Raw genomic sequence first — 140265 nt, 5'->3', positions numbered from 1 at the left:
AGGACTCTGATGGGCAGGAGGGCCTCTGCCCCTCCCCATGGACACTGTCCTGTGACGCACCCCCCCCCGCCCCGAGGGCCGGAGGCATGGAGGCCACTCCCACTCACAGTGACCCTACGGGACAGAGAATCCATCGCTCCTGAGGACTTCTGGGACTAGCTTATAGAGGCTGCCCTTCTCCGGACAAGCTGTGGGTTTGAACTGCAGACCTTTTGGTTGGCAGCCGAGTGCTTTCAGTGTGGTGCCAGCAGGGCTCGGACAACGAAACGTCAAAGAAGTCAGACTCTAAACCAGACTCGCCGCCACGGCGTCCATTCCGACTCCTGACCCAGAGCCTGAGCAGAACTGTCCCTGCGGGTTTCTGAGACTAACTCTTGACAGCCTCTTGCTTCTCCCTTGGAGTGGCTGGTGGATTTGAACTGCTGACTGTGCGGTTAGCAGCCCAACACTTAACTCGCTGCTCCACCAGGGTGCCTCCCACACACAAATGCACAATAGCAACCACAGTACCCTTTCTCTTTCTAGCTGGGCAAGGGCACAAAGCTCAAGGTCACACAGCGAGTTGGGCTGCAGCAGTCCCTCCCCCACCCCCAAGCCTGGCCTGTAGCTCGCCTTGGAAAGCCTATTAAATCCTCCATCAGCCTTATCAAACGGAGCTGCTTTGAGCCCATTTAAGCTTCCAAGAGGATTAGGAGAAACCCACCAGAGTAAACTCCTTCCAGACGGGAAATGCCACCTTCACCAGCACTGGGCTCCTTCTAGAGGAGCTCTGGTGGCACTGAGGGTTAAGTCCTGGGCTGTTAACCAAAAGGCCGCCGGTTCCAACCCACCAACCGCTGTTTGGGGAAAAGAGATTGCATTCTGTTTCTGTCCAGGTGCACAGCCTTGGAGACGCCATGGGTCCAGTTCTACTCCGTCCTGGAGGGTGACTGAATGAGAATCCACCTGCTGAGAGGGAAGGGTTTGACTGATTAAGGTAAGTGGTTTGACCTGCAGATCACACTGGCACAGTGGGTTAAATGCTGTGCTTCTAACCCCAAGGTCAGCAGTTCAAAGCCACCTTCCACACCAAGGGAGAAAGATGAGGCTCTGCTCCCATAAAAACTCATAGCCTCGAAACCCCACAGGGCAGGTCTCCTCGTCCCCTAGGCTCTCTGTGAGCCGATGGCAGTAAGCCAGTGTGGCTTGCTTCCGTAAAGATGACAACCACCCAACTCCTATGATCAGTTCTGCTGGGTGACATGGGGTCACAGCTCTGCTGGGTGACATGGGGTCGCAGCAGTTGGATTCAGTGGGACGGCCGTGGGTGAGGTGGTCTTTCGGGGCTGGACGCACCCTCTGAAGATGGATGGGGTGTGGACCTCACAGTTAACACCCCTGGGAGTTTGTCGGCTGCCCCAGAGGCCACCTTCTCGTCAGCCGGGTGTCCTGTGATCCCACAGAGTCTGTGATGCAGTGTGTGCGTCACGGGTGTCAGGAGCTACCCAGGGACGGGCATTCTTGGCAGACAGAACAATCCAAGGCGAGGTATTAACAACAACAAACCTCCCTGCGATGCCAACTCACAGCGACCCCGCAGGACAGGGAAGAACCGCCCCTGGAGGAGGGGGTAGAAAGCTCCCTTTCTCTCTCAGAGCAGCTGGTGGTTTTGAACTGCTGAGCTTGCAGTGAGCAGCCCAGCCAGTAACCGCTGTGCCATCAGAGCTCTGGGCCCACACAGGTCTGAGTCGCTGAGAGCTAGAAACCGGGCAACACTCTGTGAGCCAATGTGCTCTGCCCACATACCTTCCCGCGGCCCTCGATTGGGTCCCCTGGAGCAGACGGTCTTCCAGGACCCGAGTCCTTTTGTCAAGAGCATCTCTGCCCACTGCGATGGACCCACCCATCCCGACCACGGCGACCCGAGTGTCACTCTCGATGGGAGTAGAACCCTCCTCTCTGTCCCCCACAGTGGCTGGTGGCTTCGAAAAGCTGACCGTGTGGTAAGCACCCCGTGTATAACGGCTCAGCCTCCAGGCCGCCTTCCTCAGGGGCGTCGAGTCTGTAAAATGGTCCAGAGGCGGTGAGTTTTGAGGATGTATTACCTTTATGGGTTTCTATAATTAAACTTCACAGCGGCTGAGTTTCACAACTTTCTGGAAAATTTTCCTGAAAATGTACTCATGGGTTCTCTGGCAGTGGGGGCAGCCGCAGCTCAGCAATGGGCTTCTGGGAGTTCTCTCATTGAGTCCCAGAGGATGGAGGTAAGGGGTGTTGGCACAAGGGCCACATCCAGCTCGCTTCCTGCCCACCAGCTGCCAACCACCCGCCCTGGAGACAAGGTCTGGGAAGAGTTGGCCGAGGCTCGGGGGGAGGGGAGCTGAGGGGGGACACCCACCAGATGGATGGAGGGGGCCGCAGAGACAGCTTCTTCAGTGTGCTGTGGTCCGAGCTGGTAGAACCCAGATGCCCCTGTGATCACGGGCAGGTGAAGGACGACACAGGAGGGGCCTCCCGTGCTGACCCCAGCACCCCATCCCTCCAGCATGACATGGTGAGACCGCCAGCCGCCTGTCCCCGCACCCCGCAGCTTGGCACAGGGCAGGAGCAGGCAGCGGGCCCACAGGTGAGTCATCCTTCCCTGCTGGCAGGATGCCCTCGACTGCCCATTGCTTGCATACCGATGACAGCCAGGCACCAGCCAGGGCCAGTCCTGATCAGCAACAGCCTGACGGCCACGGGCTTTCCATCTGACTCACGGCCGGGCATTTCATGATGGGACTCCCGTGTACCTGCTTCTCCCAGGAGGGAACTGAGGCCACGAACCACCTCACAACCAGGACATGGCCAGGAGGACCGGTGTCCCTGTGACCAGCCTTCACCCTCCTGAGGAAGGAGAACAGGGCAAGGGTGGCGTGTTCGTGTGTGGGGTGTGCATGTGTGGGGTGTGTGCATGTGTGTGTGTAGGTGCGTCTATAGAAGCCTCCACTTCAGGGACCCTCCCAGGATTCTGGGGTGTGTGGGAAGCCTGCCTCCATCTCTCTCTCCCTCCTTTCCACCTGGCTTCTTCTCCCCCTCCAACTCTTCTCTCTCCTTCCATCCCTGCCTGCATCTCTATGCCTATCTATCATCTAACTGGGAGCCTGGTGGCATGGTGGTTACACAGTGGGCTGCCAACTGCAAGGTCAGCAGTTTGAAACCCACCAGCAGCTCACAGGGAAGAAGATGAGGTTTTCTCCCCCCGGAAAGACTGACGGTTGCTCTGAGTTGGCATCAACTTGATGGCAGTGGGTATGGTTTGGGGTTGTTGTTTTTTATCATCTATCATTAGTTAGCTATCACCTCTTTCCTTTATCGATGATCTATCTATCATTATCCACCAATCCAGCATCTAGCTAGCTAGCTATCATCTTGTCTATTTTATGTTATCTCTCATCTTCCCCCTCCCTCCCTCTCCCAATCCATTTCTCTCCCCCCTCCCCTTCTCTCTGTCTCTCTCCATCCCTCTCTCTCTCCCTCCTCCCACTTTCTTCCCCTCCCTCACCCTTTCTCTGAAGCCCCCCTAACAAACTTCCACCCTCCACCACCACTATCCATGGATTCCAGACACTGAGCTGCTCAGAGAGGGGCACAGACAGACGGACAGACGACAGACGCTCCTAGGAGAGATCTCCCTGCCCAGTTTACTCTCCCCCACGCCTTGAGTTTGCAGATGGCTGGCTGGGAGACAAAGTTGCATCCAGCTCAGGACCAGGAGGGTCCAACAGGCAATCAGACAGTCTCTTGGTTGTGGGCCAGACTCCTTTGCCCAGGAGAGGGGCCCAGTATGCCCTGGCATGGGCTGGGGGCTTCCCTGACTCACCCCTGCTGGATAGACAGACCCCTTGGATTGGTAGCCTCAGCCTCGGAGGCCCAGAGAGGTGAGTGCGGGGGCCAGGGGCAGACAGCCGGCAGCCTCCCCAGCGTGTTTTCCGAGCTCAGGAACAGATGGCTCCAACTCCCGCCCACAGAAGCCAAACATTTTCCCTGGTTACCCTGCTAATTTGCTCACAAGCCTCCTTGTGTAAATAGAGAGTACAAAGGCACCCCCGCACAGCCTGTGTGGTAGCGGGCTCTGACTCCGTGGGGAGCCGCCTCTGAGGCCAGGTGAGGCCAGGTGTGGATAGAAGAGGCTAGTTGAGGGCAAGAGAGGCCAGGTGTGGACAGATGTAGGCAGGTGAGGACAGATGAGGCCAGGCGAGGCCAGGTGTGGACAGGCTAGGACAGGAGAAGGTAGGTGTAGACAGGTGAGTAAGATGAGGCCAGGCGAGGCCAGGTGTGGACAGGTGAGGACAGGTGAGGTTAGGATAGGCCAGATGTGGACAGGTGAGGTTAGGATAGGCCAGATGTGGACAGGTGAGGTTAGGATAGGCCAGATGTTGACAGGTGAGGCCAGGTGTAAACACGCAAGGACAGGAGATGCTAAGTGTGCACACGTGTGGCCAGGTGAGGACAGGCACCTTGCAGAGTAGGCATGGGAAGACCGCAGGCTAGGCTCGCCTCAGTCTCCCTGTCTGTGAAATGGGGGTGGGGTGGGGTGGTTTACATGCCAGGCGCAGTGGTCAAAGCTCTCAGCTGCCACCTGAAAGGCCCCATAGGAGAAGGCTGGGCCCCACGGAGTCTCCACAACAGGCCTCTACTCCCAAGGAACGGTCCCCGGGGTGCTGGAAGTTGGACTGCCTGCAGGAAGCTGGTTGCCCTCCTTGCCTTCCTCTGGTGGGCACGCTCTGTCCCACCCCCACCCTGGTCACCGCCTTCCTGGCCCAGGACCCAGAGGATCACCTCCAAGCCTCTTCCCTGCTCTGAGGGGTGGGAGGAGGCCGGGGGCTGGCTGAACCCAAGTAGCTGGGGTTCCTGAGAAAGTCAGGGGAGGCTTCCTGGAAGTGGGGGCAGGGCCCAGAGAGTAGAAGCAGGCATAGCAATCAGTGGTGCAGGGCAGTGGGTGGCTACAGGCAGGCAGCTTGGGTGGGGGAGACCTGCATGAGAAAGAGAGCCCTTTGTGGTGGGGGAGGGGGCTCAGGGAAGCCCCTGTGGGGAGGACCTGAGAGGATGCACAGGGAAGGGCCCCCACTGTGCCTGTCACCCTCAGCAGCCAGCAGCCAGGAATGTAAAGCTCCTCCCTGCGGCAAGGCGGCAAGGCGCTGCTGACACCTGTCCCGCCAGCCGGGGCCTGTGCCAGTCTGCTGCCCTGGAGTGTCCCTGCCTCCCGGGCCTGGGTGTCCTTGGTCCCCAGGGAACCGCCAGGCCTGGGGTGTGACACCCTCTGGCCTCCAGATGACAGGGACCAGGAGGCCACATCAGTCTGGTCTGGAAGTGTGTCCTGCCCCCATCCCCCCAGGTCTCTGCCCCTTCCTTTGGGAGCCAGGGAGAAGCTGGTGCTGAGTGGCAGCCCTGGTCCCCCGTCCTCCTGGGCCAGCACCTCCGCCCACTTGATTTTTCTTGGCCTCACTGGCTGGCTCTCCTGCCCTCTGTGAGCTTGAAGGGGGCAGGGTAGGGGGGCGGTGTACATGGGCAGATAGGGCCTCCTGGCTGTGCCATGAGGAGGCCTGGTGTCCAGGGAGGGTTTTATTTTGGGGAGGGGGCGTGTATTTATCCATGGGCAGAAACAGTCCTAAAGCTCCATCCCTTCCCCGGAGCAGCCCGAGAAGCTGGTGAGATCATCATGAGGGTGACCAGCGTTTCAGGCAGAAGCCCTCCCCTGCCCCCCTGCCCAACCCCGCCGCCATCCAGTCCAAACGGATCCTTGGACATCTTCATCTGCAAAGATGCCCCCCCCCGCCCGGATTACAACAGAGAGCTTCTGTGAGGGCAGGCAGGGCCCTGAACCCAGGGGTGTCTGAGGAGGGGAGACCCCCTCCCTCCCAGAGTCTGCAGGGGTGCCTCCCACTCCCTGGTGGGGGTGGCTTTATCCTGACACACACACACACACACACACACACACACACACACTGCCTTGCCCCCTCCCTGCCATACAGACAGGCTGATGGGAAAGGTTCTAATGGGTTCTCAGCTAATCAGCTGGAGATAAATTAGGTTTGGACTCCAGATGGCCTGAGACAGCATCCACTGTGCAGTACAGGGCTGGGGGGGGGCATTGGAGAGGGGAAGGGTGTTGTTTTCTGTACCCCTACACACACACACACACACACACAATATCCGACTACAAACCTTTTTTAAAGAGTGGAAAGAATTGTACCAAAGTTGTTCTTGGGAACCTCTGACCCTCCGGTTAGCCGCCAAGCCCTTCGCTGTTCTGCGGGCAGGGCTCCTGGCTGGTCAGCGGACCTCTGCGAACTGGTGTTCGAAAGGCCCAGGGCAGCGCTTCCAGGGCTGCAGGCACCTGCTGACGGCGGGCTGGTGGAAGGAAGATTTGCAAACCGCAAGATGCACATATTGGAACTAAGCATCCGCCAGCTTTTGACACGTGCAGAAACCGGTCTCAGCCAAACCCTTCCCCGCCCCCTGCCCCCCATCCCATATCACCCCAAATGTGCTCCCCTGACCCTCATCACACACACACGCACGCGCATTCACACACGTGCGCACGGGTGGCCACCACCCTGCCAACCTCAGCCTGTCCCAGACTCGGTGTAAACACAGCCATCTACGATGCATTCTTCTGCGTCTGCCTTTGTAACTCAGCAGGATGCGTCCAAGCGCTGGGGATCCACAGCGCGTTCCTTTTAATAGCCGAGTTGGCACGCCTTGCGTTAGGACGCAGATCCCGCGTGTCGAAGAGACAGGAGGTCCGAGGCCATTCTTACGCCTCGTGGACTGACACCGTGGCTCGCAAGCCACACGAACCACAAAATCCTCCGTGGCAGACCTCCGCCCACTGCGCTGTGGCAGACGGGCGCCGTCTGCTCCTGCAGACTCGCTATCCTGGAAAGTATCGTTTCTGAGGGCAGTTCATTCCTGTCCTGCACGGCCACTGAGTTGGAATCAACTTCATAGCAGGGTGTTCGATTTCTGGGGTGGGCATTCTATTTCACATGCTCCCCTTCTGTTTGTGGAACACGCCCCCCGGACCCCCCAAGAAAAAGCACGGTCCTCATCCTCATATTTGCATATTGCATCCCAACTGCCACCATCTCCCAGCAAACTGAGCCCTCCCCCCACCACGTGGCTTCTCCCTCCTCCCCATCCCTCCCCACACGTGTCCCGCCCACCCCCACCCCGCAATCTTTAAAGTCTTTTCCTTTGGTGTGAACATGTTTTCTTCTTGTTTTGAACCCCATCCGACCCCCTTGATCATCATGCCGGTGTGAAATATCCAGCTCCACGAACCCGGCTCACTTTGCCGCGCATCAAGTCCTCCAGGGTCGCCTCGTCACCAGGTGTCTGGCGCTGATTTTCAGGGGTGCACCCCCTCCCCCAGGAGTGTGTGGAGCGATGGGTTTCTGCATGCCTCCACAGAGGGGCGGGGGTGTGGTGGTGTTTACTGCGGAGCGCTTTCCACAGGGGCACACACTTGGACAGCTGTCCCCGGGAGCGTCAGGGGACCAGGCCACCAGCCTCTGATGATCTCTGCAGCTTGGACGCCGCTATCAGCGCCTGTGTCCCGCACACCTCCGTGCGGCCTGGACATCATCAGCAACCTTGATTTCAGTCCGTGCCAAACCCCAAAATGTGTGTGAGATCGCCCTTCCCTGTATGGCTGACGGTGGCCCGGAGCCGAGCCCTTGGTATCTCCCGGCCGACGGATCAATCCTTTGCTGGGAGGTCAGCAGTTCGAATCCACCTGCAGCCCACAGGAGGAAGGCCCAGCGTTCTGCTCACAGAGAGGTGACCACCTGGGAAGCCCTGAGGAGCAGTCATGGTCTGTAACATGGGGTCCCGTGAGTAAGAATGGGCGCCCGGTGCCTGGTCACAGCAGCAGACGGCTGGACCACAGCATTTCCTGTCACCACAGAAACACCTGTGAACCCGCTGAGACGGCCAAGGCGGTGTGCGGCCGTCAGCCTTGTGTTTAAACCTGCCTTGAATCTTTCTCTCTCTTCTCCCCTCCAACAAGGCAACTCTGAAAGTTCTCAGAACGTCCACTGCCACGGGTGGTCCCTGGGGAGGGATGGGGTGGGGGGTTTTCAGGAGCTCCTGCCCATCCTCTCAGAAAACAAAACAAAGCCCCTCACTGCCATCGACTCCACGTGACCCTCCAGGATAGGGGAGAGGCCCCGTCATGGCCACTGTGCCATCAGGGCTGCAGGGGCTGGAGGGGGCAGGAAGACTGTCGGTGGTGCGGCCGATGCTGGTGGGCAGGATGAGAACCAGAGGGCATGGCAGGTTCTGCTCGGGGTGAGGGCGGGCGGGGGCACCCACTGGGTGCTGGGGCTGCCATCGTTGCAGTGGTTACTCCAGAAAGTCCAGTGTGTCCAACGTGGCCTCCCCTTGGGACCCGGGCACAGCACACGGGCACCGGCCTGGAGCATCCGTCGGGAGGTCCTCCAGGAGTGACAAACCCCAGAGGGTCCCGGCAAAGAATTCACCTTCAGGGCAAGACCACATCCAGTACGGCCGGAACACCCAGTCTCAGGTGAGGAAGCCCATCGGGGTGCAACCTGGAAGGCCCTCTGTGAGGCGCTATTTACGGCGGGGAAAGCAAACCGGAACAAAGGAGCCCGCCCACTCGCAGCAGCCCCGCGGCATTGCAGACAGATAACACCCTGCTCTGATAACCGAGAGGTCGGAGGTTCAAGTCTACCCTGGGTGCCTCGGAAGAAAGACCTGGGGAGCTACTTTCAACAGATCCACGCGGTTCCACCCTGACACGGAGGTTGCCTAAAAGCTTCTAAGGATCTTTTTAAAAAACATGTCTTGTAGATTCTTTCTCACGGGTTTCTTGGAAACACCTGGAGCACCTGTCCCACCAGCACGGCTAACGTGTAGCCTAAAGCAGAGAGAGGAACCGTCCAAAGGCTTTGCGGGTGCGGCGCTCGACACACGGCCTGTGCGGCTGTTTGGTATGATCCTCAGGAAGCCCGCCACGCAATTAAAGGAATGGTATCCCAGACTGCGTGGAGCCTGAGGCCTGAGGAGTCAGCAGCTGCCCTTAACCACCCGCCCGCGCCACTTCTCCCAATCCTTGGAGGGAGTGTGTGGTGGGGAAAGGGCGGGTGAGGTCAGCGGGAGTCCGGGGCTTTGGGCTTAGCCCTGGGAGCACTGGGTACTCTTGGGAAGACCGACGCTGGCGGAGCACGGGGTGAGATTGGCCTTGTGGCCGCTGCTCTTCCCATCTGTGTAGGGGTGGGGGTGGGGGTGCGGGTGCTGAAGAGCTAATGGGAATCAAGAGCCTCTGAGACTGCGCGGAGCAGAACTCGGCTTTCGCCCAGTGAGGAAAAACAGGTGTCTTGAGTCCTGGAGGACGAGAGAGGTAAATTCAGATACACTCACATGTGTGTAAGAGAGAGTTTTATATCCAAGAGTCATATTGTCTATTAAGAAAACATCCCAGCCCAGTCCAGATCAAGCTCATCAGTTTGATAGTAGCCCATAATATGTCCTATACATTCTTCTACAGGCCCACACAGCACATGCAATGATGCCGAAAGCAGGAAGATCACAGGTGAAAAGTCTTGTGAAAGCATCTCAGCACTGGCGTGGGTCTCCACGTGGCTCCTCCAGCTCCAGGGCTCTGGCTGCCATCAGCACAGCTCCATGTGGCTGGTCAGCAGGAGTGTGAAGCAGAGGGGGTGGGGGGTGGTGTGTGTGTGTGTGTGTGTGTGTGTGTGTGTGTGTTCCTCTTCCCAGGGTGTGTGTGTGTGTGTGTGTGTGTTCCTCTTCCCAGGAGAAAAAGAGGAAGTTCCCAGAATCCTCCAGGTGAGTGTTGCCTTTTGACCTGATTGACAGGCTAACCTCCACCCCTTCGCTCTGGTATTCCCCGGGGATCATTGCTTTGCCCCCTTTGCTGCTCTGTTGATGCCCTTAGTGTTTCACCCCAATATGATAGGGTCAGATCAAGCACAATTCCTGCACTGTGTCTCCAGTGTTGTCCCTGCCCTTCACTCTTAATATCCACAAGTTGACACGAGATTATGTAACTACTGCAAGGTATGTGTTGGTCCCCAGCAGGGGAAACCCCTGGTCACCCCACTATGGGCTCCCCCACTGGCCCTGGTTCCCTGAAGGAGCCCAGGTGACAGAACATCAGTGCACTGCAGGCCCCTCCTGGGTCGCTGCCTCAGCCCTTCACTAGCTCATTCAATGAGCCCCTAATTGGCTCTATTTTTCATTCCGGCAAAGGGCTAACGAGGGAGGGAAGCCCATCATCCATTAGCACTGCCCTTGCTGCTGTCAGCAAAGAAGGCCGTTTGGCGGCCACGCATGTCACCAGCAGGGACAGCAGGCCTGGTCTGGAGCCGCGTCTGCCTGGCACCCATCTGAAATCCCTCTGTCAGGCCGCTCTCCATCCCCCACAAGGCATCAGCAGCTTGCAGCAAATGCACTCGGACTAGGGACCTCAAGACCCAGATGCAACGTCTGTATTTGGCATTGCAGCCAGGGGCCTGCCGGGACTTCTGGTGACTCGTGTGCAAAACGGAGAGTGTGGGGAGTCGCCGGGTCTTGGGAGACGTCAACGGAAGAGCGTCTGCAAAGGGCTAGCGCGGGCCCAGCTGTGTCCTTGGAATTGAGTGAGGGCTTGCCGCGTGATGCCCGAGTTACCCGCTTCCTCCTGGCATCAGAGCTACGAGCTGGTGCTCTTCAGTCCTTTCAAGGATGAGGCACAGAGAAGGCAGGCCGTTGGTCCGGGTCACACAGCTGGGCTGTGTTAATGCTTATTCCTTGAAACAGAATAGAGTTTCATGTTCTGCATGAGTTCCCTACGTTGTCTGGTCAACCTCGGTCTGCTAACCACAAGGTCGGTGGTTCAAACCCACCAGACGGAGTTTGCCGCACATGTAAAGCTATGCAGTCCTCAGGCAGGCGAAGAGCCTCGCTGGCGTGCGGAGGCCACTGGCGAGTGGATTCCGGCGGTGCAGTTTGGTTAAAGTTCAACACCTTATCGCTGCGTCTCCCTTTTGGCCCATTTAAAATTTGTTCTGGTTTTTAATACTTCCTGCTTTCTTTTCAATGGAGGTTTTCTCTTTAGTCTTGTTGGTGGGGATGCTGGTGATGGTGGTGGGCTTGTTTGTGGTTTTCTGGTATGTTTTTCTGTACCTGAAATCCAAGATAGGATAGAGATCGCAACTGGGGCAATGGCTTCTTGGGGGCACAGCAGAGGAGGTTGTGGGAGAAATAGGGAGCTAATAACAACGAATACAATGAATACAAGAAAGAAAAAGTGTGAAGGGTCCGTGAGAGGCGGGAAGGGAGGGAGGAAAATAAGAGGAGCCGATAGCAAGGGCCCAAGTAGAAAGATAATGATGTGAAAATGACGATAGTAATATATATAATTGATTTATGGATTGTTATAATATCTGTAAGAGTCCCCCGTAAGATGATTTAAATTTTAAAAGAGAAAAAAATGTTCTGAAATTGATTGTAATAATGGTTGCAACCACTCTTTTTAAGCTGATTGAACTATTGAATTGTGTGATAGGTGAACTGTCTATCAATAAAACCGTTGAAGAGAAATTCAGTCTCAGAAACCCACAGAGGCTGACGCCGTCTGGTGGACTCGCCCTGAGTCAGCCTTGACTCAGGGTCCGTGGGTCTGGCTTTGAGGTTGCTCCCTGACGGCCTGGCCTTTCACCCACTATCCCACTGTCCGTGTTGGCTACTCAGGGAGGCCGGCCTCTCCTCTCACTCTTCCATTTGGGTCATCTGGCTCTTTCGGCTCTAGGATCCCGCCCCCTACAAACAATGATCTAAGCTCTCCTTTCCAATGTCCACACATCCTGTTTCTCTCCCTTGTCTAGTAACAAAAGCCAGGGCTCCTCCGGGGTCCGCAGCAAAGAGGAGCGGGCGCACCGACGCTGTGCTCTGGGCTAGACCGGAAGCATCTCAGCACAGTGCACACACAGACTATCCGCTGCGTCCTGCTTTGTGGGTGTTTCCATCTGCCTGTTCAAATGCCATTTCGGCACTGGGTCAACCATCCTGTGACTTCCCTTTGATCTATTTTGTAATCTGTTCATGTGATGAGTCTCCGTCTTTGGCTCTGCAGCTAGTCTGCCTGCTCTGAGATGCGCTCGGTGGTGTTTCATTACCATTCGCTCCTCCTGTTGACCGTGAGGCTGAGTGGTCTCCATCCTTTCTGCTCTTCCTTCCTTCTGCTGGTGACCGGAAGCTTCCGTGCTCTCCTCTCCTTGCACAGGCCTGGGGCCTTGGGGAGGGAGAAGGTAGTTCCCGGAGACACGTGTCCCTTTCATCACTAGTGATTGTCCCTCCTACCATTTCTCGCTCTTCTGTTCACTTGGGCGCATCTTAGGTTGGTCCCTGGGGAAGCAGAACCAGCATAGCTTATACAGGTGTGTGGGGGGAGAGTTACCTGCAGGAAATGACTCACGTGCATAGCAAGTGCCAAGCTGGTGGGTCAGGTGACAGACTAGCGGCTTCTCGTGGCTCACGTAGGTACAAGGCTGAGGAACCCAAGCTAGGCAGGTCAGTCGGCAGGCTGCTGGCTGCAGAAGCAGATGCGTCCAGGGTGGCGGGCAAGATTGCAGGCTTCTGACGCAGAGAACTGGAGGTCACATGCTGATGAGCCGCGGAGGCAGGGTACAAATCCAGCACCAAATTGGGGCGCTTTACCAGAGCACCCATCTGTACTGGAAGCGGGCCACGCCACAAGGAAACCCCTTTCAACCGACTGGCTCTGCTCACAGCAGGTCTCATGGCGAAGGTGATGACATCATATCCGTTTTCATCCTGGGAGAGGACCACATCATTACAGAACTGCCAAACCACATTTCAACGGCTGGACCAGAGCCTGGTGCCACCACCCAGAGGGCACGACCCTAGCAGTGGGGTAGCACGTCACCATGCGGAGGCGCTCCTTTTGTGTCATCCGACACAGTCACACTAACGGCTTCCCATCCTTTGACAAACTACTTCACGGCCATCTATTTCCAAAGTGGGAAGTGACGCGAGGCTCTCTGAGAGGTGAGGTGCTGTACCGGCCTGCCGGTTTCTCGGGGTTCCATGTATAATAACCCTGTCATGTGTGCCCCACCTCGAGCAGTATCACCACCCACTCTTGTTAGGGAAGCAGGGCTCGTTTCCTTGCCTGACCAGGATGACGAGCATCTTTGTACACAAAGCCTTTTCTGGATTTGGAAGCGTTTCCTTGGGCTCGATTTCCTGCCTCAAAGAACACAGGTGGCTGCTCCGGCCAGTCTGCTGCGGGGGGGGGGGGGGGGGGCTGTTCCAGTTTTCGCTCCCACCGGCAGCCCGGCCATTTGTCATCCTGTGGTGGCTTGTGTGTGGTTGTGATGCTGAAAGTTGTGGCATTTCCAATACTGGCCCAGTCACTCATGGGGGCCGGCTTCCACGGAGCTTCCAGACTCAGGCAAACGCATGACCAGCAAACGCTGACCAAGAGCAGTGGCGCATGAGCCCCCAGGCCAGAAGGCACTTGAAGTCCATGGACGTCAGGGACCAGGGTGGAGTGACGCTCTCCTTTGCTGAAAGGGGACGACGCGACCTGAGAAGCAGCAGCCGCCAACACCCATTCGTCATCGGAGCAGGGAATGCACGGAGCGTGAATCCTGGAAAATTGACAGTCATCAAAAATGAAGTGGAGCCCCTGGAGGTCTCAGGCCATAGTGAGCTGGGATGGGATTGACCATCTTGAAGCAGACAAATCACATGGTCAACGTAAGCCAAGAATGCCACACTGAAGAGGGTCGGTGCCCCATTCGTAGTAAAAAGAACGTTTCAGGATCTATCCGGAAGCACAGCATGGTAGCGAGAGGCTACTATCCCACCTGCCTACCCAGAAGACCAGTTAATAGCACATTACTCATGTTTACATGCCAACTACTATTCCCAAAGATGGAGAAAGTGAAGATTTTGACGTCTGCAGTCTGAAATTGATCAACCAGGCTGTCAAGATGCATTGATAACTACTGGTGATGGGAATGCAAGAGCCGATCGCCATGGGAAGAAACTGTGGCCGTGGTGTGAGACACGATGCCGGAGATCGCCTGACCAAACTGTGCAAGACCAGTGACTTACCTGTTCACTGCAAAGCCCTTTTTGTTACCCCGGCAACACCAGTGACGGCTACATGTGTGGATCTTCCCAGATAGAATGCACCAGGATCAAGTCCACGACGTGTGCGGAAAGAGGACCCGGCGCAGGTCACCATCACCGGTCAGAACAAGGCCAGGAGCCAGCCGTGGAACAGGCAAGCCATCGCTGTTTTGCAAGTTCAGGTTGAAGCAGAAGAAAATTAAAACAAGAGCCGAAGTATGACCTTGCGTATAGGCCATCTAAACTGAGGGACCGTCTCATGGACGGATTAGACGCATTGACCGCTAATGACTGAAGACCGGAAGAACTGCGGGGTGGCATGAAGGGCAGGAAGAAAAGCGAAAGGTTCTTAAAAGAAAAGACCAGAGTGGATGTCAGAGGAGGCTCTGAGTGGAAGCAAACAAATTACGATATTAAAGAGCTGAATATCTAGGGCAGCCCGAGAAGACAACGTCAAGATTTATCATATAAGATGGGCAGAGGCTTTGGGGTCAGCAGATAACCAAGGAAGACAATGCTCAGTATTTCTTAAGCAAAAATAGCTAAAGAAAAATATTCAAACCTGTAAGGATGGATGACCACTCAGAATAAAGACCACAGAACCCCTCCTAACTGGACCAATAAGCACTATCATGACCAAGGGAGAGGGGAAAAGTGGAGTTGTCTCAAAATTAGTTTACTTGGATTCCCACTCTGTGCTCATGGAAGCAGCAGTGGAGAAACCAAGTCACACATGACACTGGCACACCTGCTGCGGCAGCATTTAAAGAAGCCTCTTTAAAGTGTGAAAAAGCCCTCGTGACAATATGAATGACATGTTGGGCTGTGTGTCAGTGTGGGTACTTTAGAGAAACAAATCCACTGCAATTCATGTAGAAGAGAGAGCTCTATAGAAAGGTTCATCAAGAAAACATCCCAACCCAGGTGCTGCTCAAGCCAGCAAGTCCAATATTAACCCATTAACCCATCTGTCCAACATCAATCCACAAAGTCCTCCTCCAGCTCACAAAACACACACTCTGCTGCCGACTGCAGGAGGAAAGCATCTCAGCGCTGGCAGGGGTCTCCACAAGGCTGCTCCAGCACCAGGGCTGCATCTGGGTAGGTCCATGTGGCTTCTCGGGAATGTCTTGCAGGAAGTCAGCCTTGCAAGATGAAGCAGGGAACTGCTAAGGCAGCTGCACCCTGGTGCGACAATCACAAAGCAAGAGATGGAGACAAAGGTGCTGGAAGTGCAAACAATCTGCCAGCACACCCCTCAACTGAAAGGGGAATGGTGACACTGTCCCTCCAGGGCCCCAGGGCCCTCCCAGCGGTTACACCTCCCTCACACACCCTCACTCAGGGGCCCCAAGGCCAGTAGTTCAAACCCAGCAGCCGCTCCATGGGAGAAAGATGGAGCTGCAGACTCCCACATAGATTCACAGTCTCAGAAACCCTAAGGGGGTCCCTGTGGGCTGGCCTGCACTGCCAACACATAGGGGTCCCTCAGGGTTTCTGTGGTTGGTTTTACAGCCGTAGTTGGTGCCTGGAGCATGCCAGCTGTGGGCCCTTATTAGGCCTGGTGAAAGCACTCCATCATTAACTTAGAGGCCCACGTGGCTCCAGGGAGAAGGATGTGGTGGTCTGCTTCCATAAGGATTTCAGCTTTGGAAACTCCATTGGGGGCAGTTCTACCCTGTCCCTCGGGTCGCCCACTGGAAGGCAGTAGGGTTGGTTTCCTGCCTGACCACCAGGCACTCAGGATCCACCGAGAAATGTGGTCCTTGCTCCTGTGCTTCTGCTTTCTGGTGGGAGGAGTGGCTGGTGCTGGCCTCGGCCATGCGCATGTGCGTCTGGAGGTGGTGAAAGTGAGGTAGTGGGGTGCCCTCCCCTTGAGGCAGGACCGTTCATTTCCCGAGCTAGGGCCAGCAAGCGGCCATCGGTCTCTCTCGGCCCATTAGACAGATAGGTATGTGGAGGCTTAGACCCACAGCGCTATGGAGAGAGCCCCCATTCCCACTAGCCTGGGACAAAACGGAGGATTTGTGAAAGGGGCGGTGACCTAGACAGGCCCCACCCAGAGCTGGGCTGGGCAGGGTAGGAACCAGGAGAGGGAGCAGGGCCAGGCTAGAGTGGGGGTTCAGGCGGAGATCGGAGCTCCAGCAGCCCCGGACTCCTACCCATCCCTCAAAACTGGATTCTCCCCATCCTTCCACCCAGCTTGGCCACCGGGCATTGCCCACCTCCCCTGCCAGTGTACTTGGGCAGTGGGCAGAGGCCTGGCCAAGCGCTTCAATTCCCTGGGGAGTTGGGGGAAGGAGAGGAAATGGGGAGGGATGGAGGTGTCTGGGTTCACCAGGGTCAGCACTCACTCACTCACTCACTCACTCACTCACTCACTCACTCACTCACTCACTCACTCACTCACTCGCTCACTCACTCACTCAGGATCGCCTCTAACCTCCCCACCCCTGCACAAGCTAGCAGCAGAGAGGCGGGGGGAGCGGAGTGGGGAGAAGGGGGAGGAGGAGATGGATGGAGAGGGAGGGGGGTGCTGGAAGGACTAAGGAGAGGGCAAGTGGGAGGAGGACAGGGGCGGGCGGAGGGGGCTGGAGGAAGGGACGAGGCGGGCGGGGCGCGGCTCGGACGGGGCGGGGCTAGCTGCGGCCCCCAGCTGTGTCGCCGCTGCGCGTGTCCTCCCCCCCACCCCGTCCCCCACTACCAGACGCGCTCCGGAGCCGGCGCGCGCGGACTGGCGGCGGGGACCGGCGGGGACCGCGGAGGACGCCGCCGCGCCCGGCCGAGCCGCTGGGTCGCCTGGTGCGGGCGCAGTCGGGCGCGCACAACCCCGGCCGGGGCCGGGCCGAGGTAAGCGGCAGCGCCGGGCGCGAGAGCCGGAGTGCGGGGCTGCCGCGGGGACCTGTCGGAGCCTTTGTCTGCGGCGCTGGAGCGCCCCATCCCCCGCCGCGCCGGCTCCATCTGTCCGCCCGGCCAGGGCAGGGGGCGACGTGACCCTTGAGGACCCGGGAGGCCAGGGAGACCACCCCTGCCCGGCCCAGCATCTGGCCAGCTGCTGGGCGCACGGTCAGAGTAGATCACCTGCATCTGAGACTGCCGGAGTCGGACCCAGGAAGGGGCGGAGTCGGTGGGGCCCTGACCACACTTGGGCCTTGGGGACACCCTCGCCCTGAGAGCACCCCAAAAGCCCTCCTCGTGAAGTTCCTCCCCAGCCGCGCCCAGCGCACCCTTTTTCCCAGCCAGCCTGCTCTCGTTGGAAGCAAGCGCTGGGAGATTGCAGCCGGTTCCCAGGAGTCACCTCCTGGACAGGCCTGTGCCCAGGGGACCCTGCCCTTTGCCTGGAGACACAACTTTAGTGTTGTTGGCAGGGGGCAGGGGGCAGAAGACTCCAGCCTCTGAGGAGCATCTGGGACCCCCCAGGACAAGGGCCCTAGGGCGGGGGCTGCCCTGGCCAAGGAGTGGCATGGGCACCTGGCCTGGCCTGGCCCCGCCTGGTGGGTGTCTTCATCGGACCTCCGGGGCTTGGGAGAGCCAGAGTGCTTCTCTGAGCAGTGCAGGTGGGAAGGAGTTTGGGGTAGACAAGGAGATTCTGGAGTGAGTGTGGGAGAAGGAGAGTGTGTGAGAGTGAGGGGCCGGCCAGCTGGGCCATGGTGGGGACTGCATAGTCAAGGCCCTAGCAGGGAACTTGGGGCTGTCTTTCTCAGAATTCCATACGGTGGCAGCCACACTGCCCTGGGAACATATCTTAGGAGCCAGGTCCTGTTCACCCAGATGTTCCCCCTGCCCCCTCCCCTCCAAGGTTTCATTAGTGCCCAGCCCTGCCTTGCCATGTCACCCCCGCCCCCCCCCCCCAGGCCATGGTCATCTGCTTTGCAGCGGGGTCTCTTCAGGCGTTTATGACCACAAGTGCTCACTGTGTGCAGAGAAGTACTTCCTGCCCGCTCCTCTCCCACCCTCCTCCCCCCTCACACCCTTTGTTCAGGAGGTGGGGAGACTGAGGCCCACACAGTGACCCTGTGTCCTGGAGGCCAAAGAAATGGCCAGTGTCCTCTGGCTCCCTAGGCAGGTAGCGGGGGACCAGACAGCTGTGGAGTGAGACCAGGGAGTCAGAAGAGAGGCTTATAGACCCTGGTGCCTCTAGTTCAACCTCCATGCCTGTCCTTCGATTTTCATTGAAGGGACAGAGGACAGGGGACGGGGGGTTCCGGGGAGGGGGACTGTGGGTGGCCCCGGGTTGTTAGTGTTGAATGGGGGTCAGGGAACCTGGGATGAAGAGAGCTGGGCCCTGAGACCCAGGAGGGACCGGGCTGTGTCTGCAGGGACACCCCTCCCTGTGTTCGAAGGACAGGCTGAGGTCATGGGGCCAGGGCAGAGGGGAACCAGAGCCCCACTCCCAGGAGGGAACCTGGGGGAGCTCTGGACAGGCAGTGTGGGGTGGCAGGTGGGGAACAGTGGCCCATGAAAACAGTGGGTGACATGGAGGTGGGGGCAGTGGCACAGGCAGGCAGTGGGTAGCAGGTGGAAATGGTGACCAGGCAGGCAAGCAGGTGGGGAACAGTGGCCCATGAAGACAGGGGTGGCAGGTGGGGATGGGTCTGTTCAGGCAGTGGGGCAGCAGGTGGGGACAGTAGCACGGGCAGGCAGTGGGTGGCAGGTGTCCGCTGCCTCTGTTGGAACCAGAGTGAGCAGGGTGCCCCTCCCTGCTTCCTGCTAAGCACGTCCTCCTCGCCTGTCCATGCTCCCAACCGGCTGCCACCCAGCCAGGCGGAAACCCTCAGCTTCCAGGGTGAGATGCTCTGCCCTCCCGGGTCTTAGGAGCCCCTGCTGAGCCCATTACAGGGTCCGGACCTCCCCTCTCCAGGCTGGAGTTGTCACCCAGAGCAGATTGTGGGCAGGGAGCCTTCGTGTTTGGGCACGCCCTCTTTCCCCGCCCCCAGCCCTATCTGGGAGGAAGGCTGGCACTGAAGGGGAGTATCTGTCCCCCAGCTCCTCCCCCCTGGCCTGACTGGCCACCCAGCCTGCAAGGAACAGTCCAACCCAGCAGCTGCTTCCTAAGCCTTACTCAGCACCTCCTGCTCGCTCCAGCCATGGTGGGAGGGCCTAGATGCTGGGGAGAAGCAGTGCGGCCAGTAGGTAGGGGTCCCACAGGCACGACTCCCGATGACATCCCGGTGGTCTCTCTCGGCCTTGGGGACCAATGAGCTGGATCAAGCCCCAGTTGGCAGGGGCACAAGCTCCCCAATTCCTAGGAACTGGCCCTTGTGCCCCCCTCCCTGACTGGTTGAAAACTATGGAGACAGGCAGGTGGCCCAGTGGTGGCATCTCACCATCCTGCCAGGGCACCTCAGGCACAGCCCCCTGACCCCCAGCCCCTGGCTCAGGGCACTCAAACTGCGTCCTTATCAATGTTCTGGGAGTTCGAGGCACACACCCCAGTGAGAAGGGGCCGGACGCGGACTGCAGGGCGGGGGGCTCATGACAGCGTCTCTGTGGTGGGGAAGAAATGATCTGGGCACAGCTCTCCTGGACTTGATCTCAGCCATGCAGATTTCCATTTTCTGAAAATTTCCTAACAAGCCCATGGGACTGGAGTCCCCTGCCCCCTGCAAAAGTTTCCAGAACCTTCTGAGCTGCCCTCTCTGCCTTGAATTGAGTTGGCTCAGCAGAGCCCCCTCAGAAGGCAAGGTTTTGATTGCACCTTTTTTACCGAGATTAAATGGAGCCCTTGTGGTGTAGTGGCTACACTCTGGGCTGCAATCCACATGGTCGGCAGTTCAAAACCACCAGCAGCAGCTCCTTGGGAGAAGAACTGGGCTTTCTACTCCCGTAAACAGTGACAGTCTGGGAAGCCTCCCTGACTCAGTGGCCATGAGTTTGAGGGAGAATGAGAGGCTAAGTGTGATCATTGAGGGGGGCTCTACAGCTGTCTGTCTGTCCCCTGAACACTCTCAGTTGGAATAAACCCGTGTGGAGGGGGCTGGGACCTCGAGAGCAGTGTCTATTGACTGGCTCTTGTACTTTGAATGTTCTCCGTGTCCCTCTTTAGAAGTTGGGGGTGACTAAGAAGGAAGGCTCCCCTACCCCTGGAGATACAGGGTTGGGGGCCTGCGGGACAGGGGGTGTTTGCTTCATGCCTCCTCTTCTCTCCCCACAGCTCGCTCGGGGGCCATGGGCGCAGCTGGGAGCCAGCGCCTCCGGGAGGCCAGCCTGGCGGCCACCCCAGACAGGAGCATTGTCATGAGCTTCAGCTTTGACAGCTATCCATTGGAGGAGGAGGTGGCCACCGCAGGGACTGGGCAGGGCCAGGGGGCCCGAGGCAGGGGAGGCCCGCCCTTCATGGACCCTGGTGAGTGACAGGAACCCCGGGCATGGGGTACATCTGGTCCAAAGCAGAGATTGGCCAAAAGACGCCTGATTTGCAAAATAAAAATGTGGCCACATGGGCACACTTGGCCAACAGGAATGCCAGCTCGGGAGGCTGAGGTCAGAGACCCTCGGTCTACCTCTCCCAGCTCTGTGGCTTCGTGGTCACATGTTCACGCCCTCCCTGTTTCTGCGTCTCTTCGCTTTTATACAGACACGGGTTGGCTCAGATGCAAACCCTACCTGTGGTGGCCAACTTGACCCCTGTGTGGGCCATGGGTGGCCAGCTTCATGGAAGTGGTTGCCAGTCATTTCTCCCACGGCCTTTTGTACCATCCAGGTCCTTGGTTAGGATGGGGACCCATCCTTTTCCAGGATGACCTCGTGGTAACCTGATTAACAGTCTCTTTCCAAACAGGACACAGGGGCCAGGTTCACCATAACTTGGGGGGGGGGCGTACAGTTCAATCCGTACCACCCCCAGGGAGCCCCCGGGGGAGTGTTGGAGTACTCGAGCTGGTATCTGTCTTCTGCAGCAACAGACAGGTCCATGCCGCATGCTCAGCAAGGTGCTCAGTCAGAGCCGGGCTGAAGTGGTGGGCTTCCCCATCCCTAAGGCAGGCAACAGACCCCCAGGTGAACCACACATCTGACCGTAAAGATTCTACCTGGAAGCAGCGTGGGTCTCTTGGGTGACATTCATTGGCCAAAGCAAGTCATGTCGCTCATCAGAGGTGACGAGGAGGGGCCCGAGAAGAGAACTGGTCAGTGTGTGACCTTGGGCAAGGGCCTGACCCCTCTGTGCCTGGGTTTCCCCCATGAGGAAATGGCCGATGGCGCGTGAGATCAGACCTGCAGACCCTGCCAGCCCACAGTTGCTGCGCATCTGGTCACCGCTCTTCTCAGAGCCCGTTCTCACACCTGGAAAACCCATACGAATGATGTGCATGCGCTGAGCAGGCGTTCCAAATTGAGGTGCCGTTATGTGTGATGTGCGTGTTGTATGCGTGTGGTCATACAGTGTGTGCATGTTGTGCGGGTGCGTGTTCTCTGCGTGGGTGCCTGTTAGATGGGTGTGTGTGTGTTCTTAAAGTATGTGCATGTCATATGATGGGTGTGTGTTCTGTACATGGGTGTGTGTTCTGTACATGTGTGCATATTATATGGGGGTGCTATAGGAGCATGTGTTATTTGTGTGGGTATGTTATAACACATATATTTTTTATCATTTTATTGGGGGGCTCATACAACTCTTATCACAATCCACACTTCCATCCATTGCGTCAAGCACATTTGTACATTTGTTGCCATCATCATTCTCAAAACATTTGCTTTCTACTTGAGCCCTTGGTATCAGCTCCTCATTTTCCCTCCCTCCCCACCCCCACTCCCTCATGAACCCTTGATAATTTATAAAAAATTTTTTTTCATATCTTACACTCTCCGATGTCTCCCTTCGCCCACTTTTCTTTTGTCCTTTCCCCAGTGAGGGGTTATATGTTGATCATTGTGATTGGTTCCCCCTGTCTCCCCCACCTTCCCCTTCCCCTTCTGGTATGGGGACTCTCAATATTGGTCCTGATGGGTTTATAGGTCCTGGATTCCCTGTGTTTCCAGCTCTTATCTGTACCCATGTACATCCTCTGGTCTAGCTGGATTTGTAAGGTAGAATTGGGGTCATGATAGTGGGGGGGGAGCATTAAAGAACTAGAGGAAAGTTGTATGTTTCATCGGTGCTATACTGCACTCTGACTGGCTCGTCTCCTCCTTAATAACACATACTCTTAAGGTGGATGCGTGTTAGGTCGGTGTGTGCTTTTTACATGGATGTGTGCCATATAGGTGCGTGTTCTTTGCATGGGTACATGTTATGTGGGTATTCTTTGCGGGAGTGTGTGTTAAATGGATGTGCAGTTGTGCATGGGTGCAGGTAATGTGGACGTATGTCTTTGAGGGAGTGCTTGTGATATGGGTCTGTGTTCTGTGCATGGGTGTATGTTATATGGGTGTTCTTTGCAGGAGTGCATGTTAAATATATGTGCAATTGTGTGTGGGTGCGTGTCATATGGACGCATGTTCTTTGCAGGGGTGCGTGTTCCGTGCGTGGCACAGTATGAGGGACATGCCGCATCAGAGTAGAGCCCCACAGAGGGCTGGGAGGGGCTGTGCCCGGTACTCAGTTGACAGGCACCCAGCGTGTGATAGCGATGTTCTCAGGGTTCGTACCCCCTCCCCCGGGCCCAGAGATGAGGGTCTCTTCTCTGGTTGCTCCCTTTCTTTGCAGATGAGGGAGAGGCTCTGGCCACTCCCCAAGGTGCTAGCCTTCTCCCGGCCAAATGGTAACAGTCTACACTGCCCGTCCCATGGCCGTGGAAGGGACGGCCCACTCCTGCTCTCAGCAACACCATCCGTGGTGCTGGGACCTCAGTGGTGGTGGCTGGAGCGCTCAGTGCCAGGGTGCAGCTGTCTGTCTTCGGTGGCTGTGGAGGCCGTGGCTCTAGCGCAGGGACAGGGTGGCACGGAAGGGCAGAATGCTGCATGCAAGCGCATGGCAACGGCACACTGCTGTGGCCATGGCGGTGGGCAGGAGCCCAGGGGGGCAGCTGCGGCTGTGAATGGACTTGCCCACATCTCACCTGCTGTCTCGGGGCCTAGCGGCGGAGGAGCCGGCGCCCGACGACCGCTACCATGCCATCTACTTCGCGATGCTGCTGGCCGGCGTGGGCTTCCTGCTGCCCTACAACAGCTTCATCACGGACGTGGACTACCTGCACCACAAGTACCCAGGTGGGCCCGCCCCGCCGCCCTGTCTGGGGACCCCCACTCGGGGAGCCCTTCACCCCAACCTTGGCTCAGCTGTGGAATGCTGAGTGGCGTTGGGGCAGTAGCTCACCTTCTGGGGACATCATGCTGGGGTCCCTGTGCTGGGGTGCTCGGTGGTAGTGTCAATGTGTCCTCTCTGGGAGGGTGAGGAGGGACCAGCTGTGGCAGGTGGCGCCTTCAGAGGTTCAGCACCCCCCTCCTGAGCACCTGCTCTGAACTGGCCCGTCCCAGGGACCTCCATCGTGTTTGACATGAGCCTCACCTACATCCTGGTGGCCCTGGTGGCCGTGCTCCTGAACAATGTGCTGGTGGAGAGGTTGAGCCTGCACACCAGGATCACCGCAGGTACGCCTCCCCGCCGCCCGGGGTCTCTCAGCCCACACAGGGCCCACCCCACCAGCCTTCCCTCGCTGGAGGCACGCCTCCAAGGACGTTATGGCTCCGCTCAGGATGGAGTCACGGCACACCCGCCCGGGGGACACTAAGGCGGTGTCTGTTCATGAGACTGCCCCCCTACCCCGGGCACTGGCTCCCACACTTTGTTGTATGCCCTTCAGACTCTCTGTGTTGAAAACAAACAGCATCCCAGGGGGAGGGGCAGAGGCCGGGAGTGTCTGGCATGGGACCCCAGGCTGCAGCCCTGACTGGCCTCCTCCCCCCGCCCCCCTGCAGGCTACCTCCTTGCCCTTGGCCCCCTGCTCTTCATCAGCATCTGCGACGTGTGGCTGCAGCTCTTCTCCCACGACCAGGCTTATGCCATCAACCTGGCCGCCGTAGGCACCGTGGCCTTCGGCTGCACAGGTAAGGCGGGCTCCTCCTTGCTGCCGGTTCCACGGTGGCCTGCACACACACATCTGCCCCCATGTGCTGGGCACAAGCAGTGCCAGGGCACACGCTGGGCATGAAGCACAGGGACACACGGCCAGCACCTCAGTTTCCCCTGGATAAACCGGGCTCCCAGTGCTACATCCTTGGGCAATGGCTCCCAAACACTGATATATTTAACTTCTTGTTGTGGAACAGCATCCAATATACAGGAGGACTGCAGGAAGAATCCACGTGAACACATACCTTTGCACCGGATTCTCCATCAGCCAACGGGCTGCCGGTCCCTCCTGCCTCCCCTCCGTCCCTCACTCTGTCCATCCACCTACGATCTGTCCATCATCTGTCTTCTTTCTAGCATCCAACTGCCTAGCTACCTGACTACCTATCAGGTCTCTCTGCCAGCAAGTCTCCTCCGACACTGGCCCTGCCGCACAGGCTAGAACTCCCTGTGTGCTTCTGTCCTCCTGGAGCACAGAGCCTCCTCCTTCTCCCAAATATCACCTGTCTCCCTCTAGAGGCGCCTGGTGGTTGGCGAAGTGGGGACGCCTCGGGGTGCTAACCACAAGGTCAGCAATTCGAAGCCACCAGCCCCTCTTAGGGATCTAGATGGGGCTCTCTACTCCCACAGGGGCAGGTCTACCCTGACCTATAGGGTCGCTGTGAGTCAGAATCCACTCGATGTCAGTGAGTTTAGGGTTGTTTGTCGCTAATCTATTAGCCTTCTGTTACCCTTCTGTCCGTCTACCTATCAGCTATTGTCACCTACTGTCTGTCACCTAGTTCCATCCATCAACCTATCTACCACGTATCTATCTATCTATCTATCCATCCGTCTATCCATCCATCCATCCATCCGTCTATCCGTCCACCCAGCATGTACCATCTACCTGTCTCCCCAGTCATTTGAGCCCATGCTATCACAGCTCATGCCTAAGGGCTCCAGTGCCCATTCACTAAGATCCTGGCGGTTCTACTAGAGCCAATCCCAGGGACCCACATCAGGGAGCGGAGCATCTTCTCGGAACGATTGCCCACACTCACATTCCACAAATCACCTTGAGAACATCCTCCATAGTATTTTTATTTTTATAAAGGATCTACAATCCAACCTGGAGCCCTGGTGGCGTAGTGGTTCTGCGTTGGGCTGATAACTGCGAAGTCAGCTGTTTGAAACCACCAGCTGCTGTGTGGGAGAAAGATGAGGCCTTCTTCTCCTGTCAAGAGTGACAGTCTCAGACCCCCTGAGGCACATCTACCCTGTCCTGCAGGGTCGCTGTGAGTGGGCATCAGCTCATTAGCAGGAGTAATTGAGTTGAGAATCCGACTTGAAAACACACAGTGGCTGCGTTGCCTTCTTACGTCTGGCCTTTTCATTTCCTCCAGAAAGCTCCTTGGGTCTCCTGAGCCTCTTAGTCTCTTGGGGCAGTGTGGAGGGCTCCCGGCCACTGGTTTTGTAGACGTTTAAGCTTTTGAGACACTGACCACCAGGGAGAAATAGGTTTTATGTTTCGACCCGGTTCCCACTGTGTGTGCATGTGTGTTCGAGGTTTTACAAAGCGGTAAGATGACTCAGTCAGCTCAGGTGTTTCCCATGTATTCTCCACAAGCCTCTTCTAGTCCATCTGTCATGCCCTCCCAGCATGGTTGTCTCAAGTCCCCTCACTCTCTCTCTCTCTCTCTATCACACACACACAGCCTCCCCGCCCACCCCCCCCAGCTCTCCAGCGAGTGTTTTCCCCCAACTGGCAGGTGAGCAGTGGGGTCTCACGGTTGCACCTCTCAGACTCTCTGTCTCTCTCTCAAGTGCAGCAATCCAGCTTCTACGGGTACACGGGGATGCTGCCCAAGAGGTATACGCAGGGGGTGATGACCGGGGAGAGTGAGTATCTATCTGCCCGGGCCACCCTGGCTTGGGAAGGGGTGCCCCTGTATGGGGATGCGGGTCTGGGGAGGGTGACCAGCGTCTTCCCTCTCCTAGCTGGAGATGAGGAGGGGTGGGCTCCCCAGCTGGAGGGCATGTGTGCTCATGTGTGTGCACGCTGCCGAGTGGGCTCCTAGGTGACATGAGAAGCCCGTGCCCAGTGTGTGTGTCTGCAGTGCCCTTCACCCAGGTTCGCCTACCATCAACACTGGCTGTTCCCTCTCCCTCCCTTCAGTCATCTGTTATCCGTCAATCACCTATCACTGATCATCAGTCTTATCCTGTGTCTCTGTATTTCTTGTCTGTCTACCTATCATCTGTCTATTATCTATCATCTATATATCATCTATCTATCTGTCCCCTATCATCTATCTATAATCATCATTGACCTGCCCTTCTATCTTTCTATCACCTACCTATTCCTATCATTAATCTCTTATCATGCCTCTATCTACCTATGGTCTGTCTATATCAGTCTCTATGTCTGTATCTCATCATTCTATTTATCAGCTTAGTATCTGTCATTTGTCTACACCTATTTATTAACCTATTTATCATGTCTTTGTCTATCTACCATCTAACCGTTATCTATCATCCATCCACCCATCTGTCAATCATTCATCTATCGATGCATCTGCATCTCTGTCATCACCAGGGAGACATACATTGTGTGTTATGACCCATTGCACACCTGGTGTATACATGTGTTTATAAGTGAGACCTAGTGTCAGCTAATTCCCTATCATCCATGTGTGTGTGAGGGGGTGGGGGGAGATGGGTGGGGTGCTGATCCAGACCCAGATTAGGCTGGGCACTGCAGGGCAGGGGAGGGATGGGGTGAGTTGAGCTGGGATTAGTAGGCCAAGCTGGGCTGAGCTAAACTGGGTTGTGTTGAACTGGGCCGAGTTAAGCTGGGGTCTGGCAGGGGCGGGCCGGGCTGGGGCGGGGTGGGGTGGGGCCCCGGCTGAGCTGAGTTAATTAAACTAGGCCGGGCTGGGGTCCGGCTGGGCTGAGTTAAGCTGGACTGGGCCGGGCTGGGCTGGGCCCGGCTGGGGTCCAGCTGGGCTGAGTTAATTAAACTAGGCCGGGCTGGGGTCCGGCCGGGCTGAGTTAAGCTGGGTCAGGTTGGGTCAGGGGTGGGGCCAGGCAGGCTGTGCTCGGCAGCAGCCCCGGCCTGGCCCAACGCAGGCACGGCGGGCGTGATGGTGTCCCTGAGTCGCATCCTGACCAAGCTGCTGCTGCGGGGCGAGCGGGCCAGCACGCTCATCTTCTTCCTGGTCTCCGTGGGCCTCGAGCTGCTCTGCTTCCTGCTGCACCTGCTGGTGCGCCGCAGCCGCTTCGTGCTCTACCACACCTCCCGGCCCCGCGCCCGCCACGACCGCGAGGCCCTCACGCTCACGCTCACGGGAGACGGCCCCTTCGTGAGTTCCTGCCGGCGGGTGGGCGGGGGCATTGCCCAGGGCCTGGGAGCTGCCCTGCGTGTGGGTGGCACCCGTGTCTCCCAGCTCTGACCCCCCAGGGGTCATCTGTGCTCCATCTGTGGTCTGAGGCCCCTCCCCATGGTGACCCCACATGTGGTGTAACGTCCCTCCCCATGCTAACCCCACCTCTGTGGTCTGAGGCCCCTACCCTAGGGTGACCCCATGTCTGTGGTCTGTGGACCCTCCCCCATCATGACCCCACTTCTGTGTGGCTACCCCGTCTCTGATCTGAAGTCCCTCCAGCGGCCATGTCCCATAGTCCTGCACATGTGACCCCAGCCTGCTTCCCCAGCCTCCTGTGCCCTCTGGGCCCTGCCCTGCTGCCCGCGCCCCTGTCAGGTCCCTCTTGCCCTCCATGTTTGCCAGAGATGGGGCAGACCTGGATGGTAATGGAGGCCTGCTTATGCCTGGGCTCCACCAGGGGAGGGGCCAGGAGAGGGGTCAGGCCTCACCAGAGAGGACGCTGGGCAGCCAGGCAAGGGCTAGCTGGTGGGTCAGGAGGGAGCCGGAGATCAGAGCCCCCCAGGCTCACTGTGCTGCCTGCCCCTCTTCACTCACACCACAGTACATCCGGCCTGGGCACCAGCCCTGCCACCCTGGGGACTCTGGCCGTTCACCAGCAGGCAGGGCCTCTCTAAGGTGCTGAGCGCCCTCTGGTGGTGGTGTGCCGCCATGCCACCCAGTGACCCCCAAAAGAGCTGGGCAGGAACCTGGCTTTTCATTCAAGGTCTTGTCAGCAGAGCAGAGCCGAGCTGGAGTGTTCATAGAAACCTTGTCTGGTAACCTGGCCCTGAGTTAGGGACACTGCCCTTGGTCAGAGAGGTCTGCAGACCAGGGACCCGCGGTCGGGCGTGTGACGAGGCCCACTCTGGACACGGATGGGCTAAGAGGAGGGCATGGGACCCTGAATGGCCAGGGAGCTTCTGGGAAGGGCAGCAGCAGGAGGGAAGGCCATTAGGAATGGAGGGACAGTGGGTGGGCGGCTTCAGGAGATCACCGTGAGGTCTGGGTGGCCTAATAGAGCATCCTCCTGTGTGAACCCCCCTCCCCCGCATGGTCTGTGTCCTCTAGCCCACCCCTACCCATAGATCACTCGGCAGTCGGAGGGGCAGTCCTATTTTGACAGCCCATCTCTAGTCCAGAGGCCTGTGGCCCTACTTAGCTGTGATGGGCCACGGGGTTGCTGTGGGTGGCATATTCATGCCCCCCCAAACCTGACCCACCCCTCCATCCTCTCTGTAGGAGCACCAAGCCCCAGTCCTGGCCAGCAACGCCTCCCCTAAGGACAGCCCATCACATGAGGTGACCAGTGGTGGAGGTGGGACCTACATGCGATTCGATGTGCCTCAGGCCAGGGTCAAGCGGAGCTGGCCCACCTTCAGAGGTGAGAGGTCCACACCCTCGAAGGGAGCAACCTGGAGGCCCCAAGAGACCCCTTCCCAATGGGGACCCCACCTCTGTCATCTGAAAGGCCCTTCCCTAGGATGACCCCTACCTCTGTAGCCTGAGCACACCCCACATCCCCTATGATTAAAGCCCCCAACCTGTGGTAGCCCCCTCCCCTGCAGTAAGCCACATCTGTGGTCTCAGTCCCTCTCTGAGGTGACCCCATCTCTGTGATCTGAGGCCCCCAGCCTGTGGTCACCCTCGTTTATGGTCCAAAGGCTCCTCCAGCAACCCTAGCCCACCTGGGAGCCGTGGTCAGCCCATCCTCAGAGGCAGGTGGGAGCCCTGTCCTGCCAGGGAACTGCCCTCTACCCTTGCCCCTCCCCCAGCCCTGCTGCTGCACCGCTATGTGGTGGCACGGCTCATCTGGGCCGACATGCTGTCCATCGCCGTCACCTACTTCATCACGCTGTGCCTGTTCCCCGGGCTGGAGTCCGAGATCCGGCACTGTGTCCTGGGCGAGTGGCTGCCCATCCTCATCATGGCCGTCTTCAACCTCTCGGACTTCGTGGGCAAGGTAGGCCCCAGCCCCGGCGCTGCCCCATCTGGGCACGCGCACGTGTGTGTATGTATGCGCGCAAGAGGGAGCAAGGCTTTAAAAAATGCACCTCCGACTCACAGTCAGCCTGGCGGACAGAGCGAAGGCCCGTAGGGTTTCCAACAGGGCCGTCTTGGCAGAAGCAGACTGCCACCTCTTCCCCTCGAGCGCGGCTGGCAGGTTCAAACCACCGACATTTTGGCTAGCAGCCAAGGGCTCTGCCCACTACTCTGCCAGGGCCCCTTGAGCAAGGCTGAACCAGGCCACACTACTGTCAAGGGGTGCGTTCGACCCTAGAGAGTACACCTTCCCCCCACCCATCTTTTACACATGTATATATGTATGTATATAAATCATTCTGTTGGGGACTCTTACAGCTTTTATCACAATCCATCCATCCATTGTATCAAGCGCATTTGTACATATTTTGCCATCATCCTTTGCAAAACATTCTTTTTACTTGAGCCCTTGGTATCAGCTCCTCTTTTTCCCCTCCCTCCTCCCTTCTCCCCCTTGTGAAGCCCTGATAAATTATAAATCACTATGTCCCTATCTTATACCATTTGCTATCTGCTGTCCGTCCCTCAGGGTGGGGGTGGGGGTGTTATACATCCATCACGGTGATCCCGTTCCCCCTTTCTCCCTGCCCTCATGGTTTCACTACTTCCATTACTGTTGATGGGAGGGGTTGCAGGGAGCAGCTGCCTCAGCTTCCCCCCAATGGGTCCGAACCACCGAGCCTGTAGCCTCCAGGGCTCCCTGAGCAAGCCTTGGTGGGACCGCATCCTTCTGCTTCCTGGCAGGGAGGCGTGGGTGACGGAGGGTCCCCTGGTTCCCAGGGACCTCGTTTCTCAAGCCAGTCAGCCCACCTTGCAGGAGAATGGTGAGCGCCCGATGCTGAGGGGTGCCCGGTGGTGGAGTGGGGTACGCATTGGGCTGATAGCCACGGGGTCAGCAGGTCAAAACCACCAGTCACACCCTGGGAGGTCACCGTCTCGGGAACAGTTCCACCCCGGCCTAAAGGGTCACTCTGAGTCGGAGTCGACTCTGAAGCAGAGCTGTTTGTTTTGCTTTGTGACGATGACGACGTGCCTACAGACGCAGCGCCCACGGGTGGTGTGAGGGGCAACAGTGGTTCCAAGGCAGTGACCACCCCTTGTCCATATGGGAGACCCAGGTGAAGACCCCCAGCCCGTCTGCCCGTGGGGGCTGGCATGCTGCTGAAACAGGTTCCAGGGGAGGGTCTAGACTAAGACAGGAGGAAAGGCCTGATGAGCCGTTTCTAAACACCAGGCCGCTGGTCAGCATTTTGTGCCTGAGCCGGAGTGAGTGGGCTGTGGTAAGCACAGCAGAAGAGCGCCTGGGCAGGGGCAGGCCTGGGCTAGAGCAAACAGAGCTTCGCATGTCTGCAATCAGCACCCACACGCCCGGCTCCCCGCAGATCCTGGCGGCCCTGCCTGTGGACTGGCGGGGCACCCACCTGCTCCTCTGCTCCTGTCTCCGGGTGACCTTCATCCCCCTCTTCATCCTGTGCGTCTACCCCAGCGGGGCGCCCGCCCTCCGCCACCCTGCCTGGCCCTGCGTCTTCTCCCTGCTCCTGGGCATCAGCAATGGCTACTTCGGCAGTGTGCCCATGATCCTGGCGGCTGGCAAAGTGGGCCCCAAGCAGAGGGAGCTGGCAGGTAAGGCCCTGATACAGGTCCAGGAGGGGAAACTGAGGCCCACCAGTAGGAGCCATGGTCAGTCAGGGAGATGAGTCTAATCAGGGTGGGGTCAACCGCAAGGGGCTCAGAGGTGTGGGGACAGTCTTCAGTCCCTGGTGCATTCATTCATTCCACAATGACTTACTGAGCTGCCCCAGCCCCCCACCCCCATGCTCCAGGCACCATTCTGGGCGAGGCTCGGGAGGCTGGCATTCCAGAGCCAGTAACAAGACAACTCAAGAGCAGAGAGGTTTCGAGAAGTCTTCCTCACTACAATCGAGCAGAGTGGAGGCCAACTCACAGCAACCCTCTAGAACAGGGTAGAAATGCCCCCGTCACGGGTTTCCCAGGAGCAGAAAGCCTGTTTTTCTCCCGAGTGGGGAGAAGCACTAAGGCAGGTAAGGGGCTGCAGTTTGCAATGTAAATGACCTGCAGGAAGTGAGGGCGACTGCTATGGACAGAGGGACAGCGAGGTCCAAGGCCCTGAGGCTGGTCCTGGGCCAGGGAGGGGTTGCACCTGTGTGTCATGGGGCCTGGGATGTGGGCGGAGAGAATGGGCAGTCTGCCCTCCCGGATGGAGAGGGGTTCTGACGTGGGAGTTAAGGGAGCAATGTGGCATTCTTGCCACGACCACGTTGTGGGCCACATGACATGGGAGGGGCCTAGAGATAAAACAGGGGTGCTGTGGTGGTTGGCAGCTCTCCAACCCCCTCACAGCCCATCTTGCCCCCAGGGAACACGATGACCGTGTCCTACATGACCGGGCTGACCCTGGGCTCCGCAGTGGCCTACTGCACCTATAGCCTCACACGGGATGCGCCCAGCAGCTGCTTCCACACGGACACCACCAACGGCTCCCTTCCCGACAGCCTATGAGCAGCTCGGTGTGGGCACCCCCACCCTCCTGAGCCAAGGGCCCCTCCTGACCCCGCCTGCAGTGCCTGTGGGGGGCCTAGTCTCTTCTGTGCCAATTACCACACCCACACTAGCCCTGGGTTCTGCCAGACCCCATGGGAACCAGGGCTGTGCCCAGCACCCTTGTCCACGTTCCCATCCCCAGCTGTCCTTCATGTGCTGTCTGCAAACCTCGGCCCCTACTGGACCCCAGCCAGCCTCTAAGAGGGTCAGAGCCCCAGACAGCCCCCCCCCCCCAGCAGCCAGGGGTCCCACAGGTTCCCACCTAGTGACTCCCCTAGGCTCTGAGCTTCAGGGCACACTGGTCATGGTCCCCTTCACTGGGACCTGCCCCCTCCAGGGCCCTCTGCTGGGAAGACAGTCCCTCCCTCAAGGGCCCCACCGCCTCAAGCCCTTGCTTTGATGTTCTAGTTCTCCCAAAATACCATCCCGAAGGGATCCGCACCCTGCATCTAAACACAGCCAGATGGTAGCCATGTGTCCTGGGCTCGCCTGCTCTGTCTGCCTGCACCCAGAGCTCCCCAGCACCTGAGGTTACAGGGCCGGGGGACCCCCAGATAAAGTGCTGGACAGAAGGGCCTTCCTCCCTGCAAGGAATTGTGTAACAGGTAGGGGACTGGACTTGCTGGCCCTCCTGGCCCCGGGTGGGGAAGGCTGGCTTCTCAGGCGTATCCTGCTGTGTCCCGTCCATGTCTGTCCACTCACTGAACCGCACTGGCCATTAAAGATGACGGCCTTGGGGCCGCCCCACCACTGCCTCCAGTGTCCTCACTCTGCTGGGGATGCCTCTCCCCAAGGCCTCATTCTGGCCCCCTTGTGAAGTATCCCACCCCCACTGGGAGGGGGAGGGGAAGCCATCTGAACTACTCATAGCTGGTAGAGAATGGCCCCTGGGTCCACTTGAAAGCAAAACCACTGGCCGAGGCCACCTGCCCTCTGGGACTCGTTTCCCCAGTGGGGTCAGCCCACCCAGGTTCGCCTTAGTGGGGATCCCTTGGAGAAAGATTTGAAGGCTGTACCCAGCTGGGGCAGAGAGGGCGGCTAGACACCCGGCGGGGCCTCCTGCCTGCAACCTCCACCCCTGAATCTCACCGTCTGGGTAGACCCTCAGGGTCTACCATGTGGTGATACCCAAGGTGCCACGTGGTGGCACCAGTCTCTGTGATCTGGTGTGGGCGGTTGGTGCTGATCTGGGAGCCTCCGCTGACCAGTCCCCTCCCCCAGCCAGGACCAAACTCATGCCAGCACAAGTGAACCCCGTGCAAAGAAGCCCGGGTCTGAGGCGTACCATCTGGCTCCAGCCACACTGAGCAGTCCCACCCCAGAAGGTGCAAGGCCAACCTCCCCTCCCTCAAGAGAGGCAAGGGCCTGCCCCCCAGGGGCAGAGAGCTGGCTGCAGCTCCTACCCCGCCTGGGGCCGTCTCAGAAGCAGGACCCATGCCAGGCTGTCCCCACTCCTGGGAAGCCCCAGGGCATTGGCGGGGTCCACGTGCCCTCTTCAGAGAACACCCTTCCTTTATAAGCCTGTGCCAGTTCTTGAGCTCTGGTGGGGGTAGTGGTTACACGTTGGGCTGCTAACCTCAAGGTCAGCAGTTCGAAACCACCAGCTTCTCAGCTGGAAAAGTAGCTTTCTACTCCTATAACCCCCGGGGCTAGTTCCACCCTGTCCTGTAGGGTCACTGAGTCGGAATCGCATTGATGGCAGCGTTTGGAGAGCTTCTTGTGGTGGTGGGGGGAGTGCACCCCTCTGCCGGTAGAGGTGCACACTTAATACGAGGCACTTGATCACTGACCACGTGGCTGGAGGATAGACTCCACCCAGAGCACCTCAGAAGAAAGGCCTGGCATTCTATTTCTGGGCGAAAGGGGGGGAAAGCCATCAAAGCCCTGAGGGGTGCCACTGGCCTCTGACATGGATAGAGTTTGACGCAGTGGGGGGTGTCCTAGAAGCTCGCTGCTGCGACCCATGCGCACCACGAGTCACAAGTGGCTGGCGAAGGTGGTGGAGTTTGCCAAAAAGCTGGCAAGCCGAGCCCATCCCATCCGAGAGCCCTAGCCACTGGTTTCGGAAATGTTTAAAGGTTGGCAGCTGCACCTGCGGGGTTTCCAGAGCCCCAAACCAACAGAACAGTGAGCCAGTCACGAGGATGCGGCTGGAACGGAGACCAAGGAACTGAATCTCTGCTGCTCTTGGCCGGTGCCAGCCTCGACGCACACAGCCCGGTGAGCCACAGGGTTTCTCGTTGGTCCGTGTTCACCAACCCGTCCAGGCCTCTCTCCCTAGTCTGTGGGCATCAGACACCCACAAGCAAACAGGTGCCCAGGGAGGAGGTGAACTCGGGTCTGCCACACGGCAGGGGCACCTTCTACCACTAACACAGAAGGACACAGGACGTCGTGGCTGTTGGTGCCAGCTCACAGGCGACCCCTTGTGTGCCAGAGCAGAGCTGCGTGCCAAAGAGCTGGTTTTCCTTCTGAGGCATGCCTGGGAACGCCGGCTGACACAAGCCTCTGCAGACAGGCAGGCGTGGCGGCTGTGCATGAAGATCACGGGTCTCTCACGACTACAGGGTTGGCTCCAACTCACAGGGACCCTATAGGACACAGTATTTGAGTTTCCAAGACTCTCCTCTGTATGGGACTAGAAAGCCCCTTCTCTCCAGGAGTGGCTGGTGGCTTTGAACTGCTGACCTTGCAGTTAGTAGCCCAAAGTATAACCACTACACCACCAGAGCCTCTCCAAAACCAAACCCATGGCCCCCAAGGCAGACTCACAGCGACCCCGGGTAGGACAGGGTCTCTGCAGTGGCCATCCCTCTGGAAGCAGAAGCAAAGGCAATCCGTCTTTATCCTCTGGAGTTGCCGGTGGGTTCCAGCCCCTGACCTTTTCAGGAGCAGCCCCGGCCTTCACCAGGGCTCCCCAGACCAGCCACTCAGTGCCCCACCCACGATGTCAGCCGACAGTCACTGTGCACCCCCGCCGGCCCTGAAATGAACCACTCTGACAAGTCCTTTTCCAATGAAACCTTTTTTTTTTCCTTTTCTTTTTTTCTGTAAAAAGATCACACAGAATTCGCCAACAAACAAAATTCCAAAAGAAACTTAAAAAAAAAAGACGAACGAAAACAATAATTCCCCCAAAAAACAAATCCGAAGTCTGGCTTTTCCTTCCCTCAAGATTGTCTGGGCTGGCATTCCTGTCCCCTGGGAGGCGGAAGGCGGGGGGCTTAAGTGCTGAGTGGGGGGAAGAACGGAGGGCAGGCACAGCTGGGCCCCTCCCTCCCCCTCGCTCACACCTCCTTTCTGCTGTCCCTAGCTCCTTATCCATGTCAGGGGGCACATACAGTACTGGGTGGGCACGAGGGCCGGGCAGGGTGTGCATGGGGGCGCGGGGTGACAGGGGTCCGTGACGCCGGCTTCTTGGCACTCACAATCTAATCGGAAATAAAAAATAACGTTCTGCACACCAGAAAGTGTTTTGCTTTTTAGAATTTCATAGCTATTTTTTTTCACAGTTTTAAAAAGTTTATATTTATATATCTTTATCTTTATATATATAATTAAAAAGTTGACTCCATTTAAAGGCGTATGATACAGGGGGCGGGGTCAGAGTCTCTGGGTACGATAAAACTGTACAGGCTAAGAAGTGCCTCCTCCAGGGTTGGGGGGGGGGGGGTTGGCAAGCCTGGCAGAGGCCGGGACAAGTTTCAGCACCATTGGGGGTTTTCTGTAGTGTGAGGGTTCGGGCCTGCGCTGTGCAGCCCGCGCCTGGCCTCTACCTGGTGCCGTGCCCATGCCCTTGCCTGGCTTCCTTCCCCAAGTTCCACGCCATCCTGAGAGGACAGAGGCCTGGGCTCCTGGCAGGGCACCCAGGAGCTGGCCTGGCACCGTTGGTGAGCCTGGCTGGCGCTGAGTGGGGGAGCCCCCCTCCTGGGGCTGGAGACCTTGGGCTGGGCTCTGGGCTGAGGTGGCCACACCCTGGTAGCGCCAGGAGGGCCCAAGGCAGGGTGGAATACTCCAGAGCTTCTGTTTGGTTCACTGGAAACCTCTTCCTGCCCATGGAGCTCCCCCAGCCTTTGTCTGGAAGGCCCAGCTGGCATGGAGGTGGGGGCACCTGGCATCCGCGCAACAGCCGGGGGGCCTGGAGGGTCAAGTGCTGACTGAGGAGGCGGTGGGGTGGCCTGAGGGGGGTCGGCAGAGCTATACCCTGATGGTTGGGAGGGGCCCCTGCCTGGGGGGCACCAAGGGGCTGGGGGTGGGAGTGGGGGGCTGGAGGCGCGTGTACACGTGTGCACACACGTGCATGCATACAGGCACACACATGTACACACCACCCTTGTCCCCGTGGCGTGCACGCCATGGGCACACTGCACGCGCTTGGCCGTGGCAGTGATGAGAGGAGTCCCCGGGGCTGCGGGGGCAAGGCAGCTGGCAGAGCCCTTGGTGGGCGGCTGAGGCTCAGCAGAGCACCGGCACGCCGTCGGTGGAGAAAATCATGCCCGTGGCGGGCTCGTAGGTGCCCGCGAGGTAGTACAGACCCTCGCTGTCCTGGTACTTCTTGGTCTTGAGCATCTGCTCGTACTGCTCCAGGGCCACCACCAGGCACTTGTGGGACACTGTCTGCACGTCGTTCTCGTCCACGTGCGACGACTGGTACAGGGCACGCTGTGGGTGGGCGGGGCCACAGGGCAGGGTGGTCAGGGGTGGGACAGCAGGACAGGGGCTCACAGGGGAGGGAAAGACACAGCCCCTTCTAGAGAAGAACCAGCCACCCAGAGATGGAGACGCTTGGTGACCAAGAGAACCGGAGAGTCAAGAGAACAGGGGACAGAGACCAAGAGAGACAAGAGACCAGGGGAGAGAAAGATGGAGACCGGCAGATACAGGGGCTGAGAAACTGCGTCTGGGGAGACAGGTCCAAGGGAGGGAGATGACAGTTACACTTGGGGGTGGACGGGTGGAGGAGGCTGAGCAGGGCCCGACAGACACAGGCTCTCGGACACGCCCTCCCCCAGACCGTGTCCAGGAGGGCATGGAGCCCCTCTTCCCAGCGCCTCGCCCACCCCCGCCTCCCCGCTCTGGCCCTACCTCCATGAAGTCCTTCCTCTGGCTGGAGGCCTGCAGGGCAGCGGGGAGGCTCCGCCCAGACTTCTGGTCCCAGGGCTGCCGGAGAGATGGGAGGGGGCTGAGTGGGGCTGGCCACACCTCCCAGCAACCTGAGCCCGGAGACCTCCCTGGCCAGCCGGCTCACCTGGCCCTCGTGGAACTGCTTCCCGGGGCTGGTCTCCTCCGGGTGGTAGAACCACTTGACTCGGACCACCATGTTGCTTCCCCACGACTCCCACATGCTCTGGATGCGGCCGATGTAGGGCAGGTTGGGGCGGCCGGCCGACAGGAAGACCGCGCAGTCCCCGATCCGGATCATCTCCTTGCCCCGCACTATGGCCTTGTAGAAGAGCTTGCGAGCTTTGCCCTTCATGCCGCGCCGCTGTGGGAGGGCACGGTCAGCGTGGGCAGTGCTGTGCCCAGGCCTCCACCCAGGCAGGCCCCGCCTCCTGGAACCCCTTCACCATGGCCTAAATCAGCTCTGCCAACTGGAGGTTCCTGCCTACCATTACTGAACACTGGTCACGGGGGCTATCGCCAGATACTGAGCAAAAGCGGGAAATGGAACGGAATGTCAAATTCCTAAGGAATTCAGACTTACTGGAGCCACGGAAGCTGGGGGCACCCCCGACGTGTTTGCCCTGAGATCATTTTCAACCTCAAACGAAGGGAGCCACGGAAAACGGGTGCCTTAACTCGCAGACCCTGGTTTTCTTGAACTTTCTAAGTCATACACTAACCGTCTAGAGCGGTGGTTCTCAACCTTCCTAATGCCGAGTGGTGGTGATCCCGCAACCATAACATTATGCTCTTGCTACTTCATCACTGTCATTTTGCCACTGTTATGAATCGGGTGACCCGTGAAAGGGGTCGTCACCCACAGGTTGAGAACCGCTGATCTAGAATTTTACCAAGGTCCCTAAAGTGTACGGACCCAGCTGCTGAAATAGACCGCCAATGCCCAGTTCACACACCCGCACTCGACACACCCCCGTGTGTGTTGGAGAACTGCACCCCACTGGGTTCGGGGGCCCTCGGGGACCGCTGTGCATATTAACCATCTGCACACCCAGGGAGGTCACTGCAGCTCCACCTTACAGGCCGGGAGCAGGGAGGCGCGGAGTGGGAGCCCCACCATGCCTGCCCTGGGGTCAGGAGCCGACAGCCCTCACAGCTTCCACATCAGCAGTCCACGCAGGACTCTGGGCAGGGCCACCCACGGGACGTGTACGCTCCACGAGTGGACCCAGTCTCAGATGGCGAACAGCCGCTCCGTGGGAGAACTGTGAGGCTGACAGTCTGAAACCCACGGGGGCAGGTCTCCCGTCCTATAGGGAGGCAGCCGAAAAGAGAGGCTGAGAGAATCGACAAAAGCTCAGAGTGGCCTTCGAGGACAGCGGCCTAGGCTGGCCTGGCAGAAAGGGGCTCCCCTGGCCTGTGCCCACAGTCCGGCAGGGCATGAGGTCACTGTTACAGCAGCCCCTGCAGACCAACAAGAGTCCTTAGCTGGTTTCTAAGGGTCGCGGGCTCAGTTGGCAGTCAGAACCCACCCAGAGGCCTCTGAAGAGGCCTGGGCATCCAATCCTGCTGGACCTAGTTCTACTCAGCCCAGGTGGGAAGGCAACGGACGTGGCACAGTCTCTGCCGACAGAGCGCTAGGTTCATGGCCTGCTCGGCTCCCCCGGGGCAGTTGGCATCTCAGTGTGTGTGTCTGTAAAATGGGGCTCCCCCAGCCCCCGCCCCTCCACACACCCTGGATACCTGTGTGGGTTTGCCGAACCACTTCCAGAGCTGCCGGGCCGGCAGGAAGGCAGCAATCTTGGGCCGGTTCTCCACGGATGGCAGGCGCTGGCGCTTGGCCAGCTCCTTGGTGGTGGGGAGGTGAACGCCCTCCCTCTTTTTGGGCCGGCTCTTGCCACCGGCCTGGGCCTTGGGCTGTGGGGGCTGTGGAGGCGGGGGTGGCGGGGGCTGAGGGGCTGGCGCCTTCTTGCTGGGGGAGTGGATGGCGGCCCGCGCCTGGCCTGTCTGCTTGGAGGCCTTGGTGGGGAGGCTGGGCGGGGCGGCAGGGGTGGCGGTGGGGGCCGGTGTGGTCTCATCGTCCGAACTGCAGGAGGAGTCCTCGTCAGTGGTGGTGGAGGAGGAAGAGGAGGAGGAGGAAGAGGAAGAAGAGGAGGAAGAGGAAGAGGAAGAAGAGGAGGAAGAGGAGGAGGAAGAAGAAGAGGAGGATGACGATGAGGAAGAGGATGAAGAGGATGAGGAGGACGAGGAGGAGGATGCCCTGGAGCTGGAGGCGCTACAGGCCCTGCCTGCGCCTGCCCGGCCTTCCTCACTGTTCTTCCCACCCTCCTCCTCCCCCTCCGTCTCTGAGCTGCTGCTACTGCTGCTGCTGCTGCTGCTGCTGCCGCCACCACTGCTGTCTCCACTGCTGCCGCTGCTGTCCGACTCCTCGGCCGCGTCCTGCTCGGCCTGGCCCTTGTCCGGGCTCCCGGGGCCCCCAGAGTCCTCAAACTGCAGTCCAGGCCCGGCCTCTGGGGCAGGCTCACCGTCCAGGGCCTTGGGCCACCCGGGCTTGGGCTCACTGGCGGCCGGGGGGAAACCACCCAGGGCCGGGAGGCCCTTGGGCTCCTGCCAGCCGCCGGCGGCCGAGTCCTCGCGGAGCAGCAGGGCCTCCTTGGCCTTCTTGCTCTTGGGCGATGTCACACCCTCATGGTCCAGTTTGATCAGCAGCTCACCCTCCTCACCCGGCCGCCTCGGGCCCTTGGCACCCGGCTCCTCGGCCGCCCGCGCCTTCTTGGGCTTGGGGCGGGTGGCGGGCATGGTAAGGGGAACAGCCACCATGGGTGCAGGGGTTACAGCTGTGGGAGGTGCGGGCACCTCCCCAAACGGCTCGGGAGCTGGGCAGCCAGCAAAGCTGGGGGGCATGGGGCTGGGCTGCGGGGGTGACAAGCGGCCCTTGGGGGCTTTGGGCCGCGTCTCCGTAGGCTCCGGGGGACTCTTCTTGGAACTGGGGCTGCTGATGGGCCCCAAGGCCAGGGGGTTGCTGGTGACCTCGTCTGTGGAGACCCCCTCCTCCAGGGCAGTAGCTTTGTCTAGAAGACAGAAACAACTTGGTGTCTTCACTAGCCCCAAAGTTGGCAGTTCACACCCACCCAGCGAGGGCTGCCATTGGCTCAGGGCCCTGCAGACTCCCGCATGCTCCCAGGGTTCGGAAAGCTGCCTGGGACCCACCACAGCCACCCCCATCCCCTGTGGGCCCACAGCAGCCTTTGCTGGCCTCAGCGGTCAGCCTCCATCTCTCCCCCTCAGTTCCGGAGTCAAACATGCCCAGGTGATGTTAGGTTAGGGGACGGGAGGGGAAGGTGGATTGGGTTAGTTTGGTTGTTGGGTGTGAGGTTGCTAAGGTTGTTGGGTGATTGGATTTAGGTCAGAGTTGGGTTGGTTAGTTAATTCGGTGAGGTCAGGCTGGATAGGTAAGGTTGGTGTGGTGAGGCTGGCAACTGCCCCTGCCCTTGCCTGGAGTGACCCTCCACAGACTCATTTCCCTCCCGAGCCTCGGTTTCCAGGTGCTCCATACAGTTCTCCCTGCATAAGTAGGGTGCTGGCCAAGATGGATGTGTCCCCCGTGCAGAGAGCTGGGACGCCCCCAACCCTGCATGGCTCCCGCGCACTGGCCCCACGTACCGCCCTTGGCCTTGGCGCTGGGCTTCCGGCCGCGGCCCCTGGCCTTGGCTCTGGGCTCCTCCGACCCTGCCGCAGCCCCGTCTTTGCCCTCCCCGGCGTCTTTGCTGGTTTTGCGGCTGCGGCGCTTGGCGCTTGGCACCAGGAGGGCCGGGGACGGCTCAGCACCTGTGGGCGCAGCCATCAGAGGCTCAGGAGGGGGGCATCGTCTTTGCCAGGCTCGTAGGAAATGGGCAGCCTTGTGAACTGACCCACTGGGTGCCCAGAAAGGTCACACAGCCCTGAGCTGCCTGCACACATGGGGCACCCGGCCAGACTCCTGCACAGCCTGAGCAAGGACCCAACACAAAGGTCTCCATGGTCCACCCACTGGGGCAGTGAGCCCCAGACGCCGGGCAGTCTTGGCCCCACCTTTGTCCCTGCCCCACCGTGCAGGGGGCCCCCGAGCTCCCGGTTCCTGTCAGACAATGCTAAGCGAGACGGAGGCAGGACCTGGGCGATGAATGGCTGAAGCAGGCCCTTGGTGGCACCCACAAACCTGGGGCTGCACTGTGGGCCACAGACCACAGAACAGGAGGGCATGCCCAGGGTCCCTCCCCCTGACTCCTGCCATACCCAGCTCCATGGGTTCAAAGTCTGGGCCTTGGCAGGCACCCCAGAAGCAGCAGGCTCAGACTCACACTGGATCTTGTAGTCGGGGGGCAGGAGGCGGATGTGGGACAGGGGGATCCTGCCCGTGTCTCCATCATCAAACTCCACGGTGATGAGGTCCCCGTCGTCCTCGAGGTCCAGTGACCCTGATGGGGGAGGGTCTGTATGAAGGGGCACAGCCTCAAAGGTCTCTGGGCAGTGCCAAAGGTTTGCACCTGACCGCTGACCCAGAGGCTGGCAGTTCAAACCTACCTGGAGACGCTGCGAGAGAAAGGCACAGCTGCACAGAGACTGCAGCCAAACTCAGACAGCGGTGCACACATACAACAGCGGTTCTCAACCTGGGGGTTGAAGGACCCTTTGGGGGTCGAAGGACCCTTTCACAGGGGTCGCCCGATTCATCGCAGTAGCAAAATGACAGTGATGTGGTGAAGAAAGCTGATGGTGCCCAGCTATCGAAAGAGATAGTGTCTGGGGTCTTAAAGGCTTGAAGATGAACAAGCGGCCATCTAGCTCAGAAGCAACAAAGCCCACATGGAAGAACACACCAGCCTGTGTGATCGTGTGGTCCTGAAGGGATCAGTTATCAGGCATCAAAGAACAAAAAATCTTATCATTGACTGCACACCTCCATGATACGATTGCCGAAGACAAACGGGTGCGTAAGCAAATGTGGGGAAGAAAGCTGATGGCGCCCGGCTATCGAAAGAGATAGTGTCTGGGGTCTTAAAGGCTTGAAGATGAACAAGCGGCCATCTAGCTCAGAAGCAATAAAGCCCACATGGAAGAAGCATACCAGCCGGTGCGATCACGAGGTGCCAAAGGGACCAGGTATAAGGCATCATGCAAAAAAAAAAAAAAGAATATATATGTATATGTGTGTGTATGTATATGTATGTATATATACATATATATACCATAGTGAATAAAGGGGGAAGTGCAGAGTGGAGACCCAAGGCCCATTTGTCAGCCACTGGAGATCCCCTCACAGAGGGGTTTAGGAGAGGAGATGGGTCAGTCAGGGTGCGATGTAGTACCCATGAAGTACACAGCTTTCCCCAGATCCTGGATGCTTCTTCCCCCCAACTACCATGATCCGAATTCTATCTTGCAGGACTGGATAGGGCAGAGATTGTACACTGGTGCATATAGGAGCTGCAGGCACAGGGAATCCAGGGTGGATGATACCTTCATGACTAGGGGTGTGAGGGGAGATGCTGGGAGAGTGGAGGGTGAGTGGGTTGGAAAGGGGGAACTGATTACAAGGATCCACATGTGACCTCCTCCCTGGGAGATGGACGGCAGAGAAGGCGGGGAAGGGAGACTCCGGATAGGGCAAGATATGACAAAATAACAATCTATAAATTACCAAGGGCACATGAGGGAGGGGGGAGCGGGGAGGGAGGGGAAAAAAAAAAAGAGGACCTGATGCAAAGGGCTTAAATGGAGAGAAAATGCTTTGAAAATGATTACGGCAAAGAATGTACGGATGTGCCTTATACAATTGATGTATGTATATGTATGGATTGTGATAAGAGTTGTATGAGCCCCTAATAAAATGTTTTTAAAAAATGACAGTGATGAAGTAGCAATGAAAATTATTTTATGGGGGGGGGGGGAGTCACCACCACATGAGGAACTGTATGAAAGGGTGGCGGCATGAGGGAGGTTGAGAACCACTGGGACTTCGTCCATTAAACCGTGATGATACGGACGTGAATCACACGCCAACAACACCGGTAACAAACTACAGCCAAGAAACGTGCTCTGAACAGGAGTAGCTGCACAGGGAGCATCGCGGATGCCATGGTTTGTGGGGATATGGGGCGGTGGGGCAGCGAGGGCGAGGGGATTTGGGGAGCAAACAAGGAATCCACCGGGAGGAACCGACTGGGATGATGTGTTTACAACTCATTTAATAAACGATTTAAAACGATCTTTAAAATAAAAGTGATTCAACCATGGAGGTGTGTGTGTGATGTGGGAACAGCATTATCAAAACCACTAAAAAAAAAAAGGTCGACATCCTGTGGAAAATGCAGCCAATGTCGTTGAACAATTGCCCTAAGGGGTCCTAATTTGCGATGTAAACTCGCACCAAAGCAGAATGAAAAGTATTTTTTAAAAAATGAAAGAGAAGAGAGGCATGCTGTCCGACCCTGCAGCTACATGATTACTATTCACAGAGCACGCGGTCTGGTCACGGGCTGAGCACTGGCCACGAGCTGCAACGTCAGCATCTGAAAACCACCAGCCACTCCTGGGGAGAAAGAGGCGGTGGTCTGCGCCGTACAGAGTGACACGCGTGGGGCAGCTCTACCGTGTCCTAGAGGATTGGTACGAAGCAATTTGATGGTACTGTGTGAGCAAGCCGTTAAGATTCTTTATGCTTTAAGTCATGTTAGGGATTAAATTACGTGCCCACAAAATAGGTTTATGTGAATAGATTTGTCTGTACGTGTGTATAAATAAATTTGTGTGTGTGTACATCCATCCATCCATCCATATTGGCATCCTGGCCCCTGTAACCTGTGAAAGAGGACCTGGCAGGGCACTGGTTAAAGTTCCCAGCGGGTCAGGCCCACCAGCCCTTCCATGGGACAAGAGGCGTGGCAGAGAGCTGTGGCAGTCTGCGCCTGTCAAGATATCACCACAGGAGACGCTGACCTACAGAGTGGCTACGTGTGGGAACGGGTTTGTGGCTGTGGGGTCCGTGTCGAAGGGGAGTTGACTGCATGTTGGTGAGGCAGAACCGTGGCGTACACTGACTGACCTTTGAATCATCGAAAAAGCAAATCAGACACAGACGCAGGCATGCCAGGGGGCGTGGATGGATGCAGCGTGGCGCTCACCAAGGAGCCAGAAGCCGAGAGAGGCCAGGTTCCTTCCCGAGAGGGGACAGAGGATAGGCTTCCCTGTGACGCATCGGGCGGATGCCAATCCAGAGCAGCAGCTGATGGTGGCCAGAATCCCGGCCGGGCGCATCACGCCCACCTGTTGGCTGCAGTGCAGTGCACCTCTGTGTGGTGCTGCAGCCGCATGGGGAGACTAGGATGGCCAGACACGTGTCCTGGTGACCCAAGTCACCACGCTGTGTGAGGAGGTGACACGTGAGGGGACAGCTGGCTCACCTCGCACCACGGTGCCCGGGTAGAGACAGCGGTACTGCTGGCTCCAGTATGCGGCGATGCGGGTGCCCTGGGGCAGGAAGCGGGTGGAGGCCGGTCTCACGTCGATGATCTGAGGACCATGGACAGACGGGGTGAGTGAGAGGCCGCCTGCGCCTCGGCCTCCTCCCCGTGCCCCTGCCAGGCCGGGCCCCTCACCGCCTCCTGCAGCAGCTGCTCCAGGCAGTAGATGTGGGGCCGGTTCCCGCGCTCGCCCTCCACCACCACACGGTATCTGCAAGGCCAGGTCCTGGGTGAGGGCGAGGGCAGCGGCAGAGGCCCGAAACGCCCAAGCTCCGGGCCCACCACCACCACATCTCCCACCCCTCCCCACCCAGAGCCGAGACTGGAAATGGGAATTTGGCTGGCTGGCTGCAGGAAGGGGAGGCGAGCCTCCCTCCTTGCTGGAGCTCAGTTTCCTGGTGGGTATAACTAGGGGGCACAGGGCAGGACAGCGGCCCTGAGTGCTGCAGTTGGTTCACGAGCTTGGCTGCTAACTGAAAGACCAAAGGAAGAAAGGCCTGGAGAACTACCGCCCTTTCAAAACCCCCGTGGGTGACAGTGCTACCACTATGCCTGTGGGGGCGCCCTTCCTGGCCACAGGCTCCACAGCAGCCGGATGTGATGTCACCGGGCAATGCCAATGGTTAATACGCACCAGGGGCTCACCAACCGGTCGGAGGTTCACAACCACCCAGAGGTGCCTTGGAAGACAGGCCTGGTACTCCCCCAACCACCCCCCCCCCAAACAAACCAACACTGGAGCGGCTGATAAGCATATGGAATGCAGTTGTGCCCTGACCCCAGGGCCCTGTGTTGAACTGGATGGAAGGCTCAGGGGAGTAGAGAGAGCTCAGCCAGCCCGAGGCCCCTCCTTTCTGAGGTGGACGCCCACTCACATGTCCGGGGAGTGCACGGTCTGCACGTGGCCGGCATACAGCAGCTTGTCGTCCATGGGGATGAGCACGCGAAGCCCGTCCTTGAGCTCGTCCTTGTCGATGACGCAGGAGCGGGGGGCTGCAGGAGGGACAGTGAGGCGCGGCCCGCAGTCCTCCCGCAAGCCTGATCGTGCCCCCGTGTGTCGGCGCCAACCGCCCATAAGGCAAGCTCATGTAACGTAAGGTAGCAACCACAGCGCTGATGTGATGCGATGTAATCATCCTCTATCACACCAACTGGGAGGTCTCCCACGGGTGTAGGGCGGGTCCGAGCAGCAGAGGGAAGAAAAGCACCACACGGTGCGGGCTCTCCTGGAGCAGGGATGCCCAGGGCTACGGCCAGGCAAGGAAGGAGCTCTTGCTGCCGAGACTGTCAGCCTCTAGGGCTGTGGGGAAAACCGTGTGCTGGGTGAAGCCTCCCACGTGTGGCACCTGACAGCAGCCCCAGGCCACTCAGACACCCTATCTCCATGCTGGCTGCACCCACAGCAGCCCAGGTGACCCTGCCTGCAGGCTCAGCACAGCCTCCACACTGGACTCCCACACCCCCTCGGGGCAGCAGCCACACGGCTCGGCAACCAGAGTGATCCCTTGCCAAACCCGACCAACAGCTGCTCCCGAGTACCAGGTTTGGCAGCTGGCTGCTTGCTCTACGGTGAACACGCACGCAGCTCCGGGCCAATGCCCGCAAGAGGGAGGCTGGTCCTGGCTCTGCCTCCGCCCCAAGCCCCAGGTCGTTCTCTGAGCCCACTGGCCTGGTTTACACTGCTCTCAGGACTACCTGCTGGCCTCGACACCCAGCTCTTTCCCAGCTCGGCCCTGGCTCAGACCCTGCTAGTCCCCACAGGCCGCCCCGGCCCAGCAGGGCACCCACCGGGCGTCGGCGGCCGCTCCAGGGCCCCACCGCGTGGGAGGTGCTCATCCTCTGAGAAGCTCGAGTCCTGGTTGGGTTCAAAGTCCTCCTCGGCAGCCATGCTCTCCATCAGCTTGCTCACAGCACCCCCCTTCCCACGGTTCTGGAACACAGCACCGAGGACCCCCAACTCAGAGGACGGCACGCCACCCACCTGCATGGGGAGCCCCTAAAGAGCCAGCGTGCAGCCAGGCTGTTGAGGGCAACCAGCAGGTGCTCTGTGGACTTTGCTGGTCATGTGGGTCATGCTCCTGCGGGAGGCACCCCGCCACCCCACCCAACCCCTACCCCCGAGGCCATGCCCCCCCGACCAGGGCTCATGCTGTGCCCAAGTGAATGTCACATAGGCAGTGCCCCCAGAGCAAGCAAGGGGTGAGGGGAGGCCGGAACCTGGGCTAGCTGGTGCCAGGTGGGCATTAGAGGCACCCTCCCATCTGTCATGGGGGGAGCGGCCCCGGCACCTCTCATTCTGGGGACAGGGGCTGAGTCTTGGCCACATCCCTGTGTCTCTCTGAGACCACCATGGCAGCTTGGGTCATAACAAGCACAGAAGGGGTCCCACCAACCTCAGGAACATGAGCACAGAGCTGTACCCCCACACCTGGCCTCTCCCCACCTGCAGCAGGCTGGAGGGAATGCCTCACCTCTTTCTTCACCTCCTTCCCCTTGGCCTTGGCCTTGCTCCTCTTGGTGCCAGCCAGGGAGCTGGTGTGAGCGGCCCGGGCCTCAGAGGGCAGGACAGGCACGCGGGGTGGTGGCAGAATGGGAGCGGCAGTGGTTCCCGCCTCCTTGCCCTTCTTCTTCTATAGGAAGAGCAAGCACAGCGTCAGGAGGCCAGGCCGGACTTCCTGCTAGGAGACCCACCTCCAGTCCCATGCAGCCCCACACGCACCTTCCGACACCCTGGAATTAACTGCCAAGGCAGGACTAGCCACCCCCTCTCCTCCTTACAGATGTGTTCCTAATAATAGTTTCATGCTACTCTGCATTGAGGTCAGCAGTTCAAAACCTCCCTCAGCTCCCTGGGAGAAAGGTGAGGCTTTCTACATGTGTATGGAGTTACGGTCTCAGAACCCACAGGTGCCGCTCGTTCCACCTGGTCTACAGGATCACCAGGAGTCACCATCGACTCAACAGCAGTGACTTTGTTGTGCGTCCGAAAGCTGTCCATGTGCCTGAGCAGACCCTGACTCCTGGCAAAGCTACAGGACCGAGTAGAACGAGCCCCTCGTTCACCGCTGGTCTGCGATGGGGCGCAGGGTTAGGTGTGGGCTGGCACTGGGTTTGGTTAGGGCGACCGTGCGACGGAGCAAACAGGGTGAAATGGCTAATTCCTGTTGTCGCTATAGCAACCATGACCCGGGCACGTGGTTCCATGACAACTAAGCATTTTGCCCAAACCCTCAGGGATCTGGGGGACCCTGGGGTGGACCCCGATGTGAGCTGTGACTCTCTGGTCCCATGACCAGGGTCCCACAGGAACGCAAGACAACACGACTCCCTCACCCCTGGGTGCAAGTTGTTCACGTGCTCAGTTAAGGTTGGCGGGTGGAGCCCACCCAAGGCCCTCAGAGGAACGGCCTGGCAATCCACCAGCCGCCGGAAATACCACGGAGCACAGCTCAGCTGCTGTGACTCAGAAGCCCACAGGAGCGCCAGATGGGTTCCTGGCGTGGGCAGGGGTGAAGGGCGGTCATGAGAACCTCTCTCCTCTCTGCACAAGTGCTCCCCAAACCCAAGACCCCTCTATGTACAATCGAAACGGCGTGAGCAGGGACAAACAGAAGCCACTCTTCTCTCAGGGACAGTGGGACAGCCTTCCAGGGGCCCGAGACTGGAAACAACTGGACGTCCAGCGACCTGCTGGGGAAACTCAGCAGTGTCCGTACACATGCTTCCTACGGCCCGCCGACAGCCAGCGCGGGCGACCAACGGCTGCAGAATGAGTCGGCATGGCCCAAGGACTCCAGCTCCCCAGAAGCAGAACTTGACACTTTTAAAAGAGAAACCACCCAACAAGTGACAACTGAAGACTAAATTCTTGCTCGCTGAAAGATAAGCAGTTCAAAACCAGCCGTTCCGAGGGAGGAGGCGGTGGCTTTGCACTCCTAGAAAGAGTGGCAACCTCAGACACCCCTGGGGGCAGTTCTACGCTGTCCCAGAGGGTCGCCAGAAGTGACGGATGGCCGTGAGTTTGTGTGACCCCTGCAGGGAACGCGTGTGGATGAGAAGGCTGCCCTTGTGTCCAACCCTCGTTGCTTTCTTAAGGGGTGCCCAGTGACTCAGGTTTTCAACCCGTAGAAGTGAACCTACCCGTGTTTTGTCTAAAAAAGGCTTTCCGATAGATGTATATTTCCCTTCTCTCCATAGCACTTCCAGTTCTGCCCACTGGTGAGATTAGCGCCCCTGTGATCAGAACTACCAAACGTCTCAGGGAGGTTCCTGAAATCATGTATCAATAAGCCCATAGTGCTGCCCCCGAAGCGAGCCAGGGATCTTTATCAACTTAGGTTTTCAGCTCTCGGTCAGAAACCCTCCTCGAAGGACAATTCGCTCTTAAGATGTGGCCCTGCTCACGCCCCGCCCTCCTGAGTGTTGGCTGCTCCAGCCGAGTGTGGTGAACAAGCAGATGGTGCCCGGCTATCAGCAAGAAGAGCAGCGTCTGGGGCCTTAAAGCCAACAGCCGTCCAAGGGAGGCGTCAGCTAAGTCCACATGAAGGAGCACACCAGCCTTGTAAATAATAAAACCCAACTCTCTGAGCATCGTTGGTCCCAAGAGCAAAGACAAGAAGGCTGGAGAGGCCGAGAAATGGGACAAAGGGAGCTGGGGACCCAGGGAGGAAACATGGAGGGAGTGGGTGTGACGTGACGGGATGACAGCCAGGTCCCCGGACAATGGGCGAGTTGCCCCATAGAAACGCCCGCACAGTGGAACGCTCCCTCAAGTCCAAGTTTCAAAGAAAAGCACGGTCCAGCTCTGCACATGGACAGAGGCGCACACGCAGGGGATTCCTGAGGCCGAACCACCACCAGCAGTGGGCTCACTCCAGCTGGGCCCACCGGCTCCCTCGCTCTCCCTGCCTGATGGAAAAACTAGAGTTTCAAGAGCAGAAGGCCCCCAAAAATCCACCTCTGCCTCAAAATACAACGTTCACCGTGGCTGCTCTTAGGTGGCTGGATGGGGGATTTCCTGGGGCCTGAGTAGCACTTTCCTTGGGGCTGTGACAATCCCTCCATTCTGGAGTTCCGCAGGACGTCCTCAAAGCTAGGACGATGCCTTGACACGTCCCTGATGCCTATTCCACCAGCAGGCCTTCAACACCAGGGTTGATTTTCAAGCTCCTGCCAGATGTTTCTTTAGCTACGGGGCTCAAAAACCGATTTTTTTTTTTTTTAAGATTTTGCCAACTTCCCTCCAATAGCACTCTTTGCCTCTGCAAACCCTAAAGTTCTGTGCCCACATTGAAGTTCTGCTTTTTGCTTTGTGGGCCCAAGTTGACCCAACACATGGGCTTTCTGTTCTACAGTTCATACCCGCTGTGATTCACGTCCTGTCTACGTTTCCTAACATTATTCTGTTAAACACAGAGGCACCCCGCGCCCCATCCTAGATCCGGAAGCAGTGACACGGATGCCTCAACACCTGCAACTGCAGCGGGGCTGTGTACAAAGACCAGGAGCTGGCAGTGACAGAAAGCGGGTCACTCCGGCAACGGGCTGTCCTTTGGCCCTAAAAAACGAAGGCAGTTCTAAGGCGGCACCCTATGTGTGACAGAGGGGCCCTGAACACATGACACGGGGCTCTGAAGCATGGCTGCCACGTGAAATACTTAGACGAAGCAAATGCAGCCAAAACTTTAATTCCTTAAATAAAAAAAAAAAAAGGTTTAATTCCTAACAGGGCGCTGAGACTCTGGGGTTTGTGTGTGGACTTTGGGGGTGGGGAGGGTGGAGGAATGGTTTAGAAATAGTGTGGACAGCCACACAGTTTGACGTGTGTAGCTGTTAGGGGCCGTCAGGTGGGGTGACCCCAGGTGACCAAGGAGGTGCCCTGGGGTGGGGCTCTCCCACCCTCCCCCACCCCCTCCCGCACCCCAGACCACCCGCTGCCGGCGCCCGCCTACCTTGCGGGGGTCCTTGCGGTCCCGGGCGCGGCCCGTGTCCTTGCGCGGGCTCAGCGCGCCGCCCTTGGCACAGCGCGCGGCCCTGGGCGCGGGGGCGGCGGGGGGCGCGGGGGGCGCGGGGGCCGCGGCGTCGTGCAGGAAGATGCGCTCGCTGCGCCTCCGCGTCCACAGGTCCTCGTCGCTGGCCTCGGGGCCCGCCTCGAAGCCCGCCTCCTTGGGCCCGCGCAGCTTGCGGGCCCTGCGCCCCTTGTCCGCCACCAGCTTGGCCTTGTCCGGGCTGGCAGCGCCGCGGGCACTGGGCGCCGGTCCCCCCAGGCCTCCGCCAGCCTCGCCGCTGCCGAGCCCCTTCTTGGGCCGCAGCAGCCCGGCGGGCGAGCGCTTCCGCACCTTGACCTCGCTCTCCGAGTCCGTGTACTCGAACTCTGTGCCTGGACACGGGGCGGGGCGGGACACTCGTTGTGGGCGGGGCTCTGCGGGGCGCCCCAGGCCCCACCCACCCAGCTCAGTGGAAACTGAGGTCCTGGGGTAGCAGATGCAACCCCAACTCTGACCCTAATCCCCACTCTGTCTCCCAGGCTCAGCTCCCTCACCTCACCCCGACACCATCCCCTGGGAAAATGACAATGAGGGGCTGGTTCGCAAAAGCCTTCTGGGGCGTCCCCCTGGAAATCCCCCCCAAACAGGCCAGCTGAAGACGGAGGGCCCCAGACCTGGGAAAGTCCCACGAAATGACACCCTTGATGGGCACCTCAGCCCCAGGGCTATTGCACTGGCTCCTGTGTCGCGCCCCACATGCGGCAAGCCCACCCAGAGTTCCAGACCTCCACCGGGACCCAAGGCCTCAGCCCTGCCCAGCGCACACCCTGTCCCTGGGCCCGACCCTCCCTTCTTCCACCCCAAACTGCACCTGGAGGCTTCTGTGCCTTCTGTGAGAAGACCTGCCTCGGTGTCCCAGGGCACCCCCCTCCGCCCCGTGGCAGGCCCTGCTGCCCACCCTGGATCAGAACAGACATGCACTGCCCTGTAGTTTCTGCTCCCCACCCCCAAGGCCTCCTGGGGGCCCCCCAGGATCGCACAACTCTGAGCAGCCTCCAAGCTGGAGCAGAACGGGTGTGAAGGTTAATGCTCACCACACTCTGCCTCCTCCAGTCCCCCCACCCCCACCCGAGGGCCAGCAACTTGCCCTGGGTCCCACGACACAAGAGCAGAGACCCCATTTCCCACTCTCAGGCCTCCTGGGGGGCAGCAGCCTGCCAACAGCTCCTGGGGGAGACCAGGCCCCATGGTGCCAACAGATGCAGCATCGCAGTGGGGACCTGCTTGGGGGGCCCACTGACAGGAAGGATCCACTGGCAAAGCCTAATGATGCTATTAATTAATCTTTTGTTAACAGACTTCCCGCTGCACAAGGAGGCAGGGGGAGTATCTGCTCCAGGAGGGGGAGGGCCATAAAACACAGGCTGAGAGCTCAGCTGTGGGTAAGACAGCGCAAGACGTGACCGGGGGCCCTGTCTGCAGCAGACAGAACTGGACCTCGGTACACGGTATGCAGAAGGAACTGCAGAGGGGACTGGAGCAGGCAGACCCTGGGGGGTGGGGCATGAACACCTGCTTGGAAGCTATGCGGGCAAGACCCGGTCTTGAAGCTTTGCCCCTGCAGCTGAGTGCATCCTTCTTGACAAGAATATTTGAGAAGCTGGGGCAGCAGTTCCAAACCACCACCTTCTCAGGGGAAAGAAGAGGCTTTCTACTCCCATGAAGGGTTAGTCTTGGAAATCTAGCGGGGCCGTTCTGCTCTGTTCTGTAGGGTAACTATGAGTCAGAATTGACTCGAGGCGGTGAGCTGTCTGTTTGGTTTTGAGAGCTTGATGAGTTTGGGTTGGGATTTAAAGCACACGGACAGGTTATCAAGAGACATCTTTCGGACGCACGAACAGGAGAGGCCAGTCTCTGGAAAAGGCCCTCGTACTTGGTAAAGTGGATGGGGCAGCGACCCTCGAGGAGCTGGACGGACACAGCGGCGGCCACACGGGCTCTAACGTCCCAATGGTGAGGGTGGCCCGGGGCCTGGCTATGTTTCTGTCTGTTGGACATCAGAACCTACCGACTTGATGCTATCTAAGGACAGCTCATGCCTGTGGTCATAATCCCATCTGGGGATGGATTGTCCTGGTTACATTAACGGGATAGAATTGATGCAGGCTGTCTCTCGAGTTAATCTCATTTGGGATAGAAAGGAGATTAAATCAACAAGCGGGGAGAGTGAGGGAGGGGCTAAGAGAGATGCCAGAGACGCAAGGACGTCCTCCAGGAACCAAGAGGCAGGAGCCAAAGGGCCGAGGAATTTCCCCTCCAAAGCCTCCCCCTAGAGCTGCACCCCCATCCCCTCCCCCAGGTTTGCACTTCCAGCCTCCTAAACTGAGAACACAAAGACCCGCTGGCTAAAGCTACCCACTGTGGTGCTGCTGTTACAGCAAGGTGCTGGAACCACATACATATCGGAAAAGCAAGGGCATTACTTTGAAGACGAAGCGATGCCTAACCCAAGCTACGGTGCTTTGTGTGGTGTCCCGTGCACGCACAAGCTGGACACAGAACAAGGAAGGCCAAAGAGTCTACTCATGAGGATGACAGTGCTGCCGCCGGAGAACAAAGGAACAAACAGATTCGTCTCGGAAGAAGTACGGCCAGCCTGTTCTGCATAGAATAAGGAGAGTGAGACTTCATCTCACATCCTTTGGACGTGCTATCGGAGAGACCGCTCACAAGAGAAGGCTGTTCCATTCTGTGAGGCTCGCTGAGCTGGACCGACTTGAAGACAAAAAGTGGGGCACCGTTCTAACAGATACGTAACCTGCGGAAGCAATTCTGGGGTGGGGAACAGGCGGCGGCTGCGAGAGTTTTAAAGTTCCTAAATCGTGAGTCTAGGTTGTCTTGAAACCGTTGTCAGAATTACGGAAGTCAAAAGGCAATTCCGGCGAGGGCTCGGAAGGAAGTGGGGAGAACAATAGCGAAGGTCTCCATCATCTACGGTGGTGTTGGGGTGGCTTCCCTGTTGCTGAGATGCTAGAAACTGTACCGCTGTCATTTCAAACGCCGGCAGGGTCGCACCCATGGTCGGCATGTTTCCCGAGTCAGACCGACCAGGAGGAGGAAGAGGTGGTCCACGTCTGGAAAAACCCGGCATGGGAAACCGGATGCAGGGCAGTGGAACGCCGTCCGGTCAAGTGCCAGAAGATGAGCGCCCCTCAGGTTGGAAGACCCACAAGGGGACGGGAAGAGCTGCCTCCACAAGAAGAGTGGACGGACCTCAGCGATGGGAACGGAGAACGCTTTGGAGCCTTCACTTACAGACGCAGCGCACCTCCAAGTGGAGAGATGGCAGCGGCCAGCGGCCATTCAAGAATGGACCGTGGGGAGCACAAAGGAGGAACCTAGGAGAACCGAAAGCCACCCAAACTGGAATGGACAGTTGAAGAGTGACAGGCTGGGCATTCATGAGCTGACATGGGCTGGCATGGCCATTCTGAATCAATCATGCTCTACTCTGCCAGGGGAGAGGACTGGTATCGCATTCATTATTTAAAAGGACATTTCAAGATCTACAGCATCACACTGTCGGGGGAGATAGGAAAATATCCACACGCCTACAAGGAAGACCAGTAAATACAATTATTACTCAAATTTACACACCAACCACTATCGCCAAACGCGAAGAAACTGAAGTTTGGGTTTTTAAAAAAAATCAACTTCCATAGTCAAATTGATCAAACACCCACTCAAGAGTCATTGATTGTTACTGGTGGTTGGAATGCAAAAGTTGCAAACGAAGAGGATCAGTAGTTAGAAAATATGAGCCTTAGAGACAGACGTGACACAGGAGACCACACGATCAAATTTTGCAGTAACAAAAACTTCACGACAAATACTTTTTCTAAACAACATGGACCTCGCTGGATGGAACACGGAGGAATTAAATCAACTACATCTACGAAGAGAGCTCATTAGCATCGGTCAGAACAAGGCCGGGGTCAATGGTGGAGCAAACAGACCACAACTGCAAATTCAGGGTGAAGGTGCCGAAAATTAAAACGAGGGTCCGCAAGAGCCAAAACACAACGTTTAAGCACATTCCACCTGAATTCCGAGACCATCTCAAGAACGGATTTGACACACTGAATACGAATGACCAAAGACCAGAAAGGTTGTGGGATGGCAAAGACATCGTCCATGAAGGAGGCAAACCATCATTAAAAAGACAGGAACGGACGAGACTGTGAGGTTTGAGATTGAACACGGAGCAAAGTGAAAGATGATTCGGTTAACAAGCTAAACAGATTTCAAAGGGCGGCTCAAGAAGACAAAGTAAAATCTCTGTCATCATGAAATGTGCAAAGACCTAGGGTTAGAAAACAAGAAGCCGAAGGAAGAAGAAGAAGAAAAAAAAGTCCAAGCTTTAGTTGCAGTGTTGAGGGATCCTATGGGCAAAATACAGACCACTGCAGGGAGCATCGAAAGAAGGTGGAAGGAGTACACAGTGACTGCGCCTGAAAGAACTGACCGTCAGTCAACCATTTCAGGAGGCCGATGGGTGTTGACGGGAGAAATCCAAACTTCATTGACGTCACTGCAGTAAACAAGCCCCGGAACAGATGGGACACCGTATGAAATGCTTCAACATATCGATGCAGTGCTGAACCAAGAAAGCTGGAAGGCAGCCACGTGGCCAGCCCATGATGAGATACCTGTGCGTGGCTATTCCAAAGAAAGGTGAGCCAATAGAAGGCAGAAAGTCGCAAAACCGTATCACTGATATCATATGCAAGTACAATTTTGCTGAATGTAATTTACAAATGATTGCAGCTGCCTACCAAGAGGGAACTACTAGAAATCCGAGCTGGTTTCAGAAGTGTGCGGAGAACATGGCATACTGCTGCTGAGGTCAGATGGAACTTGGCTAAAAACAGAGAATAGGGATTTTACTTGTGTTTCCTTGGCTGTGTAAAGGCATTCGACTGCGTGGCTCCTAATGAACTATGGAGATAGCATGGTGAAGAATAAGAACTCCAACGCTTGTGCTCATCAGAACCTGCACAAGAGGCAGTGGGTGGAAGAACACGGAAACACTGCACGGTGTAAAGTGAGGATCAGGGCCTACTCATTCCATTGGGATGTTCAACAGATAATCCAGAGAAACAGAAGACTCATCAACAACCTGTGACATACAGACGACACCGCCTTGCCTACTGAAAGCAGAGAGGACGTGCAGCAATTCCTGAGGAAAATCCAGCTTGCAGCACGAAGTACATCTCAACATCAAGCAGTGGACCAACAAGCAACATAGTGATGCTTGGAGAAAAGATGGGAGTCGCCAAGACTTTGTCCTACTTGGACCCACAATCAATGCCCACGGAAGCAGAGGTGTGGAAGAAACCAAATGTTCTGCATTGGGCAAGTCTGCTGCAAAAGACCTTTTCCAAGGGTTACCAAGCAAAGACACCACTGCCATGGCGCCAGTTCCGACTGACGCTTCTGACCGACAGACACGGGTTTTTTCAATCACCTCGTCCATGAAAACGGCTCGACGATGAGTAAGGAAGACCAAGGAAGAGGGCGAGACTCGGCATCACGTGCTTTGGACCCGTCGTCAGGGAAGACCAGCCCCTGGAGAAGGACGTCCGTCAGGCTGGGTAAAGGTCAGGGAAAAAGAAGAGGACTGTGGCAGTGTTATCATCTCCTGTCAACTTGAGGAAGGGGTGGAGGCTAGCCTGTCCATCAGGTCGCAGCTTGATGGCCTCATTTGGAGGCATGATGGAGATAAACAGCTCACTGGAAGCCAGACATACTCTTTTTCTGCTGATAAGCCGCATGAAGCTATGCTGATGGAGCCAGAGGCCGGGAGCTGGAGGAGCCGTGTGGAGATCCACACCAGTGGTGAGATGCTTCCACCGCCACTGGATCCACAAGACTTTCCACCCACTGGCCTGTGATCCTCCTGCACTGCGCATCATTGCATGTGTTGCATGAGTCTAAAGAAGAATTTACAGACTGGTATTGGACATATGGGCTAATATCGGACTTATGGACTTGAACTGGACTGGGCTGGGATGTTGTTTTAATAGACAATTACTCTTTGATATAAAGCTCTCGCTTACACACAAGTGTCTATGAATTTGTTTCTCTAGTCAAGCCAGACTACAGTAGGGCCCTACACAAGATGGGACTGCCATGGTGGCTGATTCAATGGGTTCAATCACAGTCATGATCACTGAAGATGGTACAGGACCGGGCAGTGTTTCGTTCTGTTAAACGGACACTCACCGCCACGGAGGCGATGTGGACTCACCGTGACCGTGCAGGACAGAGTGGAACTGCCCCTGCGTGCTTCTGAGATGCTCACTCCTTATAAGAGCAGAGACCTCAAAGTCTCCTCCTTCTCCCCCCAGATCCGCTGTGGTTTCCAATCGCTGATCTTGGGGTTCACAGCCCCACCCGGAACCCACTATACCCCAGGCTCCTCTGAATATGGCACCAAACAACAAACCTGCTGTTGCTAAAAGAGAACTCGCTTTACATAGAAGGCACCAGACAAATGGGAGGGAACAGAAAGACGCCATGGGGGGGGGGGGGAGTCTACATCAATGCCGGAGAAAATGGATTTTTTTAAAATCATTTTATTGGGGCCTCATACAACTCTTATCCATCACTGTGCCAAGCACACTTGTACCCTTGTTGCCATCATCATTCTCAAAACATTTTCTTTTTACTTGAGCCCTTGGGATCAGCTCACTTTTTTCCTCCCTTCCTCATGAACCCTGGATTATTTATAAATTATTAAATTTTTTTAATGTCTTAAAACTGACCGATGTCTCCCCTCACTCCCTTTTCTGTTGCCCATCTACCTTGTGATCGGTTTCCTCTCCGACCACTTTCCCTTTCCCCTCTCAACACTGGTCCTGTGGGAAATGGATCTTACAGTGCAAAAAGGAAGGCTCCCTGGTCACAGCATGTCAATTCAAGAGCGGACAGTGCCTGATAGTGAGCTTCGGACACCTGAGCAAAACTGGAAAGCACTGAATTAAAAGGAGAAACAGAGAAAGCTGCCCCCAGAGCCAGAGATTCACACAGCCACCTGTAAACAGTGAAATAAAAGAGCTCGACAGAAAAGCACTGAGCGACAGTCTCAAACCCAAGAGCCTGACAGGCCAGTGAGCCCAAGGTTGGCGGGTCAAACCCGCCAGCCCCTCCACCACAGGAGAAAGCAGAGGTTAGCTGCTCCCATAAAAATCAACAGGCTTATATATAGGAGGATGGGGAAATAGATCTATGTGTCTATATTTATAGGTCAAGTATTAAGGTGGCGGAAGGACCTTGGGCCTCTACTCAAACACTCCCTCAATGCATGAATACCTTCTTTTATTAAATTGGAACTCTATGATGCTCACTCTCCCGACACAACGGCTGGAGTCAAAGTGGGTGAACAAGTAAATGTGGTGAAGAAAGCTGATGGTGCCCGGCTATCAAAAGAGATAGTGACTGGGGTCTTAAAGATAAACAAGCGGCCATCTAGCTCAGAAGCAACAAAGTCCACATGGAAGAACACACCAGCCTGTGTGATCGAGTGGTCCCAAAGGGATCAGTTACCAGGCATCAAAGAACAATAAATCATATCATTGACTGCACACCTCCATGATAGGATCACTGAAGACAAATGGGTGCATAAGCAAATGTGGTGAAGAAAGCTGATGGTGCCCGGCTATCAAAAGAGATAGTGTCTGGGGTCTTAAAGGCTTGAAGGTGAACAAGCGGCCATCTAGCTCAGAAGCAAATAAGCCCACATGGAAGAAGCACACCGGCCAGTGCGATCACGAGGTGCCCAAGGGACCAGGTATAAGGCATCATGCAAAAAAAAAAAAAGTATGTGTATGTATGTGTATATATGTGTATATGTATATATGTGTATATGTATATATGTATGTGTATATATGTATATATATATCATATTAAATGAAGGGGGAAGTGCAGAGTGGAGACCCAAGGCCCAAGTGTCGACCAATGGAGATCCCCTCATAGAGGGGTTTAGGAGAGGAGATGGGTTAATTAGGGTGTGAGGTAGTATCGATGAAGAACACAGCTTTCCCCCAGATCCTGGATGCTTCCTCCCCCCAACTACCATGATCCGAATTCTACCTTGCAGGGCTGGATAGGACAGAGGCTATACACTGGTGCATATGAGGGTTGGAGGTACAGGGAATCCAGGGTGGATGATACCTTCAGGACCAAGGGTGTGAGGGATGATGCTGGGAGAGTGGAGGGTGAGTGGGTTGGAAAGGGGGAACTGATTACAAGGATCCACATGTGACCTCTTCCTTGGGAGAGGGACAGCAGAGAAGGGGGGAAGGGAGACTCCGGATAGGGCAAGATATGACAAAATAACGATGTATAAATTACCAAGGGCATATGAGGGAGGGGGGGGGGGGAAGAGGACCTAATGCAAGGGGCTTAAGTGGAGAGCAAATGCCTTGAGAATGATTGGGGCAGGGAATGTATGGATGTGCTTTATACAATTGATGTATGTATATGTATGGATTGTGGTAAGAGTTGTATGAGTCCCTAATAAAATGTAAAAGAAGAAAAGAGAAAAAAATGATTAGGGCAAAGACTGTACAGATGTGCTTTATACAATTGATGTATGTATATGTATGTATGAACTGTGAAAAGAATTGTATGAGCCCCAATAAATTGTTAAAAAAAAATCAACAGGCTTGCCAACGATCAATGCATAACACCCCACTGCCGAGAGGGACGAACAAAGAAATGCGGGTGAACAGAGACAGCAGACGGTGTAAGACGTGAAAATAATAATAATTTACCATTTATCAAGGGGTTACGAGGGAAGGAGGGGGGAAGGGAGGGAGGGGTAAAAAGAGGAGCTGATACCAAGGGCTCAAGTAGAAAGAAAATGTTTTGAAAATGATGATGGCAACATATGTACAAACATGCTTGATACAGTGGATGTATGGTTTGCTGTAAGAGCCCCCAATAAAGTGATTTATTAAGAGGCAAATTCATAGCCTTATGGGTGGCAGTGCAAGCCAAGATCCATGTAAGGGCCCCCACGTGGATGAGGCCGCCAGTGAATCCCCTCTGATCAGTGACCAGGGGTGTGAGCAGCCTTGTCCTCAGGGTGCAGGGAAAGGGGGCTAACACAGAAATGGTTAGCTTAAAATTTAAATCTTATCATTTGTTCTTCCTTTTGACCCATTTTAAATCTGTTCTAGTTTTCATAGACCAAACACACTCACGGCCATTTGCTACCTCTACGCAAAGAAGAGACAGAGAGGCTAAGCTCAGTTCTCAGTCAGAACAAGGCCAAGGCCCGGCCGTGGAGCGGACCATCAATTGCTCAGACGCAAATTCTGGGCGAAGGTGCGGAAAGTTAAAACCAGGGTCCGCAAGGGCCAGAACACAATGTTTAAGCACATTCCACCTGAATTCTCAAGCACAGATTTGACACACTCAGTAGGAAGGACCAAAGACCAGCCAAGTAAAAGACGTTGTCCACGAAGGAGGCAGATGGCCATTAAAAAGACAGATACGGAGGAGAACAGAAGAGACGCCAGAAGAGACGGTGAGGTTTGATCTTGACCACGGAGAAGTCCACGTGAAAGGAGATGATTCGGTGAAAGAGCTAAACAGATCTCAGAGGGCAGTCAGTCTTTGTGTGGGATTTGGGGGCGATTTTTTTGTTTGTATTGTCTTCTTTATAGGAAATCCAGGGTGGGGGAGAAATGGAGAGTCAAGAATGAATACACAAATGAAGAAAATATTCTACAACGGAATTGTACGGTATGTGAATTCTATGTCAGTAAAATGGTTAAAATCCAAAGAGTAGTCACAGCCTCCTGAGAAGCCTTCCTTCCGCAGGGTGGTCGCTGTGAGCTGGCAACACTCCGCAACGATGGGGCTGGTTTGGTTGTTAGTAACACAGGAGTCGTGGAGAGACGGGAGGGACACGCTCCGCGGCTGCCTAACCTGAAGTTCTGCGGTTGGACCCCACCGTCCGATCAGAGGGAGGAAGATGAGAACAGTCTGTCCGTCAGGATACGCAGTCTTAGAGGCTCTGTGGGCAAGTCTATCCTGCCCAACGGGGTGGCGAGGAACAGACCTGAGGGGGGCAATGAGTGCCTGGTTCACCTCACCGCATCCGAAGACCCCAAGTGTTTAAACGTCCAAATACTGAAATGATACAAAGTATGTTCCCTGAATAAAATCTCAAGGGCCCCCCCAGATATTTGTAAATTAAATAAAAGGCCATCACTCCCTATCTGTGGAAGCACTTTTTGCACGGCTCTGGTGCCAGAGGCGCCAGTGAGCGGAGCTTTCAGAATAAGACAGACAGGAAGACAGGCCTGGGCATCTACTTCCAAAGGCCGGGCCAATAGAAACTCTCCGGGTCATCACGGTCCGCTCAGGTGGCCAGGAGCCGGCTCACTCAGCTGAGCTAAGGGCAGCTACGGGTAATCCTGGGTGCAAAGTAGGGATCCGAAGAGGGATCTGAAGAGGGCCTGACTGAGGAATAAGAGAGGCCAACAGCACCTCTCCAAAGGTGGGGTGCGGCCAGCGAAGCATTTAGAAAGACATTAATTAACTGTGTGAAGTTCATCGGCCGTCTGTGAGAGCGGACGGTCCCTAGTCAGCGAGCCCTAAGAAACGGAGAATATCGAAAGCAGGAGGGTAAGGGAAAGGGAAGAGGAGGGGAGGAGGGGGAGCCAATCGCAATGATGGACACATAACCTCACACACCCCCGCCAGCCCTCCAGGAGGATCAACAACAGAAACCACAGGGAAAGGGAGACGGTGGCTGGTTAAGGCAAGATAATAATGATAATTTATCATTTATCAACGGGCCATGAGGGAGGAGGAAAAAAGAGGAGCTGATACCAAGGGTTCGATGGAAAGTAACTGTCCAGAAAAGGATGAAGGCAGCATATGTATAAATCTGCCTGAAACAAGTGATGTCTGGATTGCTACGAGCTGTAACTACAAACCCCAATGAAATGACCTTTTAATAAAAAGAAATGGTCAAAAGTGGCTGCAAATTAAACCACCAAAAAAAAAAGGCAAATGGAAAGAGAAGGTAACAAACTGGATGGAACTGAAAACAGAAGCAAAATATGGGCAGAACAAAAGCGAACAGAAGCACAACGGCTCCGGCTCAGCCAGGACGCAGGAAGCAATCACTACAGACCCTCTGCACACGCCCGACAGGGGCCGAAGAGAGACCCGCCGTCCGCCCACACACTGGCCGCACCGGGTGAACCAGGAGTTTGGGGCTACAGGAAGAGTCTGGATTCAAGTCTGGAAGAGTCTGGGGGTGTGGTGGGGGCTGTGCTGGGGATGGCGTGATCCAAGCAGCCAGAGTCTGAACTATAGGCTGGACAGGTGGTACCAGGACAGCCCTGGAGTAGTTCAGGGAAGGGAAGCGGGCTGGTCAAGTTGGGTCTCACAAGAAAAAGCCCTCCATCTAAGGGGCGAACCTGGACAGCAGCTCAGTTGAGGAGTCAGACGAAGCCGAGACAGAACATGGTGGTGAGAGGAGGCAGCAGTGGTGCAGGTAACAGAAGCCCTGCCTTCCACGCAGGAGGCCTGAGTTCGATTCCTGACCAGTGCACATCGTATGCACCAACACCTGTCTTGTCAGTGGAGCCTTTGGTACGCTCCCTCTGCTACACTGGTTCCCACAGGGCTCCCCGACTAGGATGGACTAGGAAAGAAGGCCTGGCCATCTCCATCCAGGCAATCCATCAAGGAAACCCTACGTCCGGTCCTCCACTGGTCAGGAGCATGGCCCAGGCCTGCAAGGGCTTTGTTGTGCTGCGTGTGTGTGTTGGGGGGGGGGGGGGTCTCCATGAGTTGGGAGATTTAGCTTGGTGGCAACTAAGCAAGAGAGGGAGGAAGGGAGGGAGGGAGGGGGAAAAGAAAGCCCAACCAGTGCTTGAAGCATGATGTACTGTGGGAAGCCCGGTGTGGCTGGGGAGGCCGATGGAGGGCAGTGAGTGGCACCAGAGGGCCTTAGGTCCCTGGCCTCCTGCCAGGAGATCCTCAGGATGACCCTGAGGGGTTCAGAGGAAGATAGGCAGCAGGAGGTTCCAACAGCTGGTCCCTGCGCCCCATCCTCAGAGGCCAGGTGAGCTCCTGCCGAGAGCACCTGTGGGCTGTGAATTCCAAATCTCAGCCCCCAACTTTGGGCTGGGCCACTGTGGGCTAGGGAGGGTCCTGGGGTCTGTCTGTTCTGGGACCAGGCAGTGACACAGCTATGGTGGGGGTCGGGGGCTGAGCCCCTACCCTCAGGGGAAGCAAATGCCTCTTGATCCCCCAGCCAGCTGTGGAGCAACCCCAAAGGTGCCCGAGGGTGGTGGAAGTTCTCTTCCCTGGGTTCACGTCTTCTTTAAACTGCGACTGGGCACACAATTTGGCTCAGGGGCAGCTCATTAAACTCCACCTGAGATGATCAAGGGCTGTGAAGGGTTGAAGTCTTACCCTCTGAACCTGTGAGCGAGACCTTGTTTAGAAACAGGGTCGAGAGTCCTCAATGACCACTCAATTGTACCCCTCTGGGCTACTTTCTCCCTCCTGCCCGCCCCACCATTCCCTCTCAGTTGGTGCACACAGCTAGCTCTTTCATTTCTGACTCATGATTCCAACATTCAGGAGCGTCCTGGGCCCCCAGACTGAAGGAGGGGCCTCCCTTGGGTTCCCCTAATGTCTCAGGGTGCATTTCTAAGGCCCCTCTGCTCCCCAGAACTGCCTGAAGGGCTTGTAAGGTGCCCTCTGCAGAGCTGGTGGTCAGGAAGGACCCCTTGTTCCTTGGCCACAGTGAGCCAGATGGGTATCACGCTTGGAACCTGCGGGCCACAAAAAGTCCGAGAGCCAGCTCCTCAACTCCACCTCTCCCTGGACCCTCACCCCGGCCTCCCCACCCCAGTCCCAGCCCCCACACCCCAGTCCTCCCCACCCCCTGACGACCTGGCTCACCCAGCAGGCTCTGCCTTTCCTCTTTCTTCCGAGCCTTCTGCTTGGCCTCCAGTCTCACCACGGATAGGGCTGGCCCCACGGTGGGGCTGGGCAGGGCGCTGGCTGCGAAGCGGGCCAGCAGGCCCAGCCCACTCTCCTCTAGGCCTGGCGACAGGGCCCGCTCCCGGGGCCCCAGCCTATAGCTGCCACCAGCCTCGTCCTCCTCTTCCTCCTCCTCCAGCTCCGGGTCCTGCTCATCCTCCTCATCCTCCTCCTCCTCCTCCTCCTCGGAGCTCTCATCTGGTGCAGAAAACAGGGACCAAGTCAGAGTCAGGTCCTTAGCGCACGGCGCCACCCACCGCCACCTGGTATGGCATCAACATGTGGGGTGGGGGGCCACTGTGCCCAGTTCCTCCCCAGGGCCGGCTGGGGAGTGGCCCACCTGGGCAGCATCTCTCCCTCCCCACCCCATGTCCCCTCCACCCTGTCACATAGTGCTCAGGGACGGCAGCGGCTGTGGGTATCGTAGTGGCCTGTCAGGGGGGTCCCGACATGCACCTCTGCTGGGGAAGGGACAGACACACGGACATGGACTGGAGACAGCTCCCTCCACGGTCTCACACGCACACACGCCCCAACACACAACACGAAGGCTGAGAAGGAGGTGGGAGAGGAGGAGAGAGGAGGCAGAGGGATGGGGGAGTAGGGGTAGTGGGAGGGGCCGTCCGGGTGCAGCTGAGGGTGCTGGTTGTGGGTGCCCTTTAAGGAGCTGGAGCCCCAGAGGCAGGTGGCAGGAGAAGGTGGAGTTGGTCTCTTGTGGGGGTTGGGGGGCAAGTGGCAAAACCCATGGCTCCCAGCAGCATGTCCAGACGGGGAGAGCCTAACTGAGCCACTGCCCGGCCTCCACGCACCCCCGACCCAAGAACCCACTGCCTTGAGTCGATTCCAACTCACTCACAGCCCACTGACGGGACAGAGGTGCACTTTGTCCCCAAAGACCACCAATCTTTACAGGACAGACCAGCTGCCTCGTCTCTGCTGAGCGACGGCTGTGGTTGGAACTGCCGCCGACCGTACAGTTAGCAGCACTACAGCTCACTGCAGCCCGTATGCCGCAGACTCCATGGGGATCACAAAGAAAGGGGGCCACTAAAAAGCCCTGTGCTCCCCCCACTACCAGACGAGCTGCAGGTCAGGCTGGCTATCCTGTTTATCCGGTCTTCCCTCCCCCCACCCCAAAAAACCCTGCCTTTTCATTAATTCTGGCTCGCGGTGACCCCAGGTGTCACAGGGCAGATCTGTGGTCATCTTATTGGTCGTTAGCCACGCCTTTCTTCTGCGGCACTACTAGGTGGTTCGAACCACCGGCCTTTAGGAGCTCACCACCAGCCAACAGAGCAGACCTGCCCTGGGGGTCCTGAGGCTGTGAGCGCTTTACAGAAGCAGACTGCCTCATCCTCCTCCCCCAGCAACCCGTGGGTTTGAACTGCTGCCTTTTCTGGGCCGCAGCCCAGTCCGTACCCCCAGTGCAAGCAGAGCTCCTCTGCTAAGTCACACCAAAACCCACCGCCATTGACAGGGCGGAACTGCCCCTGTGGGTTTCCCAGGCTGCTCTCCTTTACAGGAGCAGCCAGCCTCGTCTCTCTCCCTCAGACAGGCTGGTAGGGCTCCAACTGCAGTCCTTCCTGACTCACTGGCAACAGGGTCCCTGCGTACACAGCCCTCTCCGGCCTCGAGGTGCTGCCGGCTCGCAGCAACGCTAGGGCAGAGCAGAGCGGCCCTGTGGCTTTACAGATTCTCGCTGAGCTCTGCAGGAGCAGAAAGCCCCATCTTTATCCTGAGGAGTGGTTTTGAACTGCTGACCTTGTGGTTTGCATCTGAACACGTAACTACTGGGCTACGTGGGCGTGTGTGTGTGTGCATGTGCGTGTGACAGGGGCCGATTCTTCTTCCTTCACTAGACTGTCCTTACTCGCAGCTTAAAGACAAAAGAATCCCTCCCTGGAAAGTTTTCACAAAAGATAAGGGGGGTCCAAGTGCTAAGTAGACACAGTCACCCCACTTTCATCTGGGGCCCATCTGTTCTGTCTCAATCTGGTGAGCTATGGAGGGGCAGGCTTTTCCCTGGCCTTGGGGACCTAGCTCCATGAACCTAGTGGGGGGCGGCAGTAACGGGCTTTCCACTGAGAAGCCAAACCCATTGTCAAACTAAGCAGCTGTCTTGGGCAGCAGTGCAATTCTGAGCAGATGCAGGCAGGTCGCCTCAGGAGACCCAAGAGGCCAAGGTGTCGTCTGTCCCAGTCGGCCTGAGTAAGGACACTGCTGGGGGTGAGTGGGGAGCAAGGACCCAGTCAACTGGACTCAGGAGGGTCCAAGTCCACATTCTCCTGCTGCCCCTGAGGGCACCCGTGAGGGCAGGGTCCTGTGTGTGTACCCAGCTCCCAAGGAAGCCAGGGTCCCTGCTGTGATGAGCTGAAGGGTTACAATGGGGGGGGGAGACAGAGGGGAAGAGGCGGGGGAGGGATCTGTTAGGAGGAGCGCGAAGCAGGGAGGGGCAAGGTCCCCGAGCAATGGATGGCACAGGATGGGGAGGCCAGCAGGCAGGCAGACAGTGCACACGTGCGATCCGGTCACATGGCGAGGTCACTGGTTCGTCTCCGGCCAGCGGGCCACAGCAGCAAAGCAGGCTAGGTGTGGGCAGACTCCCCACAGCACCTGGGTAGCCCCCCTCCCCCCCAGTCACCATCCCCCCCAGGGCCTGGCCAATTGAGGAAAGGGTAAGGACTGGCTGGGGTGGGGTAGGGGCTGGACCTGTGGCCCCAGAGCATTCCCTTCCAAAAACCCCCTTCTTCCCCAGCTGCTCAGGGGTGGAGACTCCAGCCTCCCAGGAATCGGTGGGGAGCGGGGAGGAGTGAAGGCTGGCTCTGGCCCCAGAACATTCAAATATGGGCAGGGTTCTGAGACTTGGGCATGGGGGACACCCCATCCCAGCACCTCCAAACGGAAGGTAAAAGTCAAAAAAAGGGATGGGATTTCCATGAAATAGAGGGGCAACAAGCTCCCCCGGTGGCTGCTGGGCCGGAGCCAGTGTCTGCCTGAGCCGAGAGGATGTGGGGATCACAGAATCCACCGGGGCAGGCCCTGCCACAGGCACTGGAGTTAGCCAGGGCCGGCAAAAAGCATGGGCCCAGAACCCACACGTGGGAAAGGTGGGAACAGGGTGGTGCTTTGGTTGTGTTTTGTTCTTGGAGTGGGAATAGTTTCTGAATCTTGGAGCCCCACCTGTGTGGGGCTGGCTGTTGGGACATCGGTTTGGGTTCTCCCCAAGGTGACCTCCTGCTGCCATACCCAGTGGGGGTGCACCCCGAGGAGGGGAGGTGGGGGGGCACAGAAAGAGAGAAGGGTTTTGCCTACCTACGGGAGCAGCGAGCCGGGCTGGGGCTCAAACTCAGGGCCCTGCTGCGCTGTCTGCCTACTCCCAGCCTCCACTTTGCGTCCAGAGTGCAGCGTGAGAGCAAATGCAAGAGACCGAAACAGACATTCAAAGCATCATGGGTAGGGGTCAAGGGTGAAGGAATGGGCAAGCTGCTGGGGAGAAGCAGACACACTAGAAAGGCAAGCCGCTGAAGGATTTTAGTACTGGGTGGTCAGTGAGGCCCTATTACCCAAATATCCCTTTGCAAGGCAGGACCAGCGGTCTGTTTGTAGCAAGGGGGCAGTGGAGGGGGCAACCAAGTCAGCGTCTCAAGCCAGGGGGCCTCATCCTCACCCCATTCCCCAATGCCTCCTCCCGCTGTTCCTGGATCGGGGTTCCCAGGTGGGCAGGGGCCCTGTGTCCTGGTGGGGGGCTCCCAACTCTTTTATACCACTTTTTCCTAACACTGGGAAAGGAGGTTGCGGCTGGAGAGAGCAGGGAACACTGACTTCAAAGTTGGAGTGGCTGCACTTGAGCAGGAAGGCATAAAGTGGGGGCTTGATCCCAGGCTTTAGGGGGTGGGGGACACAAGAAAATGGACACATGGGGAAGAGCCCTGAAACCCCAGACTGCTTGGCCCCTGGGACCCCAGCAAGCAGGCTGGCCGACGGGAACCCACAGGGGTCTGGCAGTGATGGGCATTTCCTGGTCACCTGCGTGGGTCTCCGCCAGTTTGAGGGGAGGTGTGGGAAGGGAGCCCAGGGCTAGGAGACAAGGCTGGAAAACAGGGCCAAGCCACGCCAGCGGGCCCACGGGCATCTAGCCCAAGCGAATTTGCATCCAGGTGTGTGAGGAACCCCCCACCCCGCACCCACGACCCGGGTCACAGTTTGGCTCTGGGGAGGCCCCTGGGTCCTGCTGGGGCCCTGCCCTGAAACTTACCCTACGACCGACCAAGGCTGGCATGCTTCCCAGGAGTCATGTGCTCCCCCCTCCCTGGGATCCCCAAATTCCATTTGTGGGATTAGAAGGTAGAGCTAGGAGGGTCTCAGGGCTCCCCAAGGCCTTTTTTAAATAAGGGATGCACTGGAAGCCCCCTGGCTGAGGCGGGGGCCAAACGGAGCCTGACCAGTCCAGCACTCTCCCCAAAGTCCACCCTGTGTCCTTCAGCACGGCTGGGAAGCCAGTGCCTTCTCATCTAACCAAACACGGGGGACACGTCCAATTGTCTTGCCCCTGCACTGCACCCCTCCCTGGGAACAGAAACACGTGGGGTGGGGGGCGGGAGGGGGACACACAAGTGTTGGTGAATCGGTCGTTCTTAACCGGTGCTGGGGAGACGAGGTCAGCGCTGACAAAAATAAAAAGACAAATACAAACAGCTCCAGGGATAAATAAAAAATAATTTTAAAAAGCGGCAAAAAGCAAAGGACGATGTTGGAGGTGAGAGCGGTTGCCTTTCATCCTGCAAGATGGAATGGATGGCGACAGCTACTAGGGATATTTGAATAATAGAGCAAGCCGGGAGGCTGTTAATTCCATCGCTACTCCTTGCGGGTGGGGGTGGGAGGAGGGAGAGGGAGGCTGGGGGGAGGGGGAGTGGGGAGGAACAAAATGAAGGGTAAGCATCAACCTAATTGTCTAGTAAAGACACGGCAAGAGAGACAAGGCACACGGGTTTAGTTAAAAATGAACTCGATATGTTTAATAAAGCTTAGCATTACCAAAAATCGCGGTACAAACATCAAGTCACACGCCCACACGACAGAATTCCATTTACAAAACGTTCCTCGGGAAACCTCCAACCGGGCCGCCCATGCCAAAAGAACACCCAACCCAAGCCTGTGGTCCAGGTGGCAGAAAGGGCTTGGGGGGGGGGGGGCGAGTGCAGAAAGGTGCAGACTAGGAACCAGTCGCTGGGAAAGCTCCAAGAGACCTGGCCAGTGGGATCGTCACGCTGATACAAGTACAAATCAAAACCCAACAAAAAAGAAAAAATAATAGTAATAATTAGGTGGATAGGGCAGGCTACGCTGCCAAGAACCAAGATGGCCGCCCTTCCTGTGGCCATCCAAGATGGATGACCTCAGTGGCTGCCATCTCTCTTGTGGGCATGCTCCCTCCAGCTCTCTCGCTCACTTGCTCGCTCTCTCACTCACATTCTCTCTCTCTCTCTCTCTCACTCTCTCTCGCTATAAAACATGGAAGGTATTGTGTGTTTTGAGCTAGTAACCTTGGTCCAACGAGTCCTCTGATGAGTCACTGGAGGAGGAAGGCGCATCGGCCTCTCGAAGCAGCAAACAAAATGGCTGCTTCCTGGTGGCGGCCGGCTTGGGTTTCAGAGTACGGGCAGCCACCAGGCCCCGCTTGGTCAGCTTGGGACCTCCAGCTGACTTGCTGTTCTTGGCCACCATGCCACACAGAAGGGAGGATGTCAGTTTGGAGCTGGAGGGGCCTTGGGCCGACCACTCGTCCTTCAGGAAATGCTCGTCCTCAGAGTCGGTATCTGCGGTCAAAGCAGTGTGTAACAGAGGTGAGTCACAGACGCTGGGGCGGCCAGGGGCTGGGGTCTTTGACTTTATTGCTGCTCGTGGTTTGGGGACTATATTGGTGCAGGCCAGAGCGGAGCGGTTCAGGTGCCTGGTGGCTGAGGGCAAAGGCTCGGCTGGGCACCAGCCCTGCTCTCTAGCTGGGGCCCCTGCTGCCTGCCCCTGCAGAGGCCTGCAAATCACAGGCTCTGTGTCCTGTGCTTAGAGCCAGGCCTGTTGCAGCCTAGATGCTGCCAGCCTAATCCCCCAAGCAAACACCAGTGGAGAGGCAGTCTTCGCAGGCAGGAGGGGTGGTGGCAATCACTGCTGGTCCCCTCTAATCCCCAGGATTATGCCCAGCCCTCGGGCACCTTTTGAGGAAGGACATGACCCAACAAAGCTCTTCTCCCCCAAATAAGGCACCCAGTGGCAAGCTAGCGCTGCCTCACTCAGACTCCTTGGTCCATGGTGGCCCCTGGCTAGCTTGACAATGGCTGTGGTGAGAGCATTTACACCAAGGCAATTGGTAAAGGATTGCAAACCAGGGTCATCTTCTCCAAGCAGCTCTTCAGCTGCTGGCTCCCCTGACCCCTAACTCTTCGGCCTAAGTGGTCGAGGCCCCAAGTTTTCAAGCTTTCCTGCCAGAAAGCCAAGCTGCTTTGGGGAGGGCCAACCCTACCCCCTACACACTCACACCGCTGTATGCCTGACATGCTGGGTAGCCCAGAAAAGCCGGCACTGGAACAAAGGGCTCAATGGGCAGACTGTAATCTCCTGGCCTGGCACCATCCATTATGAACGTAAGGCATCCACACAAGCTGTGTGTGATTTGGGCGGGGGGGGGGGGGGGGGGGGGAGGAGGGCGGAGGGGGCGCAACCAACAGTCCTCTCTGACTGCTTTCACAAACATCTTCACTTCCATTTCCAAGCACAACTGAGCCCAAGGGGGTTAGCCAGCAACTCACTGGGAGGCCAAATCATACCAAGCTGCCCCCCTCCACCACCGCCTGGCCAGTTTTCATCTTCTCCTACCATCTCTGTTCTCCTCAAGGTCACGCTGTAGAGTAGGGGACTCCCATGGGCGGCAACCACCAGGCCGTCTTTCCCCCAGGCATGCCCCCTGCCCTCTTGGGCCCCAAACTACAAATGGGGAGCACAGCCCTTCTCCCTCCCCACCCCCACCCCCAATGCACATCTCTGGAATCTCGCAGGCTCATTTGCAAAAGTGAACATTTTAAAAGGCCTTCTGAGACAATTGATGTGTGGGTTTGTCATAAGAGCTGTAAAAGCCCCCAATAAAATGATTTGTTAATCAATTTTTTAAAGGCCTTCCTTTGATTGAAACACAGGCAGGGGCTCTCGCTACAGCCAGGTCACAGGCACCCTCCAGTTGGAGACACACCTTCTGACTTCCTGGCTGCACCCATTCTGAGCCGTTCCTCTCGCCCAAGGAGTCCAGGAACGGCTCAAAGATTAAGCTCAGCTACGGGCCCAAAGGCTGGTGCTTCAAATACGCCCAGGGTAAGAGATCTGCTTCCATGTAGTTACAGCACTGAACACCCTACCGAATACCGACTCTATCCTAACATAAATGGGCCCACCGGGAGTTAGAACTGCCCGAGGGCACTGGTTCTCTTGCCGAAACCAACACGCGTTTTGGATAAAGACAAAACCAGGTCACACCAGCAACCGTGAACACACGCACGCACATGCACACACACACCAGCCTCCGAGAACCCCAAAGATGTCTTCCAGCCCCCACCCCGTGTGACTCCCACAAGGGAGTGGGGAAGTGGGGTTCCTCCAGCACTCATAGGTCACATGCCCAGAAGGATCGAAGAGGTGCAGCTCTTCCCCACCCCACCCGACCAGCTCAGACGGGAAGGGCAAAGGATGGCCCTCTCTCCTCTCCTTCAGAGCAGCACAGCCAGATGAACCTGAGGACCCGGGAGCTAGCCAGCCCCCATGCCCAGGCACGCTTGGCTCCACACACGGCAGACATGCACAGTTCACATCAGGCCCAACTGAGCGTCAGACACAGCAGCCGGAGCGAAAGCCCCGAGCTCACTCTTGCCCTCACTTGTCGGGCTGATCCACGTGAGCTCCATGAGCCCTGCCAGGCAGGCACGGAGAGCCACACCAGTAGGGGGTAAAGAACACATTTTATTAAAACAGGGACATGCACCCTGACATTCAAACTCTGTCCAGTGAGTCAGCCAGCCAGCAGCGGCTGAGAGGTCAAGATACAAAAGCAGGCAGGCGCCAAGAAGGCTCCCAGGGCGGCCAGAGTGAATCAAGGCGACCCCTCCAGATCCAGCAGGACCCAAGAGTCTGCCCCCGCTGAGCACAACATCCTCGGGACCGCTCACACCACACCTGCTCGTGGAGGGAAGCCACCGGCGTCGGTAAGGCCCTGGCTCAGCAAGACCGCCTGCAGCTCTTGGTGAATGAGCCCCAAGACAGTCGTTTCCCCCGCCAGCCCCGTTTCTCAGTCACACGGCCGTCTTTCCAATGCGCGATAGCCAAGTGGGGCTAGTGGCCACCACACTGGGTAACACACGTGGCCCGTGTTCAAGCGGAGAGTAGGCGGAGATTTAACCCCAGTTCCGACTCGCCCTCCTCAAAAGGCAGTTTGCTAGCTCCCTTGCCCGACTCGCGTCACTTTCACACACGCACACGTTTGGGGCCAAGAAGGGGCGCTTCCTGAGGGGAGGCCCAGTCAGTCTCTCGATGGCGCCTCTAGCCCAAGCGGCCGCAAACTCGGCGGCTCTCAAGTCACCCACACAGTTCACTCCCAACAAACGAGGGCAAGGGCGGCCAGGCGGCTTCCGCTTCCACTGACCAATCAGGGGCCGCCGGGCCCCAAACCCACCAATCACAGCCGCCTCTCTATCACCAGCGCCCGCCCATCACAGGCACTTCCGCTTCCAGCGCCCATCCCCTCCACTTCCTGCTTGGAACAGAGCCTGAGACAAGGAAACCGAGAAAGCCTTCGACTGAGGTGAGAGGGAACGAGAAAGGGAGAGAAGAAACGGCCCGGAGGCGGCGCAGCGCCGGCTGCTACTTACTGTAGGAGTAGCTGCTCACTTCCGAGGTGAACGGGGAGTGGCCCGACTTGGGCGCGCCTCTGGCCTTGAACCCCACCTCCATCTTCCTGGCTTTGGCTGCCCTTTTGTGTTTACCTTCCCGGGAGGCTTTGAGAGACAGGCTGAGGCCTTTGGCCAAGGCCTTTCTGTCCTTGCTGAGCAGGCTGTCATACGGAGTCAAGTACCTGCTGCAGGCCCCGCCAGTTTTCGATTTCCCCCCAACACTGTCTGAGAACTTGAAGGTCGAGGACTTCAACTTGTCCTGCTTGGTGAGGGACAGGGCCTTGTCTAGCTTGCTTGCCAGTTGCTCCTGGTCGCTGGCCACCTTCTTCTTCTTAATCTTCAGCTGGAGAAGAAATTGGGCCTTGGGTTAAGCCAGGTGGCAATGAGAATGATCAATCTTTAAGAGATCAAAAGGGTGATGTTTGCCCATAGAGAAAGCCCAGAAGGCAGGAGGGGATGGGAACCGGGAGGAAGGGAATGCCACAGGTCAGAGTGGGGTCTGCGGTCAGTGACATGGAGCAAATTGAGTTGCGAATTGTTAGAAGGGAAATCCAACTTGCCCTGTAAGCTTGCACTCAAATCACAATAAAGTTTTTTAAAAAAGAAAAAGATGTGGCAAAATAATCGTAGGGCTTGAGAGCCCACAGGGATGGACCTGGATGGCTGCCCTTTGACACCGACTGCTTTGCTTCACCTCTAAAACTGCAGAATGGAGAGTGTTCTATGTGGGCAGCTGCAGATGGATGGAGATAGGGCTTGGTGACAAGCTAACCACGTCCCCAGTGGTGGCACTGGTCCTTGCACCCTGGCTTTCTGGCGCCTTCAAGGGAATCTCTTAGGCAAGCAGAGCTGGAGAAGGCAGTTGGATTTGAGGAGGAGGAGGAAGGACATCAAGATGGAAAAGTAAGATTACAGCAGAGCGGAACATTTCATCTGCACCGTCTCCATGAGCCTGTCCAACTAATCGGGCAGGAGCTGCAAAGAATGTGCCTCCTTGCATGCACCATGCTGCCTGCAGCAGCAAAGATGCTGGGGGAGATCTCAGATTAAATTCCTGCTTGTATCACTCTCACCAAAGCTAGTCATTTGGGAGATGTGCCATTTTCAGAGTTGTGAATGCCCTTCATTTGAAGGTTTTATCTATTGCCTTTTGTTCGGGTGGCACTCCACAAGGGACAAGCTGAGCAAGCATCATTTGAACAACACAAGTACCCTTCACCGCTGGAGTGTAAAGCGGATCCGGAGGTATGAACTGACTGTCTCTACCCCATCCTGCATCTGGCCTCCCTATGTGAGTACTCATGATGGCCAGATCCCCAAAAGCCCATCCCTCCACACAGGGCTGCCTGGCAAGGAATGACAAGTATTTAGAGTTGAGGAACTTGAGGGGAGGATTCTGATGCTCAGCAGAAACAAGAAACCCTGGAACATTTACATATCAGTCGTCGCATCAACCCTTGTTCTTTGGAGCTGCAGAATGGTCAAGCTGCTCCTGAGACAGCAAGGCTGCTCAAGGTCAAGAATGTACAGTCTCATCTAAGGTGCACCCTCACTGGTCCTCTCCCTGTCCCAAAAAATGATGACTGGTGAAAAATGAAGATGCATGGGAACAATCTGTCCACTGGACTAAAGGGCCACTCGAACAACAGTCTCCCACGACACCAAGACAAGAAGAACTAGATGGTGCCCAGCCACCACTGCCAACTCTCCTGAAAGGGATCCCATTAGAACGTCCTGGATAAATGGACAGCAAATGGGGAGCAAGACTCAAACTCATGAAAAAGACCAGAATTGCCGGTTGGATAGAGACTGGTGGGACCCTGAGACTGCGGCTCTTAGTCAGCCTCGGGTCTGCAACTGAACTCACCCGTAAGGCCGAGTTTCCAGCCAGACAGGTCTAATCACTGAACGGTAACACTAGTGAGGTACACACAGGATCGCCAGCCATTTGAGATCAAAAGGGCAGCATTTATGCAAGGGCAGGAGGGTCAGGAAGGTCAGGAAGAGGGGGGATGAAAATGAGAAACAGGTTGGAAGTGGGCTGAGTGTAATACAATGAAATGACAGTCAACGAGATGATACAAATGAGGGAACTATTGGATGGAGAATTGATCTGCTCTGAAAACCTTCATCCAACTCACAACACGAAGTTAGAAAAGAAGGCTTGGTCTTGCATAGCTGTGCCACAGGAAAGTCACAGAAGCTCTTTAGAAAGTCCCTCACCCCCTCTGGGCCTTAATCTCCCCACTCACCGCAGTAACAACTCAATGGCGGGGGATTAAGGGTACGATCATAAAAGCCCCGTCTCTGGCACCATGAGTTGACACTCCAATAACAAAGTTGACAGTCGAAACCCACCCAGTGGCACCATGAGAGACCTGGCAGTTTTGTCACAAAACCCCAACGAGCAATTGGGCTTGATGACAGCAAGTTTGGTGGTGGCATTAGAATCAGGAAGATGGGATCCATGACATTCTGACAATCATTTCTAGAATCCCTGTTCTGCAGTAGGGGCGTCAAGACAGGAGGAGGGAGGCCACCAGGCCAACCAGCCTGGCAGATCTCAGCACACGGGAGACTGGGTCACTGACCTGGCTCATGAAGTCAGAAGAGCCATCTTGTTCGTCCCACGTCTGGCTCCGGCCCCGGGCTTTCCCAATTCCAACAAGGGTGCTGTGTTCTTCCTCCGCCCCCTTGTGTCTTTTTCTCATGCCTGCTCCCAGCTCAAAGTCCTCGGATGTCAGCAGGGACTTGCTCAGCCTGAAACCCAGAGGCACCGCCAGTGAGCAACCTGGCCGATCACAGGTGCAGGCAGGCTCAGGGGCCACCCTGGCAGCCCAGGCACTGGATGCCTCAGCACACACAGGGAGGATGGGGACAATCCAGGACGTTTGCGAGGGAGGCAAGAGAGCTTTGTGTGAACTTATTGACACCCTCGGCCACCCTCCTTTCTCTCACACACACACACATCTGCACGGTCAGGAACCTCTTGACCAAAGCGCACCAAGAACAAGGACCAGCAACACCAAGGAAATCCACCAGAGGAGGAGAGAGGGTAGGGGATTAAGGCTGCAGAGACACCTGGTCAAACCTGTACCTGTCTAGCCCTAAAGCTTCACGTGTAACAACAAAAGCAGCTCACTTTTGTCAGCTGCCCAACGTGTCTTCTAAGGAGGCCAGACACTGTAGCGATCACGGGCTTGGCTGCTAATGGATCGGTAGAAAGTTATAACCAGCCCAGAGACTGGTGGGGAGCCCGGGCAATTTGTGTCCAGGATATCGCCAGCCTAAGACACCCTGCAGGGCAGCTCTGCTCTGTCCCGTGGAGTCACTAGTTGTTGATGACTCAGCAGCACCCGCCAACAGTGCTTGCCCTGTGCTGCACGGGGGCTTTATGCTTCAGCCCACTCGGTGACGCTGCATTTTATGGACAAGGGCGTGGGGGCGAAGGTCGTCATCTGCGGTGCATCAGGAAGCTTGCCCAGCTGCCAGCTGCCCCATCTCTCTCTGCTCTTCTAGGAGCCGGTCCCTCCCGGCAGAGGGCTATGGCCGATGAGACGGTGTTCTTGCTCTCTTCTCTCGAGAACATCCAAGTGGGACCAGGGGCCCATGGGCCATTTTCTCCTGGGATGCCCCAAGCTACCCGAGGTTGCCCAGAGCCTTCGGAAGACCCCCCTGGGGGTCCCTCTGCTTCCTCAAGGCCAAGCCCTGTTCTGCTGGGACTTCATTCGGCCAGCATGACTCTAAACCACGGGCGAATCAAAGCATCTCCCCCAGCCGTCCAGGGCCCAGAAACTCTCTGGGAGGCCCCACCAAGGAGCCTGTGCCCACAGAGCTGGAAGCAGGTGGCCCGGGCGTCGGGTGCTACAGGGAGGCACGGAGGACAACTTGGAAGCAGCTTCGGGCTCTGGTGCGGAGCAACCCACGTCCTGCCGCAGTCCTTCGTCCCGCGCTGTCCACCTGGCGTCCCTCTGCCATTCCTTGCTCACGGTCTGGGCCCAGGCCCGCCGAGCCCCAGGGACCCCAGGTCCCCCGGGCCAGCCGTAAGAACGAGGGGCCGCCGGGCCCGGGGCAGTCTCCTCCCCTCCAAGCTCTGGGCAGCCCCGACCCACCGAGGGGCCAGCCTTACTTTCCGCTACTGCCTTGGCTCTTCCCTCTCTTGCATGGGGGCTGCAGGGCGTCGAGGGCGTGGGTCCGTTTCCTCGGCCTGCCAGGGCCTCTGCGTGCCAAGCTTCTATGGGGTTCTTCGCGCCTGTCCCTTAAAGAGAATCACAGGCTTGGCTGCGAACCAGGGTGCGGGCAGGAGGGGGGCCCGGAGGAGACGTATGGGTGGTACCCAGTACACACACACACACACACACGCACACACACACGCACTCACACACACATCAGGGCGCCCTGCACTGCCTAGCCTGCCCAGCGTGGGGGGCACACTCACTCAGGGTCCCGGCGCCGCTGCAGCTTCACCAACTCGCGCTGCTTCTCCTTGTACTGCCGCTGTACCTCGGCCAGTCGCATTCGGAAGTCCAGCTCCGTGGCGTCCATGTTCTCCAGGGAGGACTTCATGGCGTACATCTGCAGAAGGGGCAGGGCCAGATGAAGGCAGGCCTGGGCCCCCTCCACCTTGGGGATACGCCCAATGCACAGTGAGGAGCAAAGGCTTTGGGGTCACAGAGATACACCCCCGCCTCAGAATCCAGATGCCACCCCGACAGGGTTTGCAATGGCGGTTTTTTTGGGGAAGGAGACTGCCAGGCCTCTCTCCCAAGATGCCACTAGGTAGACACAAACCCCCAACCTTCCCTGAGGGGCTGAGCCCACCACCCTCCACTTTGTGCCCAGGGGGCTCCCTGTATCAAGTCACCAGGGCAACAACCTAGCCAGCGCTAAGTTAGCCAATACTGGAAAGCCCAGCACCATGCCAAAGACAGGGCTCGGGACCCCCCAGGCTGAGCCTGATCTGTGGCCTTCAAGCCCCCGGCTATCACTTGGGTAAGTGGAGGCACTGAGCTGGGGAAGTCGGGGCAGAAGGTGAGCCCGGGCCCTCACCCGCTCCTCCTTCTTGTGCATCCAGCTGTACTTCCTGTTAGGGTCCAACTCCCGGGGCAGCCGCAGACTCTTGAGCGGGTCCACAAAGGGGCCGTCCAGCACCTCCTGCAGCAGGTGGCTGCTGGCCGCCAGCAGACTCTCCAACGAGGGCCGAGACATCACAGCCTTCTCCACGCCTGCAGATACGACCAGGTAAGCCCGGGCAGTCCCAAGGCAGGGCAACCAGCTGCCACCCAACCGCCCCACACAGGGAGGCAGAGGCCAGAGCGAGACACTGGGCTCCTCCGAGATCCGACCTGACCAAGCCCACCCAGCACTGGGAACATCGGAAACAACCACTGTGGGTAGGTGAGGCAGACTGACTGGAAAGTTGCTCAAAGCCGGCCGGAGGCTCATTCGAGGAACCGGCTTGCTCTCCCTCTCCTGCACCAAAAACCTGTAGGACAACCATCCAAGGGTAAAAGGCTCCTGCTTTTCAGAGAGCCCAGAGCGACACAAGCGCTCGCAAGCCAAAGAGAGGGCGCCGACCACACAGAAAGGGGCAGAAACCTCCCCACAGATCTCGGCCACCCGAGGGCCACGCTGTGGCTGGCAGAGTTCCAGAAAAGGCTGTACATCGTCAAATACGTGTAATATGCGTGGACACACTGCTGTCTAGTCAATTCTGAATCATAACAGATCCTATAGAACAGGGTAGAATTGATACCACCACCCCCATGGGTTTCCAAGCCTGTCACTCTACCAGAGTAGAAAGCCTCATCTTTCTCCCCCGTAGCGGCTGGTTTCAAACCGCTGGCCTTGCAGTTAGCAGCCCAGCATGTAACCACTATACCAGCAGGACTCCCAAATGGTATCAACCAATACAGACGGCACCACACTTGGCTTTTTTCCTACCTAACATCTCTTCACACTGGCACAACTAGAGCCGCCTCCATACCCGGACCTCACACCATCGCGCTTTCTGTAGTTCAACAGCATCCAACGACCAGTAAGTGTACTTGGCTGGCCCCAACACAGATGGCCTTGATGTGCTGGCCTGCTTCTGCCAAGATCACAGCTCAGAAAACCCTGCGGGGGTACTTTGGGGAGGCTTGGGGGGTGGAGAGGAGTGTCTGATCACTTTCTGACAACTCCCAAACAGTTCATCACTCTGCACCTTCGTGTGCTTGCTTCGTTTTTTAGTTTCACAGGCACATAATCCACCTATCATACGACTGATTCAGTAGTTCAATCATATCCATCAATTAGCCCCATCAATTTTGGAACTTTTCCCCCCCAGTGGTAAAATCGCTTTTAAATGAGTTATGTAATCACAATCCGTTCTAGTGCCCCCGTGCCCCCCTCCAGCATACATTGTTTGCTGCCCCAGCCCCTAGCCCTCCCTATCTCCCACCCCACCACAGGCCACACTAGATCTACAAATAGCACCTAAGGACCTGCTAGCACCAGGCCCGTGACCAAAGGGTCCGCCCGGCTTCTGTACATTTCCCCCTTGGAACCATGTGCTGCGCACAAGGCTGCTGCAGCAACTTGCTGACAGCGTCATTCTTGGACACGCCAGGACGGGATCTATACAGAGTCAGGATAAAAGGCAGCAATATCAAAAACTTTTTTTTGGTAAGATAAAAAGGAATGAAGTAGGTACCATGAGCTTCAAGGTGGGGAAATTCACCCTTGGAGGAGAGGGGAGCTGTAATTAGCAGGTCACCCAGCACCCTGGGGAGCTTGCAGGTGGTGCCCATGTTGTCTCGTGGGCCTGTGTGGGGAGGTGGAAGTGGTGCTTACCCACCCCTGGAAAAAGTGTGCTTTATTGCATCACTTCCTGCGTGCATATTGTATATATCTCACCGTGAGTGTGCTCTTTATCCCTGGGCTGGATTTGTACAGCAAGCAGACTAGCTCAGAAAACAGAAAGGCCTCGGGGACAGTCCGTTCTGTCATGTGTGGTCACCCCACAACTGGGAGCCCGCCCCCATAGCACCACTCCCACAATAATCGCCAACAGCTCTGTCTGCCATGTCTTGGGGTTTCTGGGGTGGCCACCCACAGCTAGGGGTACCCCTCACAGGGGCGCCCCACCTGTGCAGCCCGCTAACAGGAAAGTGTGCCCAGCATACTGTTTATTCTGTCACCACTGCCGGGCGGGCGCCCACCAGAAAGGACGGGGGCAGCTTCCCCACAAACGGAAGCACACGGCTCCTAACACCTCCTCTTTGTGACCTAATACAAGACCAGTGTCCGTGCTGCTTCCACCCTCGCTGGGGGGAGTAGAATGCCCTCGTTATCAACGCAGAGGCCCCCTCGTGACCTGCGCCAACCCTGGCTTACAGGAGGTCTTACCATCCTGCACTGTGGACTTGGGGGGCCAGGTGCTCCAACGCACTGCCAGCCTCCGCCCACTAGATGTCAGTAGCGAATGCTCTCCCTCCAGCTGGGACAACCACAAGTCTCCAAAACCAACCAAAAGACGACAGAGAGAGGAGAGAGGGAGAGACAGAGAGAGAGGGGAGAGAGGGAGAGACAGAGAGAGGGGAGAAAGGGAGAGAGAGGGGCGAGAGGGAGAGACAGAGAGAGGGGGGAGAGGGAGAGACAGAGAGAGGGAGAGACAGAGAGAGAGGGAAGAGAGGGAGAGACAGAGAGAGAGGGAAGAGAGGGAGAGACAGAGAGAGGAGACAGAGGGAGAGACAGAGAGAGGAGACAGAGAGGGAGACGGTGTGTGTGTGTGTGTGTGTGTGTGTGTGTGTGTGTGTGTGTGGACTGCTTCAATTTCCTCCCTCGTGGGGGTTGGTGGGTTTGAAGCGCTGACCTTGTGGTTGACAGCAATGATAACACCTAACCCACAGGCGTCCCTATGTAGGGTCACTATGAATCGGACTCCACTGGAAGGCAGTGAGTGAAGAAAGAGGAGCAATCCCCATCCCCTTTAAGCTAACAAAAGCCCTGGCTCTGGTAGACTAGGTGGCATGTGCTCCCGGGGCAGTCCTTCAGGGTCGCTGTGAGTGGGAACGGAGGGGCCAGCAGTGGGCATACACGGAGACAGGACTGGGCGCTAGCTAAAAGCTGCCTGGCTGCCCCCTACTCAGGCACAGGGGTCTTCCGGGTGCCCACTGCCGAGAAGCTGAGCAGCTCTCCAGAGGGCCAGCCTGCTGAGGCTCTCTGCTGGCAGCCTGGAGCTGAACTGCCGCCTTTCCTTCAGCCGCTGATGCTTTTAATCACAGTGCCAGCAAGACTCTGGAAACCCCGTGGGCAGTGCTACTCCTGTGTGACAACGCCCACAACAAAAGAGCAAGGAACGTGTGCGACAGCGTAGGGATGGTACTCGATGCCCTTCTCCGCCGAGAAAACACTAAGCAAGTCCCTGAAAACCCATGGCCTCGAAGAAAAACCATGTGCATATACATATGTGTGTATACATATATACACACATATTGGGGGCAAAGTAAAATTCAAAATTGGTAAGGGTGGCAGTGACACACCATGGGAAACCCCATTCGCACCAGCCAGGTGTACGTGTGCACGGTGCTGCAGGACAGGGTGTTTCAAGTAAATGTCTTCCCCCCAAGGAAGTAAACAACAGTGTGGAGACACAGCACCGCTCACCACACTGCAACCCCACTCTTCAGGTTGAGGGGCAACTATGAAGAGGCACAACCCGGGAACGTTCTAGAAACACACACACCAGAGTATGAGCAAAGACATCGGTCATCTCTTACACAGGGCTGCCCGGGGGCCTCTGTGCTGGGTGACAATGAGGCTCTCCCTCCTGCTGAGAGCAGCCCCCTTTTGTTAAAAAAAAAAAAAGGATTGGGGGGTAAAATATAACTAACAAGATTCGTCATTTTAACCACGTGCAATGTGATTTGGTGACAAAACTACTTGCCATGTTATACAGCCATCGACACATCTTTGAAACAATGCTTGCAGGGCCATGTAATACGGCACCACAGGTACCAACCTGCTACCTGTCCATCTCCTGCTCAGGGACACTGGGGGCTACTGTCCATAAAGCCGCAGCCAACACTGGTGTCCATGCCATGTGGGTGAGGGCATGCTTCTGACTCTGTTGCCTACCAAGGAGCGGGACTGCTGGCTGAGAAGGACCCTGGATTCTTCTGAGGACCACCCCTAACTGAGCAGAGGAGGGCGACACAACCCCCGAGAAGAGCTGGGTGTGAACCGCCCACTCCATCTCCCTGGGGTCAGGATTTGCTTCTGCAAAAGAAGTAAGACCCAAGTCGGCCAACAAGAGCACATCCCAGCATCTCTGCCAGAAGAGGAGGGCCTTGAATAGCGAGCAGACTTCTGACAAGGCCTGTCCCCAGGACCAGCGACGCCGTCAGAAAGCTCTCCCTCGCCCTAACCCAGCCAGGGAACAGGCCTGCCTTGAAGGAGACCGGCAGAGAGGAGCAAGGAGGGGCTGAAGCAAGGGCAAGTCCCAGCGATTGGATGGGACTCCTGGGCCCAGCCACCCTGAAAACCCACACCCCCCCGGACTTTGGTACCACAAGGCAATTATCCGCCCAACCTTCTTCTAACCAGCTGACATGAGAATTTCCATCACCTGCAACCCCACCAAAAAAGACACTGCTGTCAATTCTAAGTCAGTGACCCTACAGGACAGAGCAGAACTGCCCCTGCAGGTTTCTGGGATGAACTCCTCGAATCAGTAAAAAGCCTCCTCTCTCACCCAAAGTGCAGCTGGTAGTTTGGAACCGCTGACCTTGTGGTTCACCGATGAAAAAGGCCCTGGTAGTGTAAAACACGCCAGCAATAGCATTCCCAGCCCTGAGGGGCACCGGCTGGGTATACTCACCTCCCACCTCCTGGCCCCTCTTCTCCAGCTCCAGTTCGGCGATCTCACTCAGCAGGGTGATGCCTTGCAGGAAGTTCTGCCCCAGGACCAGGTTCTGAGGGGTTCCCAGCTTCTCCAGTGGCTGGGTTCCAGCGACCAGGGGTGGCAGGGGTCTGGCCTGTGGTAGCTCTGCCGCCGCCGCCAGGGCATTCATGCCAGCCAATGGGTCCTCCAGGCTGGGCAGGAGCTGCTCAGAGTCCGGCTCCTCCAGGTAGCAGGAGCTGCCCGGCACGGGCACGGCCTCCGGGTCCTTGAGGCCCAGGCACTGCCCCTGCCCATCGGGAGCATCACAGTCAGGTAATTCCAGGCTGGGCTGGGGCTCCTTGGGAGTTGACGAGGCCAGGCCTTCCTCAGACTCTGCCTCCTCCATGGGCACATCGAGGGGCACTTCCACCGGCTCTTCCTTGGCCTCCACCAGGGTCTCAGGGGTCAGCTGCCCACCCAGATCTGGGGCAGCTATACAGGATTCTGTCCGACCTGGCGACTGGACTCGGGCTTCGACCCGCTCCCCAAAGTCAGGACACTCCGAGGGCTCTGCACAGCCCTGCCCCCCGGCACTCAGTGCCTGGGCCTCCCTCAGACCGGCTCCACAGCCCACAGCGGGGCTGACGGCCGGCACGGCCTCGGCGGCAGGCAGTGCCAGCGGTGACCCCAGTGAAGGCAGCTCCGAGGGGCTCTCATCCAGGTCTTCAACTTCTGCCTTTACCTCCCGCTCCACCAGCGTCTCCTCCTCCTCTGGAGGTCCTAGAAGCGGCTCGGGGATCTTGGAGGGGGGCAGGCGGATGGGCTTGTCTTCAGGCGAGAGTGCCAGGCGCTCAGGCCCATCAGCTGGGAGCGGCACGTCAGGGGCCAGGCCGTCGGCATCGGAGGCCGCCGTGGGCTGCAGCAGGAACGGGAAGGGCCTTCCATAGTGGGGCGGCAGGGTTTGGAATGGATATCTGGGTGGGATTTCTGCCAAGGAAATGGAGAGTCAGTGGGTGGCCAGCCAAGTCCAGGCCCCTCCTCTGGTCTTGTCCCTAGGGAGTCACACAGCACACCCACCCACCCCACTCTGCCTCACCAGCCTGCACTGGGGCAGAGAAGGTAAGGGCCACCAAAACTGCCACTATTTTGTCCCTAAGGACCTTGAGGTCTTGGAAAGGGCCAGGCATCCCTTGGTGGTCCCTCTCCTACCCCTGCACCTGGATCCAGTCATACCTGAAACCAGCACAGCTGGATCAGGAGGAAATATACTCAAGTAAAAGTCTACCAAGACCCAAGAGAGCCTCTTCCAGACAGGGCTGCCTCTAAGCCCACAGCCCAACCACACACACACACACACCCGCCCTGCCTCCACCATGAAAGTAGAATTGGGGCATCCAAGGGGTACACAGTACAACAAAGGGGGCAAGCTCCGTTCTGGGTGCTCTGTCAGACACACCCACCACCCCAGTGCTCAACATCAGAGAGAGGGAACCGGAGGGTCTCAGGGACAGTGCCCTGCTCAGCTGTGGCACCTCGTCCCCCAGAGAGGGGCAGTCACTGAACTAAGTTCACACACAGCATCAGGCAGCACCTGAACTCGAACCCAAGTCCACACCACATTCGAGCACAGCTTCAAATCATAATCACCACATCTACGGCCGTCATGTCGATTCCAACTCAGGGGAAGAAGATGGCCACAGGGAAGCTGGGACCCACCCAGACAAGGGGTTGGGCGACCCTAGAGAGCAGGGTGGAACTGCCCGCCTGCAGGTTTCCAAGGCTGTAACTCTGTGGGAGCAGGAAACCCCATCTGCCTCTCACAGAGACTGACATGAGAGATGGGAAACACCAACATTTTGGTTGGGCGGCCCAGTGCTTAGCCCTCTGTGCCACCAAGGCTCCTTCCAAAAACCGTCAGGAAGGAAAAAAACACAAGCTCTGTCCCCCATCAGTCACCTGCCTGACAAGCCCTGAGACAGAAAGTAGGAGGAGAGGGAGCGTGTATGCAGAGAAAGCACGAGGGCATAGCATCTCTGCTGCTACGATCCACAACGCAGCACCTACTGTGTGCAGGAGAGGTCCCTGGGGAGTGCACATAGTTCATGCACCTGAAAAGTAGAGGAAGCAAGTCCAGGCTACTCGCAAAAGCTCAGTCATGGAACCCAGGGCTGCTCAGATCTGACACAGGCAGGCGGCCCACGTCTGCAGCAGCTGGTCCTTCAAGGGTTAATTAAGCTCAGAACAGCCATCCCAAAAGGGTCCTAGGACCACGCCCCGTGTCTGGACAACACCACAGAGGAAGCGAAACTAGGGGAAAGACTCAGGTAGGCCTGGTTTGAGCACCTGGACCCAGCCGTGCCTGACACTGGGGACTGGAGAGCCTCGCTGTGCACTCCTGGGCCCGTTCCAGAGCCTGGCATGGCGGGAGCTTGGGAGCTATGACTAACAGATCGAAGGCCTGAGCCGCCGGGGGTCATTTTCACCGGTTTCACCCCAGGCTGCCCGGAGCCAGCCGAGGCAGCTGCAGACCCAGAGTCCCGGCCAGAAGCAGGGAGAGGTGGGGGGCACCGCTCACCGGAGAACAAGGCCCGGAAGGGGCTGGGGGCTTCCTTCTCCAGCTCTAAGTCCTTCTTCTCCACGACGTTCTCAGGTGCCTCCTCCTTGCGGGTGATGCCAGGGGCGGGCGGTGGGGAGGCTGGCGGCGGGCTGCTGGGGTGGGAGCTAGGCGTGGCGGGGTAGGCATAGCTAGGCGGCTTGGACACATCCTCCAGCTTCTGGATGACCTTGGCCTTCAGGGCTGCCACAGGGGAGGCGTGAGGAGACAGGGGTGGTGGCGGACTCAGGGTCTTGCCGTAGGAGCCCGTGGGGCCGGCGGTCTTCCTCGGCAGCAGCCCGGGGCCGGCCGTGGCCAGGCCGGCTTTGCCTGCGGCCTCCAGGCCCCTCCTGCCCACCTTCTCCTCCATCTCTGCGCGGTGTTCCTGAGCCTTCAGCCGCTCCTGCTGGGGAGGGGCCGGCAGCAGGGTCAGTGGGGTAGGGCCGGGGGCACTGCCCGTCCCAGGGCCCCGTAGCAGCTCAGGTGGAATCCAGACTCCAGCCTGCCTGGACATTCCGGAGTGGAGGGCGTGTAACAGGCACTGGGTTCCACAGGGAACACCAGCAGAAAGGCAGCTGCAGGGATAGCCACCAGGGAAGCTGGGACCCTCCCAGGGGCTGGGTGGAGGCAGGGACACCTCTAAGTGTCACAACCTTTGAGGCACTTGCTCCTCAGGTCCCAATCTCCGTGCCTGATCACCATGAGCTCTCAAAATTCCCTCCTCTGCACCCCTACTGTGCTCTTGGGATCCCGCCAGTGTCCCAGCAAGAGAGCATCACCCCTTAGGCTAACCACCCCCAGAAAACAGCCCCAAGCCGGCGCAGCTCTCTCACTACATGGAGCCCATTCCGACTCCAAGGACCCTATAGGACAGGGTGGAACTGCCCCACTCTTTACGGGGAGTAGCAAGCAAGCCCCATCTTTTCTCCCAAGGTGCGGCCCGTGGTTTCAAACTCCCAGCCTTGAGGTGAGCAGCCCAATGCGTAACCAGTAGGCCAAGAGAAAATCTCCAGAGCAGAGATGTTAAGCCCTTTTTGAGGCCACGGCAGAACTGAGGCCCAAACTCGGGAGGCGCTGGCCCCTGGTGCTGTGCTCTCTGGGTGCTGCAGGAGAATTAAGGACTTGCAAGAGCTTGGCCACACTCTGAGGACCCTGCAGGCAGGTGCCCCATCTCACCAGAGGGGCAGGCCACTCAAGACCTCCCATGCTGCTCTGAGACCATGCAGAGAGGAGGGGGATGGAGTCAGCAGATGGAGCCTCAGCTCCGTGCACAAGCTTGCCGCTCCGGCCTCAGTCTCCCCAAGGAACCTCTACACGTGGTGTCCCAGCTGCTCAGCTGCCGCCGCCTCTGGAAGCCCTCCCAGGTCCCTTGTCATTACCCCCCCCCTCCGCAAAGTCCGTAGCTGCGTGCAGGAGCCGTTGGGAGCCCACTCACCACCAGCTGGGCGCTCCTCTGCAGCTCCAGGGCCTGGGCCGCCTGCTGCTGCAGGTAGAGGAGCTCCTGCTGGCGCAGGAGGTGCTGCTGGGAGAAGATCTGCAGCTGCTGTGCGTGGTGCAGGGGGCTGCGGCCCGCGGAGTACAGCGCCGGCCAGAGCGGGGGCCCGGCCGCCCGCTCCATCAGCTCCGCTGCAAGGAGACAGGGCATCAGGCCACCCCACTTCACTGCAGAGCCGCCAGGCCCCCCCACCCTCAGGGGGAAGTGGGGACATACCTTAGGCCCTATCAGGAACCAATCCTAGGGACAACAGAGGACGGGCCTGTCCCAAGGCCTACCAGGAGCTAACTCACAGCCTCCAGCCTCACAGCCTCCAAGCTCCCCCCATCCTCACCCCACCGCTGCAGTCTATAGGCCGGGCCCCTTGAGGGGCAGCCTCCAAGGACAGGGAGAAGTCCCCGAGCTCCCAGCCGCCCATCCAACTTGTTTCTTCTCTGGGACGACCTCAGTGGCTTCCTAACTCAGGTCAACCTCCTCCAACCCAGGTCTGCCCACCAACCCAATCCTGCCAGGACCCACCCCCCACCCCACCCCCCAGGACAGCTCCTGGCCACCTCCCCCGACGCCCACTCACCAAAGTGAGGCAGGTGGTCACTGGGTATAACCACCAACTGGCCCGACTGGGGGTCCCTGACAAACTGGTAGGCAGAAGGCAGGGAGCCCCCCAGGCCTGGCGGAAAGGCGGGTGCCATGCCCTGGTGCAGAGATGGGGGGCCCAGGCCTAGGAGAGGGGCACAGGCCATGTCAGGGCTGGAGGCTGGGCCACCACTGCCCGCCCAGCCTGCAGCAGCCCTAGGCCCCATGCAAGGAGCCGAGGGGCACGAAGGGGTGCTGGCCAGGAACAGCTCAGATACAGCCCCTACAGTGAGCACAGCACTGAACACCCCTCCCCACAAGCCAGTTCTAGAATTGACCTGAGAGGAGCAAAGCTTTGCAGAGGGGCATTTGCCAGGCCTCTGAGAACCATGCAGGAGGGCGGCTCTCCCAGCTCACAGCAGTCTGTATCCACCAGGGGGGGGTCAAGGGCCCACACTGCTCCCCGAAGGAGAGTTTCCTCCACCCCACTCATGATAGGGGTACACGGACCCACCCCACCCCACTCACCGTAGGGATGCCCAGCAAGCCACATGGAGGTGCTGCCCGAGCGGGGCAACCAGGGGTGGGTGGCCAGGTGGGCTGCGGGGTCGGCAGACCAGCGGCCGGAGCCCGAGAGCGCAGGACCCCCGGTTACCATGAGGTTGGGGTTCAGGCCGTTGGCTGCACAGCTGGTGGGGTGCAGACGGGCCAGGTCAGCCAGCTCCTTGCTTTCTCTGCAAGAGGTGGCCAGGGTATCAGGCACACAGTGGATGCCCAGCCAAGGGGTGGGGTGGGGCCTGTGGGGTGTGACCTCAGGGATAGGGGAGCTGCCTCGTCACCCTTGCCCAGCACCCCCATCAGGCTGTCAGAGTGCAGGCGGGCACGTCTCCCCAGGGCACAGCCGGTCCCCCGCTAAGTCCCTCCTGGACCTTCAGGGCACATGAGAGGGGTAAGGAAGAAGAGCCTCTCTCCCAGGCTTACCGGAGCAGCTTGTCCTGGTCCCGGTCCAACAGCCGCTCCTCCCGGTGCTGGCTGCGCTCGTCCACACAGCCCTCCTCCGAGCGCCCATGCCCTGAGCAGGGAAGCAGGCGGGCTGTTAGCCCCTGAGCTGGCCCGGTCTGCCAACCCCAGGTGCTGAGCCCCACCATCCTGCTGACCTCTCCCCTCAGCCAACCCCTCCAGCCCCCATGTTGGCCCAGAACCCTCCACTCTACCATCACCTCCAGCCAGTCAGCGGCCACAGTCACCCCAAACCTGGCTGGCCACCACCCTACAGACCCAGGCCACTGCTGTCAAGGGACAGATGTCCATGACTGTCATCGAAGCTGGGTGTTCCCGTCAGTCACTCCTATGTGACAGAGCCTCTCCCTCCAACCCCACCCCCTCAGTGCAGGGCCACCACCTTCTACAGAGCAGCTTTGGGGACACAGTGGCTGAGCATCTGGGGTGCTCACAGCGGTGTCTGCCTTTGCTCGCCCATGGTCATCACTGGGTAGGGGGGACCCATTCCTCACACCAGGCTCCCAGACAGGGAAACCGAGGCACACTTACTCCAACCCTACAATTCACAAGAGCCACACACACACTCCAGACCCCATAGAGTCCACAGGGTCCCCACACCCCGTGTCACAGGGCAGGATCTGGAAGTCCAGGGCTCAACGTCTGTGTGTAGAAGAGTTCCCAGCAACCCCACCCCGCCCCCAGCACAAGCCCCCCACTGTCCCTGGGGGACAGCCAGCCTGTCCAGTGTCACGCACTTTACATCCTGGCCAAGCAGCCGAGGCTCGGCTGAGGTCTGGTTGCCATGGAAACCCCCTCTGATGCATCTCAGCAGAGAGGAAGAATGCTGGGGGGCGGTGGGAGCAAGGCAGCAACCGGGTACCCTCCACCCCCTACCAAGCACTCACCCCTGTGGTCTCAGGAGCTGGGGACACCACCACCCGGCCCACCCCAGACCCAGGTGGAATAGATCGTCCTTGACTGGCACTAAATGGGGAACCCAGCGAGCTGACAGTCCCAAAGGCTCCCCCACAGAATCCCCTCACAAGCCAGCATCAGGTGCTCCCCCGAAAAAAATCAGCCACTGCAAACACACCACGGGTGCCGCCGTTCAAGACAGCTCAAGGGTGGAGCCCAGCAGAGGGAGCCGGGTCGGCCTGCTCACAGGAGGACACGCTGCGGCCCAGCCCACCGTACGCCGTGAGACCACGACACCGAGTGGAGGAAAACCAAAAGCCAAACTCGCTGCCACGGAGCCAGGCTGCCGCTCGGAGTCCTATCCTGCTGGGTTTCCAAGACGGATCTCCTGATGGTAGAGAGCCCCGTCTTACCGCCTGTGGAACAGCTGGCGGCCCTGGCAAGCTGCTGACCTATGAATCACAGCCCAACTCCTAAAACCCCTCCAGGCTCCTGGGGTGGGGGGTTAAGTCAGACCGAAAGAATGCTGCAGGAAACATCCCAACGGAAAAGTAGTGCAGAGCAGGTGCGGTCTAAGTAACACCTGGAACAGGAAAGGCATGCAGGGCCCAGGACGGTGGTTCTCAGTCGGGCTGCCAGGAAGGGGGCCTGGGAGTGACAAATCACCAGACCGGGAGTGGGGGTAGGGGGTGAAAAAATTTAGAAGCAGACAGGGGTGCCAATTGCCTGAGTAACCCTAGTGGTGTGGTGGGTCTGTGTTGGGCGGGTCACCACAAGGACAGTGGTTTGACCTGTTGGAGAAGGCTGAAGTTTCCTACTCCTATACAGAGTTCAGAAGGCAGATCTACCCTGTCCAACAGGGCCGCCGTTGGCCGGCATCCACTCGACAGCAGTGCATTTGGCAAAAACAAGTTGCCTCAGGCCATGCCCGATTGACTGCCACTAACCCAGCTACTTAGAAAGGGGGACGCCCTGGCAACTGCTGTTGGAGGTGTTGCTGCCAGTCAGCTTTCCTGAAAAAGACTATGGCTGACAAGGGTAGGAACCACCCGCTAGGCTGGGGTAAGACCCCCCCCACAGCCAACACCTCAGATGGTTGGAGTCCGAGTTCTTCCCGCTCCCCACAAGACCCTCTGTGTGGGGCTGGGGTGCTCAGCGACAACATGACTACTTAACGGGGTATTTTGCTTTGTCACAAGGAAAAGGAATTTTCCCCTCCCCACCTCCTGACCTCTCAACCACCAACACCCACAGAGAAATACCTGGATTATCCCAACCCAAATCTAGTGCCTGACGTGCGCTCGCACACACAGACACCTCATTCGCTCACACACACAACCCCAGGGAGATACACACACACACACACACACACACACACGCCCCCAGGGACAGTCACAAACACACCCCTCTCACTAGCTCAGACATATGACCCCAGGGAAACACACACACACACACACCTCTCACTGGCTCAGACATGTGACACCAAGGAGCAAGGCACACACGCGTGCACACACACACACACACACCTCTCTCACTGGCTCAGACATGTGGCCCCAGGGAGCCAGGTCCTGCCTCAGTAAGCAGAGACAAGCTGTCACATCAACTGCACATGGCACTGCAGCCACAGCCCACAGTCCTGTGCCAGAAGCAGGGTGAATGTGCCCCCTTCACAGCCAGGGTCTGCTACTGCTCTTCCCATCCAGAACAAGGAGACCCTCACGTGAGCCCCCCCAACCCGCCCCTGCATTCAGCACACATCCTATGACAAGCCTCCCACACTCTATCCCTGCTGGACAAATGGAATCCTGACACAGGCCTCCCCTCCTGGCTCCAGATCCAGAGACACCCCCCCCAAGGATGCTCCCCGGAAACAAGAATATCTGCTTTCACTGGGACAGTGCCCACAAGGCTCCCAAGAGACCCGGAAGACTGGGACTGGGGAGAAGGAACAATGAGGAGCGGGACCTCGATTGCCAAGTGCATCTCAGGGGACCACCAGGCACAAAGCAGGTGTGAAATATCACAGGAGAGAGATGGCCCAGTCCCTGGAGTCCACCCCGCTCCAGGGGAGGAAGCAACGGCATTAGAAAGACAGACTCAGGGGTGGGGGTTTGGCTGGGAAGGGACAAAGGAGTGTCCCTTCACTGCAGACCAGGTGATGTGCACCTGGAGACGGTTCTGTGCACAGGTAAGGCCTTAGAGGGGCCGAGAAGGGGCTGAAGACAGGGGTCCAGGCCTAAGCCCATGGCCAAGGGGGTGAGCTGGGGTCTGGCCATGGGAGAAAACACGCAGAGAGATTATTGAGACATCCCCCTCCCTGAACACCCAAAACCCAAAATTCTGCCTTCTCAGATCAGCACCCCAAGTCTACTCACCGCACCCCACAGCAAACAGAGCACAGCCCGAGCAGAAGGGTGGGGCCCAGTCTGCTAATGCAAGCGACCAAAAGCGCCAACAAAAACACGACGATCCAATGGCGGCGGCCACTGGATGAAGGGTTCCTCGGGGCCTGGCAGGGGAGGTTGGGGCCACGGGGCTTCTCACAATGAACACAAGGAGGAAGAAAAAGGGCTACAACTGACTGCCGACGACTGTTCGACTCCCCTCGAGGAGACTGGGCTGTTGGGTCATTCGTGAAATGTGAGTTACATGGGAAGAGAACTGTTACATGCGAAGAGAACAAACCCCACATGGAAGAAGCACTCCAGCCTGTACGATCACGAGGCGTTGAAGGGATCAGGTATCAGGCATCATCAGAACAAAAAATCATTATCATTGTGTATGAGAGGGAGTGCAGATTGGGGACCCAAATCCCATCTGTAGACAACTGGACATCCCTTACAGAAGGGTCTCAGGAAGGAGACAAGCCAGTCTGAGTGCAGTGTAGCAACGATAAAACATACAACCTTCCTCTAGTTCCTAAATGCTTCCTCCCACCACCACCCCCACTATTATGATCCCAATTCTACCTTACAAATATGGCTAGATCAGAGGATGTACACTGATAGAGATAGGAACTGGAAACCCATGGAATCCAGGACAGAGGATCCCTTCAGGACCAGTGCTGAGAGTGGCGATACCGGGAAGGTGAAAGGAGGAAAGGGTGGAAAGGGGGAACTAGTTACAAGGATCTACATATAACCTCCTCCCTGAGGAATGGGCAACAGAAAAGTGGGTGAAGGCAGTGGCTAAGATATGACTAAATTAAAAATATGTATGACAAAATAATAATTTCTAAATTATCAAGGGTTAATAAGGGAGGGGCGAGCGTGGAGGGAGGGGAAAAATGAGCTGATACCAAGGGCTCAAGCAGAATGCAAATGTTTCAAGAATGATGATGATAACAAATGTACAAATGTGCTTGACACAATGGATGGATGTATAGATTGTGATAAGAGTTGTACGAGTCCCCAATAAAATGATTGAAAGAAAGAAAACGGTTGGGGGAATCAAAAAAGAGCCAGGAATCCAAATTCCCAAGAGGAATCCACAGCTCCCGTTTGGGGGGATAAGAAGCAGGGCCAGCAACGTCCTGAAAAATACTGACGAGTCAGCTTCAGCATCAGGCTGATAACCAATAGGTCAGCGCTTCGAGCCCACACCAGCCCCTGAGGCTGATAACCAAGAGGTCAGACACCCCTACCGGCCATCCTACTTAGTCCTATAGGGTCGTTAGGAGTCTGAATCAGCCTGTCTCCAAGTGAGTAGCTGACCGCACAGCGTGGTACGTTACAGAGTTGGGGACAACAGGAAGAAAGATGGGCTGTCTACTCCCGTCAAGATTGATAGTCACCAGGATTACCTTCTCCTCATCTGGCCCGAGACTATGGAACTGTGGGACAGAGTGGAAGGTGGGACAGCATCCTGGCCCAGGGGGACAAAGGCCAAGGAACCACGTGATTGAGAGGCCAACAACCAGAGGGAGACTAGGCTGCTGGCTGAGACCAATGACTATACACACTTGCTGTTTGCTGATCCTGACTTGTGGCAACCTATTAACTCCCCTAATAAGCCCCATTCATTGTCGGGGGGGAAAGGGAGACCCTCCCAGTCTCAGAAACCCACAGGGAGGCTCTGTCCTGCCATAGGCTCATCAGACTCGATGGATGTGCATTCACCTTTTGGCTTGAGCCACTGGGGGCTTCCATTTCCACCAAGGCTGCAACTAAACCAATTCCGAGGACCGTGAATGCGACCCAGCTGACCATGTGTAAAACCGCCGATGATCTACTATGTCAAGACCCCTAAGAGCTTGCTGTTCTTAGAGCTTAGCTGCCACCAAGGTTACCCCAGATCCTGGTGACCCCCATGCACAACAGGACTGGACCACTGTGATCCGTGGGGTTCCCCGTGGACTGATTTTCAGAAGCAGAACACCAGGCCTTCCTTTCTAGCCGTCTTGGCCCAGGAGTGACGCTGAAAGCTGTGTGGCATCACAGCCAACAAGCCTCGGATGATGGGCGGTGGCAGCCGACTATAACAGTCATTGGCCAGGGTTCCGAACACCAGGTCTTCTGCGTGGACATGGGATTGCTACCGGGGAGCAATCCCTGGGCCTTCTGGGAATATCAGAGGAGGACAACAGGAAAAACACCAGAGCCGTTTCTGCTCACTCGCTCACTCACTCACTCACTCCACGGGTATCATGTGCAGGGAAGCGCGGGTTTGGAAATAGCGAAGATGTGGTCTCCTCCTTCAGGGATTTGAAAACCTCCGGCTTCATGCTCACCTACTCCTAGAAACCTATTCTTGGAAAATGACTCAAGAGTTAGGAACTTGCAAGGGCCCCAAACACGCAAGGCAAACACTGAGCACAGCGCATCAGGAGGAGAACCAACAGGCCCACCGACATGAGCTCCAGGATGGGACACACGCCCCACGGAACGCTAAGGGCGACCGACAAACTGCACTTTCTCTGAAAAGTCTGCAACATCTAGAAACCCCCCCCCCTTCTAGAAGTGCAAGACAGGCCAAGACCACACGTGTGCGCACACCCATGCTGAGCTCTGCAAATTGGGAGGGCGGCCTATGGACAACACATTCCGGAAAGATCTATGTGGGCACACATTCGGGGTGCTACCTGGCTGCGTCCCCGATGGGTTTCCAACATCCACACTTCCTCTGCGCATAATGCAAGTAGCAAAAGACCTGAGGCAGCAGCCCACCCGTGAGCCAGAGGACCCGGGAAATTGGGGAGATGAGACTAAGGGTAAGAAAGGGGGGGATACGGAGGACCAGGAGAAGGTCAGAAATCAAAAGCAACGGGAAGCTGAGAAATGGGAAGTACAGGACAAGAAGGGCAAGGCATTTCAAGCAAGGGGGGTTAACCTGCTCGAAGAACCTCACACAGAAAAGTAGTGACCAAAAAGTGAGAACTGCAAAACAGAATGTAAAACTCTTACAGAATCCCACGCTCTGGAGCAACTGAGGCTGGATGAACATCCTCAAAGGGAAGGCCCCGCCATCATCTTTAAGGCTTAAACCGGATAATTTTCTTTAGTCATGTTATTGGCGGCTCGCACAACTTTTATCACAATCCATACATACACAAAAATTATCAGTGGGGGGTGAGGAGCTGATAAGAAAACGTTGAGAATGATGATGACAGCAAATGTATAAATATGACTGACCCAATGGATGGATGGATGGATTATACTGAGTTGTATGAGCCCCCAATAATTTTTTTAAGCTTAAACCATAGCACCCCCTAAAGTGCGAAGGATGTCTGCCTGAGTGTTGTGCTCATTTTAAGACCAGTCTGGATGACATCAAAGAGACTAGCTACACCTGGCAGAGGGGTGGGGGTTGTGAATTTCCTTTCCTGGGGGAGGAAAGCGCTTGGAAAAGGCAGGTGACAATGGTTGCCCGGACCTGGAAAGCCCACACATGTCCACCTCGTGGCAGACTCAGAAACTGTGAACTGGTGTATGCTCACGTTCAGCATGCTATGCAGTTCCACACAAGAAAACCGGAACGTTCCCAGTAGAGGTGGGGTGGACTCAGATCTTACCTTTGACGTTGCTAAGAGACAGGGACCGCTCCTGGTCCCCCAGGCCGGGCCCTAGCCGTCCACTCCCTCCGCTGTCCTTCTGCCGGGCCACAGCCACAGCGATGCCCACGGGTGGGTGTCGCACCTCCGCCTCACCCTGGGCACCTGAGCCCTCGCGTCCGAATGCCTTGGCGCTCTCGGGCCTCTCTGGGTCCCGCTTCAGCTGCCGCCCACCGCCCGCGGAGCCTCCGGGGTGCTGGAGGCGGCCCTGGGCACGCGGGGCTCCACCCGTGGAGGCGGCTGGCTCGGGTTTCATGGTGCCCAGGCCTCCGAAGGGGCTCTTCTTGCCGCAGCCGCCAGGGCGCACGGCCACGGCCTCTCGGGGGAAGCTGCCGCTGTACTTGATGAGGCTCTGCATGGCCGAGGCCTCGCCCGGCCCGTGGGCCGCGGGGTGCAGGTCGGCGCCAGGGCGCCCGCAGGCTCCGGCTCGGGGCAGCGTCGCCCCAGGGTCCAGGTAGGCCTTCTTGGAGGCGGCGGCCTCCTCCTCCGCGCGGCTGGCCTGGTGGTGCTGCGCGGCCAGCACGGCCATCTGCGTGGTGGCGAAGTGGCCCAGCTCGAAGGGCTTCCATTTGTGCTCAGGGGCGGGGACCGGCGCGGGTGGCGGCGGAGGCGGAGGGCGGCCGGGCTCCAGGCCGAAGAGTTTGGCGGCCTGCTGGGCGGCGCCGGCGGGGACGCGCGGGGCGCGCTCGCAGGCGCGGGGCTCGGCCTCGGGCTTGAGCAGCTCTTTGGCCGGGAGGTAGGCGCGCGGGTCCGGGGAGGCGCGCGCGGGGCGGACGGGCGGCTGCTCGGTGGGCGGCGGCCGCTTCAGCGAGCGGATCACTGAGTTCTTCTCGCGCAGCACCTCGGGGCGCTCGGCCAGCGGCCGCGGGGAGCCGGGTGGGTGCTGCAGGACCCCGGGCCGGCCGGCCTCGCGCTCCCGGGCCCGCGCATCGCGCGCCTGGGACGCGATCTGGATGGGCCCCGGGCGCTCGTCGCACGCCTCCACGGAAGGCACGAAGGTGGGCGCCACGACGCGGTGCTCGCGGCCCGGCTCCCGCGCTGCGGGGAAGATGGTGTAGACCCCCATGTGTCCGGGCTGCGGGGGCGGCGGGAAGGCGCCGGCGGGGGCGGGCGGGGGCTTGGCCGGCGGGAGCGGCGAGGGGCACGGGCACGGGCGCGACAGCAGGGCCTCTGCGCGCCGCAGCCGCGCGCCCTCGTCCTGGCGCACCGCCTCCTTGGTGCTCAGCTCGCCCGCGCCGTTGCACAGGCCCGGGGGCAGCGAGCCCTTGCCCTTGGCCTCGGCGTGGGCCCGCGGAGGGCCCGGCTCGGCCAGGAACGGCGACAGGCGCTCGGGAAGGCGCGGGGGCCCGCGGTCCGGACGGCTGTCGGCCCGGGCCTCTTGGGTCAGATCCACGACGCTGCGCAGCCCTGCCGCTGCAGCCTCCTCCCGGGCCCGGGGGTCCTTCTTGCCGAACAGTGGGGGCGGCTCTCCGCCGCGGCCCGTCCGCTCCTTGATGGCCCCTTCCCGAGACGATGAGGACGAACTTTTGTGGAGGCCACCTGGGGTCCTGGAGGAGGGCGTGTGGGGGTGCAGGGTGCCGGGTGCCCCGGGAGCGGGCAGGTAGAAGCCGTCTGTGGAGGGGAGCACAGCGTGAGCCAGGGCGGAAGGGGGCAACACTGCCCCGAGGGGGAAGCACAGACTCTGGAAATGGGGTGGCCTTAACCTCCTGGGGCCTCTCTGAACCTCAGTTTGCCCTCCTGTCAAATGGGAAGAGGCGCTGCTTGTGTCTAGTACTTAATGCTCAGAGAGCCTAAAATGGGGGTCCCTTCGAATCTGAGGCTTTTGCAAAGCAGAGCAGGGATGCATGCTGTCTGAAATACCCATCTCTCTCTCTCTCTCTCTCTCTCTCTCTCTCTCTCTCTCTCTCTCTCTCTCACACACACACACACACACACACACACACACAAAGACAGTTCCACAACCACAACCCTCTTCTTGGGGCCCCAGTTTCACCCACTCCTGACCTTTCTGGGTATCGAAAATGCTGGGCTGGCCCAGCTGGCTTAGGAGGGGGCTCCCGCTGCTGGGAGGCTCCAGGTGGTTCAGGTGGAGGTAGGATGGGTACAGCCCGCTGGGCAGATGGGAGAAGCCTGCAAGAGAAAAGAGCAAGGTGGGTCAGGAGGCAGTCTCAGCCCTTTCTGTTCTTTAGAAACAGGACTCTGGGCTCTCGGCGGCCTCTAGGCAGGAGGATTCTGGGACTGATGGCCAGCTCCTGCCCAGCCAGCACCCCAAGACTCCCTATGCCCAGGCAGCTGCTTGGGTTCCACAGGGAGAGGGGCCCGTGGCTCCAACCAAGAGGAAAATACAATAGCACTTCTGGCACTTCGGGCGACAGCGTCCCCTTTCACAGATGAGAACGCCGAGGCCAACTTACCCCCAGTCACACAACAAGGAAGGCTGGTTTCTAACCAGGGTCCCTAGACTGCCGTGCCTAGCTACGTGGTGGTTCTGCCTGCCCCAGTGTGACCCTGCCCAGATCCCTAGTGAGGAACGCTGTACCTCCCCCTGCTGGGTCTCCCTAGGTGGAATTCAAAACCCTACCAGGAGGCCCAGTGACAGCAATGTCAGCAGTTCCAAACTACCTACCACTGCAGGAGAGAAAGATGGGGCTTTCTGCTCCCCCAAAAAAGATGTACAGCCTCAGAAACTCAGAGGCAGTTCTCTGCCCTATGAATCAGAATCAACTGGATCGTGAGTGAGTTTGAACCCTAACTGTAAGGAGCCCTGGTGGGGCTGTGGGTCAGGTTTTGGGTTGTTCATCACAAGGTCAATGGTTCAAACCCACCAGCCACCCCACAGGCGATGAGGCTGTCAGCTCCCGTAAAGATTGACAGTCTCAGGAATCCAGTGGGGTTGCTAGGGGGCTATGTGTTGAACTGGCTGTCTGGCAGGGGGGTGGGTTTGCTCAGTTGGGTTTTGTCTTCGTTTTGCTTGTTTGTTGTTTCTTTGTTAACGCAAACTGTAGCAGCCAAAGCGCTCAGCTGCTGGCCAAAAGTTGGGTGGTTCAAACTCAAATATTCCCAGGAAGAGATGTGGCAACCTGCTTCCGAGAAAGGGCAGCCTGGGAAAATCCCACAGGGTCGGTTCTTTCTGCTCGGCCCTCCTGGGTCCCCAAGTCAGAGCTGACACAACAGCACTGGGTTTTAACCCTGCCCCAGAAAAGTGGCCACAAAGAAGGACACAAAGGGTCTAAGGGGACACACAGGACCAGGAAGTCAGACAAGGGTGTCCCGTGGAAGGTAAGTGGGTGCTGGGGTGCGGAGGCACTAAGGAAGTGCCTTGTACTATGTAGGAGCCTCGGGTCTATAAGGGCTCCTAGAGACCACTAAGAACCTTGAGTCTCCCGAGCCCCCTGTCACACCCTCCCTGGGCCTGCATTCCCCCGCTCCTGCCGCTGGCAACAATAACAGCACCAGCGCGTCGAGTAGTGGGAAGCCAGTCCGCCCCTAGCCTCGGCTCTCCTGAGGCTTGCTGGGGTTGAAGGGTCGGGCAGCATGGCTGGCATGGGTCAGCTCGATGGCTGGAGCGAGGGTGACGAGTCAGGATGTGGGCAGAAGGGAAGCTGTCTCGAGCTAGAGAGCAGCAGCTGATGAGGGCAACAGGGAACGGAGCCTCAGCCCAGGGGCCCGCCTTGGTGGCCACATCTATCCAGTGGAGTTTGACTTAGGTGGCGGGGCTAGAGTCCCTGCTCCTTCCAGGATGAATGCCTCAGCCCCGCCCACCACACAGGAGGATGCTGAGAGCTCTGGACAGACCCCAAACCAGACTCCCTGCTGTCAGGTCCATCCTGACCCACAGTGACCCCCATAGGACCAGCAGAACGGCCTCTGTGAGTTCCCAGGGCTGTCCTTATTTATGGGACCAGACAGCCTCATCTTTCTCTGGCAGAGCGACTGATGGGGTTCAAACCATGGTCCATGTGGTTAGCAGCCCAGGCAGAACCCACTACACTACCAAGGCTCCGTAAAACAGATCCATGGAACACACCAAGGCCCAGAAAGGCTGTGAACCAGGGTGGGTGCACCCTCCAAGACCCAGGAGCACACCCAGGCAACCTAGGAGACAAAAGTGAGCACCCAACACCTGCTGAAGCCACGATGGGGGGCAGGGGTCAAGGTGATCCCTGTGCTGACAGGAAACGGAGGCTCCAAGAGATCCCCACCCCTCCTCGCCCTCCACTGGGAACAGCATCGTAGAAGCGCAGCTCAGGGCCTGCCGGAGACAGCCAACAGTGACAGGACCACCGCTCTCTTGGGCATCAGACATCCCCTGAGTCCTTGGTACAAGCAAGGGGGGTGGGAAGCCTCCCAGTGGGCTGGACCTGTGAGCTCAGCCCTGAGGGATGAAAACGGGGTGGACAGGTTGGGGTGGGGGCTGCAAGTCACAGAAGCAGTTTGTGCCAAGGTCCTGTGGCAGGAGCAAGCAGTGTAGGTCTCTGGGACTAGTCAAGAGGCAGACCCAGCCACAGAACCCAGACGATGCAGGGCTAGTACCAGGAAGAGCCCCAGTGGCGGCACCTAAACTGGTATAAGGTGACCCTGGAGGGGCATAGGTGTTTGCTCGCAGGTGCTGTCGGGGCAGCGCCCCGCCTGGCCCACCCACCTGGCCCACTCCTTACCTTCGTGGGCGTGGGCGGCCCACAGCTGCACCATGGGCAGGTTGCTGGGGGTGGGGGAGCGGAAGGAGAGGTCAGAGGGCAGAGGGCAGGGGCTACCATGGGCTGAGGCCGAGGGCCCCATGCCGCCGGCCACAAAGCTGCCCAGGAAGGCCTCGCCTGTAAAGAGAAGGGCGCCCATCAGGCAGCTGAAGAGCAGCCACCCGTCCTGCCCACCGCCCCAGAGCCCTGCCTCTCCCCCCGCCCAGCAACTGGCCTATGGCCACTCTGCCATACCCAGGCTGGACAGCACAGGTGAGACTGAGGGTGGCCAGAGGAAAGCCAGAGCGCAGGGCCCCTGGCTCCCTCTACACCAACACCCCTACACATAGTTCCACAAACCCAGATGGGGAGTACCGTTTCCTCCACTGTTCATGGAAATTCAAGGCTCAGTGGGGGAGGGGGCCTCCAGGGGCCACACAGGGCAAGCCTGGACACATGGCTGGTGAACAGCACCCAGGGCTAGACCAGGAAGGAGTTTGCCCATTGAGTCAGCAAGTGAAGGGGTGCTGGGGGTGGGGGGGTCAGGGTGTTCATAGTCTGCTGTTTAGAATGACAACTGGCTTGAGCCGGAGTGGAAGCCACGGGCCACCCCCTCCCCAGTGCCTGGTTTGGCCCAGCACACTCCCACACCCACCCAGGGCACCTGCCCAGCTCCAGTACCACGCCCCTCAGCCCCAAGGGGAAGGCCCTGGCAAATGCCAGGTGGGGTGCCTATGCGGGACCGGTGACCCCAGGGCAAGGGGCTTCCCCCACCTGACCTTGGCTTGTTCCTGAGTCAAACGGTAAGGGTGCTGAGGGAAGGTAATTACGGTAACTGTAATGATCACAGTCCCAGCAGGGCCCAAAGCCTGCCGCGCTGCCAATGACATCACACACACACACACACCCCCACCCTGCCAGTCAGTGGAGGCTGCAGAGTGACCCCCAGGATCAACACACATCAGAGGCCCACATGACCCACCCCTCTGGGTGACCACAGCCCCAGTGGGGGGCATTTTGCAAGCAGCACAGCTCGGTGACTTGGCTGAGAACACAGGTGGCAAGTGTGGCTCGGAGCCTCGGGTGCACCCCACCCCACCCGTGAGCTCTCCCCCTGCCCCCCAACTGTGCACAGAACCCAGCCAGGGGTCTCAAGAGACCCCCACGAGGGCTTGCAACTGGCAGGTGCTCGCAGAGCCCGTCCAAGGGCCACAGGGTCCCCAGATGTCCAACCCAGCCCCTTGGTGGTTATAAGAAACTGAGCCTTGCCCCCTGCCCCTAAGGTGGCCCCAGGGCCTCTGCCTTGGTGTCCCTGAGTGGGGAGGAGTACAGGAAGACGCCCGCTGGCCGCATGGCCCCCAACCGCCACTCCTCACCCCCCTCTGGCCCAGCCCCACCTGGCTCACCCGACTGCAGCCCCATGCCCCCGGGCCCCAGGGCCATGGTAGCCAGCCCATGTATCCATGCGGCCCGGCTGGGGCAGCAGGGTCTGCCAGGCCTGCTTCCTCCTGGGCAGGCGGCAAGCGGCGGGTGGCGGGCTCCGGAAGCCGGCAGCCCGGAGGTTTGCGCAAGGGCTTACATCAGCGCCAGCTCTTCCTGCCCACGGCCTCGCGGAAGCCCAGTGGCCCCAGCCTGCCCTGCATGAGCTTATAAAACCTCCCGGCAACCCCAGGGCCTGCCAGGGCCCGGATGCCACCAACGGCTACCACCCACCTGCCCACCACAGCGCCCAACTGTGCCCAAGCCCCACCCAGGCTGGGCTTGTCCAAGAGAGCTGGATCCCAGCTCAGGACCCTGGCTCTCCCTGCCTCGACCCTGGGGCCTCGGTTTGCTCCCCTGTCAAATAGACACGCCCCCTACCTGGCCATCTGCCAGGAGATGGCCATAACTGCAGGAGACATCCTGTCCCCACCTCTCGAACCACCCAACAAGCGGAGGGTAAACTCCCCATTGCTGACAGCCCCTGGGGGTGGGGGGGTACAGTCCTTGGCCATCAAGGACCAGTCCCCGCCTGTCACTTCAGAGGTACCCTCACCTCTGGGTCCCCGCAGCCCAACAGCTGTGGTGACTGGCAAGCAGCTTCATTAGCTCCCTGGTGTCATTAATACCCATGCCCACCCCCCAAAGGAACCTGTGTGCAGGGGCGCTGCCAGCATCTCCCCTCCTCCAGGGCTCCCACTTGTCACACGAGAGAATGCCACCTGAGGACTAACGGACCACACAGGCTGCTGAGGAGAACAGCATCGGCGGTCCCCAGCAAGTGAAACACGCCACGCACTATGGAGTCGGTGTGGTGAGTGGCGACCGTGTGCCAAGCTAAACTGTGCTCAGTGGGGCTCAAGCCCAGGACGTTTTAGAACCAGGTCACCAGCCTTCCTTCTGGATGGGTTCAACCCACCCAAGGGTTCACTGCCCAGGGACTGGGTCAAGTTCAACACAGAATTACCATGTCGTGGTGACTGGAGCCACTGGGAGATCGGAAAGGTCAACAGTTTGAAACCACCAGCCGCTCCGCAGGAGAAAGGCAGGACTTGCTACTACCACAAACAGTTGCAGACTTGGGCACCCACGGGGGCAGTTCTTCTCTGTCCCATAGGGTCCCTGTGAGCCGGCATTGGCACCTAGCAACCCTGGAACAAGCTCACTGCCACCGAATCCATGGGACAGGGCCGAACTGCCCCGTGAGTTTCTGAAGCAGTCACTATCAGGGAACAGAGCAGTAGGTTCAAACTGCTGACCTTGTGGTTAGCAGCCCAGCACTACCAGGGCTCATGTGGAGTGTCATGTGACCTGTTCACACAGTGGCACGCTACCAAGTAATACTCAGCTGTAAAGGGAGACAGGGCTGGCAAACACCACGCTGCGGACAGACAGACGGCTGGTCCAGGGTCCAGCCAGCGTCCTAGGATCCCACTTAGAAGATGGAGCATGAGAGCGCAGAGACCCTAGTAGCCGGGTGGTTTCCAGGAGCGGGCGAGGTGGGGGGAGCCCCGGTGACATAGCACAGGCACAAGCTGAGATGCTAACCACAGGGTCAGCAGTTCAAACCCACTGGCTGCTCTGGGGGAGAAAGAGAAGGCTGTCTGCTCCTGGGAAGATTAACGCTGGACTGCTAGGAGCCGTGGTGCCACAGTGGACCCATATTGGGCTGCTAACTGCAAGGCCAGCAGTTTGAAACCACCAGCTTCTCTTTGGGAGAAAGACAGGGGGGCGTTCTACATCCTTACAAAGTTACGGTCTCCAAAACTCCCAGGGCAGTTCAACCCTGTCCCATAGGGTCGCTATGGAGAAAGATGAGGCTTTCTCCTCCAGGAAATAGTCTTGGAGACACACAGAGGCAGTTCTACCCTGTCCTACTGGGTTGCTATGAGTCAGTACTGACTGGATGGTGGGGAGGTTTTCTGGTTTACGGGGAAGGGAGGGAGCCTGAGAGTCAGCAAACTTCCACTGGGGGGTGGGGGAGATGAAAACATTTCAAAGGCAGACAGGGGTGATGGTTAAGCAAGGTACAGATAATGAACGGAGGGAAGACTAGAGGAAGGTGAGTGGCCCCACCCAGCCAAGCATCCCCGCAGGCCAGCAACCAGGTCCCACTGGGAGAAGGGCTGACCTTCCATCCTTGATTCCAGAGGCTGTTTGCTGAGCCCCGACTGTGGCACACCCAGTCCTGGGCACTGAGCAGGGCCACCCGCTACTAACCAGGGTGTAGGCCTTGGGAGTCTAGAGGCCTCGTGGTCACACTTGGGGGCCTCCGGCCAGCCTGCAGGAGGGTTTCCCCATCCCTCACCCCTCCCTAGCCTGAGCTCGGAACCAAACCGATGCCATCAAGTCAACACTGACTGTGACCCTCCCTGCAGAGCAGCGCAAGCAGCCGGCCTTCCCAGGCCCGGGGCGTCCCCAGAAGAGTGGTTCTCAACCTTCCTAATGCCGAGGCGCGCTCATACTGTTCCTCATGTTGCGGAACCATGAAATTGTTTTTGTTGTTATGTCATCACTAACTTTGCTGTTACGAATCAGGCGACCCCTGTGAAAGGAGCCATTCTACCCCCCAAAGGGGTGGAGACCCAGCAGTTGAGATCCGCTGTCCTAAAAGCTCTCCTTCCCGCCACCTACACTTGCTTCCCTTCCCTCTGGTCCCCACTTGCCCTGGTGGCTCAGAGTCTTCAGCATCAGGCTGCTCCCCACAAGGCCAGCAGTCCCAGCCCGCAGCTGTTCAGTGGGAAGAGGCAGCTGGCTGCTCCCATCAAGGCTGACGACCCAACGGGGGCAGTCCCTCCCTGTCCCACAGGGACAGTACGTCAGTCACCCGATGGCAGTGTGGCGAGAGGACAGTCTAGTGTCCACGTCGTTTATCTGCACCCACGGCCCCATTGCCCTGCAGGGCAGAGTGAAACTGCCTGTGGGTCCCCAAGGCCATCAATCTTCCCGGGAGCAGACGGCCCAATCTTGCTAACGCTTTCCTCCGCAAGGGGAAACCGACGGGCACACTTGGACTGCCATGTCCGCTGTGTTGTGGGGGTCGGAACCGAACCTGCAGTGCCTCTGAGATCCACCCGGATCTCACCTGACAGCAGGCCCTGGTGGCAGAATGATGAAATGCATGGCTGCCAACCACATGGGGGTGGTCTCTCTGCCAGTGCAGCCTAAAAATTCCCCTGGGGCAGCTCGACTCTGCCTCACCGGGTCAGACGTGACCCAACGTCACCTGACGGTAAGTCTCCTGCCACCGAGAAGCTAAGATACAGGAGCTAAGACACGGGCTGGGAAGCACTACCCGCCTTCCTTCTCCTTCCTCTTTCCACCAGAAGACCTCCCGAGCACGCGGAGGGGGGCACTGCTGGGCCTCAGGACCGAACTTGTGTGTGTGTCCATCGCCAGGCCAACCACACACATGCAATCCAGAGGCTGGATGGACCTCCGCCTGGAGCAGGGGCTCTCGAGACCAATTTCTATGGAACCAACTTGGCAACACCCCGAAAGTTAGATGGGGAACCGCAGGAGGCAGCGAACTCTTGTCCACGGGGAGGCACCCCCCTGAAAGGGGCTTGAGAATAGCAGTGCCACTCACCCCCTGCCCTCTGTCACCAGGCTGGCCACGCAGTGCGTGCTGGTTGGGGGTGGGGTGGGGTGGGGTGTGTGTGTGTGTGTGTGTGTGTGTGTGTGTGTGTGTGTGTGTGTGTGTGTGTGTGTGTGTGTGTTGTGGGGAGGGGGTGTAAGTCAGACAGGACTGCTAGTCTTGTTGTCAGGGGTCATCGGGTCAGTTGCAACTCAGAGCCACCCGATGGGCAAGCCCAGTCCTGTGACACCCTCACAGCTGTTCCTGCGTCTGAGCCCATGGTTGCAGCTGCCGTATGGACCTATTGTCCTGCAGGATGGCCGCCTCCCTCGACTGGTCTTTTCTGATCACATCTCCAAAGTACCCAAGACGAAGTTGCACCATCCTAGCCGCTAGGAGCTGTCATTCCAAGATTCGTCTGTCCATCCTTTTGGTTTGGTATTTCCCGCCAGCACCGCCGTTCAGTGCCCGATTCAATGCCTGACTTTGAAGCAACTGAGAAGACCAGGGCTGCTGTCGTTCATTTTCTCTCTGTTTTTTCCTCCTAATACTTATCTGTACAGGAAATTCAGGATAGGGAAATCTCTAGAACCAGGAGCTGGATTAATGGTTCCTTGGGGGTCTGGCAGGAGGGCTTGGGGGAGATGGTAGCTATTACATTGTGTGTAAGCAGCAAATGTTCCTATGATTGAACTATTGAATTGTGTGATATGTGGATTAAGTGGCAATAAAACTGTCAAAAGAAATTATATGTATTTAAATTTCAAAAAAAGATGATGTAAATGTTCTAAAGCCGATGGTGGTGGGGATGGGACAACTAACTCTTCTTGAGGTGACCGATTGACTGGATTGTATGATGTGTGAATTATATGTCAGCAGTAAAACTTTTGGAAAAATTAAAATACACTTGTGTTCATGGCTTTGGGTCAGCTCATCCTGGGAGCAGCCCTGCATGAGCTGCTGTTTCTCCGGGAAGTCTGTGTCCGGGCGCCTCTGACAGCAGAGCTGCTGCCCTGTCACCTCTCCCTGAAGCACCCGCGATCCACGCCAGGTCAGAACGGCAGGGCCTCGAGTTCTGTTCCTTTCAATTTGGAGAACCAAAAAGCAGCCTGAAGTGGCCAGATCCAGGTTGGCGGGCGGCCGGCCGATGGGATCAGATTCCCTCCAGGACAGTCTCTGCTGCCCTCCAGCAGCAAGCAGGTGCACCGTCACGAAACATTCCACTGCGAACATTCCTAGTCTTTTTCTCACCCACACGGGTTTGTTTCCTTAAAACTTCCTCCTGGTAAGCCCCGTGACTGTCCTGTGTCCTTCAAGAAAAGTCAATCAAGATGACCCTTCCGAGCTGACCTGTCCGCTTTGGATTGAGCGGGACCAGGAGATCCCCTCAAGAGCCCTGGTTTGAACTAAATTTTTTTTATTAAAAGGCACCTGAGTCGGGCTGCCAAACTCAAAGTCAGCAGTTGGTGACCAACAGCTGCTCCTAGGGAGAAAGACGAGGCTGTCTGCTCCTCAGTTCATCTCAGAAACCCAGCGGCCATCCCCCCTGACCTGCAGCAGAGGGGCAGCGAGAAGGGAGGCTAAGGCACGTGTGTGGCCGAGAGGCTGGTCTGCAGCCCCCAACAAGCGCAGATGACAAGCTGGGACACGTCCTGTTTGGAATCAACCTGGGGTGCACAGGGACCGGAGCCCACAGTACTTTCTACGACCCTCACCTGTTCTCAGCAACAACAGTTAACAAGGACACAGACCAGCACCTTCCCCAGGGGGGGTGTGATCCCCTGCACCACACAAGGCAGCTGCCAAGGGGCTCCCAGAATGTGGGGGGTGCAGCCGCCGAGACGCAGACCTTCTGTTCCACCTCCATGCCCTCCTCTTTAGCTGGGGAGCCCCAGAGTGCGAGATCCGTTCAGCACTCAACTCCCGGCCACAAGGCTGGTGGTTCCAACCCATCCAGAGGCCCTCGGAGGAAGAGGGCAGAGACACAGTTCCGGAAAGCTACACCCTCGAAAAATCCTAGGGAGCAGGTCTGATGGGTCCAACTGGAGGTCGCTGGCCTGAATCAGAATTCACAACTGGCAATGGATACTGTGGAAAGTGGTCCAAAGACTTGAACCTACTGGACAGCTCGTGGGAGTCTGAGTCGCCCCAGCAGCACTGCCAGAGAGAGGCCTGGTGATCTACTGACCCTCCAAAATCAGCCCCCCTGCGAGCCCTATGGGGTGCAGTCCTACCCTGACGGGGGGGTGGGAGGGGGGGGTCAGTCCACAGCAACTGGTTTTCAAATTCAATTTATGGCAGCCTGGGCCCAAGTGTCCTCTCTGCCGAGAACCAGGATTGGAGGGGGTAGGGCAGTAGGAACGGGGCGGAGCTGGGCTGGGCTGGGCTGGGCTCCACAACAGGAAGGGACTGACAAATGAGCCCCTAAAAACCAAATCCACTATGGCCGGCCCCACTATGAGACACGACATCCCTCACTGACCCATAGCCCTACAGGGGACAACACTGGAGACACAGCGTGGGAATTACGCCCAATCTGATACAAGGCAAACACTAAGGTGTGCAACAAAACAGCAAGGGGAACAGAGCAATGAAGTCCCCAGGGAAGACCAAAAACAGACTTTGGGCCAGGGCTTGGTGCCCCATCAGACTCAACCGGAAAACACTCCTAAAGGTCAACAAACAGTCCTTGAACTAACTACAAGTTTTTCTTTATTTTGTGTTTTGTTTTTTGTCAGTGGCTTGTTGGCATTGTTTTGTTTCTTTTGTTGCTTGGTTTTGCTCTGTCTTGTTTTTGTTTTTTTGAGTGCATAGATATTTATTATGTTATTATTGTTATGTTATTCTTGTTCAATTGATCCTTTTTCTTTTTCTTTTTTTTACATTTTATTAGGAGCTCATACAACTCTTATCATAATCCATACATATACATACATCAATTGTATAAAGCACATCCCCTCTGTCTTGTTTTTGTGCATGTTATTATCTCCTCAGGTCTATCTAAATAAGATAGACTGGATGAACAATCTGGAGGAGAAAACAACAGGGCAGACAGTTCCGGGGTGACATGGGAGAGGGGGAGATGGGGAGAAGGTAAGTGGTGTTAACAAACCCAAGGACAAGGGAACAAGTGATCCAAATAGGTGGTGAGGCGGGGTGTAGGCGGCCTGGTAGGGCATGATCAAGGGTAATGTAACTGAGAGGAATTACTGAAACGCAAATGAAGGCTGAGCATGATGGTGGGACAGGAGGAAAGTCAAAGCATATAGAGGAAAGAACTAGGAGGCAAAGGGCATATATAAAGATCTAAATACAGGCATGTACATATGTAAATATACTTATATATGAGGATGTGGAAATAGATCTATGTGCATATATGTATAGGTTTACTATTAAGGTAGCAAATGGACATTGGCTAGACCAGAGGATGTGCACTGGTACAGATAGGCACTGCAAACACAGGGAATCCAGGGCGGATGATCCCTTCAGGACCAGTGGTTTGAGAGTAGTGACACCGGAGGGTGGAGTGGAAAGAAGGAACCGATTACAAGGGTCTACAGGTGACCTCCTCTGTGAGGGACAACAGAAAAGTGGGTGAAGGGAGAGGTCGGATAGTGTAAGATATGACAAAATAATTTTTAAAGTATCAAGGGTTAATGAGGGAGGGGGTAGGGAGAAGGGAGGGGGAAAATGAGCTGATGCCAGGGGCTTAAGTGGACAGCAAATGATGAGGGCAATGAATGTACAAATGTGCTTTACACAATTGATGCATGTATGGATTGTGATAAGAGTTGTATGAGCCCCTAATAAAATTATTTTTTTAAAAAAACAAACCACAGCCACGAAGTCAATGCTGACTCATAGCAACCTGGTAAAACAAGAGTAGACCCGTACCTGTGGGTTTTCAAGACGAACTCTTGATGAGAGTAGAAAGTCCTTCCCCCTCAGAGCAGCTAGGGGTTCAGAACCGCTGACCTCGCAGTGAACAAACTCATAACCACTACGCCACCGGGGTCCCCAGGACAGAGAGCAGAGCAAATCCTGGCTCCCACACACACTCAACCAAATTTCCTTTAATTTCCCCAGAAGTGGATAATGGGGTACCATCTACCCCTTGGGGTTGACGAGATGAAGGGAGCCCCCATTTGCCAATGCTGGCACGTCGTCTGGCAGGAGCTTCGGCGGTTGCTGTGTCACAGGGAGCCCCCGGGAGTGCCGGTTGGCTAAGGCTCTACCACCAGCGAAAAGGCTGAAGTTCCAACCCAGACTGAGGGGCCCCCCCAAGGAGGCCTGGGCGGCAGCTTCGTACTCTCCGCACACACCAGGTACCACCGCAGGGTGTCGCCTCAAAGGGCCAGCCCAGTCTTGCCTCTATGGGACAGGTGGGCATTTGAGGGGTTTGTGGGAAGGGCAGCGAGTATGGAGAAAGGTGCCCCGGAGTGGGGGAGCGGGGACAGGTTGTAAACAGCTGCAAGTCACCCCCTGCTCTGCTGAATAAAGACCTGGTGGCCTGCTCCCATGCCCCCTACAGAGTGTAGTTGTCCCCAGGGGCCCTCAAGCCAGTTTCGACCCAGAGTGATCTGGTCCCCAGCAGACGGAAACCCCGCCCTATCCTGAGCCACCCTCACGCTGGCTCTTATGCGGGGTCCTGGTTGAAGCCACGGTGTCCACCCATCTCATCAAAGGCTGTCCTCCTTTTCGCTGCCCCTCAATTTGACCGAGCGTGATGTTCTCCTCCAGGGACTGGTCTCTCCTGACAACACGTCCAAAGGACAGGAGACCTGGTCTCACAGGACCTCTAAGGATGACAGCCGCAGAAAGCCTCTGGGGCCATGCTGCGCGGTCCTCCAGGAATCACATCACATGAAGTCCCAGCGGCTGCCCTGCTGTTAACGGGCTTGGCTGGGACAGGACACAGAGTCAACCCCCCCACCCCCCAACCTGGGCACCCTGGTACCTCAGAGACGACTGGAGCTCCCTGTTAGTGCCTGGGAGGTTTTTTTTGTTGTTTTTTTTTTAAGAAGCGAATCCCAGGCCTTTCTCTGGGGAGGGAACCCACCCATCCAGAACCTTCCAGTCGGCCCCCAGCTCAAGACCCCAGGGGACGGGACGAACTGCTACATAGAGCTGTCCATCTTAACAGGAGCCAGCCATTACTGGTGGGTTTGAACTAGTGACCTTCAGGTTAACAGCCTCAGGGATGCTTCCTCCCCCAAGCCTGGCCTCTTGCAGCTAATTGAGGAGGGCGCCTTCTCTAAGCTCGCTGGGTTAAACAGCAACTTACTCCACCCTCCAGAAGACAGCCTTTCCTCTCCCCCCAAGCACTTCCCCTAACCAACCTAGCAGGACAGGTCTCCTCCACCCGGCAGAAGAGGATTGGCTGGCTTCTTCCTGAAGGAGCCGGATGATAAGCAGTTTGAACCTCTTTGGTCCCCAGCCACGGGCAAATCTGCATTGATAGGGCTCCAGTGGGCTTCCATAAAATGCTCTTTAAAGAAACAGGAGTAATGACTGTACAATTCTTCCCGATACGCCTGGGCGATTGGAGTGTAAGATAGGGGTTATGTGCCAATCAAACTGTAAAATAACTATAGGAGTTTCCCTGACGGTATGCCTTCGAATTGGGACTCCTCATCAACCAAGGTCAGGATGCTGGAGGGGTAGGGCCGAGTGAGTAGCCAGGGGTCCCTCCGGAGGCCCACCGCCGGCCTGAAGCTCTTTCTGCCTCCCCTGCTGCCCAGGAGGGGGCTGGTGTGCTCACAGCAGCCACAGAGGGTCCACACGTGGAAAATTCTCCATGCCTGTAACTCCGGGGAAACGTGCTGCTAGACTCAGAAAGAGACCCTCTCAGAACCACACAAGGAACAACAAAGCTGTTTTCAAGGGCAGGTTTTAAAACGCTTCGACCTCCTCACAAAGCAACCGCTGAGGCCGCTAAGGTCGATCGGCAAGACCAAATCAGGGTTTATCGCCCAGAAACGGAGCCCAGAGACCTCACATGTGACTGGGTGTTACTATGACAGCAGCGGACAGGCTCAGCTGATAAAGTGACCTTCAAACGCTCATTGATTTCCAGGCCAGGGAGACTGCCTCATGCCTAAGCTAAGGGAGCCCTGGTAGCATCATGGGTTGAGCGCTGGACTGCTACACTAACTTAGTAAGGTGGCCAGTTCAAAGCCATCAGCCACACCCACCCAGGCAGAATGATGTGACTCTGCTCCCTCATGTAGTTACACGCTCAGAAACACAGGTGCAGCGAGTGAATGAATGAGTAAGCTCACGGGGGAGGGGAGGCGCTTCCTGATTACACATCAAGCGGCTAACTTCCAGGTCAGCGGTTTGATACCACCAGCTGCTCCAGGAAAAAACAGTCTTCCTACTCCCAGGAAGTTTGTCTCAGAAATCCACTGGCAGCTCTACTCTGTCCTTAAGGGTCATCATGAAGCCAAACAGACCCGGTGGTGCGGTTTTGTTGGAAGCCAAAGGTAGAAACCCTGCTGACGAAATGTTTCCTTGTCAGATGTTTCCGTGTCAGGCTGCTAACCACAAGGTCAGCAGTTCAGACCCACCAGCTGCTCCACAGGAGAAAGATGAGGCTTTTTTTTACTCCCGTGAAGAGTGACCGTCTCAGAAAGCCAGGAGGGCCGTTCTTCCCCTGTCCACCCTAAAAGGGTGGGCGCTCGATGGCAGTGAGTTTGGTCTTGGTAAGAAACTGACACCACTCCAAAGAAACAAAAACCTCACTGACCTCAAGTCAGTTTCAACCCTGTAAAAGGGAGTACAGCTGCCCCTGTGGGATCCTGCCGCTGTGAAAAGCTAAGCCTCTCTCTAACAAAGCAGTTTGCAGCCCAGCATGGAACCCGGGAAAGACAAGGCCCCCCACAGCTGGGGACCGACGCAGGGGTGGCACCCACGCCATGCAGAGTTCCTGTACACAGTAAGGAAAAGGCTGGACAGCTCAAGACAGGGTGGGCCAGAGTGTGACCAGAGGGGCATCCAAACTGCCACACTGCCCAGAGAGACGCCTGAGACACCCCGCACGTCACTCCGGGAGAGTGGGGCACGGAGTCAGGAGAGAAAGGACCTCGTGCTCGGCAGAGGAGGGACAGAGACGGCCATGGTGGCTGCATGTCTCTGTCTCTCCCCCCGCCCCCCCCCCAATTTGGGACACATCTAAATGCGCTCAACTGTAGCACCCCACACAATCGACTGCCTCCCTATGAAACACGGGGTGCTTAGCAGGGTCAGTCCATCTCATAAAGTTCCGTATTTAACGACACCATTATTTTAAGGTAAAACCAAGAACAAGAAGAGTGGTCTTTAAACCAAAAGATGAGATTCGGAAGGCAACATGGAGGCCGCAGGCGGAGCCAGGAACAGGGAGAGAGGTGGAACAGGGCACTGTGGAGAGGGGGACGGAGGGAAGGACCACATGGGTGGGGGGGCTGACAGGGTATTGGTCCTGGTTGAAATTCTGAGCTGTGCATAGAATACTCTTCTTTAAAAACCAAAATACGGGGCCGGGGAGCAGGGACGTGAAGGAAAAAAAAATAAGGTTAATAAATTAAAAATTTTTTTAAAAGACAGTGGCAGCTCAGAGCCTTAAAAACCCTGCAGGTCCCTCCCCCTTGGATCCAGGTAATGGTGGGAGCAGAAGTACAACTGAAGCGGACTTGTAGTCTGTACGCAATATGTGAATTCAAATCAGACGTACGAAAAAAGGTAAATCGAGTCCCAGAAACACCCCGGCACGATGGATCCAAACGTGTGATTCATAGCAGAAGAGGGAGATCCACAGGGAGCGAGCCCCCCCCCTCCCCGGCAGCTGAGCTCCAGTCAGGGGCACACTTGGGGAGGGGGGCATCTGCCTTTTTGTTTTTCACCTGGTTACAGATGAGTTCACCTGGTTTACAAAAAAAGCATGAAAACAAACTCTGCCGCAAACCTGCAAGCATTTGGGCAAAAAGGACAGCCTGGCTTTTCTGCACTGCCTCCCAGAGTTTCCACCTGAGCCGGGGCTGGGTGGCTCTCTGAGCCTCAGCTGAAGGGGCTTCAATGTCCTCCTCTGAGGAGCTTCTGCCTCCCCAGGGCTCCGGCTGGGGAAGGGGTCACTGTTCTTGGGACCAAGCCTCAAGTCGGAGAGTCCTTGCGGGAGTTCCAAAGGGACCCCACGCAGGATGGGCAGCAGGATGCTGCGACACCCCACCCCACCCCGACACGCCCACCACCGCTCCTGGGTAACAGCAGCACAGTGGTGACCTGCGGGTCTCTCTTCATTCGGTTTGGGGACGTTGATTGGCAAATCTTTGGAGTCTTTCTTAGTCCGGAATCCTGGAAGAAACCAATTCTATTTCGGGAACACTTGTACGCACACACGAGGAAAATGAAGGCTCAGAGCCTTTAAAAAAACCCTCCCGACTTCCTCTCCCTTGGATCGAACGCTGGGGCAGGAGGAGGAGGAGTGAAATCAAAGTGGAGTCTTCCAGGACATATGGACCAGTGGTGGCTGTGCAGGGCTGGAACTGGCCGGGAGCTGAACTCGGCACTCACACACGGAAAGTGAGAACTGCCGGTGACCCTCACTCATCTCCTGTGGATCCTAAGCCCCAAAAGGAAGCTTTTGTTCCCATAAGAACAAGGGGCAGGAAGGACACCAGTAAGCGGAGAAGGACCACTGCCGTTCTGAACACAAGAGCGAGGAATTCAACTCTGTCCAGTCGACCCTGGCCCATAGCGACCGGTGTGACGGGGTGGAATTAGCCCTGTGGCTTCCCCAAGCTGGCGGTCTAGGCGGAAGCAAGAAGCCTCCTCTCTCACCCTAAGAGCAGCTGTGGGTTTCTGAGGTTGTCAATCTTTAGGGGGAACAGAAAGCCTCCTCATCTAACTCCTGTGGAGCCTCTGGTGGTTTCAAACTACTGACCTTGTGGTTAGCAGCCCGCCATGTAACCCACTAAGCCACCCAGGCTCCATCTCACAGACAGACAGACACAAACACTTCACTGTCACAGAGTCCACTCTGACTTGAGCACCCCTGTTAGTTGAGAGTAGAGATGGCCCTGTGGGGTTCCCAGGCGCAACACTCTTTCCAGGCAGCACAAGCATTCTGAGTCACTCTCCTGGACCCCCGCATGGACACAATGTACAAAAACCGCAACAGCACAGCAAGGAGTGGAAAGGACACAATGTACAAAAACCGCAACAACACAGCAAGGAGTGGAAAGGACACAATGTACAAAAACCGCAACAACACAGCAAGGAGTTGAGAGGACACAATGTACGAAACCTGCACCAGCATACCAAGGAGTGAAGGAAAGAGGGAGAATCCTAGGAGCACCCACCTCCCACCTCTACCCTTGGTTTTCCAGGGGTCTCCATGGGATCTCAGGCCTTGCTCTGCTCTGGGCTCCCCGCAAGTCCCTGCTGTGTGACCTAGGGCGAGTTGCCTCCCCTCTCTGTGCTGGTTTTTGTCCTCCTGAGTGAAAACGAGGAGCCAGGCTTGCCTGGGGTCTGGATTTGGGCCTGGGCTTCCTCACACCCAGCTGTCCCAGAGGAAGAGGCCAAGGGACAGACGAGGAGGGGAGGGAGGCTGACGCTGACTTACCCTGTCCAACGCTGGCTCTGTGGCTCAGCCATGGGAACTGTGGCCACTGCCAACCCCAAGTCCTCATAGGGGAGCAAAGCAGCAGGCAGTGAGGGCCTTGGTTTACCAGAGTCTGAGCGCCTCCGCTTAACTCAAATTAAAGGGCTTCAGGCCCCACCCTGGAAGGTGGGTTATCTGGAAATCAAGCCTGGGGGCTGGCCTGGGGGTGGCCCACTCCCACCCCAGTGGTTCAGGCATGGAGGGACTTCCCATATCCTGAGTCTCCTGCCTCCCACCCCACTTCTAGAAGTATCCCCCAGATACCAACAAACACCCTTCCCCATCCAGGAAAAACTCCCGGATCTTTTCCCGGTCAGACACCACTACTCCCACACACACCACTGAAGGGCCAATCGATTCCAGTTCCCACCCCAAAATGAGGCAGAAGCTTCTGGTTTGGGCCTGGAGCCCAGCCCACAAGTCATAGGTGCTCCAGAGATCAAGATCGGGACCTGGCCAGTGATATGCTAACCTCTCCATCCAGCCCTGCCCCCAGACCTTCAACCTCAGAACAATTAGGAGGATTCCCTAGCTGATTGGACTCTTCCCCCTCAGGGAAGTAGGGCACCTCCACCCACCACCACCACCACCACCACCACAGGTGAGGTGGCTAAAAGGGGCGGGAAGAGGACCAGGAAGCAGTAGATGGTGCAGAGCATGGATGCCAGAACCCCACAACTGCTGCTGTGGGCAGGTACCGTCATGTCAGCTCTGGCCCACAGTGGCAGTAAGTACAACGGAACAAAAGACTGCCCGACCCTGAGCCACCCTCAAAACCATGGCTGTGTCCATCCTTCTCCTAGACCAGCTGTTCGCAACCTGGGGGTGGAACGACGCTTTCACAGGGGTCACCTAAGACCATCGGAAAACACCTATTTCCCATGGTCTTAGGAACTGCGACACCGCTCCTCTGTCTCCAGGCAGGTCCGCCCACATGCAGATACGCCCACATACGAGTACCTGGCGTGAAGACTGTTACCCATGCTACACCATGCTTCAAGACGAAATTTCATTGGTTTGTCATTAGAACTAAATATTCAAAAATCTGTAACTACTATTGTTTTTATGATTCACCACTATGCTTTAATGACGTTCAATTTGTAACAATGAAAATATATCCTGATAACTCATAACAGTAGCAGTGTTGAAGTAGCAACGAAAATAATTTTATGGTTGGGGTCACCACATGAGGAAGATTGAGAACCACTGTCCTAGACAGTCTCCCTCCTCCCTGCTGCACTTCCCTTGCATGAAGTCCCTCTGCAGGGACTGGTCTCTCCCAACACGTCCAAAGTCCAAGGGACGCAGGGCAGCACGGTGGCTTAGAGAGAAAACAAACGAGAGAGCCGTGGAAGGGGTGTTTGGGAAGCCGGCACCCCGATGATGGTCGGGGAATGTGTAAGCTGGCCAGGTGGGGAGTGAGGAAAAGAGAAGCCTGGGCTTGGAGCTGACCAAGGGGGACCAAAAAAAAAAGCCATTCCAAGTCACTGGGGCCAGGGGGCTTGGGCCAGTCTCAGGGGCGTCGAGATCGACTGGAAGAGACTATTGGGGTGCTGGAGAAGAATACTGAAAGTACATGGACAGCTAAAAAGTCAAAGAAATCATATCTTGGAAGAAATACGGCCAGAGTGCTCTGAGAGGCGAGGGCAGACACTTTGTCTGGCGTACTTTGGACATGCGGTCGGGAGAGAGCAGTGCTGGAGAGAAGGACATCGCGCGTGGTAAAGCAGAGAGAGGGCAGCGAAAGCGAGGAAGGCCCTCGAGATGGATGGACACAGCGGCTGCAGCAGTGGGCTCGAACATGAGAACAATTGTGAGGCTGGCCCAGGGCAGGGTGATGTTTCGTTCTGTGAGTCAGAACCAACAGCACAAAGACAACGGGGGAGTGGTCATGGGGGCATGTCAGCGCATGAGCAGCCATCTAAGGTGCAAGCTACTGGTCTCTCCCCACTGGGAGCAAACATCAGACACTCAAGGAAGCAACTCGCCTTGATTGCTAATGGACGACACGAACCCCAGGTGCCAACTACCCTGTGACCAGAAAAACTAGATGGTGCCCCAATCCACTGCCATGTAATTGAGTCTAACTCACAGCAACCCCATATGGGGTTCTCAGGATTACAAATCTTGAGGGGAAGGAACAGACAGCCTCACCTTTCTCCCTCGGAGAGGCTGGTGGTTTTGAACTGCTGACCTTGTGGTCAGCAGCCCAAAGCATACCCACTCTACCACCAGGGCTCCATGGGAGGCGACATGCCAGAGGCACACTGCATTCTCTCAACCCTTTCACACTGAGTGCCACAGACTTTTTCTTTTTTTTTTTTAAGAGCCTCTTTTCTTCTCTCTTTGTGGTTCTTCTATTTCATTTGCTATTATTTTAATCTCCTGGTGTGGAAGAAGAGGTTTGAGACACAAATACCGCCGGCTCTCAGCACCGGTTCCAAGCTCTGTCTTCAAAAATCATGTCTTTGCAAAAGGAAACAAACAGAAGCTGAAATCCTGAGTCCGTGCCCCGGCCTAACAGGAAAGGTCCCTCAGGCATGCGTTGCCCATTAAAAAAATGCGTTGTCCGCTAAACTGGAAGGTGGGCTGTTCTGACCTGCCCAGGAGCCCCAAGGAGGAAAGGCCCGGCAATCGGCTTCCATAGCCTCTCCAACCTCGTACCCAGGTGGCAGACCATCACAGATCAGATCAATGTGAAAGCAATAGATTTCTTTGGTTTTTCCCCCCCTTCAACACAAAGAGGCACCCCAGCAGTCTCCGAGGTGAAAACAAGCCGTGAAGAACAAGGAGACTCCGAGGAGACATTTGATCAACGAGGAAAACTCCGGGGGGGGGGGGAGAAGCCACCCACCACCTGGATGACCGCCACACCCCTGAAACCAGAACCAAACTGAACTCACTGAAGTCAAGTCAACACTGACACAAAGTGACCCGATGGCACAGGGTGCCATGGTCCCATGGGTTTCCCAACTGCAGCTCTTTCGGGAGCAGAAAGCCCCATCCTTCTTCCTCAGTGGTTTCAAACCGCTGGTCTTGCACTTAGCAGCCCGAGTGACCAGAACGCCACCAGGGCTCCTCTGAAAACCAGAAAAGGCTGAAAACAAAAAGAGAAGAGGTGCATCCAGATAAGAGGCTCTTAGAAATCCAAAGGGTGATAGCCAAGCTGAAAACCCAAGCAGGGTTAGGAGATAGAGCCAGAGGTCATCTCCGGGAAAGCAGAAGAAAGCGTTCAAGAGAAAAGGAAAGATAACGGGCGGCACTAACCTACCGGTGACAACAGGGTCAATTCCAACTACCAGGGTTTCCGAGGGTGCGAATATTCACGAGACCCGATGGCCTCATCTTTCTCTCGATGTCAACCCACCTGGCTGGTGGCTAGCAGCCTGCTGTTTACCTGACCAGAGCTCCCGCACGGGCCATCAATCAGCCCGCCCGGAGACTCCATGGCCAAGTATGCCGAGTACTACAGACGGGAACCCAAAGAGCTAAGGAAGGAAAATGGCAAAGCAGCCATAAGAAAGGGATGTTATCGGCGCCATCCGGTCAGTCCTGGCTCGTAGCAACTCCACGGGACAGAACAGAACTCCGAGGTGGCCATCTTTCTGAGAGTGGACCACCAGGTCTTTCTGCGGGGGAACCTCTGGGGAGACTGGAACTCCCGAACTCCAGCTCACTGCCAAGCCCCACCAGGGCTCCTTAACAAGCTCAAGCAACTCAACCCCCAGCCGTGGAGTCCGTTCCGACTCAGAGCGACCCTACGGGCAGGGTACACCTGCCTCTGTGGGCTCTTTCTGGGAGCAAGGAGCCTCGTTTTTCTCCTGCAGAGCTGCTGATGGTATAGAACTTCGAACCTTGCAGTCAGCAGCCCAAAGACACAGAATCACTACGGCACTAGGTCTTTAAGAAGAATGGTCATTCAAAAGAAATTCAGACTTAGGCATGTATGCTTCTGAGGGCCTGTGGAGTCCCTAGTGGGTCACAAGCAAAAGCACTCGGAATATTAGTGATTAAAAGGATAACAACAGTAATTAATAAGTACTCAGCTTGCTCCGTCAGGCAACTTTCTGGGCACTTATGTACATAAATGCAATTAGTCTTTCTACAACCATTTAGGGGAAGAAATACATCATCGTTGAGCCAACTGCAACTCACACAGATGGGGTGTGTCCAGCAGACTGGGCCCCAGGTGGTTGCAGTGGCTGGTTTTTCCATAAGCAGATGTCAAGTCTTTCTTCCAAGGTGTTTTGGGTGACCTTGAACCTCCAACCTCTCAGTTAGCAACAAGAGGCAGAGCAATGAGTCAAGTCACAGGGGTTAAGTCACAGGTTCAAATCAGAGAGAGAGAGAGAGAGAGAGAGAGACACCAGAGCCCAGGCTCTTCATTACCAGGTGGTTCTACAAGATCTATCAGCAGCCCTGGTTGTGTTGGATTAATGATGAAGCATTCTACTCTCATAAAGATTTACAGCCTTGGAAACCCACAGGTGCCGTTCAGCTCTGTCCTTTAGAGTCACTGAATGGGCTCGGGTTGTTTTGTTTTCTACAAGATGTTAAGCAATTGCAGTGGGGCATGAAAACTACTACAAGGTTCAAGGTTCAAACCCACCAGCTTCTCCCATACAGACTGACAGTCTTGGAAATACTTATAGGCCAGTTCTATCTTATAGCAGCAGTTCTCAACCTGTGGGTGGCAACCACTTTGGGGGTCGAACAACCCTTTCACAGGCGTCGCCTAATTCATATCAGTAGCAAAATCACAGTGATGAAGTAGCAATGAACATAATTTTGACTGGGGGGTCACCCCAACATGAGGAACTGTATTAAAGGGTCGAGGCATTAAGAAGGTTGAGAACCATTGTCAGACTCAGCTCAATGGCAGAGGGTAAAGATCTCAAAAGACAAATTACTTAAGAAAATGTTAAAAATAATTTTTCATGAGTCCTTTCACATAAAGCTTCTGCAGACTGTCGTCCATTAAAACAAGGAAGCAACGTAGGGAAAGGAAGGCATGAGACCAGGAAAAGAAGGGACCCACCCAGTGGCGAGGCAAAGGAAATTTCAAGGATTCCTTTCTACCACAGGCCCAAGCACAGGCAAGACAGCCAAGGAGATGGAAAATTCCAAAACGGAAATCATCTCTAAGAACAGAAAGCCCCCACCCCCCCAAAAGAATTCACTGCAGAGGACAGCACTTGAAGCTATAGCTCAAGGAGAGGGACATGTCTAATCAAAGCATACAGGAGCAAACGAACGGGGAGGGAGAGAGAGTGGAGCACATCCTGGCCTACTAAACCCAGAGGACGATACTCCTGCTCAGAGCAGCCAATGCACAGAGAGGACCATAGAGCCGGCCCCACCACGAGACACAATGTCCCTCACTGACCCATAGCGCTACGGGGGACAACGCTGGAGGCACAGTACAGGAATCATGCCTGATCTGACCCCACCACACCAAGGCGAGGTACTAAGAGCATGGCAACAGAACGGCAAGGGGCACAATGAAGTCCAGGGGAACACCAAAAATAGACTGTGGGGCCAAGGTGTGGCACCCCATCAGACTCAACCAGAAAACACCTAAAGGTCAATAAACAGACCTTGAACTAATTATAGGCTTTTCTTTTTTTTTGTCCTTGGTTTTGTTGTTTTCATTTGTTGCTTTGTTTTGCTCTGTCATGTTTTTGTGCATATTATTGTCTCTGCATGTCTAGCTAGATAAGATAGGCGGGATAAACAATCTGAAGGAGAAAACAATGGGACCAATGGTTCTGGGGAACACAGGAAAGGGGTAAAGGGAGAGAAAGAGGAAAGGAAGGGAGTGTCAACAAACCCAGAGACAAGGGAACAACAAGTGATCTAAAATTGATGGCAAGGAGGGCATAGGATGCCGGGTGGGGCTTGATCAAGAGCAATGTAACTGAGAGGAAATTAAGGCTGAACGTGATAGTGGGACAAGATGAAAGTAAAAGGAAATAGAGGAAAGAGCCTAGAGGTAAAGGGCATTTATAGAGGTCTAAACATAGGCATGTACATTTGTAAATACATTTATATATGATGATGGAGAAATAAAGCTAAGTACATATATTTATAGGTTTAGTATTAAGGTAGCAGATGGACATTGGGCCTCTACTCAAGTACTCCCTCAATTCAAGAACACTTTGTTCTATTAAACTGGCATTCCATGACAATTCCCAAGACAATTCCCAAGACAATCACTGAAGACAAAGCAAATGTGGTGAAGAAAGCTGATGGTGCCCTGCTATCAAAAGATATAACTTCTGGGGTCTTAAAGGCTAGAAGATAAAAAAGCAGCCATTTAGCTGAGAAGCAACAAAGCCTACCTGCAAGAAGCATACCAGCCTATGTGATCATGAGGTGTCGATAGGTATCAGGCATCAAAGACCCAGAATAAAAAATCATATCGTTGTGAATGAGGGGGAGTGCAGAGTGAAGACCAAAAGCCTATATGTAGGCAATTGGACATTCCCTTACAGAAGAGTGATGGGGAGGAGATGAACCAGTTAAGGGTGCAGTATAGCATGGATGAAACATACAACTTTCCCCTATTTATTTAATGTTGGGAGCCGATAACCATTAAGACCCTGGCCTCAGCCACGTAGCCGAAACTTGGCTGCTTCCTAACAGCAAAGCTTTGTTTCCTGCCCAACTCCGCCCCCACATTCCAAGCTATGTACTCTGTAGCACAGGCAGTTGCGATAACTGACCTTGTTGCCATTGGTTAAAATACCGAGCACCCATTGGACTGCAGACATACCATATTAGGAGCGTAGCAAACTTGGTAATGCATGTAATAAACCTTAATTTGCATGCGGACGTCTTTGAGAACTATCGCGCGCCTTTTACCTGCAGCTAATTGGCTAACGTTATTATGCTTCATTATAATACACATATTGTATTGGATGTTATGCAGTATGCCTCATTAGATTATACACCTCCCAGTTCCTCTTTAATGTAAACATATACCCGGAGTTTTGATGAAATAAATGAGCTTGATCAGCGTTTTGTCTTGCTCCACGTCTCTGTGTCTTTCTTCCATCCAGGTTCGTCGCACCTCTGGGTCACTACGTGAGGGTCTCGCTGGATGAGACCCCCACACTTTAATACTTCTTCCCCCCAACTATCATGACCCCAATTCTACCTTACAAATCTGGCTGGACCAGAGGATATACACAGGTACAGATAAGAGCTGGAAACACAGGGAATCCAGGACAGATAAACTCCTCAGAACCAATATTGAGAGTAACAATACCAGGAGGGTAAGGGGAATGTAGGGGACAAAAAGGGGAACCAATCACAATGATCTACATATTACCCCCTCCCAGGGGCACGGACAAAAGAAAAGTGGGTGAAGGGAGACATTGGTCAGTGTAAGACATGAAACAATATTAATTTATAAATTATCAAGGGTTCATGAGGGAAGGAAGGTGGGGGTGGGGGAGGGGGAAGGGAGAATGAGCTGATACCAAGGGCTCAAGTAAAAAGAAAATGTTTTGAAAATGATGATGGCAATAAATGCACAAATATGCTTGACAGAATGGATGGATGGATGGATTGTGATAAGAGTTGTACGAGCCCCCAATAAAATGATTTTTAAAGGAAAATTTTTTTTTAAAAAACAGAAAGGGGTTGCTCCAATGAAAAAATGGGTTTGAGTGGGTGAATAAGTAAATGTGGTGAAGAAAGCTGATGGTGCCCGGCTATCGAAAGAGATAGTGTCTGGGGTCTTAAAGGCTTGAAGGCGAACAAGTGGCCATCCAGCTCAGAAGCAATAAAGCCCACGTGGAAGAAGCACACCAGCCGGTGCGATCACGAGGTGCCAAAGGGACCAGGTATAAGGCATCATGCAAAAGAAAAAAAGAATATATATATATACACCATAGTGAATGAAGGGGGGAGTGCAGAGTGGAGACCCGAGGCCCAAGTGTCGACCACTGGAGATCCCCTCATAGAGGGGTTTAGGAGAGGAGATGGGTCAGTCAGGGTGCGAGGTAGTGCCGATGAAGAGCAAAGCTTTCCCCCAGATTCTGGATGCTTCCTCCCCCCAACTACCATGATCCGAATTCTACCTTGCAGGGCTGGATAGGGCAGAGGTTGTACACTGGTACATATGAGGGCTGGAGGTACAGAGAATCCAGGGTGGAGGATACCTTCAGGACCAAGGGTGTGAGGGACGATGCTGGGAGAGTGGAGGGTGAGTGGGTTGGAAAGGGGGAACTGATTACAAGGATCCACATGTGACCTCTTCCCTGGGAGAGGGACAGCAGAGAAGTGGGGAAGGGAGACTCCGGATAGGGCAAGGTATGACAAAATATCGATGTATAAATTACCAAGGGCACATGAGGGAGCGGGGAAAGGGGAGGGAGGGGAAAAAAAAGAGGACCTGATGCAAGGGGCTTAAGTGGAGAGCAAATGCTTTGAGAGTGATTGGGGCAGGGAATGTACTGATGTGCTTTATACAACTGATGTATGTATATGTATGGATTGTGAGAAGAGTTGTATGAGCCCCTAATAAAATGCAAATAAATAAATAAAATTGGAAAGTCTTAAAAAAAAAAGAAAATGATTAGGGCAAAAAAGGTACAGATGTGCTTTATACAATTGATGTATGTATATGTATGGATTGTGATAAGAGTTGTATGAGCCCCTAATAAAATGTTTTTTAAAAAATGGGTTTGAGGTGATGAAAAATGGGTTTGGGAAACCGGGAAATATAACCAGCATTTCTAAAAATAAACTCCAGTCAATGGAGGAGAAAAACAAGGCGATTAATAACTCCAGGAAATACAAAAGAAATGAGTTTTATTACATCACTTGACCTGGGTCATCAATATTTACCCACCCATAATGATAAGGAAAGCTGGTTTAAGCAAATCTGTCCTTCAGGTACCCTGGGAGGATGGAGGAAGTAGAGATGGGGTGGAATAATGTCACAATAAACATTAGCGCTTAGCAGCCAGAGGTAGGCTGTTTGAACCCCCAGCTGCCCCAGAGATAGGCGTGGAGATCTGCCTCGGGAACCCTACTGGGTAGTTCTGCTCCATCCCACAGAATCCCACAGAATCCCATACATGCGCAATTTATTCTACGTAAAGGGCTCCTTTGGAGTTTGCTTGTTCTGGAAGTACTTACTAACTATTGCTTCAAAGTCAAAAAAGGAGTCTCAAAATGAAAAAAAAATAGTTGTAAAAGAAGGACAGTTAGGGCCTCTCGTTCAAAGTGGCATATGGGGTGGGGGGTCTGGATAGAAAGGGGACTGCTGTCCTGTGTTTCTTTTCCCTCCCATGTTGTGGAGACAATTTAAAGAAACTGATGGCATCAGGTGTTAAGCAAACACAGGGATCAACTGGAACTCCTGCACCGGCTTCTGGGAATGAAAACTGGTCCTACTACTTTGGAAAACTGGCTATATCCCCAGACCTTGTGAACACCCCCACACATCACACCCTTCCCACATCTACTTCCTCCATCCTCCCAGAACACGTAAAATGCCATTTTGTTGACACCCATTTTCTCATCATTTGCAAGTTCACAACTGAGTCAAGTGCCATCAGGAAAATTTGCTATCTATCGTCTCCCCCTTCTCTTTTTCTTTCCTTCCCTCGCACTGGGTATTCGGAGGATCTCTGGCTCGCTCTCCTCATCCTTCCGTGCCCTCTCAATCCCACGCCTAGGTAGGTAGACCAAAAAACAAACTCCATGCCATTGAGTCGATGCCAGCTCATCACTACCGTGTGCTACTGTGTGAGACAGGGAGACCTGCCCCTGTGGGTTTCCAGGAATGTAACAGGAGTAGAAAACCTCGTTTACCCCAAGGAGCAGCTGGTGGTTTGGAACTGCTGACCTTGCAGATCACTGCCCAAGGCAAAACCACTATGCCACCAAGGCTCCGCTCAGTGGGCAGATGTCCAGAGAAATATGTAGCGCACGTCTGTACACCAACAGCGTACATAGCAGAAGCTGGGAACCAGCTAGGCCAGTGTTTCCCAAAGTGGGTCTGGGAGACACCGGAATGACAGGGGAGCTGGCACCCAAAACAGATACCTCCACTTTATCCTGGGCTACAGGGTGATAATACAAAAGTTTTTCATTGCCAGGGGACATAGAGTAATTTTTTCCCCCTTAAAAGTGCAGGGGTCGGGAGGGTGGGGGCTGTTCACAAACCGATTAAGTTTGGGAGTCTATGCTCCAACAGCCTTGAAGAGGCGTGCAATATTGATACAGTTTAATACTATGTAGCATTGACAACTGACAAATTCGTTCTCCACACCGGAAGCTGCATCTCCTGAAAGAAACTAGTGCAGACTGTAAGGTAACAAAAATGCCAATGCTGTCTTTCCAGAGTGCGAGGGGAGGGAGCCTCCCAGGCTCTGGAAATGGTCTGGTCTCTGGCCGGTTGGTTACATGGCTGTCTTGTCCAATACACACAAGCCTGGGGGTGGAAGCATTTCACAGCACAGCGAGGAAAAGATGGAAGTGAGGCTTTGGGGCTGGAGCCTCCGAGAGAGGAGAAAGCGAGAGCCCTCCTCGGGGTTCACCGCCCAAGTCCAGGCGGCCTCGGAGAGGTCTGGGCGAAAGTGAGAGACCGTGAGTCATAGGCAGGGATCCTCTACCAGGATCCCTGGTGACACACTGAGAAGCCCCTGGCTGGCTGACAAGTTGGCTGTCCTAACACATGGGGCTTCTCTGGAGCCGGCAAACCTGATGCTGAGGGAGGGAGTGTGGCAGCTTGTGCTGGGGATCAAGCTCAGAAGGGGAAGAGGAGGGGCAGGAGAGGGAGGGGGGGGACAGAGAGGAAATGGCCTTCCCTGGCGAAGACTGAAATCAGCGTCACAAGACCAAAAACCGTGCGTGAACTATTGCTCCATAAACTTTCACCCAAATTTACAGGAGAAATGCTCGGTTTAAAAATCATGGGTGAGAAAGCCGTGTGGGGCCCTTCTACTCTGTTACCCACCCCTACCCCAGTGCAGGGGAGCAATGCTTTGGGCCCAGATCCACTCAAGGGCCCCCAACAACATAGACTTCGCCAAAGTGGCTACCTGGCCTAGCCCGGCAACTTGCCCTCGTTCATTTCAGTTTCATCAACAGACAGTTCATTCAGGACGCTTTTCAGATGAGGAAGTCAAGGCTTGAACAGGCACCGCACACCCAGGAAGCAAGATTGCAACCCCAAGGCCCTTTGAGCCTGCCTCCTGATGGGGGACTGTGGGCAGGGGCCACCCAGTAAGGGGGAATGACGCTGAGTCAGAGCAACCTGGTAGGGCAGGGTCAAATTGCAGCTGGGAGCTTCCGAGACTGTGATCGAACTGCTAACTTTGCCGTCAGCAACCCCGGGTGTAACCACTACACCACCAGGCCTCCTTCTTGTGCACAGAGAGGCACACCATCTATGGAAACATCTCACTGAGGGGAAGAGACCACAAGCAGCCATCCCTCAGGGTTCCGACTCACACACAACGCCAACTTACAGACCTAAGGATGTCCTGAGCTGGATCGTAAAACACCCACCCCACCCCACCCCACCCCTACTAAGCTGTTCCGCAGCATGCAGGTAGCATGACGTCCTAGCCCTTCGCATAACCCAGGGCACAGGAGGGAGGCCTGACTGCTGCATAGGGCACGCATTTTTTCCTCGCACTTGAACCATTGCTCCGTTCTCCACCGTGCCCCCTGCTTATTTCTGAAGAAGAGGGGCAGGCTTTGCTAGAACCACAGCAATGCCGACGCTGGACGGACCACTTGGGCACACAATGCCACCAGCAATCTGCAGCCCGTCTGCTGATTTTGCCAAGCACCCTCGTGATGGCCCTCTAGATCCCTGTCCACTCTTGGGCCAGCCAATGCCTTCAGGCCCCCCGCATCGCTTTGATGGCTTTTAATCGGAGACCTTTCCTCCGCCTGCCTTTGTCTGATAGGCCTGGTGATATCCATCCCACCTCCTTCCCTTGTTTAAAATCCCAAGTTCTCATTACTGAGGGGGAGGCGGGGTGTGGCACCCCCCCCAAATCTCCTCTCATCCTGTTAGCCTCATACAGGCCACTCTCCCAGCTGGCACGTCTCTGCTTTTTCAAGGAAAATGTCTGCTCCTTAGACACCCCCCCTTAATGCCAGCGGGGTGCCACAGGCCCCCATCACCCTGGGCAGAAACACTGTGTAGGGCCCCAACCTGTAGCTCTGTGCAAAGAAAGGTTTCCGCTCTCACTTGGGGGTTGATTGCCCAGCTCCTGAGAACACAGGCAAGGGCAAGGCCCTTTGTTTTTGTGCTTCACTGGGAGGGGCTGCTCATCCAGCAGCTGCCAGTTCAAACCCACCAGGGGCTCCTGGAGCTCTTATCCTCTGAGGCCAGTGCTAACAGGAGTCATTCTAACTGGGCACACAGGAGGGTTGGTGGGGATAGCTTCTGGTTCACTGCTAGGTTCTCAGGTACCTGGAAGTGCCCCGCCCACAAAAGGGACTTGGGAAATTCCTGGCTGAGTCAATGAACCCCCTTGAGGAAAGAAGAAAGCAGTTGTCCAGTGGGGAAACCAAAGGGAAGGGGGAGGGGGAGGCCAAGAGGCCCCTTCCAGATTCCAGAACCTTCCCTTGGCCTCCCTGCTGCCTCTGACCATGGAAGGACACAGCCTGAAAATCCCCCTTATCTCTGAAATCCCATCATTCCACCCCAAGGTTCCACTGATTAATCTGTTTAAATCAATCTCAGCAGGCTGATGGGTCGGATTCCACAGATGGATCAGATTGGCCCTCTACTGTCCCCTGGCCTGTCCAGAGAACGGGGCAGCAGCAGGGGAACGAGGCCAGCTCCTTCCAGAAGCCTGGTATCCTCTGCGGCTAGCCCGCTGAGCAAGGGCAGGGCAGCGGCCAGTCAGCGTGCCAGCAAACACCGAAATCCCACTATAGTCCACTGCAGCGCAATCAGGATTCTGGCCAGCCCGCCCATGCCCAACGAGGTGGCAGGCCAGCCAGGTGCTTAGCAGCGGCCTGTCCGCCTCCAGGTTGTGAACCCCTTACCCGACACCCACACACAAGGTTGGGGGGAAAGTCCTTCTGTACCCCTGCCAATTGTATTTTAATCCACAGCCGCATGGAAATTTCACCTCCTCTTCTGCCAGAAAAAAAGGGGGGGCCCAAATCACTCTGAGTCAACCACCAACTCCATGGCCCACAGCCAATCCTTTGCTCAGTACTACACCTCTGACCCCAATCGGGGTCCTCTCCACGGGAGCTCTCCTAGTAGCATGTAGGCGGGTCCCTAGCAGAGGGCAGGAAGGAGTCCTTGCTGTGTGACCACAGCAAATCACTCAACCTCTGGGCTTCCCAACAAATAAAGATAGGGCAGGACCTGAGGTGCTGATAGCCAGGGAGGAGGGGGGTGGTGCATCCTAAAGGAAATTTTAGCACCTGCACCCTGCAAATAAGAGGGGTTGGGGGAGGGCACCAGGCTGGGGACTTTCTAATCTGGGTCCCGCCCCATGCAATCAAGGCTGTGAGCCTCAGGCCTCTAAAGGGATTAACGGCGACCTCTGCACCAGGGCGTTGGCCTGGGGTCCGAGGTCTGGCGTCCCCTCCTCTCCTCAGACTGCCCTTCCTCCTAGACAGTACTTGCCAGGTCTCGCGCCTGCCACTTCCTCCATGACCTCAGCCCCTGAGCACGCAGAAGTCAGGCTGTTACTCCCAGTGCACAGCCCGAGGCCGAGAGGCACTCGGCCAGACCTTGGCAGGCAGCTGCCTCCTGCTCAGCTCCTGGTCCTGCCTGTCCCCTGGCCAATCTGCTGCCGTCCTGAGCCTTGGTTTCCCCAAAATGGGGGACGACCCCTCGCAAAGCAATCCATAGTGGCCTGAGCATAGCGCCTGGCCTGGCGCGTGCCCACCAAGGGTCCCCCATGACTGGGGGAGGGGCCATCTTTCATTCCCTCTTATGCTGGTCCTTGGTTCCTATGAGGCTGAAGCCAGCTGTGAACAGAGGAGCCATAGAAGGTAGACCAAGGGTCTGCCAGCCAGTGAGGCCCAGAGAGTCCACTTCCAAGCAGCACAGGTTGGCCACCACCACGACCGACCCAACCAGCCACTGCATGCAGACTGGCCGGAAGAGCCCAAAATAGCCCAGAGAATTGATTGTGACCTAAGGGTCTGCACAAGGGTACACCCTTTGTACCCTGGGCCACCACCAAGATCCCCAAGGGCCTTCCTTTGCCGGCAAAGCTCGCTCCGGAGAAAACCCTCCTCAGTCCAAGGCAGAATGTGACCCTCTGCTCAGGCACACACTCAGGCGTCCAGGGCCCCCCTCTCTCCCCCTCCCGCCCCCCACCCCACCCCCCACCAATGGGGATCTCTGTGCCCCTCCCCCGCCCGCACAAAGGCCCTTTGTCTCTCCCCGACCTGACCCGGTTCCCTAAAAGTTCCAGGAGGAAAATCAAAGAAAGTGCCGTGGTGTCCGTGTGGGGCTGGGCCAGTGGGCTCCTCTGGGCTGGGGGACAGCACCTCCTGGACCAAAGGCCCAAGGAAAGCACCCAGGACTCCCCAAGAAGTGGCAAGGGTCCTAAAGCCTTGTTTGGAGGGAAGCAGCGAGCTTTTTTTAAGCTAATGCCTGGGACAGCTGGCACAGAAGCCGGACTCGAGGGGTGGCCTCTGGGGCCCCCCCTTCCCAATCCTGCCTAGGCCAGGCAGGATAAGTGTCACCCTCCCTTTGGGGCTACCCTCTCGGGAAATGGCGCCATTAGGCGCGCTCCCTTCTCGGCCCCCAGTCTCTACCCAGGCTTCCCTAGGCCACGGAACCTGGCCCTGGCCCGATCCGCGAGGCTCCCTTCCTGGTGGAGCAGGGTGGTGGCAGCACCCGCCTGCCAGCTGGAGCTGGGAATTGCAGGGACATGGTCGTTGCCCCCCGGCCACTGAAGACCAGGGTCCCTGGGCTGGGGTCAGAGTCATCCCGCACCCCACGGAGCACCAGATGAGCTGAAGACCCTCACGCAAAGTGGAGCAAGGCACAGATACGGGAACTGCGAACGGACCCCTGGGCCCACCAGCGCCAGGCAGGTCGTTTGCCAAGAAAAAGATTGGACCGCGGGGAGCCATAGTCTCTCGGGGAGTCGGGTTGGTTTGTTCTTTTCTCGGCCAGATTTTCTGAAAACCCCAGCGCAGGCTCACGCCGCTGTGACCCCGGTGGTGGCTCGGGTGGTGGCTCAGGTTTTCGGCGGACGGCTTTCGGCAAGGGAGTGAGCCTGAGCGAGCCGGGAGCGCCGAAGGAGGCCGATCGAGCCGTGCACCTTTCCCGACACGGGCTGGGTGTCTCTGGGCCCCAGGCATGGAGCCTGCCCGCACCTCCCTGGGCCTCGGAGGAAGAGGGAGCCGAGCCCACCCGGGCCCCCCCTCCCTGGGCCGGTTCCCTGGCCCAGGCTCCCGGCACTTACCAGGGTGCGGGTGGAGGTTGAGGCCCGCCATGTACTTCCCGGGCGGCAGTGGGCCGGGCAGGCCGGAGGCCGGCAGGCGTCCGGCAGTAGCCGCGCCCACGCGGTGGCTTTCCATGCCCAGGCCGGACAGCAGCGGCGGCGGGGGGCCGTGCACGGACCGCGGGGGCCCGAAGTCTCGGCCATCCATCCTCCGCGCGAGTGCCGCGGCCAGCCCGCCACCCCGGCCCACGGGCCGCGCTCAGTGGGACCTAAAAGTTAGGCCTTGGCTGAGTCCCAGAGTCCTCGGGTGGCGGGGGCTCCGCGGCGGGCATGGCAGCGGAGGCCAGCGGCGTGCGCGCTCGCTCGGTTGCAGCGGCGGCCCCGGGCGCACAGACCGCAGCCGGAGGGACCCGTCCGGGCAGCCGGGCAGAGCAGGGCGGTGCGGCGCAGGTTGCGGCGTCTTGTCGGGGAGAGGAGGAGGCGGCAGGAACAATCGGAGAGGATAAAAGAAAAAAGGAGATTAAAAAAAAATGAAAAACAAGTTTCAGAAAGTATCCAGGCGGAATGGTGCCTGGAGTGCCATCGCGATGGTCAGAAACGAAATCAAAAGGCTCCCATTTGCCAAAAACGCTCAAGACTCCAATCTCCTTCCTCCGGCGGCTCGGGCTCCCGGGGCCAGGCGCGGACCAGGTTTCCTGGGCCGGTCCTTAAACTGGGAAGGCCCGTGCGCGCGCCGCGCCCGCGGAGTGCAAATTCAACCCTCCAAATGTGTTTGCTTCCTCGGCGTCACACGCCCCAGGCTTTAAAACCGAAGTCTTTATGAGAGCGGGAAGCGCGGTCTCTCTCCAACACAACATCCACTATCTGATCCGGAAAGTTTAATATTTAACCTGCTTTTCGCCCTAGCCTGCGGGTTTCCCTTCTCCACTCGCCCGGAACCGCCGAAGGGGCCTTTAGAGGGGCTTTTCAGAAGAGAAAGTGCAAGGCAAGGTTCACTATTATTTTTAAAGTGGCTCTTCGCCTCCCTCCACACCCCACCCCCAGTCCCAGCAAGGCGCAGAGCCCGAGTCCCGGTAGCGAAACGTGGCAGTTCTCGCCGGATGACTGGAAAAAATTCCTTCAAAAACAAGCGTTGGTTTCATTTTCCAATGCCCTGCCTAGGGGATCCCTTGGCCCGAGGACGTGGCCTGGCGTGGGGGGCTAGGGGACGTCCAAGAGGAATGAAGGGGCTCAAGAGTCTGGCTCCTACCCTAGCTTCTTCCCCCACCACCCGACCAGCAAATAATCTACAAAGAAACACCTCCACAGCGCGCGGGCTGGTCTAGGAGCGCCTCCCCCAACGACTGATAGATCCCCCCGTCGTTCCAATTTAAAGGTGTTTGTTTAAAAGATTTGTCGTTTGCCCACTGGGGGTGGGGGACTCTGAGAGCCAGCCCTTCCCTCGCTCCCGGTCTGCAGGGGGGGACGCCGGCAGCCAGCAGCAGCTCAGCGCCCTTGGATCCCGGGAGGCCCAAGCGCTGCCAACGCCGCCGCGGCTGGCGGAGACCTGGCCAAAAGCACCGGGAAGGCCCAGGCTGCCGCCGCCGGTGCCCACCCCTCTACGGGTGTCCGCCCTGTGTGCCCCCACCCCCACTCCCGCCCTCCCACCAGGCTACAGACCCCTTGGCCGCAAATCCACCACCGGCCAGACCCGCCCGCCCCCTTCTCCAGCCTCCCACCCCAACTTTGCTAAGGGCACTTATCTTAACCTGGTTTGGGTTACAAACGTCTCCCCCCACCCCACCCCCGTTCGCTCTAGGCCCGCAGGCTCCGGTTACCAGACCCGCATTTACTTTGTAAAAATCTTAGACCGCCACATCTGAGGATCCAATGTCTCAAGGAGAGGCGAGCAGCTCCCAGTGATTCTTACAAGACTGCCCTCGGATCTATTTATTTCTAAAGCAATCCAGCGCCCTGGAGAGTCGAGAGATGCAGCCCCCAAACACCTTTGCTGGGGCAAAGGCGCTGCTCCAGCCATTTGGGGTGGGGGGGCTGCGATTCCTTCAGCCGACTTTTCTTCCCCCTTTAAATGCAGCTAAAATGGCTGAATTCCGGCTTCTAATTAAAACCAGCCTGGAATCGCAACCGTCTCCGCGCATCCAGCTCCCCGGCCGCCTGCAGGGAACCAAGGGGGAAGCGAGGCCCCTCCGGCCGGGCGGTGAGGGCTGCACAAGGCTGACGGCTTGATGGGCGTCCGGGGCTAACCCTCACCCCTCTCAGGGGCGCCAGCCCCGGCCCCAGCCTCCGCTCCCGGGGGAACCCCAGCGCAGCCCGAGAGCATGGGGGGCAGACTGGAGAAGTTTGGAGAAGATCGTACGGACGGGCAATGGACAGCGTACCTGGCGCGGCGGGGCTTTGGGCTCTGGGCTCGGGCTCCGGCTCCGGCGGCTGCCCCGGCTCCCGGCGCTGTTAGGCGCCCGTGATGTGCACCATCCCGGGGCCGCCGTTCCCCTGCGTGACCCGCGGTCGCCTCACACTTTTTGCCCGCCTTTCCTTTTTTTGGTAGAAAACCGCTCCCGGGGCCGTGCGCTCGGCGCGCCAACTCCTCCGCCCTCCCGCCGCCGGGCTCCCGCAGCCCCCGGAAAAGCCAGCTTTCCTCCTGCTTTTTAATAAAATCCAGGTAGCGCCGGTTTAAAGAATCCCAAATCTCCATATACAGCCCGGGATTGGAAAAGGTACATTACACAACCCCCCTTTCAAGTTCCTCTCGCTGGATCTAAAAAAAAAAAAAAAAAAGAGCGGGGGGGGGGGGGGGGGAAACGGCGGGGGAGGGGCGCACTCCCAGCGAAGAAACACGCATTGTTCCCGGGTGCCCGCCCCTCCCGCCCGCGGCCCGGCCGCCCGCCCATTGGCCGCATGCGCCGCCAATCTCGCGCATGTAAACACCTTGGCCCTCGGCCATCCCTATAAAACCAATTACGGACTGGGGGGGCTCCGGCGGTTTCCAGGCGCCCCGAGGCGGGCCTGAATGATCCAAACTGGTGGTGAGAATTTTTTCGGGCTGTTTCTAGGCAGCCCTCCCCCCTCCACCAGCTCAAGGGAGGTGGGTAGCCCCCCTCGCTCTCCTCCCCCGCCCTCCCTCCCTGCCCCAGCGTCTGGGCTGAGTGATCAAAATAGAGGAAGATGGTTGTCGCTGCAATCTAGGGCTTTGCAAGGCGCAGTTTAATGGGCCGCCTGTCAGCTTCCTGCTCGCAGGAGGAGGTGACAAGTCGAGCGAGCCGGGAAGGGCTTGGGGCCCGACAGGCCGCACCCCGCGTCCCGGCCCCCCACTTCCCCAGTGGCGCGCCTTCCAGAACGGGCCGTAGAGACGCCAAAACAAACCGGGCTTCTTGCATTTTCCCTCCTCCTTGTTTTTTTTCTTTTCCTTTTTAAACAAAGCGACGATTCATTCCCTCCCCCCAGCGGTGCGGTCGGGTGGGCTGGGCAGGCGAGAAGGCCGTTTTCCTAGCCCCGGCCTGTGGGCCCTCGGTGAACCGCGGTGTCAGATGGTCACTGATTAATATTTTGGAGGCCGCGGCGGCGGGCAGCGGGTGAGTCTCGAATCGTCTCAAAGGGGTGCCTATAGAAATGGGGAATGGGGCGCGCCCCCCTTCTTCGCTTGGTTGCTGCGTTTTGGGCCTTGCGCGCGCCCCTCTCCAAAGCCCCTCTGCGTGGCCTCCCCGCCTACCCCAAAAAAAATCAGCCAAAAAAAAAAAAGGATTAGCTCGGTTGAGCACGAACTAAATCCCTCTCGATTGTGACACTTCAGCCTCTGAAACCTATTAAAGTGTAATATTGAAAACCTCTTGGCTGGGGGCCTCTCTCGCCTTGCATCCGCCGCGCCCCCTCCAGGGAGGGCGAGACCGGGAAGAGAAAAGAAGTGTTGAGCTTAGAGGAAGCCGCAGCCAAACCCAAAAAGTGCTTGGCTGGCTGTGGCGGCTGGATCGGGGGAGGGGAGCCCCATCCTCCCCCACCCCCATCCCGACTTTGTACTGTACATTTTGCTCTTTCAGCAAAATTCCTTAGGCGTACCGTCGCCCGCCGGGAGCTGCCCGCTGTACCTCTCCACCTGGCTGGGGCCGCGGAGAGTGCGCCCTGTAGAGGGGCAGCCCTGGACCCCGCACCCTCTGTCCGCAGCCCGGTAGGGCCTGTCCGCCTGGACGTTACATACCTAAGAAAGGCCGCTTGGAGGGGCAGAAAGCCTGGCCGATCCTGCCTCGCAGAGGAGCTGCGGCGAGTGCTTTTTAATTAAAACAAGAGAAGCCCGCTCTTTCGCCCCGCGCTGCGGACTCAGCGTTTTCGCATTGCTCTGGGTTTTTTTTTTTTAATCCATTTTTAAGGGAACTTTCCTGGAGTGGGGGGCGCGGGGCGGGAAAGAGAGCTAGTTAGAACCTATTTCCATTTTCTTTTCTCCGCTTTTAGGAGAAAAACATGGAGCGACAGGCTTGGGGAGTGTAATGGGGGTGTCTTAATTCCAGGGTACATTTTAGGGAGGGGGGGGGAAAGTTCAGCCTCTTGAGGGCAGTTTCAAGTTGCCCTTCCAGGAGCCTCCTTCGCTGGTTTCCAGGCTGCCCTCTTTTGGAAGCTGGAGTCTGGTGACGGGGGTTGGGGGGTGGAGTGAGAGGAAAGAAAGGAGCAAAAATAGCCCAGCCTGAGCGGAGGGGAGCGCGCACGCCACGGCCGTGTCCACGCTTGAAGCCGGGCGCAAGGGTGTCGGTTTCGACGCAGCCCGGGGCGGCGGGAGGCTCCGGGAGCCGCCCCGACAGCATGGAGCAAAGCCCGAGAGGAGAGGGGGGTTAGAGAAAGGAGGTATTGTGTGTGTGCCTGGGGGAGTGGGGATGGCTGTTGGGAAAATAAATAAATAAATGTCCGGGTCTGCGGAAAGGGGGGAGGGCGGCTCCTAGCACCCTGGAATCTCCACGGGAAACATTCCCAAACCCGAGTGGTCAATACCTCCCCGCCTTTCCATTTCCCTCCACTAAACGGAGCCCACCCTTTACCCATTCATCCCTCCCACCTCCATCATCATCCTCCTCCTCTGAAATCTGGAATGTTTTTCATTTCAGTAGAGCTGGAGAAATATATAAATACATGTGGGGAATCTCGGGCGTGCGGATGGGGAATACAAACTGGCTTGTGCGGTGGAAAAAAAACAAAAGCCTATTTTTATAAATGTTTAATGTTTTCACCCCTGCATGCTCCGCGCCGCCGTAATTGTGACGGCGGGGTATGTGTGCCATAAATCATTTAGTTGCTAATAAAAATTCTGCCTGTTGGCCCTGGATTTGCCAACGGCGTTTGCATTTTTCAAGGCGAGTCAAGCCTGCATTTCATTACAGCCCTGGTTAGGGAGCTGGAGTGGCCCCCTCCCCTAGAGCCTCCCACCCCCACGTCGGCGCTTTTGTGGCCCCGGCCCCCTGGAGCTACCCTCAGGCACACCCCTTCGCTCCCACCACCAGGCTTGGGGGGGGGGGCGGCTCTGGGGGCGCGGGCCAGGCACGCCCGGCCCTGCCACGGCGGTATAGGGGCTCGGCGCGGGCGTGCCCCAGCGCAGGGCGGCCCCTTTGCCCCTGGTCTTTGCCCGACCATAAAGCCACCGCTCCCTCGGCTGGCCCGCGCCCGGCCTCTCCCGCTGCTGCTGGGGAAACAGCGGCTGGGAGCCATCTTGGGGCGGGGGACGGCTCCCCAGCAGAGCGGTAGGGGATCCAGGCCATGAATGGGGGGCTTTGAGTTCTGAGCGGCCCCTCTCCCTACTCCTTCGAGCCACTACGAAAGGCAAAGGGCAAGACCCGGTGCGGTGCGGTCCCCGAAGCCGCGGCAGCACACGGCTCCCCTAAGTCCATCCGCCATCTTCTCTCTTCCCTTCCCTTCCCCCCCCCTTACCCACTCATACTTCTGTTTACCCAGCGGGATCGGTGGCCAAAAAGGAGTATGTTGACGCAGTGAGTGTGTGTGTGTGTGTGTGTGTGTGCATGTGTTTTGTACTGACTAGGCGGAAAGTCGGCTGGAGGCGCAGAGTGGGGGCGGGGACCTCCTGGCAGTCCCAAACCACAGATCCCCAGCAGGCGCCCCCCTAGGCCACCGCCCCCCCTCACCCCCCCCTGTTTCGGGTCCCTGGACCGGTCGGGCTGAGAAAATTTGGCCTCTGTTTTATAGCCAATTTTGCGCCCCTGCAGCCTTTGTCCCCACAGGACTGGCCGGGCGAACCGGGGAGAGGGGGGATGAGATCGCACTCCTACGTCCTCGCAATCCCGTCGAAGATGCAGCTGCGCCCAGTATTTCCCAGGACACGCGTGGTGCATGGACACTGGCCCCTAAATCCTCACTCACCCCAAAACAAGTCGGCATCCTTTCAGTGCAAGCACACACAAACACACCACCATCCCTACCCCCGTGGGGGCTGAAATCCCCGTTCTCTGCTGGCAGCTCTCAGAAGCCGGCCTCAGAGGATCGGAAGGACGGAGATCGCTGGCTCTGCGGCGCGAGGCCCTGACCAGAGCTAAGCACCGGGCTGGGCCTAACGACCCGGGTGCCTCTAAAACCTGGAGCTCGCGCTCCTCGGGTTCCCACTGCCCAGCCGCGGAGAGCCGAGGCTTGCCAGCCAGGCCGAGAGCAGCCACGCCCGCCCGCCAGGCAGGCAGTTTTAGGAGCGCAGCGCCAGCGCCCGTAGCGCTGCACGCGGGGGACGGGGCGCGCCGTGGCCAGGGTGTGGGTAGCAGCGCCAGGCTGGCGCCGGCAGATCCCAGGCTCCTCCCGCGCCGTGCCGGCCCCGCTCCGGGCCTCTTCCTCCAGCGGCGGTCGGCTTTCCCACCCCACGGTCGGACTCGGCGAGGCCGGAGCTGCGCTGGGTGCGCAGGGGTCCGGCTCTGGCCATAAATCTCAGCGCGGGGCCTCTGCTGCTGCTCTCAAGCCGCCGCTCCAGGCTAGCCTGCCTTCCCGGTCGCTGCGGACTCACTGCGCAGGGAACGAGCGCGTCCTGGACCTCCAGAGAGAGCCCGCCCTGCTCAGCGCCGCCGCCATCCACCCGATGTCGCCGCATCCAGAAGCTGCTCGTGGTCACTAGACCAGTCTGGGGTGGGGACGCTCGGACCGGACCGATAGCGCCACAATGGGCGCTTGGCCGCCCGCTCCAGCCCACCTCTGGCGCCGCCGCACCCCGAAAGGTCAGAGTGGCTTCCTGGAGCTCCCACCGCAGGTACCCCTTTCGCAGTGCCTTCTCTAATCCCGAGTCCCTACACCCGTTTAGTCCTCAGAGCCCCACTCCGCGGCGGCGCACGATGCGGGGAGGGGACTTTCTTTGCTCTACTGAGCAGGCCGACTCGCCTATCGCTACTCCTCACATGGGGGGGGGGGGGCTCTTCGCAGCCCAGGTCTGTCCGTCCGTCGGTCCGCCCGTCGCCTCCCGTTTTGCCAGAAATAGCCGAGCCGATGGGAAAGCAGTAATCGGCGACATGGCGGAGGGAGCCAGGCAGGGAGAGAGGTCTTTGTACTAGAAAACGTACCGCGGGGGAGAAAGGGAGGGGGAGGGTCGTCGGAGAGCTTGCATTTGCACCAAGAACCTGTAATGTCGCCGGCACCACTTGGCCAGAGGGGCGAGGAAGGGGTCCCATCCTCATGCCCTTCACCGCGCAGGCCGTGCACAGTCCGGAGACAAGCAGGGTCTTCCCGTGGGGCCCCGGGTGGGGACAGCGAGGCTCACTGCCCCCTGGGGTTTCTCCCGAGGGCCTCAAGGGCAAAATCAAAGGACGGTCGATGGCCAGTGCAGGGCAGACGCTTGTTCCCCCTAGGAAGCCTCGCCCCGCGCTCCGGAGGATTTCGCCAGGAGCTGCAAGCCCCTCCTAGAATTTCAAGAAGCACTTTTGGAGGGGTCCCGGGGCTCCCGGCCCGGCCCTTAGGAATTTGGGAGGGCAGGCTAACCGTGGCCGGGCGCTGGGCCGCCTGCCCGCGGAGCCTCCCCTTCATCCGGCCCCCGCGCCCCCGGAAGCGCCTCGGAAAACAAAGCGCTGCGGTTGGAAACCAAGGTTAAAACCCACCGCGAGCCATGTTCCTCCCCGGAATCTGAGCGCGCTCCTGTTCCGCCAAACAAACCGCCGATAAACCGGCTCGAGGACGCCTGTGCCGCGTTCCGGTGACCTTGGGGGAGCCGCTTTCCTGCCAAGCAAGAGTGGGAGTGGGGAGGCCTTATGCCCCCCCCCTCCGGAGAGGGGTGGGAGAAAGAAGGAGCCGCCAAGGGCGTTTGGTGGGTATTTACCGGGGTCCTCTGGCACCTGAAGGGGCAGGAGTTAGGGAGTTGAGATGCGGTAGACTGATTAAATGTGGGTCCCTGGTGCCAGATTGTGGAGATCAATGATTGTGGGAGACTGGTTGCTTTTCGGCGGGTTGTATTTGGGGAAGGCGGCCGGGTCTAGGCTCTTCAGTAGTGCTAGCTGTCCCTGTTTGTTAAGAGTGGGAGTGTGTCTCAGGTTCATGGATGTCTCCTTGAGGGAGACCAAAGGAGGGTTTTGCTGCATGTATACACGTGCAGGGGGGGTAGAGGTGCCCCCTCTGTGGGGAATTCAGGCCCCCGGAGGGGTGCTGCCTGGACTTTCCTAGGAACCCTCCTCTGCCCCCAGGCTTTTCATCAGGCCGCCCTCATTCAGCACCCAGCTGGGGCAGGCCTGGGCCCGCTCTCTCACTAGCTCGGGTTTGGGACACATTCCTCCTCCCTGCCCCCAGCCACTACCACCAGGGTGGCCTCCAAAAGGGGGCTATCCCTCTTGCCTCCCTTAGGGACCCTCCCAGTTTTCAGTCTGCAAATGCCTTTAGCACTCCCCCATCCCCGCCCCAGGCTGAGGCAGGCTCCGCAGCCTCTGTCACACCCAGGTCACCGAGGGCAGAGGGGAGCTAGCTAGGCTCACACAGCTGAAGAGTCAGTCTGCTCCATCCACCCACCTGGCGGGAGCCCCACAGCTGCACCCGTTTTCTGCCCTTCCTCATCAACCCACCCCAGCCAGCGCCCAGCCCACCAGAGTTCAGCGAGAGTCCTGGGGTGTTGCCCTCGTAATGGGTGGGAGGCAGCAGCGGAGGGGGGTGAGGGTGGCGGTCGGAGCAGTGGGCAGGAATCCAGAGAGCCTTTGATATCACGGAGCCTGGCACAGCTTCACACCCAGGAAATACCTGGAGAGTCCACTGGTTTCCCAGTACCTTTGGGTTACACATACCACACACACACACACTCTCTTCCTCTCCTTCCTCCTTGCACTCCTGTGCTCCCCTGGGAGACCCCAGTGGTAGTGACCTTCCCAAGGTCACCCAGCCCTATTGCAGCCACCAAGCCAGAGCTGAGCTTAGCCCAGCTCTCTCCCACCTCCTTGTGCAGGCACAGGGGCTGCCCCGCTCCTGCCGGTGGGGGCATCTGAAGCCGACCTCCTTGGGAGCAGCACTCAAAGACTCCCACTGGCTCCAGGGAACACGCACTCCACACCTCCCTCCCTGTTTTTAAATCCTTCTTTGGTATTTTCTTTCAAGCAGAAAATAAAAACATTTCCCATGACTCTGGCTTTGGCTTTGAGAGCACCCCTTCTCCTTTCCTCCCTGCCTCCGCCACACCCCCTCTGCCATCTGAGTCAGCATTTTAAAATCAAGAGCAAGCCCACCAAGATCAAGCCTGACAGCTCCCCCCACTCCTCCCTTCTCTGCACTTTCCCTTCCTGTCTGGTTCTGTCTGTCTGCAGCCCTAGAGATGAGTAAAAGATCTCCCCCCCCCACCCCGGGAGTCATTCCAGAACCTTCTCCGATCACTCCTGGGAAGACCTGCTCACTCACCAGGTCCCCTCTGAAAGTCTGACCCTCCTCACCTGTGCTGCACATGGTGGACTGCATCCCAGACTCACCTTCCCAAATATAGCACACACACACACCCCACACACACATCAATAAAATGCATTTGCATAGGGAACTAATGGGTGATGTGGTTTGGGAAACCTCACCAGGGTGAGTGTGTGTGCTTTGTTCAATAACAACATGAGTGTTTACCTGGGCCAGGCCACTGCCCATCTATCTGTCCGTGTGTCTTCCTGTCATGAATTGCGTGGCTGAGCGGCTGGAAGCTATTTCAAGCACCAGCAGGGCCACCCATGGAACAGATTTCAGACTGAGGCCCGGTCATCACCTGGAAATCCCCACCACCCACCATGTGGCCTCAG

General features: G+C 57.1%; 2 protein-coding genes and 1 pseudogene across 8 annotated transcripts; 2 read left to right on the top strand and 1 right to left on the bottom strand.

The window, feature by feature from the left end:
- The first annotated feature begins 20316 nt into the window (after positions 1–20316).
- SLC29A4 (solute carrier family 29 member 4) lies at positions 20317–32907 on the top strand. The gene is made up of 10 exons (XM_075527572.1): positions 20317–20494; positions 23167–23298; positions 23566–23679; positions 24007–24135; positions 25967–26041; positions 27272–27504; positions 28807–28948; positions 29340–29527; positions 30990–31230; positions 31985–32907. The coding sequence occupies exons 1-10, from the start codon at positions 20317–20319 to the stop codon at positions 32125–32127; spliced, it is 1575 nt and encodes a 524-aa protein (XP_075383687.1). The 3' UTR covers positions 32128–32907.
- A 2263-nt stretch (positions 32908–35170) lies between these two features.
- Positions 35171–132804, bottom strand: TNRC18 (trinucleotide repeat containing 18). 7 transcript variants are annotated; one of them, XM_075527564.1, is made up of 30 exons: positions 132442–132804; positions 130085–130523; positions 99946–100101; positions 97292–97417; positions 95249–96898; positions 88303–88393; positions 87850–88055; positions 87320–87466; positions 86686–86876; positions 85233–85656; positions 82655–83644; positions 77842–78017; positions 77231–77367; positions 76922–77050; positions 75384–75552; positions 72772–73135; positions 69409–69681; positions 63782–64060; positions 50744–51171; positions 47264–47422; positions 46581–46722; positions 45668–45785; positions 44928–45003; positions 44733–44841; positions 41631–41747; positions 40954–41118; positions 39034–40361; positions 37418–37654; positions 37255–37329; positions 35172–36831 (listed from the first exon to the last, which is right to left on the bottom strand). In XM_075527564.1, the coding sequence occupies exons 2-30, from the start codon at positions 130269–130271 to the stop codon at positions 36625–36627; spliced, it is 8856 nt and encodes a 2951-aa protein (XP_075383679.1). In that variant the 5' UTR covers positions 130272–130523; positions 132442–132804; the 3' UTR covers positions 35172–36624. The 7 variants fall into 7 exon arrangements, with proteins under 7 accessions (XP_075383685.1, XP_075383679.1, XP_075383681.1 ...); XM_075527566.1 differs by having other exon boundaries at positions 85233–85653; XM_075527565.1 differs by lacking the exon at positions 132442–132804 and adding an exon at positions 131364–131603.
- Positions 132805–134746: 1942 nt separating this feature from the next.
- Positions 134747–140265, top strand: part of LOC142422134 (proteasome subunit beta type-6 pseudogene) — an 11514-nt pseudogene continuing 5995 nt past the window's right edge.

This window comes from Tenrec ecaudatus, chromosome 12 (genome assembly GCF_050624435.1).
Source record: "Tenrec ecaudatus isolate mTenEca1 chromosome 12, mTenEca1.hap1, whole genome shotgun sequence".
NCBI classification, from domain to species: Eukaryota; Metazoa; Chordata; class Mammalia; order Afrosoricida; family Tenrecidae; genus Tenrec; species Tenrec ecaudatus.
This window is presented reverse-complemented; position numbering and strand designations above follow the sequence as displayed.

Coding starts and splice junctions, on each gene's coding strand:
- SLC29A4 (XM_075527572.1), top strand. CDS start 20,317: ATGGGCGCAGCTGGGAGCCAGCGCCTCCGGGAGGCCAGCCTGGCGGCC. Junction 23,299..23,565: donor CCTGCACCACAAGTACCCAG/GTGGGCCCGCCC, acceptor GGCCCGTCCCAG/GGACCTCCATCGTGTTTGAC. Junction 24,136..25,966: donor CGTGGCCTTCGGCTGCACAG/GTAAGGCGGGCT, acceptor CTCTCTCTCAAG/TGCAGCAATCCAGCTTCTAC.
- TNRC18 (XM_075527564.1), bottom strand. CDS start 130,271: ATGGATGGCCGAGACTTCGGGCCCCCGCGGTCCGTGCACGGCCCCCCG. Junction 100,102..130,084: donor CAACCTCCACCCGCACCCTG/GTAAGTGCCGGG, acceptor TTCTCTTTACAG/GCGAGGCCTTCCTGGGCAGC. Junction 46,723..47,263: donor GGAAGGAGGTGAAGAAAGAG/GTGAGGCATTCC, acceptor GCTGTGTTCCAG/AACCGTGGGAAGGGGGGTGC.